General features: G+C 36.9%; 1 protein-coding gene across 2 annotated transcripts; it reads right to left on the reverse strand.

The window, feature by feature from the left end:
• Window positions 1–17,988: 17,988 nt before the first annotated feature.
• On the reverse strand, window positions 17,989–71,701 carry GABRA1 (gamma-aminobutyric acid type A receptor subunit alpha1). Of its 2 annotated transcripts, none has more exons than XM_084884122.1 (10): window positions 71,238–71,701; window positions 68,779–68,869; window positions 65,033–65,148; window positions 52,533–52,600; window positions 43,386–43,606; window positions 40,609–40,691; window positions 37,644–37,787; window positions 31,098–31,250; window positions 26,370–26,572; window positions 17,989–20,868 (listed from the first exon to the last, which is right to left on the reverse strand). In XM_084884122.1, exons 2-10 carry the CDS (start codon window positions 68,853–68,855, stop codon window positions 20,557–20,559), a joined length of 1,377 nt encoding a protein of 458 aa, XP_084740248.1. In that variant the 5' UTR covers window positions 68,856–68,869; window positions 71,238–71,701; the 3' UTR covers window positions 17,989–20,556. The 2 variants fall into 2 exon arrangements, with proteins under 2 accessions (XP_084740248.1, XP_084740249.1); XM_084884123.1 differs by lacking the exon at window positions 71,238–71,701 and adding an exon at window positions 71,085–71,148.
• Window positions 71,702–144,179: the final 72,478 nt, after the last annotated feature.

A 144,179-nucleotide genomic window follows, 5' to 3' on the forward strand; every position in this document is an offset into this window, starting at 1 on the left:
TCTCTGTGCCTTATATTTTATAGTGGAGAAGTCTACAGGGAAGCCTAGAATTTCACAGTTCTGATTTTGACAGAGCAGATGAATCAATGTAATCCTTGGGGAAAAAATTATCATGCCCTTATTGCCGTTGTTTAAGATCTAAAGGCATATCTTACCAAGTAATCCATGTCCATTATAAAGCTTGTACTTTGCTTTTCACCTGTCTAAAGTATGTCTGTATCTGAGAGGATTCTCAAAGCAGATAAGGAAAGAGGGTTGTTATTTATTAAGATTTCGCAAATTCTAAAGCCACTATTAAGATGTTGACGCAGATGTTGCTTGGTGCTTTAGGATAGAGCTCACCAGATTCACTTTCTCCAGAGAATGAAACTGCTGTCTACCATATGGTTGGAGAGGTGACTTCTAGCTGCCTATGGAAGTATGTGAATGAGAGAGAGGAAGGATGTGAGTCATGAGAACCAGGAAGGTCTAACGCTACGTAAATTAGATTTCTAAGCAAATGTATCTTTCAGATCCATTCATCAAGTCCTAGAATCATAAATGCCTGGTATCTTCATTCATGAAACTTATGGCCTTGTGCGTATTGGCTGGATTGCCTCTTGACGAGAAAAATGATGGGCTACATGTTTCACTTTCTCTGCTTGGTTATGCAGTTACTACCTGACCATCTGTTTTCTATCTTCTGGTACTCTGTTGAGATTGATAGCCTATAGTTATTTTTGCCCATTTATTTCTGTCACTGTAGACATGTGTCTGTATTATGTTCTTACTGATGCTTCAGTGGGGGTGTAGAGAGGCCAGTATTGATAACCCCATATTGAATCTGCCATATTTTCCCTGCAGTCCCTAAGAGTTATCACCAAGATTAGCTAGCTAGAATAAAATTCTTCTACAAATGATCAAAAATTAATGATACATCTTAGTAATTATTCAAAGTATTTTATATCTGTAGAAATGATGTTCATATGAATTATAATTTTTATAATTCTCAACTACATTTTCAGAAGTGAGTTATAATTTATGATTCATTAAAAAATACATTAGTAACAATAAATAAGAGAAGATTTGTGGCAAGAGTGTTCACTCTGGAATAGGTTTCATCCTGGTCCTCCTCACCAACTACTGTGTAGCTGTGAAATGTTGAATTGTAAATGTGCTGTAAATTGCAAAAGGAAAATGGTAGGTGGTTATAAAAATTGGTTACAGGTCGACTTTCAGTTTTACATCTCTGTATTGCCTTATCCTTTAACTTTTTCATAAATGTGCCTAAATAAAAAATAAAAAAAATTGAGTGCAAGTTACATACTCATCAATAAACAAAAAACTAGATAACAAAAACCTAAATAATGAATGCGGAAACTAGTTTGGCTCAGTGGATAGAGCATCGGTCTGCGGACTGAAGGGTCCCAGGTTCGATTCTGGTCAAAGGCATGTACATTGGTTGCGGGCACATCCCCGGTAGGGGGTGTGCAGGAAACAGCTGATCGATGTTTCTCTCTCATCGGTGTTTCTAGCTCTCTATCCCTCTCCCTTCCTCTCTGCAAAAAAATCAATAAAATAGGTATTTTTTTTAAAAAAAAAAAACACCTAAATAATGTAAACGAACACTTAGTAACTACTTATTAAGTACTAGCTATCTATGTGTCTTGTCTTCTTAGGCTGCTATAACAAAACAGCACAGACAGGATAGCTTAAAAGTAGACATTTATTTACCAAAGCCCAGGAGGCTGGCAAGTCTAAGATTAGGGTGCCAGCATGGTAGGAGACTTTATGAAGGCCCTGTGTCCTTCCATGGAGGAGGGAGAGAGCTCTGGGCTTTTTCTCTCCTTTACAAGATCACTAATTTCATTCAGGGGGCCCTACCCTCATGACGTCATCTAAACCTAATCACCTCCCAAAGGCTCTGCCTCTGAATACCATCACATGAGGGTTGGGGTTTTAATATATAAATTTTGGGAGAACACAAACATACAATCCATAAGATTATGTGGTTCACATGTGTTCATTAATTCTCATACCAAACCTATAGGGCTAAGAATTTTTAATATCCTCTTTTAGATTATGAGGAAATTGAAGCAGAGAAAAGTAGTAATTCATTCTAGATCACACAGCTAGGAAAGCATGTACACAGAAATGCAAATTATGAAAACCCACATTCTTAACCACTGTGCTGCACAATTGTGTATGATTATATGTTGTAGGTACTCAGTAAAGTAAGTGAAATCTGTACCTTTCACATTAGGATTGCTTATAATACACCGTTTTATTTACTTCAACCATTGACTAGTGTCACGGACAGAAATAATCTTAGACATTTAGTATGCCATGAAAATAAAATATAATTCTTATTTTAAACTTTGTGCTTTTCTAAGATGTTCAGGTAAAATTTTAACACAAAAAATTCCCCAAACTAATGATGTTATATTGCAATATAAAGCTCTAAAATGATAAATGTCTCCTCTAATACCACTTCCTGGGGGAGTGTGGGGGGGCGGTAAATCACTGTAATTGTGTGTGGAAAAAAATACTTTAAAGAAAATAATTTCCTAATATCTAAAAAACAAATTAATCTGAGTTTAGGAAATATCAGCAACCATAGTTTATTTTAAAGCTATTCAACCAATGTTTGCTAAATTTCTTGTGGCCTGCATTGCTCCACTTAGTAATGGGTTTAAAAGCTCTGCACCTCAGCTTAATGAGAGTCTGTACTAGAGGAGGCTGCAGGAGGAAACCTTTTCTTCTGAACTCAAGGTTTATTAGTTTTATTTTTCTCTCCCCTCTCTCTCTTGCTCGCTTGCAATTTCTCAAAAAACAATTTTCAATTTTGTTCTATTAATTCCCAGATCATTCAGCCTGACAACTCAATTTACCTTTAAGGGAAATGTTGAAATTACATGATTTTTTCCATTGATTTCTGGAAAATGCTTCAGAAATGATTTATGGTATAATGATAAAACATTTTTCAAAACATTATAACCAAAATGGAATCTGGGGCAGTAGAACAATAATTAAAATATATGGTGACTTGATGATACAATGAGTTATTTAAAAATCAACATTTAAAGTTGTATAAAGAAGCAATTTAACTCCAGATGCTTGAACCAACTCTGTCCATTTTTAATTTGTCTAGAGTATAGGCAAATTAAGGGAAACAAGAAAATCTACAAAAAATGATGAAGGCAAAATTCTAGTAAAATTAATTGATATTAAATGTGATTAAAGGTCTAAACATTTTATATTAGTGCTTAATAATGTCAGTTCAGTTTTAGTATTTATATATGATAATAATACATGTATATGTATATATGAATGTAAGGTGAGCCAGTAATTGTGAAATATACTTGATAACTATGCTAAAAATAAGACTCATAGTTTTACAGGTAGTAGAATTAGTGCTACTAGGGCCAGGAGGTAAGCTGAATAAATAGTTTATATGCCTAGTCTTTGTTTTACTTTTTATAGACTTATAATATAAATATTTATGATAGTTAAGGTAAAACTCTAATATCTTAAGCCATTCCAATTAATAATATAAATTATATTCTTTCACATTTGAAGAGTTTATTTGAATCGAAGCACTGTGCCACAGCTGCCCTTGCAATCATATTTCCTTAATCAGGAGTAAGCATCAGGCCCTAGCCAGTCTGGCTTAGCGGATAGAGTGTTGGTCTGCACACCAAAGGGTCCTGGGTTTGATTTCGATTTCGGTCAAAAGCACATATCTTAGTTGCAGGCTCCTCCCCAGCCCAGGCCCTGGTCAGGGCTCATGCAGGAGGCAACCAATCCATGTGTTTCTCTCACATCGATGGTTCTCTTTGTTTTTCCTTCTGTCTTCTACCCTCCCTAAAAATCAATGGAAAATATTCTTGGGTGAGGATTAACAACAACAACAACAACAAAACAAAAAAACAAAAAACAAAAAAAAGAAAAAGAAAAAGAAAAGCAGGTAAGCTTCAGTGTGAGAATAAATCATGTTTCCCTCTTTGAGGTCAGCTTGTTACAGATGGAACACTGCAGCACTGTTTATACTGAAATGGGTTTTTGAGCTGTGTAGGAGGAGAGTGGTAATACATGGCATGATTACATTTAATTTATATTTCAATTCTAACTCTCTAGAGCCCTGGCTCTGCTTTCTCATTTTCCCTTTTGTGTGACATTGGTGCATAGGGTGAGGACTGTAGATTATCATCAGTAATTCCCAAATCCCTCCTTCTCTCTACAATATTTCCTGTTTGCTTAGCTTTAGAAATTTGATGATTTTCTTTCCCTTGCTCATCTCTCTTTGTTCCAGAAACATGAAATTATCTGAAGTTTGGGCTGCTATTGAGCTAATTTGACAAGCACAAGTATTTAATTAATTTAAATCAGATTATATAAACACTGTCTCAGGAATTAGTTAAGGACATTGTTCTATTTCTCATAGTTGTGGGAGATAGAAAAGCTGAGGTCTGAACTTTGCAAAAGCCTCTATCATTTACAAAACTAAATTTTTAGATTATTTATCAAAATTACTCTTCTATGTCTCCTTACCTAAGGATGTCTACCTTTCTGCATTTTAAACAATGCCTGCAAGTTTGGAACACTGTTTTCCTACATGTTATTTTTTCTTTTCAGAAAAAGATTCTCGCCAAAACCAGTTTGGCTCAGTGAATAGAACGTTGGCCTGTGGACTGAGAGGTCCCAGGTTCGATTCCGGTCAAGTGGGTACATTGGCAGTAGGGCATGTGCAGGAGGCAGCTGATCAATGTTTCTCTCTCATCAATGTTTCTGACTCTCTGTCCTTCTCCCTTCCTCTCTATAAAAAAATCAATAAAATAGATTTTTTTTTAATTCTCTTTTTTTTTTGCAATTATAAAATTTGCATAGAGTTTATTTAACAGTTTATAAATATGTATTATGCATCTGTTTTGAATGTGATTTTATTTATTGACATTTTCTTTTAAATTATATTTTGGGGTGACACATTAATGTGATTGTATAAGTTTGGAGGGTGCAATTCTGTGATAAAAGGAATCCAGTATATTGTGACAAAAGAAGGTTAGACTTTTGGTGGTGGACACAATGCAATATACAGAGAGTCAAGGTTCTCTTTCAAATGACATGATTTTATTATTCCAATGTCTATTGTGTACTAATGATTAGGCAACAAACTATAAAATTGTGGAATTAAAACTAAATACTATAAATTATGTGCAAAATAAGAATAAATTACAAATTTTGAGATATTGTGATGTGTAGAATATATACAAATGTCAGAATTTACTAAGAATATTCTAAGTCAGAGAGTTCTACATTTAAGTCATGTAAATAGATATTTTGTGAGCTCCTGTTTTGTTCCTGGAAATATGCTGGCTGCAAGCAGTTCCTGGAAATAGGCGACCCTGCTAGCGGTTCTCAACCTGAGAACCACTGCTGTAGAGCCTAAGGCCATCGGAAAACACAGATATTTACATTATGATTCATAACAGTAGCAAAATTACAGTTATGAAGTAGCAATGAAAATAATTTTATGGTTGGGGTCACCACAACATGAGGAACTACATTAAGGGGTCATGGCATTAGAAAGGTTGAGAACCACTGTTCCAGTTGCCTTTTTAAATCATTACACAAATTTTCAAGGGAGTATAAATGATCCCTGGAATTTTCCAGGGAGATGTAGAAAATGGCATTTGTTCTGAGAAATCTATTGAGGGCTCATCTGAAAATAATAGAAACCTCAAATTGTCAACCTGTCTCAGACGTATCTACTAGTATTTACTTCACAGATTTGTAAGCTAAGGGCTAGAGAGGAGAAGAGGGCTTGCCCAAGAATAACCGTCTACAAATCAGCAAGAATATTATTTTTTTCTATTTCCTGGTCTGGAGTTTTCAGGTTACATAATCAAATTTAACTTTTATCTTTAAACCAAAGACTCTGATTTAGGTAAAGTCATTTGTTAGGTGTGACAGCTTGCCTAATTTACAAATAGCTGGCTTTTGTTCAGCTCTGATTTGGATAGGGATGGTGGAGGACGTTCTCTATGTGTGAATGGATGTCACCCTTCCATTTTCAAATAAGTGAAAATAGTTAATAATTAGAACACACCATACTATATATAATTGTTAGCTAATACCTGACACATAGCAATAAATTAGTAAGTGCTAGCAAATATTTCCACTAAGACATTTTAATTTAAGCATAATGTTTAAGTGACTAAACTTCCAAATTTTTTGGAAGAACCGTCTGTGTGTTTTCAAGATTTTATAAAATCTGTTGTGTTTACGGGAATAGGACCTCATATTATAAAGGGTGACTAACCCATTCCATTATAACTTCTTTACAAAACCTTTCCACTATATTAAACAGTACAGGGTTGAAGGCAGTCCAGAAACTTGTGGGTAGGACTTGGATCATGAAAGAAAGTAAAGAACTGGGGTCAGAAGCAGGGCTGAAGAAGGAGGACGCATAGAAGAGAGATAAATTATCAAGTGTGATATTTTAAACAAGGTGTGTGGTTTTCTTTTCTCTAATTACATAGCTTTTGTAATCATATTCCATTTTCAATGTTAAGTTTTCTTGTCTCAGTATAAATTTTACGGATGATTACATTTTATTTACACAACAGAGGTAGTGACAACAGCAGATAGGGCTTTGTTTTCTGCCCAACACTCTGAGGTCAAAGTGATTACTGTCAATGAAATGAGAGATAAGCAGAGCTAGCAAATGCTAGTACAGAATCCTTCTTATAGGCCAGTCACCAAGCTAATTGCTAATTTACATGATCTTAATCACCATAGTAACTCTAAAAGAAAAATCATTTCCATTTTATGGAAAGAAACATGAGGTTTGCAGCACTTACCTTGCCTAGAGTCATATAGGTAACAACCAAGTATAAAAAGTACAAAACCTCCATGTCAGCAAAGTCCACGCCTTTAACCATTATAACAGGCTGCAAGGAAACACTCTATGCCCTTCTCTTTCTCCTGGTGATTTTCACACATCGGGTAACACCCTCCACCCTCCCTGTTCAAATCAGAGCTGAACAAAAGCCAGAACCTTGGGAAGCCCTCCAGCCCCATCTCCTGTCCTGGCTGGACGCGAGTGTGCTCCAGGTGCACCTTTTGGCTGGGCCACTCTGAACTATTTGTGACGCCTTTGCCCCTGCTGTTCCTTCTGCTTGGAAGATCCTTCCTCAGTCTTGTCAGCTCATACTTATATTTCTTGGAACCATTACCTGACCTCCCAGGCATGAATCAAACAAGGTCCTCAACCCTTCCGCCCCTGGGACTGCCCCTTCTGCTGTGGCTGACCAGGGCCTTAGACTTGCCTTAGTCACGTTATGTAAGACTTGGCATTAAACTGTTGGCTAACTTCCCACTTTCTTCAATAGATAATGAAAGGATAGGAACTCAATTTTGTTCTACTTCTATCCCCCATGCCCAGCACAGCAAATACAATCTAATAGATACTAAAAAAACAAAAAACCTGCATGATTTAATAAGTCATAATTAATAATAATATAATTTCTGAATTATATTATTATAATATTAATATAATATTATAATAATAATATAATCTCTGAGGTAGGCATTGTACTTAGTTTTCCCATGTGTTACCCCATTCAGTTTTTCTAATCAATCTGGTAGCTAAATAATATTAATTCCACTCTAAATCAGGAAAATAAGACCTAGAAAGAACATGGGATTTTCCATTGTTTATACAGATAGTTTGTGCCAAAGGAAATATGAACTTTGGTCTCTCTAAAGTAGAATTTATACTTGAAGCACTGCACTGTTTTAGATTCCTTTATGAGGGAAATAATGAAAACTTTAAGACACATAATCTTGCAATGTCAACTTCCACTATTGCTTTCTCATTAAAAAAAAAGATGGCTTAAAATAGCCTCATTTCCTGGCATTCTCACACTATGTCCCACTTGTTTCTAAATCAGCTTGTTTGTTCTTGTGTCCTCCCTCCCATGATGCTCATTGCTTTCTGCCTGCTTATTCAAACCTTACCTGTCCATTGGGGATAGCTGAAGTAGTGTTCTTCCCTGATGTCCTGAGCTCAAATTTACACTTATCTCTGTATTTTGTCCCTTGTAAGTTACCCTTTTTCTTATGATTTTAGAGTTTTGTTAAGATTAAGAGTAGTTTTTGGAGTCAGAGTGTTTGTAGATGACTCAACTGTATATGAGCTTTGCCTTAAGGTTAGAATTGATTTTACATGATTGATGCCTCCATGGTGATTTACTTGGCCAGTAAGAATCTCAAGATTCATGAGTAGGCGTGGGAGTGGGCAGATTAGGGCCTCAGGCTCTGAGTGCCGGGCAAGGCAAATGAAGGCTAAGTTGCTGGTGAAGAGAATAAGGAGAATAAGAAAGACAAACCAGCCTGGCCAGCATGGCTCAGTGGCTGAGCATTGACCTATGAACCAGGAAGTCCCGGTTCAGTTCTCCTTCAGGGCACATGCCTGGGTTGTGGGCTTGATCCCCAAGTAGGGGCATGCAGGAGGCACCTAACAGATAATTCTCATCATTGATGTTTCTATTTTCTCTCCCTCTCCCTTACTCTCTGAAATCAATAAAAATGTATTTAAAAAAAAAAAAAGACAAACTTGCAATTCAATGGGAGGAAATAAGATCGAGAAATAGATCTAAACTAAAAGTTCTGCCATAGACTTTGAAGAAGACGTTGGGGAGGTTGAGGTATATCCCATAAGGCTAATATTCACAGGGAGGTTAAGTTTTGGTCCAGGGACTTGACCAAGTCCATGTAGGAGACAGTCCTCTGCAGCGAAAGAAACAATGAAAACCACACATCTGTCTGTGAGATCTGTAGAAACTGTTTGCCTTGTGGCTATTTCTACTCTGATTCTGACAAACAGGCTTTTTTGTGGTTGTATTTTTTGTTAGGTTTGTATTTGTTTTCTGTTCTTATGGCTGAAGGAGGATATTTGACCTCTGCAAAGCCGATCCCCTTGGCTCCCGGACATTTGTACTGAATGAAGAAGAGCCAAATGGAACAGGTGGAAAGGGAATATTCACTTATTTCTCCTGTGTCCTACTAGGATGCCCTAATCTCCATGCCACCTGCAGCATTTAGCAGTCCTGATTAAAGAGCACAGGGCCTGGCAGTCTGCGCAGGGCCGCTCCCTGAAGCGGCCTGGACTGCCGTGGGCTGCTAGCTGTGTTCTGGTCTCCAGACAATCTGTCATTTCTGCTTTGTCCCAATAACCTTTGGCAACAATAAAAGCAAACAGGTACCTGAAAGCCAGGGATGCTGATAGAGAGAATTTGCCCTTTCTACCTTTTAAAAAATGCAGGTGTCATTGGCACCACAAGAAGTCATTAGGTCTTGAGAGAACATTCATTTAGAATCCAGATCACCTATGGGCATGTAATAATTTTAAACCAAAAAAATATATATGGCATCACCTTTGTTCTTTGTTATGTCTTTTACCCTCTCTTTATAATGTTCTACAAATAGGATGAACAATTTGTTTTATTATGTCAGTAAATGGCGACAATACATGCACATGTATGTGTGTTGTCTGTAGCTTTCTCTTCCTTTATTTATGTATGTGTGAAAAGAGAGTTATAGACACTCATACTACATAACACACATGCATACACACACACACACACACACACACACACACACACACACACGGTAGTTATTTCCCCAAATATAAGAAAGAGTTAAATACCCAGATACATGAAGAAGGCACTGCACTAAAAGTCTAAAACTGCCCAGCCAGCATGGTTCAGTGGTTGAGCATAGATCTATGAACCAGGGGTTTGTGATTTGATTTCCGGTCAGGGCACATGCCCAGGTTGTAGGCTTGATCCTCAGTGTGGGGTGTGCAGGACACAGCTTGATCACTCTTTCTCTTTCATTGTTGATGTTTCTAGCTCTTCTTCCCTCTCCCTTCTTCTCTGAAATCAATAGAAACATTTTTTTTTTTTAAAAGTCTAACAACTCAGTTTCCATTGAGATGCACACCATGCTTTAGACTAGGACCATTCAAAAGCACACAAGGCTGAGAAATATAATATCAGTGACTGAAGCCAGGCCTATGTCTGGGTGATGAAGATAGCACAATGGAACAGGTAAGATTATGGAGAACTGAAGGCTCCATCTAATTTGGAAGGGGCAGCAGCCACTTACCTTCAATTACTTCACTGTTGCCTTGCAGGGTGCAAGTCCAGTGTGGCCAGATTTTCCCATGTCAATAAAACTGGAAAAATATATATACAGGGTGTCCCAAAAATGTGTACACACTTTGAATGCAGTGTTTGTACTTCAACTGCTTTTTTTTTTTTAACTTCCAGGAATATTTTAGGATGACTTCTTTGTTTAAATCTCGGTCTGACTGAAAAGAATAAAATATCAATTGACCTATTTGTTGTTAAAGCATATATACATGTTTTTGGGATACCCTGTATATACAAATTATTTTTAAATACAAAAAGTTGTGGATGTCTAATTCTCCCATTCCAAACTCAGCTTTATATACTATCCATTACTCAATTGTCCCTTTGTCATTTGCTGTTGCCAGTTTCTTTTATTTTTCGTGTTTTGTTTTGTTTTTTAACATATCTAAGTTACACTTGGGTAATAGCCTCATTTCATAGATGAAGTCACTAAAGCATAGAGACATGAATTGCCAATTCGCACAGTTTATGGCAGAGGTGGCAGCTGAAATGTGATCTCAACTCCCCAGCCAATGCGATTTCTAAGATGCCTTATTCATGTTTCTATCTAAACAACTGAACTTTATTATAGACATCGGATGAGGGAGAAGTTAGAGAAGATTGTTTTATTATGTCAGTAAATTTCAAATCACTGTACTTCCTATGCAAATGGTGGCCCAAATTATATTTGCCAGTCAGGGATATTTGTAAGTTATCTTATTGGCTTAAAAATTATGTATCAACAAGCTATGTTTTTAAATAGATGGTATTAGAATACTACTAAATCCCCACTTCTATCCATTGAAAGGACATAGAAGGGTTTGCAGTCAAAACCTGGCAAGGCTCTTCTGGGATCATTTATTTGAACTGTATACTCGTACCAAGTCATAGTGAGGTGTATGGTTCTTTATGCATTCTGTCAAAAGTAAGAGTTACAATGCCAGCTATATCCTTAACATGAGAAAATTACTTAAAGTACATGTGCTAGAATATAAATATTACACTAGTGCGAACTACAGGCCCACAGAGGGCAGGATGGGCAGAAGAAAGAATTTATTCTTTCATTTAGAAAAAGGGATGGTTTTGGTAAGCATTTGAATCAGCCCTTACAGATAGTTATTTTTATTAATGTAAGAGTATGAGAATAAAGAGTTAACATGTGAACATGACATAGTGTAATCTCTGACATGAAGAAAGCAATAATTATTGAGAGTTATTAATTTGTGACTCTTATGCCTGTTATGATACATTGTATAATGGCTTATTTTCCTGTGGAAAATTTTATTTAAGATCCCCAAAATAAAGAGAGATGATTGAACATCAAGAATGTACTTTTATCCTAGGGCACAAGCCAAAATTTGTTGAGAAGACAAAGTCCCTTTTCTTTGGTTCACATATCACTTTAATCTTACTTCTGAATAATCTCTAACCCAAGAAACTATTTGTTGAATCCAAAATGTTCCAGAGCATACTTCTGTAATCAGTACTCCCTAAGGCTTGAATTTAAAAAAACAGTTTTGGTATATTTCTTATGTTTATTTCTTTCAAAATTTTTCAGTGTCCATGAAGGAAAAGGGCTGAATTTACATGGACAACTGAACTCCAATATGTGGATTCAGTTCCTACATGTCAATTCTCCAACTCCTTGTGGTAGTCTCTGTAGAAATAGTCTCTGCACCAATATTAATAAAAATAATGTAAATGTTTATCTTTTAGTACTTGAATAACTTTGATAAAGAGAAGTACTCTACAGTAATGTGAAGAGATCCTGTTGCAACCCTCACCCTGAAATAATTATGATTTCAGAAATCCAAATTATATTCAACAGTGTGGTTTCATAGCCCTCACTGTTATAAACATTGAGGCAGTGTTTCATTGTAGTATGCACATTGGCCACCCTCCAAAGCTAGATCCTCCTGAGCTTGTTATACTTCATCTTTCAGGACTGTATAATATCCAGAGGCCTTTCTCCACTCTTACATCACTGCATACTAGAGCCCCTGGGCAAAGTGGAGATAGCTAAAAATAGCAGGAGCTAGTGTTACTGCTGGGCCTATGAGAAGCCGTTCTATAATGCAGAGAGGAGGATATAGTCTCATTTGTAATGTCTGAAATTGAGCTTCCTCTTTAAAGGCCAAAGACATTTAATTTTCAAAAATATTTGAGTTTATTTTCTAAGAAAAAACAAAACACCTCTGTTTTAACAGGTTCATTGAATTTTATTTCATCACTTACTCTCACGTTTTCCTTTGTGGGTAAAATTAATTGTAGTTACTGGTTATATTATATACTGAATAATTTAAAATCTCCAAGTTTATTTCAATAACATTTTTAATTCCTTGTCAGTCAAGTAAAATATATATATTTTCCTTTCTGTCTCTCTTTTTCCTTTCTATTTTTACTACCAATGTTTTATGGTAGTAAAGTCAGATTTCATTGTTTTAATCTTCAGTTTCCCCACTACCTTCCTCATATCCATGTGTTATTTTAGTTTCTGAAAAGAAACCAATGAATCAATAAACATAAGCTGTAGGCAATGTTGATGCCACAGGCAAATAATAAGATAACACCTCAAATCTGCTTTTGAGCTCCTCTAGTAACTTAACCACTTTAATTATTCTTATTTCCAAGTTCAGATATTTCCTCTGGTTTTAATTTTTAACTTCTTTCTATATCAAACTTGAGATTCCCTATTTAGTATATAATTGTCATATTATTTTAGTTTTATTTGAACATAGCTTATTTCATTGAGCTTCATTATTATACAGTAGTCCCTCTTTATCCATAGGGGAGGAGTACATTGGTACATTCCAATACCTCCCCAGTGGATGCCTGAACACAGATAGCATCAAACCCTACGTATAAGAAAATACATAGTATTCTTATAAGAAAGTACATAGTATATGTGTAATAAATACATAGTATATGATACAGTTTAATTCATAAATTAGGCACAATAAGAGTTTAACAATACTAACTAATAAAACAGGACAATTTAAGAATATGCTATATTAAAAGTTATGTGATTGTGCTCTTTCTCATTAGCAGAATTTTCCTTTTATTCACAATTTTATGGATAAAAGATTCATTTCTTGCCATAGATCTTAGCAACCTCAAAGAGATTTTTTTTCTTTCCTTATTAAGTTGAGAGCTTTCATCTTTTCACTAATAGGAAACACTTTACAGGTTCTCTTTGGCATCTCTGAATTTCCAGCATCATGATTGTTGAGCTTCGGGACCATTGTGAAGTGAAATAAGGGTAACTTGAACACAAGCACTGGCAATACTTTGACAACCAGTCTGATAACAGACAGCTACCAAGTGACTAGCAGGTGGGTTGTATATAGCTTACACTGGATGAAGGGCTACAGGGATGATTCACATCCCAGGCTGGTCAGAGTAGGACAGCATGGTATTTCATCATGCTACTCAGAATGGTGCACATTTTAAAACTCATGGATCATTTATTTCCAATACTATTTCAGACTGCAGTTAACTGTGGGTAACAAACTATATTGAAAGCTAACCTGTGGATAAAGGGAGACTAGTGTACTATTTTTGAAGTTAGCCCTCTATGGATGCCTTACTTTTCTCATCTTCCTGTTAAATTTTCATTTCTGGCTTTCTGCCAGTCTTTTGTTTACGCACATCAATAACTTCTGCTTACCTTCAGAAGTTACCTGCAAATACAGATCTTCCTGTTTATTTGCAGGTAAAATTGCTACAGTTTCCATCAGTTTCCATGGGTAACTGATGCCTACTTGGCCCCAAATGAAGTAAGAAGCCCCCCCGTGGTGAAGGTTTTGCCTGTACAGCTTGTCCTTCCCTGGTAGCATTATTACAAAAATGGAGCAGAAAGGGTCCTGAGTACAATCCCAGGTCATAACATTTCATATACAAATTCTTACAAAAGTTTCAGTAGTGCTCTTTGAATAAACACTGCTTACTTTGTTGAATGGCTTTGGTTGATTTCTACAATCCTGGAATTACTGCTTTAGAAAACCTATCAAGTCTTTGCTTTTGGAGAGTGCATTTGCTCAGGTCTTTACTCTGTCATTCCAGAAAGTCCACGTTATTATTGAAGTTCAGAAGGAACTACTCAAAAGGCCAAGTCAGTATATAAAATTAGATCTCTGATTCCGGTGGCCTTGCTCTTCTACAGTGGCAGAATATCAATATGCCAAAGAGTATCGAAGAACACCAAAGTGCCCTTCACGGTCCATCTCATCATCTCTAGCTTATTTAGGATGACTTTTCCTTACTCTGATGACAGTCCTTTTTTATATAAAAATTTATTCTTTTTATATTGTATGTCATCTATATATATAAAAGGCTAACATGCAATGTGTCTCCTAGGGAGTTCAACCAGGAGACCGGTAATTCTTTTGCTCACTATGACGTGCACTGATCACCAGTGGGTGGTGCAGAACAAAGATAGGCCCCGGCTGGCAGCTGACGGCCCCAATAGGCCCTGATTGTTGGTCAGGCCAAGGACCCTACCCATGCATGAATTTCATGCACTGGGCCTCTAGTATTTTGTAAGATTATTACTTTTTCAAATAAAGCATATTTATTTTCAAATAAAAGATGAGTTTTGAAAATATCAGCTTTATAATGAACACATTTTAAAAAGTCTGTCAATTTCACTTCCAGTGTTTTTGCTTGTTTGTTTCTGGTAATCCTCACCTGAGGATATCTTTCCATTGATTTTTGGAGAGAGTAGAAGAAAAAGGGAGAGATACAAGGAGAGAAACATTGATGTGAGAGAGACACATCAATCGGTTGCCTCCTACATGTGCCCTGACTAGGGCTGGGATAGATCCTGATACTGAGGTATGTGTCCTTGACCAGAATTGTACCTGTGGCCCTTTAGTCTGTAGGCCAGTGCTCCATCCACTGAGCCAAACCAGATAGGGCACTTTCAGTGTTTTAGGCAAATCAACAGACCTATATGAATTTCTTCTTTTGTAATTGCACTGCCTATGGTAAGAATAAAAAACATAATATTCATTATACTTTAATGGACTACTAATGAAGAAATCAACCTGTTAAGAGTTTGAGAAAGGTGAATTATTAACAAAACCAAAATGACAAATAATGTGACTTTTGAAAATGTAGATAATTAGCATTATTTTAAATATCACTTTTTTAACTAACAATGAGGAGGTCCACTTTCTCTGTAAAATAATCCTAACACCAAACATAACTGATCAATTAATGATGATCACATGAATTTGTGAATCTGCATAGACATTCTGAAAATAGAGATCACTCATCAGTTGAATTAGCTAAATTCAACCAATTCATATACACTGAATGGCCAGATTAATATGACCTCTGAATACATAATAATCTGGCAACTCAGTGTGTGTGTGTGTGTGTGTGTGTGTGTGTGTGTGTGTGTGTGTTAGAGGCCCTGTGCATGAATTCGTGCTTGAGTGGGGTCCGGCCAGCCTGGCCAGGGGAAGGGGACATGGACATTTGGCCAGCCTGCCTGGTGGTAGAACTCCTGGTCAAGGGGACAGTTTGCATATTAGCCTTTTGTTATAGAGGATGTACACTGAGTGGCTAGATTATTATGCGTTCAGAAATCATAATAATCTGGCCACTCAGTGTATTATGCTTGACAGAGTTCTTTTAAAAATAGCATCAGAAAGAATTCCAATAGCAAATGTTCTTCTGTAACATTAGAATATATAATGATGCACAGTTTCTTTCTCCTCATGGCACCAGATAGCTGGACCTGAGGCTACAGGGTCAGGTTGCACTGTTTCCCACAATCCCCAACACTTCCTTTAGTGTCCTTTTGGGTCTAATTCACACACATATGCTAATTTCCTGGCAATAGTCTTCATGACTCTCTGAGTTAAGTTTTAATGCATTATATTTGAATGCAAGGTCTTCTCTATCACCAGCAACCAACCCCAACACTAAAGTTCCTGGTAAATGCTGAATCATCCTTAAAAACATAGCTCAGCTGACACTTTTAAAGGCTTTCCTCATACCACTGGGCAAGGAGAAATCCCTGTTTATTGGTAGTTGTACATCTAGTGTAAAGTGTTGTAACTTCAGGTTCACTTGGATTCCCCATGAAATTATGAGTTTCCCAAGAGAATATTGTCATCTTTATCTCTGTCATCTCAGGACCTACCACATTAACTGAAAGATCTTTGGTCTCAAATGTTAGTCAGGGATTAAATGGCTAGAAATTCATAGGGCTGGTACTATATCCAAGTTCTCTTACATGTGGTCCAGGGCCATTTCACCTCTTATATATTATTTTATTTTGATATTATTAGTTCCTAAATATTTGATTATGTAACCTTATGCAGAATAGCAAAGAACCCCTGTTGGGTCTCTGATCCTCTACTTTTCTCACAATATTTATGTTGTCTTTGCCTGATTCTCTGTCTTTCTTTCCCTTCAGAACTGTGATTTCCTTAATGAAAATGGCCATGAAATGTTTATCTCTACATCCCTATATTCTAGCACAATGCTTAACACAGAGTAGGGATTCAACAATATTGGTAGAATTTAGTTTAGTTAAACTGCATTTACTTTTGGAGTCAAAGTATTCGACCAAATTGTGGCTATAGCATAACCAAGTGAGATAACTGTTCTTGCTGTTCACAAGGGCTGGATAGATTTTAGAAACCTCCAACAGAAGGTCTCAACAAACAGGTATAGTGAAATTCAAACAGATGGCCAGCAATCATGCCAAGTCCATCCTTGTTTCCACTCCTTGGATAATTATTATGGTGAGCCCTGGCCTGGGTGAGTTTGATAGCCAAAATAATCATCATTCACTAGGTTCATTTTTAGAACAGCCAAAAAGTCAATGAATGTGATGGTTTAGCTGGTTTATAATGGGCAGTTTTATGTTGGTTGAATCAGTCGAGTTGGAGGATTTTAAAATTATTAATTTTGCTAATTTATACCAATAGGCAAGGATAACTTTTTAGGAAGACACATACTTTATCTATAGAAGTACAATATACTTTGTTTTTCCCTGGCCACCATTGACACAGAAAGATGTGGTCTTGTCGGTAGAAACCAGGTACAATTTTATGCCTGTCATTTAAATGACTTTTCTATTATCTTTCAAATAACTGTAAGTATTCTGTACTTCCATCTGACTTTGTGGATATAGAAATATTAAAGAATGTAACAGCTCCTGGGGAGCTTTTAAATAAAACTACAATACTCAGATTTCTCCCCAAAAACAATTAAACCAGAGTCTCTTCAGAGCAATTTTAAATAAACCACAGATTTTCTGTATTAACAGTAGGTATGACCAGACTCTACTTTCATTTAAGCATTTTTATGCTGTTCTGTGTATACTTTATAAATTTTGAGTTAAAGTGCTACTGGTAACACTAGATACCAGATGTTTAATACTTTTTCTTTTTTAAAATGATTCATGAAAAATGATAGGTTAGTTCTGCTCATGTGGCTAGGTGGTTGGTGTGGACCTATGAATGAGGAGGTCACAGTTGTATTCCAGATCAGGGCAAATGCAAGGGTTGAGTGCTCGATCCCCAGTTGGGGGTGTGCAGGAGACAGCCAATCAGTGATTCTCTCTCATCATCGATGGTTCTGTCTTTCCTCCTCTCCTTTCCTCTATGGCATCATTAAAATATATATTTTTTAAATGATAGTTTGCGATTATACTACTGATACATATTCGAAAGCCTTCTCTATAGCCTAGATTCCTAATAATTAACACTTTTAGGTACTCCTACCTGAAAATGTTTTAAAATAGAGAAACAGCATGTCCTATTAATAATATGAAAAGATAATCATGAATTCCATCTTGTTATTTAATAATGTTAGCTTTATTATTATAATAGAATACAGTATGACATAAAATTAAGAGCTTTTGCTAAACGCTGTAAAGCAATACATGCATCTGCGATAAACAACCTCAATTCATCTTAGGTTTTATTGCCACTTCACTGCACTAATGTGCAATAAACATTCAGTGTCATCTTTAAAAATATTCCTGGTAATAAACAGGAACTGTCCTGTAACAGCGTAACTTTATATTCAAGGAAGACTTAACTAGTATTACATGGTTTAGCAAAGCACTGTAGAAAAGCTACATAGAATCATTTGTCTTCCATAAATTATGTAATCAGTTAATACAATAGAATATTATCCACATATACTAACAAACTAAGAAATGAGAGAAATGCCATCATTGCATAGCAGGAAGCTGACTAATAAGAAATATTCACATCTAATGAGCAAAATACAGACCAAACGTTAGTCATGATGAGTCTGGAAGATAAAATACTTTTTAACTAACACATCAGATTGACACAGAAAAGTAACAAGATAAACAGTAACATAGAAGTTAGAGCCATAGTTTACTTTATTTTCTATACATGATATCTACACACGATACCAGAGGATGAACACCCTTGCTTCAGCCTTGATTGGCCTAGCTCATGGAATTTCGGCAGGACCAAATCAAACAGTAAAGCACATTTAAAAAGAAAACCAGAGTTGGTTTAGGAAAACAGAGTGCATTTTCCTACATCATTGGATAGCAGCTTTTTGAGAAAGACATAGCTCCAAACCTAGGTGTGGATCCCGACTATCTCATTTGGCAACTAGCCTGACAGGCTTACGTTGTGGTATCCTAAATGCGTTGCTCAGACCATGACCCATGGATTCTGGATGCTAATTTTAAATACAAATGAAACCCTACCAGACAAAAAAAAGGAGACTTCAAAAATACCTTCTGCATAAATATTCATCTCTAAAACATCTGGGAAGTCATGAAACCGCCTAGACCTTTCATAGGGAGTATTAAGGGACCTCCTGTCGTTAAAGCCCTTACATAGTATACCTACAAATATATTGCTACGGTATAAACGAAATGTAATAACACTACTCAATAAAAGCTATTTCCTGTACATTCTTTCATGAATTTTTATAGTTGGTGCTACATATGGCATAGCACATCGAAATAGTTGATATCAGCGAAGACAGCGGTAATATACAGTTGATTTTCTCGCTCTCACTAATGCTTTTCCATTTCATTTGTATATTACAAGAGCCTAATTTAGGGAACTGTGGCAGGACTGGAGCAGAGAGCAACTGATTTACTACTGTACGCCAGACAGCAGTTTGCAATTATAAGCTTTCTCTACGTAAATAAACATTATGCCCATATATTTGAAGTTCCACCTGATTCCTGCAAGCTGTTCTGATCTGGAATGCAGGCTCTAAAAGTATTTCCATAGCACTTAACAACATTCTAACAGCTAAGAGCGGTGAGTCTTACACACTATTTTAAGAACACAACCTTAAAAAAAAAGTAAAAAAATGTACAATCTCATGCTGTATATTTACATAGATAATTTATATATTCTATTTTTGTTTGCTAGTCATAAATTTTAATCTAAAGCTTTTAATGTACTGTATATAAAATACATTCAACAATTCTAGAGCTTGCAAAATATTTTTGCCCCTCTAAAACATCTTCATAATGGGAATGAAGTGATTCATGGGACCCATGTGCTATCTCTAAATAGGCATGATGAGAAAGGGAATATTTTTTAATTATTTTATTTAATTTTCAAAATGTTTGGCTGCTGTTGAGTATCTATGTTTTTGTTAAAATGATTCTTCATCAATCCAGTGATGAAAGCACAGATGATAGTGAAAATTGCCTGTGTAGAGCGTTTCTCTCCTTGGACGAGATGTGCTCTACAAGGAGGGACTTCTCCTCTCTGAATTTTAAAATATCACTTAGCAACAAAATAGCATGTTAGGCATTTATAGCAGGAGAATGAATGGGGGTCCTTAGCTTTGGAAACAAAAATATTGAAGTTATCCATCAGTTTGAAAAGCAACACAAAAATGTAAGCACGCCATAGTTTGTGCAATAAAGATATAGATTCTTTGAAAATTTTCTCCATTAAACACATAATTTTTTTTCTTTTAAACACCTTCACATAAAAATATTTTTGACATATATAGTATCTTCTTCTTTGTTTAGAATATTTGGAAATATATATCTACAAATTATCTAGAGTTAGAGTTGTTTTATTTTTCTTCTACTTTACCTCCTATCTTGGGAACTATGCCCCCCTCCTCCTTCTTCCCTCTCTCTTTCGTTCTGTCTCCTTCCATTGTGATTGTGTTTGCTCTCCCGTTCTCTCTCTCTCTCTCAGAATCCTGTCTCTTAGCTGAATTTTCTGCTCTGCTCTGCACTGCTGGACAGGGGTCAGTTCTTGTAGGAATTATGGAAATAAGGGAACCCTCAAATTCTTTAAGACAGAGGCAATAAAGCAGATGGGAATTACTGCGTTGAGAACAGAAAGCAACTTCTATTGCAGAGGACTGAACAGCAGAATATGAATGAAAGGACCTACTTATGTGGGGTGGGGGCTTTGAGCTGAGGCTCTCTGTTTAAATAGGTAGCCCAGTAAACCAAGTTGAAGATTCCAAATAGCAGCGGGAAGGCTATTCTTGACAGGCGGTCAATTTTGCTGACGCTGTTAAAGGTTTTCTTGGGTTCTGGAGGTTTGACTTCTGGCTTGACTTCTTTCGGTTCAATGGTCGCACTTTTAGAGATGGTGGCTAAGCCAGGGTCACCCCTGGCCATGTTAGGGGTATAGCTGGTTGCTGTCGGAGCGTAAGTGTTGTTTTTCTTCATAAGAGGATCCTTCACTTTCTTTGGCTATCAAAGGAAGAGTAAAAAACATTTTGGTCGGTAAACCGTGAGATAAGCACATTTATAAGTTGCTGAGTAAAAGTGACCTTCACTTTGGAACCTAAATCTGTGCTTTATTTAAAACCTAAGAAATGTAATTTATGACTGTATTATTGGGATACACTAAAATTGCAGACACCCATATCCAGTCATAAGATTAACAATTTGGGAGATATAATGTGCAGCATGATATAGTATTATAAATATATGATATAGTATTATAAGCTATACTCTTTACTATAATAGCTTATAATACTGTATCATATATTTGAATGTTGCTAAGAGAATATATGTTAAATGCTTTACTATGGAAAGAAACAGTAACTATGCAACAGGTGAAGATGCTAGCTAATGCTGCAGGGGTAATCAATTCACAGTATGAATATGTATCAAAGCAATCACACTGTACACCTTAAACTTCCCCAATGACATGTGTCAATTATATATTGATAAAGCTGGAAAAATGCTGACACAATATTTCCCCCACTTTCCTATCCAGAGCTGTGCTCTGTTTCCCCGCTTGTGACTTTGGACAGAGTGATGCTGTTGCAAGAGACATTGCAATCTCAGCCACCAACTTCTACAAACATGCCACTGCTGCATGAAGAAGACTGGACCAGACTGCTGAGTGGCTGAGATCATGTGAGAGGCCCAGCCAGCATCAGGCCCCAGACATGTGAGAGAAGCCCCTGTGGGTCTTCTCACCCTAGTGGAGCCTGCAGTTAACTGCAACCCTATGAGTGAGCCCAGGTTAGACTAATGGGATTACCCCTGACTGTACTCAGCCCCAAATGCTTGGTTGTTATTTTAAGATCTATACATTGCCATTACCCAGTGGTTTGTTTTTCAGCAATAAGTTGCTGAGCCAGTTAGTATTATTTGCTCCTTCTCCCCAGGTTTCAGGTAGGAAAATGATAAAGCAGAATTATTCAGAATATCCAGAATTCAATTCTTGTTCATGTTAGCTGCTCATCAATGCCATCTATGCAACAATTGAGAACTGCAGCATTTCTTAGGGTTTCTGTCATGTAGACATTGCCAAAAAAAATGAGTTTATACCTGTGTAGCCCAATACAATTGTCAATAGCCACTGAGCAATAAAATGTAGCCAGTCTGACTAGACACATGCTGTATGTTTAAAATACACATAGTATTTTGAAGACCTAGTGTGAAAAAAAGAATGAAATCCATCTCCTTAATAATGTTTTATATGGTTTCCATGTTGTAAAGATAATATTTACAATAATAAAATAGAAAAGATGCAAATTGACAGTACCTTCACAATGCCCACCAGCCAATCAGGAGTGAGTATGCAAAATAACCCAACAAAGATGGTGGGTTAATTTGCATACATGGGCGCCCAGTGGCTGGGGCCATGGCGACAATGCAGGTGGTCTGCACAGCCCCAGCAGCTTCGGGCCTCTGGGCAGTGTGGGAAGGTGGAAAAGCTTCACAGCCAGGTGAAGGAAGGCCCATTTTTGCATGAATCTTCATGTATCGGGTCTCTAGTTTTTTTTATATATGGACTAAAGTATATTATTAAATTTAATTCCACTGACTTGTACTTAAAAAATAAAGCTACTAGAAAATTTCAAAGTACATACTTGGCTAATGCTTACCATGCACTTATATATCTGCTGGACAGTGATAGTCTAGAAGAGTGATTCTCATTCTTTTGTGTACAGTAAATTACTAGTAACATTTTTTAAAGTGCAGGATCTTGGGCACAGTCTCATATTTTGATTAGGATTCCTCACGATTTGAACCTGATTATTGACTTTGCAAAAACTTAGCCATCGATGAACATCTAAACTTGAACTACCAGATGCAGTACTCTCTGAATGATTTGTATTCTTAAATTATTAAATCAGGATAAATTATTACTTCCAGAAGACCTGATACTTTTCACTAGACACAATAGTCAGGAATTTTAACAGGTAAATTTATTTATTTCCCAGCTATGTGCCCTGTCTGCTACTTTCTTTTTCCTCTCTAAATCCTTAAGCTATTTTGAGACTTAAAGACAAATATATTATTGTTTTTTCCAATATTACTTTATTAAAATAAGGTCATTTTCTCTAAGTATACAATCATTTTTCAGTGAAGGCAGAGTTGGTTAGGCTTTATGAGGAAGAACAGAAATTTCCATAATTAAGTTAAAGTGATTCTGAATGTGGTCCAAATGACTACAGGTCAGAAGGAGGTTATGATTTATTTCAACACCATTAAAGAGCCAAACTGACCTTATGTTGAGTTCATTTCTTTCAAAAAGGGAGTTGTAATAGTGTAGATACATTAAACAGCTTGTTATGCCTTTAGATAACATGTATAATGTACTCTGGTGTTGAAGGGAGGCCAAGGGTTCCAGTCTAACCAAAACATGCTGAGTGACAGACATCCTATTAGGTAAACTGAAATAAACAATCTTCTAAAGAAAAAGTTCATGGAGATTTAATTTCTTCCCATGTCAATTTATTATAACTAACTCCACTACTAAAAATTCTCAAATTAAGTGCTTTTTTTTTTTTTTGCAACATCATGTTAAATAGAATATTTAGAGGTAACTGTTTAGTTTATCAGGAAATACTAATTTCTGAAAATATTGAGCTCCCCCATGTTCTTGGCATTTCTTTCAGCAATTAACCACAGAAGGATGAATTTTAAGCAGGCTGCTATATGCTTACTGGATAATGTAATAACCCTGTGGGAAAGTTCTTTTGAATTTTAAATTGAATCTTGTTAGGTGGTTGAAAATTGAACTTTCTTAGAAACATTAACCTAGTGCCAGAAAAAAATATATTCTTCATTTCTGAATGTCAAGATGAGACCTAGATTAGAATAAATAAATCAAACTGTCAAAACCTGCGGGAAAATTTTTATAGAAGCATATATAATTTATAGAAAATATTGTCTATTTAAGAGGATGATTAATGCAAATATAGAAGTTATTATATATGGATGCATTGCAATACATACATATATATTGACTAGTATGGACTAAAGATTGATAGATATTAAAATATTTGAGATATAGCACCTGAAAGACTAAAGTAGGGATCAGAATGGGATAAATAACAATCAGAACTATGAGCTCACCAATGCCTCAACCAAAATTCCATGGTCTCCATAAAAATTTCCATTCATCTAACCACTAGTCACTAATAGCTTATACATAGGAGCCAGAATCAGAAAGGTGTTGGCCTCTCACAACTTGCAAAGAAAGTAGTAAGCTACAAAAGCAACTTTTCCCAATGTTTGCATGCCAGTTTCACTGTATGTCACTCATGTTTGCATATTACTCATTCTGAATAATTTCAGTAGAATATGTCAGTAATCCTAAAATGTACATTTAGAAAATTTTCACAGCTTTGTCTCTGGGCTGGGTCTTACAGGTCTCAGTGTTTTATGATAACCTGTCTCCTGGGTTGGCTCTCTCTCCTTCAGGCTGCCCTTCTGGTCTAGGACGAAGGAGCCATGGATGATTAAGGCACACATTTGACAATAACTTTGTCTCCACCTTCTTGGCTCTCTCTCCAGCTGGTATATGCAGTCCCTGTATCTTGTCTTCTCTCTCTACTCAACAAAGTTCATTGTTTGCAAATCAAAGAATGTTTATACTGGGCAAGAATGTTTCAAGGCAGGCTAGATTTTCAGGGCCAGCTTCTGGAACACTTTGGCTATGATAGTGCACCCTGTAAAGAACCCTTTTGCTTTTATTTATGTAGCTCATTGGGGTGTTGAATTGACTCATCTGTTGCTGAGGGGTAAATCTAAAAGAGTTTTACCTTAGCAGTAGATTTTCTTTTATTTGTATTTTACCATAGAGCTGTATTTTCAGGGACCATCACAAGAAGATAGCATTCAATGGAGTGGAATTCAGGGAAAACTACTAAAGAGTGAATCCTCCTTGATTACTTCTAGAGATCTTCTAACCTCTGTCTTTGACTTTGCCCTTCTTTCTACCAATCCAAGACTCACTTGCATTTTGATATATTTTTTCCTTCAAACCTCAGAAGTAGAAATAGCCTCTCCAAAAGTTTTCAAATATACTCTAAAATAGTTTCTGAATGATATTCTGTGTGTGTGTGTGTTGTTTTTTTTTTGTTTGTTTGTTTTGTTTTGTTTGTTTGTTTGTTTTTTGTTATAGTTAGTCCTCACCCCAGTGTATTTTTCCATTGTTTTTTAGGGAAAGTACCGTGTTTCCCCGAAAATAAGACATCCTCCGAAAATAAGACCTAGCACATAGAAAGATAAGACATCCCCTGAAAATAAAACCTAGCACAACTTTGGGAGAAAAAATTAATATAAGATACTGTCTTATTTTCGCGGAAACAGGGTGGGAGAGAGAGGGAAAGACAGAGAGAAACATTGATGTGAGAGAAACATATCAATTGGTTGCCTTCTGCATGAGCCCCCACCAGGGCCTGGGCCAGGGAAGAGCCTGCAACCAAAGTACATGCCCTTGATCAGAACTGAACCTGGAGTCTTTTGGTCTACAGGCCAATGCTCTATCCACTGAGCCAAACTAGCTAGGGCTGAATGATATCCTTTTTTTTTTTTTTTCCCCTTAATGCCCTTCATTTATTTTTTAAATTTTTTCTTTATTGATTAAGGTATTACATGTGTGTCCTTATAGCCCAATTGCCCCCCCTCCACCTCCCTACTCATGCCTTCACCCCCCTGTTGTCTGTGCCCATTGGCTAGGCTTATATGCATGCATATAAGTCCTTTGGTTGATCTCTCACCCTTCCCCCCTCCTTCCTCTCTTCCCTTCAGAGGTTTGATGTTCTGATCGATGCTTCTCTGTATCTGAATCTCTTTTTGTTCATCAGTTTATGTTGTTCATTATGTTCCACAAATGAGTGAGATCATGTGATATTTATCTTTCTCTAACTGGCTTATTTCACTTAGCATAATGCTCTCCACTTCCATCCTTGATAGTTTTCTGTGATTTCTGGGTTATGACTCTTAAAGCAAGCCTCTATTTTGGAAAGAGAAAATGTTTCCTGCTTTTTATTTCACTTATAATTTAAGATAATGCATTTTGAAAACACAGTTAAATTGAGGCATTATAGTAATGATGTTTATAACCAAAGGGATAAGGTTTAAAAAGTAACCAAAAACCCATGATTTTCAAGTTATAAAAATTATAATTCTGTGTGCCAGTTTATTTGCTCCTAATGTTAAAACTCTCTCAGATCAATTGAAGCCATATAAAAGTATATTTTAGTAGAAATATTAATTTTTGTCTCTTTTACATTCTGCATCTACTCTGAACATCTATCTACTCAACCTTTCTTTAACAAAAATGAAATTATCACACCACTTAATCATTAATGACATAAGGATTATGATCCTTATTAACCAATCTCTGCATTCTTCATCCATTTCGTCAAGTCCAGCATGCCATCTAATATGTTTAAAATGACATATTAGTGCTATACCACAAGGACTGTTAATGCATTTACCTTTTCTGGAACCACGCTTTTGCCATCCCACGCATAACCTCTCTTGGTGAAATAGTTTACGGTGGCGAACTCAATCAGAGCAGAGAACACAAAGGCATAGCACACTGCGATAAACCAATCCATAGCAGTTGCATAAGCCACCTTCGGGAGCGAATTCCTGGCACTGATGCTCAAAGTTGTCATGGTGAGCACAGTTGTTACTCCTGTAAAGAAGGAAATTAAGTGAGTTTGTCAATTGCTACTGCACAATGGCATCACTGGATGTCATGCTACTTGTGCAGAGGGAGAACCACCATACCCCAGAGTATACATTTTTTTATTCTGGTCTGGAATAGATGAGTTTTCATTTAATCCCAGTGTAGTTTGCAGTTGATGGAATGGCAATTTGAAGGGGATCTCTTCTAGGTATAAACTACTTCGCTGTTGAGCTGTTAATAAAATAGTGAACTTTTTAAAATGGGCTTCTTGAACGTGGTGTCTTTGTTAGAAAAGGAAATAATATTCCCTGACTTTCTCCAACTCTTTGAAATAGAAGGTATAGATCACTATCTCTGATCCACAAGAAAGCTCTGAATCCTAAGCTCTGTTTGGTATTGTCCCTGTGTACCCTAAATATTATAAACCAAGAAGATAATAGTGTATTGATTATTGATAAGTGATAGATAACTAAATTATCTTTAGATAATACTTTGTTACATTATTAACTCTTCTGCTTTTATACTATTTTATTTATTTATTTATTTAATTATTTATTTATTTATTGCTGATTTTGAAGTAGCCCTTCTTTTGAAGAAATTCCTGAAATAAGTTGCATGTAACTTGCCTGAGGTTATACATTTCAGAAGGAGCAAAGCCAAAATTTAAACACATTTTGAGATTTAAATCTCCACAATCTTTCCTTTTCTCTTACTGCTGCCCCAATGCCATCTTTAAGTCTGTTGTTTTTAGTTAATTTATGTAATTATATGAGTTGGTATGTACATATGGTACCCATTAATGTTCACATAACAAATTAATATTATCAACCTACTAAATGTCATACATCTTACAGTTAGACTGTTGCAAGTTTCCTTATAAACCATTTGGGAAGTATTTAAGAATTCACCATAATCCAGTAAGGATGACTCAGGCTGCCTAATGTGGAAAAATCGTGACCTGTTCCAGTGACTACTCTCAGCCTGACCACTTATTAGCTCCATAACCTGAGCAAGTGAGTTAACTTCCAGGGACCTCAGTCTTCATATCTTAGTGGCATGATTGAAACATTCTCTTGACTGTCTATATCATTGTTGAGGTTCTAAGAGAGGAACATTTCTACACATTCACACGATTTTTTGAGGATAAAATGTAGTACTATGTACAAGCATTTTAAAGCTGTAAATAAATTGTTGCCTTAGAAGATGCTATCTTCCATTGGGTCTACAATTAATATCTATACTTCCCCCATTTGATGACTTTTCAGAGAATTGGTAGGAATACAGAGATGGGGTGGGGGGGGGGTAATTTTTATTAACTACTTTAAATCACCCAGTATTTCCTAGTTTTCCATGAATTCCAAGGTAGATTATCTTGGCAACTATTTTAGAAAATGATAGGATTAAGAAGGAATACTGAGACTTTTATGGAATCATGGTTATTACTTTGAACTTTGACAGCATTACAGAAAGTTCTGTGGCCTTGTCTATATTATCTAACCAACAAATAGCTTAAAGAATAGTGGCTAGAAAACAGCTCTCAAATGTACATGTCGATATTAACTTGAGCAAAGAGCAAGGTAACTAAATACCAGTATCTAGGAAACAGAGCAACCCAGTTTTAAATCTCAGTTCTGTAATTGCTGAGTGACCTTGGGAAAATTGCCTCACAATTCAGAGCTTCTGCTTCATTCTTTAAAAATAATTATTTCTTTGTAAACTCATGTCAATAAGTCTAACTCAGAGGAGTGTTGTGACTATTAAATACAGTACAGTAGTGGAGTGTTTAGCACTTAGCCTGATATTTACTTAGGGCAAGATTAATTACTTATTATTATTGACAAATACAGTCCTTTTGGGTAAATTCCTGCTAAAGTGAATTCATTTCTTTAATTTTGTGAATTTTGGTTTATGTAAGCAGCATAAGGAATTCGGGAGTAGGTGTTCTTAAATCAAATGCACGCATAAATTAAAAGCAGTGAAGAATAGCATAAAGAGGGGTGTGTGTGTGTGTGTGTGTGTGTGTGTGTGTGTGTGTGTGTTCTTATAATTCCTGTTATAGAGGAGGGGAAAAGAATAAAAGTGTGTTGAGCATCTCTTAAGTTACAAGTACTAAGCCTGATAATTTACATATTTTATTTTTTACTTAATCTTTTAAACAGTATAATTTGACATTAATTATATTCACATTTTATTGGCAACTGAAGCTTAGAAAAACAGATTAAAACTAAAACTTGAATCTGTCTGGCAGCAAAATTCCATGACAACATTGCCTCCAAATGTGAGCATGGAAAGTAAAAAATATGATATTTTAAGACATAAAACAGGCTTCAGCTTTGTTGAAGTCTGGTTTGTATTTTAGTAAGCTATTATAAATTACAACCTATGACCCTGTCAGGCATCTTACACAGCTCAGTGAAATATGCTGAGTTCAGACAGAAAAAGACTAAAAACATCTGTATTGAATAAATGTTAAGAGTCTGGGTCTTAGAAAATTGTATTTGTGATTTTATTGAGCTTGAAACTTTAGAAATATATAACTTGATAGACAGAAATATTTGCCACAGCTAAGGTTATGCATAGATAGTTATGTTTATCAAAAAGACATAAGTTGTCTGATTATTGAAAGTGTTAAAAACAAGATTTTTAAAATAAATGGATATGTATTTTTTTTAAAAGCAAAGTTTTGATTAATAAAACAGTACAAAATGTTTTAGAAAGTTTCCAAACTGGAAGAATCAGATATGTTGTGGTAAAGTGGGGAAAATGACATTAAAAACATTTTTCACTGTAGTGCTGGATTCATTTTCATAAAATATAATGTAAATATCTTATGTGTTCTAATTTTAAAAATTCTTGGGGGGGGGTTAAGGGGCTCAAATTACATATGCACACAGAAGTGAGTGTCTTCATTTCTAACAAGTAGAGTCACAGCTGGTTAATACTGACACATGGTGATAAGGGATGTTTGGAGTGATCTCCTTTGCTCGGTAGCTGGTTCTTTCTGGATCTTGATTTAGTTGTGTTCTTAGGGTGTTGTCAGAGCAAAGATTTGGTGGTTTCCAACCTAGAAGGACCTTGCGACATTCAGAAAGAAATAATTTTTCTGGGCACTTGGAGCAGAGTCTTGCTTTTTTTTTTTTTTTTTTTTTTTTTTTTGTGCGATAACTGATTTTCTCATACCTTGCATATTATTGGAAGATGGCATAAGGATCTTTTGCACATGGATGATCCCCAATTTAGATTTTAAGCTTCTTAAGGCTTTTATAGTGAAGGGTCTTAAATATAGCATTGTGCCTAGCTGATATTTCTGGAATGAACCTTGGTAACCACACCTTTCACCAATGAATATATGGTTGTCATTTACAAACAAATGAGGTTGCCCCCAACAACCCCATTCCATGTCTTGTCATTGGAACAGGGTAGCCCACTGGTGGGGTGCAGCATGTCATTAAGGGCACAGACTGTGGATGTAAGGTTTTGGGTGTTCCTCCACACTACTTCACCTCGTAGCTTCTGACCTTGAGCATGTTACATAATCTCCTGTTCCTTAGCTTTCTTATTTCTAACACAAGGATAAAAATCTCCTGTTCTTTAGCTTTTTTATTTCTAACACAGGGTTTTTCTTTTTAGTATTAAGTAAGATAATGTAGGTTTTTTTTTTCCCCCATAGGACAGAGCCTGCAATAAAAACACTCAGTAAATAATGTGTATGATTGTGTTGTTACTCAAATATTAAGCTCCAAGTTATAACCTTCATGAGGGGAGTGGTTTATGTTAAGGTCACTGCTGTATTCTGTGTCTAGCTCATAGTAGACTTCAAATAAAAATCGCTTAGTGAAGAAAAGAATCAATAAGTTTATGGTTATGGACTCTTTTGTTTCTATCAATCCAAAAATTATAATTAAGATAGTATCACACTTTTTATGACGTACAAATTTCTTAAATAATAAATTAGGGAATGACTTTTCCTATTACTAGAAGGTTATTACCCTTTAAGCAATTTTCCATTAGCTTGCCTTAACTTGAAGAACCTAGGGCATTTTAACCATTTTAATTAAAAAAATGCATATTTGTAATTCTTTAGAAGTGTGCATTTATAGGTAAATGAAGTATTCCTGTACTGTCATATGATATGGTCTAATGCTTTCTCTCAATGTAAGGAACCCCTGCTTTCATATATGTAAGGAAGTAGTAGTATATGATTATGCAACCTGAAAATAGGCTTTAAATATTAATGTTTCTGTGTGTGTGTGTGTGTGTGTGTGTGTGTATGTTTTAATCTAGTATGATACACTTTATGCCTGCATAATTCCAGTTTGTCTCCCAAAACATCAGCTCAAATGTTTATTAATCACATCGATTTACTTTCACTGATGCAGCTTGCTATTTAGGGCAATGATTTTTAAGTAAGCAATTTATATTGTACTAACTTCATATTTTAACGTACAATTATTTTTTTCATTCTATTTGCACTAGCACCAGAATAACTTGCCCTCCAAACCCTCACATGCATGTTTTGATTGGCACTTACCAAAGACGGTCCTGGCTGGTACAGACTCTCTGTTGAGCCAGAAGGAGACTTGGGACAGAATGACGGTCATTATACATGGCAGGTATGTTTGAATAACAAAATAGCCAATTTTCCTTTTCAGGTGGAAATGAGTGGTCATCACAACATATTCTCCTAGAGGGTGAAACAGACAGTAACTTTGAGCAATTTGACCTTGAAAAAAAAAGTTAATTTCTGAGGTTTTCCATCAGCAACAAAGACCTGGAGGTTAGACACGTCCTTTCTCCATGTGAAACTTAGTTTCTGAAGAGAAAGGCTTTTATCCAGGAAAGAGAAAAAAAAAATAAACTTTAATAACATGACAAAATTGCTCTGAGGATGAGATTGATGCACCAAGGATGTCACTGATAGTCTTACATCCTTATCCTGGCACTTGCATCTAAGACATACCTTTCATATAATATCAGAAAGATGATATGTGTCTCTACATATATTTCATTATCATCTTTTGTTGTTCACAGTGTGCCATTTTGGGAAAATTCTTCAAAGAATATGATTTTGGTGTTCTGAAGAGCAATTGTTTATTATACTTATTTTATAAACCACTTCCTTACTAAAAGAAAAATTAGGAGAATTTAAGATCTTTTAAAATCATCTTCCCAAATTAAACAAAATCTAAGTTTTGGCATAAAATATTTTAAAAAGGAAAGAAAAAGGCAGCCAAATCAAAATCATGTTGTAATAATTTAAAAAAGGAAGGAAAAACACAACAACCAAAATGGTCTCCTAAATTGGATTAAAAGACTATGTCTAGATAGCAAGTATTTGTACACTAAGCATGTCAAATTATTTTCCTCTAACTCAACAGTCTAGAGGAATTGTAATTCAAATATTCTTGTACATCATGTAACCCTGAGGGAATCTTGTAAGTTAGATGTGACAATATTTCTGTTACATTACAATACAAAATTAAGGGGAGTAGAAAAATAGAAGCAGGGATTTAATTTTGTAAAGCAGAATCGAGTGTTTGTATAGACCTGGCCTCCATTCTTTGCTTTCTCAAATGTTAGTTATTTGAAGGGTAAATACCTTGCTTAATCTCTTGGACTTTTTCTCATTTGTTCAATTAAAATGATAGTGTTTACTTCATTATTCCTGAAATGCTGCGAGGATAAAATTAAATGATAGACGTGAGAGTATTTTTTAAATATTGGGAGTCACTTGCAGATTTGCAAGAAAGATTAGCAATGTATTCTCTCCAGCTCAAGAGATAAACCATTCACTTTTTCAACAAAATTGTAGTAAGCATTGATTCCATGAACAGCTATTATTTTTTTCTTCCAAGTATTCAAAAGTTAGTATTTTCTGTAAATACTACCCTTTTAAGAGGAACGAGATATTAAAAATATCATTGGCAGAGTAGTTGGTATTTTAAATTCTGCTTCAAAGTATACTGAAATAGAAATGAAACAGTGATTATAGTTTTAGGCCACTTAGCCTCTTTGGACCCGTCTTGTTATCTGAAATATGAGTAGGTTGACCAGATAACTATAGAAGTCTCCCTTTCCCACCCCTAGTTTTCACATTTTATGGTTATAATTATTTCTCTGAATACCATGCACTAGGCCAGTAGTCGACAAATCATGGCTCAGGAGCCACATGCAGCTCTTTGGCTCCTTGAGTGTTCTAATGCCACTTCTTCAAAATAAACTCGCCCAGGCCAAAAACTGACATCTACTCACAAAGTTTCAATCGCACTGTACGTGTGCACTCACACATGGTATCTTGTGCAAGAGCCACACTCAAGGGGCCAAAGAGCCGCATGTAGCTTGCGAGCCGCGGTTTGCCAACCATTGCACTAGGCTGTGTGAGTGGGACCCTCAGGTTCCTTTCATGAAGGTTAATCACCATTGTTGCTCCCTGGTCAGGGAAGACAATCCAGTTCCTCATTTATTTTTACCGAGTAACCCTAACTCAGTGCATCCTTAAATCACCTCATCCACAGGAAACTGGAAAGAGGACCCTCTTGATCATCTGTTATAAGACATTCATGAAGAAAAGACATTTCTGTTCAGCAAAACTAATGTACATTCCTTTCATCAAATCTGTGTGTTGACTTAAGGTAAATATGAAGACTTTGTAGTCATTGTGTGATTTTTTTAAAAAGGATTACATATTATTTCACTCTTATTCTCTTCTGGCCATGAAGTTATGACTAATGACAATTTAATTATTTTACTTCTCTGTAGGTCATACTGTCATGTTCTTTAATCACTTTTATAATTTTTACATGGATTATCCTTAAATAATTACATAGGAAGCATACTGTGGTACAGTATAGTAGAATGGGACAAGGGCAAGGCCTGGCATCTATACCAAAATGCCTTTCCAATACATAAAGTAGAAAAAGCTCTTCTTCTTTATGTCATCAGTTAGCTCTCTTGTACTAATTCTATCATTAATAATAATAGCTAATATTTATTATATAATTTTTACATGTCAGATACTCTACTCATCAGTCTGTATGCATTTTCTTTTCATTTTAGTCTCATAGTAGCTCATAATGTACAATCTCTTATTATCTCCAAATAGTGCAAAAGATAAACAGAGAAAAGTCTTGCCAGAGGTCACTGTTAATAAGTTAAAAACAGCCTTTAAACCCTGATAGTAAAACTTGAGAATCCACACTCTTAAACTGTGCTTCATCACATGGTTACATTTCCACACAGGCCTGTCTTGACTGTTACCGGTGTGTCAGAGTATGTGGTTGACAGGACATAATTTGCAGCTCAACTACCCAGGTTCAGATCCCCTGCCATTATTTGTAGAAAAATAGTTAAGCCTCTCTTGGGCCTCAATTATGTCCCATATGTAAATATGGGGATAATAATAATGTCTCCATCATTCAACTATGAGCTTCTTGAGAATAGGAACTGTATGTCCTTCTCCAGGCCTAAGCACAGAACATGAGAAAATAAGTAAAGGAATAAGAGAGTAAATGAATAACAGATAATTGTAGTGGATTTGAAAGCTCATTATGTGCCTTTAAAGGTTTTGTTCTGCCAGTTGAGTAAGTACATTAAAAGCTATGTCTCTGACTCATTTTCTTCCCTAAAATATGATGGCAGACTCCAAGAAAGGAATTGCACCTCTAAAAAACCCAAGTATTGGGTTGAGCCTCATATATTTTACTCCTGTGTTATAGAATTGGGTATTTTGACCTGCAAGAGGTCACTGGTAGTGTGTGTGTGAGTTTGTTCCATGTGAGTGTGGATTGCAGGCAAGTGGAACCACACCTTCTAACCTTCTAAAAGATTATCTGAATTGATTCTCTCCCCACAGAGACTTTAAGGTGGAAAAAGATGTTCTTTATTTAATCATTGTCAATGTGTGTGCTCTTTCCTGCCATCATTCCTAGTCTTCTGGCAGAATCAGGGAGGTAATAGCACCGAATGTCATTTATCTTGATGTTTTCAGGGCTCCACTAGGAGATGTGAAATATGGGATTGCAGACTTTACAAAAGATCTTTGTTTCTTCCCACAGAAGTCTATCAAGGTGAAATTTTTTGTTGTTAATCCTCACCCCAGGACATTTTTCCATTGATTTTAAGGGAGAGTAGAAGAGAAAGGGAAGACAGTGAGAAACATCAATGTCAGAGAAACACATTGATTGGTTGCTTCCTGCATGAGCTCCATCCAGGCCTGGGCCCGGGAGGAGCCTGCAACCAAGGTATGTGCCCTTGACCAGAATCAAACACAGGACTTTTTGGTTTACAGGCTGATGTTCTATCCACTGAGGCGAACCAGTTAGGGCATCAAGGTGGATTTTTGATGAGCCATAGTAGACTCAGAGGAAGTGTAACTACACTTAAGTGTCATATATGGAGTTGAAAATTTGCATTGTACTGAACCCCTGCATTTGAGAATTTGATCATTATTCTCCTCACCAATATCACCAATACTCATTAAGGGAATGATAAGAAAAAGCTCCCATTTTGTACAGATAAATTTTTCCCCCTAGCACAGAATGATGACTTTTAATGGACCAAATTTATGAGGTCCAGACAGCTGGGGGTTGATAAGTTAAGTCACTGTCTCATCTATTGCCCCTCTTTGTCACTGTGGATCTTTCTGAGTAACTAGAATGCAGATAGGCTGAATCCTCAAGAAGCCAGAGATGAAAGTGGTCTCCAAGTTAATCAGACTAAGACATCGATTTACAGACATGAGAACTAGGGCATAGAGAAGTCACTGGTGCTGGGACTAAATGAAGGCATTCCTTCTGCTGAGTCACGTTTGTGGCTTGTATATATGTCTATTGCACGTGTGCTGCTGCACTTGAATTACTATTTCCCTGAAATCCTCCAACTTCCATCCTAATGATAATAAATGGGGAGTTTCTTGAGAAGATGTTCTATGTCTATTATTCTGAATGCCTCTAGAAGACTGATTATTTGGCTTTCAATGAATACAGATTAACAAAATGAAAGTTAAATCCTGCACTAATCCTTCCTTGATTATTCTAGGATAGATTAATTCACTTTTTATTTACTTAGTACTTCCTATATTTCAGCTACTACAGTAAATGCTAGGGACACACACACACAAAAAAAAAACCCACAGATGTAGTCCCTGCCCTCACAAAAATGTTAACCATGGCACTGACCACTCATTTTGATAGTTATAGTTTATGTGTTTGTCTTCCCTTAGACTTCATGGCAGCAAGATTTCTGCCTTGTCTATCATCGACTCCCTAGTGCCTACCATAATATCCAGCTTATAACAGCATTCCATTTCTAAAAAGTCAACAATACTCATTTTAATATATTTTCCAACATAACTTGTGAGGAGAAAAAAATTTCAGTATTTTCCACATTCTGTGATATTTTTAGGACTATAGCAACAAGTACTATATATCATTTTGAGCATTCATTATATAAACATTGTAATCAATGTTTTATGTTATCTCATCTTGAATGCAAATTATAGAATCCCCATTCTTAGAAGAGATCGAAGTTTGTAATTGGATATATGGCTTTGACAAAGTCACAAGGCTTCTTTTAAGGGACAGGACCAGAAATTCAGTCCACATCTTTCTCACTACAAAGCGTAAGTCCTGTCCACTATGCTACATAAATGTTTTAAATTCATTATTTTTAAAATTTGTCAATTCTATGTGCATTTTTAATGTTTTTAAAGCTGAAAAACAACTTTCTCCATTTTTCAAAAGAAGAAACACAAATATTTGAGCTTCTAGGATAGCCATTTATACTTTAAAGTAAGCAAAACACAAATTCTATAAAACAGGGATTATTCTATAATCTCAGTAAGAAATATTGACCTATTTCTTAAACATGTTAGAATGATCAGGGTCCCAATATAAAGACTGAAATCTAAGAAAAACACGTTTGAGGAAGAAGAAAAAAGCAATCCCACCCTTCCTTATTACTAAGTTGTCTTTAGAAATTACAAATCAAAATGAAGAAATTAATTTAAAATTTTAAAAACATCCATAAAAGTAATTGTTGAGTCTTCCTACACTTTCAGTAATTGAACATAGTTGAAAATATTGGGATTGGAGGGGGTAACTTTTACTAATTGTTAAAACCCAAAATTTATTTATAATTATATGCCCTTATGATCACAATTAAGTTAGTCACAAAATGGATACTTGCATAATTAAACTATTACCTCATTTCTTGGTACAAATTAAAAATTTTGGATCCAGCTGTTTATTATTATTTGATCTATTTCTGAGGATTGCATTGGTAAGATAGTTATAACTCTACGAAGGATGGCATGCCACCTATTTTTAATTCCAAACTGGAGTTATCAGTAATGTCATTATGTTTCTATAGGATATAGCTAAGAAAGGTTCTTGGCTACAGATACAAATGGATTTGTAGAATGAATTGTTTTTTGATGTCCCATGTGTAATGATGACTGCCATAATTTCACCATGGGGACTAGTTGATATTAATACCTAACATTTATTAGAGTTTTTAAAATTATTTACTGATTTTTAGAGGGAGATAAAAATCAATCTATTATCCCACCTATTTATGCATTTATTTTCTGATTCTTGTCTGTGCCCTGACCTGGGATCAAACCCATAACCTTGATGTAGTGGGATAATGTTCTAACCAACCTAGCTACCCAGCCAAGCCCCACTGAGAGCATTTTATGTGCCAGGAACTGTGGTATGTATTTTTAGCGGATGTAATTTTTTCTTTCCAACCACCTTGTGAGGTGACCACAAACAACTGGCAAGGTAGAGGAGTAAGGGTTTAACCCAAACATTCTTCCTTAAGAGTTCACATACCTAAATATTGTGCTATACTGATCACATAGAATCAGTTATTTATTGTAGATGAACACAGGACAAAGGGCATTAAATGAAAAGTCTAAGATGACAGGTTTTCAAGTCAATTGTACCCCAGTTTAGTACATTTTTTCCCCTCTTTCTCTTACTGGGATTTTGAAAGACTTACTGAATTACCACATTCTCACACATAAAAATCTTTTATGCTCCCTTTTTTATTTCTGGAGTTGCCAAATGGCGCTTACCTGTGCTGGACTGAACAATTCCAGAGTCTACGGTTTGTCCAAGAAGGTCATACTGGTTGAGGCGTGACCCATCTTCTGCTACCACCACTGAGCGTGCTGGCTCCCTGGTCCACTCATAAACAACCTCTGCCCTGGTATAAGCATCTAAAAGGAAGGAACGGAAAAACAGTCCATGTGTCATGCCACTTTGCTTCTCCTAATGAATTGGTGTGTTCTATCAGCTTCATATTTTCTAGTTCATGGTTCCAGGGGCAGGCTAGGAACAGAGAGCCCATGTCCCTTAGTTTAGGAACACTGAAACACTTGTCCCTTATTCATTCAGTTATCTGTTCACTCTCATAACAAATGGTCACTAAGCATCTGCAAAGGACAAATCACTTTTCTGAGGCTATAGCAGTGAGCATTAACGAGGTTCCCTGATCTTAGGGAATGGGCGTTGCAAGTGGTGGAGGCAACACCAGATAAGCTAATCAGTGTATACTTTCAAGTAGTGTTAAATACAATAAAGCATACACCAAAGGTCAGGGGATAGAAAAATGAAGGGGGTAGGGCCTGTTTTAGGGACTCAGAGAGGGTCACTGAAGAAGTGACATTTTTATAAAGGCCTGAGAGAATGAGTCATCTTCAGTCATGGTGAAGAGTTCCTCTGGATAGGCAAACTAACAAGGTTCTTCATCCAGGGCAGGTAAAAGTGTGGCATGTGTGAGAACAGACAGGAAGACCAATGTGGCTGGAGTGAAGTACATGAGAGATGAAGTAAGGGTAAGGCAGTAGCCTGCATCCAAACTACGTCAGGCTACGATGAGGTTTGATATGCCTACCTATGAGGATAATTTGTGGATTAGATGAACTGATGCATACAGAAATGCTTACTGTACTGCCTGACATAAAACTAACACATAATACATAATACCATTGTTAAAAATGAAACCGGTAATCAGGAGAAAACATCATAGTTCTTGACATAAAACATTCATTAAAATGGGAAAATAATGGATAAGAGGGACGTATCACCAAAGTTCTAATGAGCAGTCAGCTTGTGAAGTACTATATCCTTTGGTTTCACTATGGAATGAGACTCATAAAAAAAGAAATTTGTCTCTCCATGACTAGTGCTGTTAGGAACCCAAAGGTCCTTTGCTATTTTCTTTGCTCTCTTCCTACACTACCACAATTTTTCTTCTATGAATCATATACTTTCACTGAAATAATTGTTTAGATTGTTTGTCTAGAGAAAACAGACAGCTGGTTAGGTAAGTCCAGGAGTTGACTCAGTCTTTGTATGTACCTCCCCTGCAGGAAACCAGGAATGCATTATCCCACACACTTTCTGCCTGCACACTGGTCAAAAGCAGAAGGGGAGAGGAAGGCCAGAGAACCTGGCTCTGGGGCCACAGTTCTCTTGGCTCCTCTAATGTGTGCCCTCATATTTAGTAGCAGAAACCCAGAAAATTATTATGAAAGGGATTGATCTAAGACAGTGTTTCCCAACCTTCTCTCATGATGAGAATCACCTGGTGGAGTTGTTAAAACACAGATTCCTGAATCCCAACTAAGAAGTGCTAAACTAGAATTTTTGAGAACATACAGGTAAAATTGCATACCTAACTTAGTGCTCTGTATATAAAATCTGTCTTAGAGCACTAGTTAAGTATACAATTTTACCTATATGTTCCCAAAAATTCTAGTTTAGCACTTCTTAGTTGGGATTCAGGAATCTGTGTTTTAACAACTCCACCAGGTGATTCTCATCATGAGAGAAGGTTGGGAAACACTGATCTAAGAGACCTTCAAAAGCATTAATATATACATGAGTTTTATGTAGTATACTAACAGACCTATAACATCCTGAAGACTTTGATCAGGTAAATTTGTTCCTGGCTGTATCTTTTAGGTGTAAGCTTAATTATTGGAAACTGGCCCCCTGCTGGTCTGCTTACCTCCAGCAGCCCCACCCCCAGCAGCCTGATGACCCATAACTGCCTTCCTATCCTGGCCTGATCATCCACAACAGCCCTCCCCTCTTGACCTCTAACCACCTCTACCTCAGCCCCGCCACCATGGCTTTGTCCAGAAGAAAGTCCAGAAGGTCTCCTGAAAGGTCTCCCAGTCTAATGAGCATATTACCCTTTTATTAGTACAGACAGAAGCCTGGTACATGGGTGGGACCTGGCTGGTTTGCCCTGAAGGGTGTCTGGGATCAAGGTGTGGGGTCCCTTGGGGCGTGGGGCGGCCTGGGTGAGGGGCCTGCAGTGGTTTGTAGGCCGGCCATGCCTCCATGGGGTGAGGGTCCCTACTGGGGGTGCCTGGCCAACCTGGTTGAGGGGCTGATGGATGCTTGCAGGCTGGTCAAGCCCCCTAGTGGGAACCCTCATCCCATGGTGAGGGCTGTTTGCAGGCTGGCCACACACCCTGGCAACCCAAGCTCCCAGCCCCTCAGTTTTTTCTTTCTTTTTTTTCTGTGCCTCGTTGAGTGGAGACCAGGTCCAGCTGGAAGCAGGTATCTGGGATTTATTTATTTTCTATAATTGAAACTTTGTAGCCTTGAGCAGAGGCCAAGGCCATCATGGTGGGCTTAGTGGAGGTTCGTTCAATTTGCATGTTTTTCTTTTATTAGTGTAGATAGGTGTGGCTCAGTGGTTGAACATTGACCTATGAACCCAGACGTCAAGGTGCGATTGCCAGTCAGAGTACATGTCCGGGTTGTGGGCTTAATCCCCAGTGTGGGGCGTGCAGGAGGCAACTGATTATTGATGTTTCTATCTCTCTCTCCCTCTCCCTTTCTCCCTGAAATTAATAAAAATATAAAAGAAGATTTTTACTTTTAGGATATATTGCAGCAATTCACTAAACTTTCTTGATGCTCTTTATAAATCTAACAAACTTAATTAGAGATCTCTTGCTTATGTAAAGACTTAGCCCTTTCATTAAAAAAAAAATTAAAAATGAGAATAAATTTACTCACAGCTTCCAAATTTCAGTGGGCAGGCATGGGCATCCATAGGGAAGTCCTCCAGATGCATTGGGCATTCAGCTCTCACTGTCAGCCTTATCATTTCAGGAAAAACATGGGACACAAAGAAGAGTCCTATAGGTTAGATACTTCCTGACACATACAAATGTGATATTATTACCTATAGCAAATATATTAACAAAGCAGGGAGACTGGCATAAACTGTAGCACTATATTGAGCTGTTAGTAATCAAATGATCTAAAAAGAATTATTTATAATTATGATGTTTTTTTTCCCCCCAATTTTGTTTGTTTTGAGAAAGCAGGTGACACCTGATTCTGTATGATTGGGCAAGAATTATTAATGTTTTCCAAAACAAGTATGATCAATAATCCACCTAGCAACACTAAATCCTTCAAGGATGAGACTGGATATAAGCAAATAAATACTTGCAAATTTACCAATTTATCCTTGATTATGAAGAATTTATGGGTAGAAAGGGGGGGAAAAGAAATTCTCCTTTCCTACGAGAGCAGTTCTCCCTACTGCTATTAAAATAGCATCAAATATATAAATCAGAGGAAGAGGTGAAACAGGAACTGTGTCCTCATGGTTTGTGTAATTGAGGGAACATGTGATCTCACTATATCACAACCATTGTTTTATTTAAGAAGCCATTGCCTAACTGAAGCCAGGATGATGATGTGCTTCCCTTTAGTCCATATCTCTTAGGAATGCGAATTACATTTTCACTTTAAAAAGAGGAAATGTCTTTTGTGTGAAGTGTATCCTTGGGCATGTGGAGGTATTATTGATTTGAGAAAATGCTAAGGAACTGATTTACTATCTGAAAAATTTAAAGTTCTGAAAGTTTAAGGTCTCTTGCTAAAAAGATGTTTTAAAGCTAACATCTTAATTTTAATGGAGAAAGGGGAAGACAAGCCCTTCCCACCCAGAACAGATAATCCAATTCCAACCAGCAGCTATCTTTAAGCAATGTGTCCATTTACACTTGAATGGCTACACCTTTTGATAGCCTAAGGGCAAGTTTACATGTAAACAAGTTTGCTTCTCAATTCCCAGGGCAGAAAAAAAAAACAAGGTTTAATTTTAAAATTTTTTCTTAGAAGTGTAAAAGTTTATTAATTAAAAAAAAAAAAAAAAAAAAAAAGGGAGATTGAAAAACCTGATGAACAATAATAGTTGTTCATTGTAGTAGAGTCCACATGGGAGGGGAGTGGACTGACGGGGGAAGAGGGGGGTGAAGGGAAGAGACTGAACATAAACTGTGCACCTATGGATGAGGACAATGGAGGGTGGGGTGGGAACCTGGTGGAGGGGGAAGAAATGAGGAACCTTTGTAATAATATGAACAATAAAGATTGATTTTAAAAAAAATTTGAAAAAAAAATATCCCAGAAAGTTCCAAAAAGCAAAAAAAAAAAAAAATAATAATAATAAATAAAATAAATAAATAAATAAAAAGAGTGCTTAAGAAAGGAATTTGCTGAAATAATTTTGCTCTCCTTTGGTGGAATTTTGAGGGAATTTATGACCCAATTCCTCACATGATCTTTAGAAAATATATTTATTCATATTGATAATATTGTAATTAGCTAGTTATTAATACTAGGAAATGAGCAAAAGGAAGACATTATAAACATTGCCATCTGGGCAGCCACTTGGTAGATTATTTCAAATTTCAAATATCAATAGATCCTGCTTGGATGATCTGGAAAGGTCTACCTGTATCTGATCCTCTATTTTATCTCTTTTTAATTTTTTTTTCATTTTTTAAGTCCTATTATACTTATACTAGTTGAAGTTCTTGAAGCATTTTTAATATTTGAATATTTATTTGAATATTTAGTATTTATTTGAATATTAAAAATAAGCTAGAAATTCTGGGAGCTCTCTCCAAAGGAAAAATATCACTCTATTTCCATGCTAAATAGAATCCTCCAAGTCTAGGATTTTGCCTTCATTGTCTTTCCATTCCAATACAGTCTGTATTACCCAAGTGTTGGCCAGATCTACAAAAACAACATTTTAACAACAACTGGGTATGAAATAGTTATTTCTCTTAAAAATGAGTCATAAACATATGTAAATATTTTTAAACATTTCTATTTTCTTAAAAATACTCAAAGTTTTATTTGAATCATATTTCCTTCATTCAGCTATAAATATATTATTGCTATCTAGATGCTAGGATCTTTGGTAATCTCAAATTGTGGGGACTGTTTATAAAGCATAAATATATACTAGTCTTGAATTTAAGCAACATTTAAAATATCTATATTCTTAACCTAACTAACAATATTATAAATTCACATCCCCCTTCAAAATGTATACTTCCACATGAACCTATCACTTCTAAGAATTTTAAACCTTTGTTTTTTCCCCTTCTTTATAATTAGAAAGATTACCATATATACACCTTGAGGTGGCTTTTAGAAATTTGATCTAGACCTTATTAGCATGCAGGAATGTATGAAGTTAATTTTAGGGAAAGGAAGTTATTCATATTGCACTAGAAGATGTGGGAGAAATGCATTGAATTACTTAATATATTCTAGTATTGTAAACACTTTTTTATTTTATCTAGTCATTTTACATAACACTTAATACTTGTGTAATAGTTTAGCTAGCTTATTTCTCATAATAATTATTGAAGTTGAATAATAGGGAAAAAATGAAACCAGATATTCTACCATTGCCCATCAGCTTAATGATTACCTACCCACAGAAAAAAAAGGAAGGACAGAAAGGGACTGGTCCTCCATACCTCATGGTGTACAGCAAGGTACCATCCTCCGTGATCCTCAGGAGCTTGTTGGGCATGGTCATGTTGTGTGCCACTGACTTCTTTCCATTGTGAAAAAAGGTATCTGGAGTCCAGATCTTGCTTGCCATTAGGTTATTTAACCGGAGAACAGTCATGGGTCCTTTAAATTTTAACCTTTCATCCTTCCAGCTTTGACGGAAAAATACATCTATGGTATATTCCTGGGTAATTATGGAAAATGGCAAAGAGTTTACTGTGCTCTAATTTGCAATGCAAATACCTTACACTGACAATGCATAATTTTTGCAACTTTAGAAGTAAAATATGAGCTCAGTGATGTTTCTAGAAGTAAGCTTGTGGTGGTCTGTGCATGTCAATGTCAGGTGAATCACTGGTTGGCATAATCATTTTTTGAAATATTTCTTGGATCTGGTTATCTCCTCAGATAAATGAAAATAACACCCCACCCCCAACCCTCCTCCACTACACCAGCACCTAAAGAAATAGAATATCTTGCAAATAAAAATGGAAGTCATGTTAGAAGTTATTAATATAAGAACACTTTTTAATGAGATGATTCCAATGATAAAGATAAAGCATAGTGTTTTGGAGGGTTCTTCATGGTGTCTGGAGACTTCACACTCAATCCCAAATCATTCATGATTCCAATGTGAGTGTAACAATCCTATCTCCTTTTTTTTTTGCTAAGTTGAACATTTTTTATCATAGATAATGTATGTATACTTTCAACTCTACGCAATGAAGATGAATATGAAAATAAGGAATCTGTTTTGCTGATAATTTAAATCTTTTCCAAAGAAACAAAGACTATAGAATATGGGTGCATGTGTGAGTGTGTGTTTTTGAGTGTTGGTGTGTATAGGACACATGAGAAATGTGTGAAGCTCGTCATCATTCACAGCCAGAGACTCTATTTGAATAAACACAGCTTTCCTTATGGCAATACCCAGAGATAAGCATCCGCTGATCTGAATACAAGCAATGTGACTTACCAGCTCCTAAAATTGAAAACGGTACTATCCATCTTCCTTGCAGGATTTGCTACACTGACACTAAATTTGGAACTCAATGGTTTGAAATAAAGATTACTGGATTCTCCATTAATCTTAGCATGCTCCAAACTAGATGGAAGGTTAACTTGAAGACATTGCCCTACATTTACTTAACTCTGATGCATCAGAAACCTGCTTCTTGTTTTTTTAAATCACATCCTTATCAACTTTTCAGCTTGCAAACTAATGTCTGTGTCTAGGCATTTTGTGCATGAATTTAACTACCTGTCTCTCAGACTTTAAGCAAGATTGGGTCAAGCCTGAAGGTTCATTCTTGGTGCACAGTTGGCTCTGCTGGGCCTTTACTGATCACTTTATATTGGGTAGTTTATAATGCACTAAGCAAAGTGTGAAACTCTGATTGAAACAAAAAAGTATAACATGATGCTAAACTATCCTTGTAGACAAAGAAAGTTACCTTGATTGATGGTTGGGCCTTTCTGTATCTGTCAGTATCAGATAAAGGCACTAAGATGCATGAGATAGAAATTTACTCACCAAGAAACATTTGTTTAAGCATCTGTTAAATTCAGCAGAGGGAGAAATGGTTTCATTTGGATGCTGTAAGAAGAACTCTTTGAGGAATAGGGTAGTCATAGAATGGTCTCTTTGGTGAGGAGAGAAATGGCAAGGGAGCCTGCAGATTCATTCCATCGGGAAGTGATACAAAGTAGTAGTGATGGGGGGAAGGAGAGGGGGGAGGTGTGGGTGCATTTACTCTGGGCTGCGCATGTTCTCTTCTCTAGACAACAGGCCAGAGTATGAGACCAGGAGGAGATTGCCATTACTCGGTAATCAGCCACATATACTCTTTTCTCTGTCCAACTGGACTACTTTAGCCTGGTCAGCAATAGCGGGAATGGCCACTTGTAAATGAAAGTTCCAAGGATGTGAAATCTAAACTGTCCAATTCCTCGTGAATCTAAAAACTGGGTTCATTTGTTTGCTTGCTCCAAGGATATTTTTGAAGATATATGTTGATGTAGAATAAACTGGAAATATATCTGTTATCAAGTCTTTGGCAAGATCTATACCAAAGTCAGTGATTTCAAAAATATGTCTTGAAAAAATTCTCATATTTACATGGATATCATGTTTACCGCCAGCTTTACTTACCTGTGCTAATAACAGACAATGAAATCCCAAAGTTCATTTAAGATATTCTCTTTTCAAATGTTGTACTGCTCTCTCTCTCTCTCTCTCTCTCTCTCTCTCTCTCTCTCTCTTACACACACACACACACACACACACACGCACACACACACACACACACACACAGGTAGCAAAATTAATTGGATACGTTTTCATTTCTATTTCTCCTCTGTTAGAAGTGGAAATAAAAACAAAATAAAAGGAGTTGATAAGGATCAGCTCCTGCCCACTCGAGTGTAAATATTTGGTCCCCCGTGTCCTGAGATCTGCCCCTGCAATATTGCCATGGTAGCAACAGCTGGCTGCCAGCAGCACCTTGTAGAGCATGACCTTGCCCCCAGTAACAGTTCTGGAAATTGTAACAAGAGGAAGGAGAGGGCAGAGCCATAGTATAACTGTTACAGAAATAAATTCTAAACCTACTAACTAGAGCTTGAATTGTCTGTGCCCACTGAAAGGCCTTAGGCCATTTTCTTACCTTCTCTAAACTGTGGTTTCCCAATTGATAATGGGGATGATAGCAGCACTTATTTTCACTTGCTCTTTTGATAAGTTAGTTACTGTAAGTAAACAGTTTGTCTGGAACCTAGGAAGCTCTCAGTAAATGTTAGACGTTATTATATGTCTCCTACTTTATTATTTTTATGAACATATATTTATCATGGATTTTTATGAGGCTGGGAATGAAAAATTGCTATTTCTTTGAAATGGCGTTAGGGAGAAATCCTGAGGAAAACAAGAAAGTAATAATAACCAAGCAAAGTAAAGACAGAGGCAAAAGAGAGGACTCCATAGAAGGCTGTCTGAACAAACAGGAAGCAGTGGTGAAGAACTTGTTCAGGTATCACAGTCCCAACCCCCACCACTCAGGTGAAAATTCTCTCCAAGCTATCTTGTTCAACAGAGGAGGTCCCTCAAAAACGCAAGACTTGTTCTGAAGATTGGGCAAAACGTCTTATGTTCCCAAATAAGTACTGTAATGAAGTGTTCCTGCTTGCACCATTTATTGCCATCTGTGTGTGCTTTGGCTTACTACGGAAAGCAGTGCTCTGTGGCTGTGCCACTGGATATTTCTGTCAGAACCTCGTGCCCTCAGAATGTGCTGTTTGATTGCTAATTAATGGTTTTTAAAACAAAGTTAAGGAGTTGTCCTAATTTTGTTTTCTATTCCAGTTGAAGTCAGATGCTTAGGGAGCTGTGGAGCCACTAGGGACAGACATTCTGAGGTCAAGTTGCTCCATAGCTGGGTAACTTGCCTCCTTTGGAAAATGTGGATAATAAGAATACTTAGCTAAAATGTTGGGGATTAGGATTAGATGAGATATGGTCTATAAAACCCTTAGCCTGGTGCCTACCGTTTCGTAAGTGTCCAATAATATTGAGTGTCATAATGGCTATTATTAATTAGATACTTTATTAGTTCCCACTTTAAAAACTATGAAGCTTTTCCTGTCTTAAAAATCGCTTTGTCATTCTACCTTCCAATTCTGACATTTTCTAAATCATGCTGCTCTGTCTTATGCATAATTCTACTCTAACACGGTTTACATGATTAATCTTCTCAAAGTGGCCAGGTATCATCTCCACTGGCCACTTAGCAGATCAGTTGCAGACCTATGGCTAGTATGATTACAGAACAATTCAAATGATGTCTGGCTCTATATATTTAGGCAATAGGGAGTATCAGTGGCCATAGACTCCCTTCCCCTTCTTCCTATCTACTATTTGACCAAAGGCCATGCATGGAAAGTAATTCATGATAATCATGGGGTTAATGGTTTGTTAAAAATCCTACTGTGTACCTCTGGTCTAAGACCAAAAAATAGATATCATTGGTTCCTTAAATCACAGTTAATCTGAAGCAATATCTCAAAGGCATGCCAACTATTTTTCAAGAGGAAAAATTTTGATTGCACAGGGCTTTGTTCATTACTATCGGGTCTAGTAGTAATTAATGTCGTTTTTTAACATTCGTTTAAAATCTTGCTTGGCGTTGACTTGTATTGACATAACCTTCAAACATGTGGTATCTACAGAACGTGTGAAGTGCAATTAACAAGTTTTGCTTGAAAAAGTTTGTGTTTGGTTTGGTTTTTGTTGCAAAACTAGGGCTAAGAAGATGGCGGATGAAGAGCATATTCGGCACTGCATGCTTTATGAGTTCCAATTAGGAAGAAAAGCAAGTGAGGCTGCAAAAAACATCTATAGTGCTCTTGGTCAAGATGCAGTTAGCGCCAGAAAATGCCAGCGTTGGTTTGAGAAATTTCGCGAGGGAAATTTTTCATTAGATGACAAGAGTGGTCGAGGCCGTGTGTCCAATTTTGATCAAGAAGCTCTTCAAGCTCTTTTGGTGCAAAATCCTCAAATTACCCAACAAGAGCTTGCGACAACTTTAAATTGTTCACAAAAAACAATTTCCAATCAATTGAGTGCACTTGGCAAAGTCCAAAAGTTTGGAAAATGGGTTCCTCATGAGTTGACCGACAACAACCATAATCAAAGAGTCACAATTTGCAGTTCGCTCCTCTCTTGTCAAAACCGTTTGCCGTTTTTAGAGCAAATTGTTACCGGAGATGAAAAATGGGTGCTGTATGTTAATTTGAAAAGGCGGCCTCAATGGTTGGACAAAAATGAGGCTCCGCAGCCCACGCCAAAACCTGACTTGCATGCGAAAAAAGTGATGTTGTGTGTTTGGTGGAATTTTAAAGGAATTCTTCATTATGAACTTTTACCATCTAACCAAACCATTACAAGTGCAGTGTATAGTGCCCAATTGGAAAGGTTAGCCCAAGCTTTAAGAGAAAAAGAACCCGCACTGATTAATCGGAAGGGCGTAATTCTTCACCACGATAATGCACGACCGCATACTGCAAGAATCACTGCTGAAAAACTGCGCCAGTTGGAATGGGAAGTTCTCCCTCAACCTGCATATTCTTCTGATATTGCCCCTTCCGATTACCATTTGTTTCGTTCTTTGCAAAACTTTCTTCTTGGAAAAAAATTTAATAATGAAGAATGCCTCAAAAATGCATTGACCGAATTTTTTGCATCAAAATCACAAGAATTTTACACCAGAGGGATTAAAATGCTTCCTGAGCGTTGGGCACAAGTAGTAGAAAACAACGGCAACTATATTGTTGATTAAATTTTGTTGTATTGTTTAAATAAATTCGATTTAAAAAAGTATTAGAAAATGACATTAATTATTACTAGACCTAATATCTCTTTACAATGCCTATTGAGCATCTACTCTTTGTTAGGCATAATACTAAGAGCTAGAGAAAGAATAGCCATTTATCGTTATTATTATTACTAGAGGCCCTGTGCATGAATGTACCCTCTCCAATTTGGGACCCCTTGAGGGATATCTGACTGCACATTTAGATCCTATCCCGGTGGAATTGGGGCTAAACGGGCAGTTGGACATCCCCCTCACAATCCAGGACTGCTGGCTCCCAACTGCTCACCTGCCTGCTTTCCTGATTGCCCCTAACCACTTCTGCATGCCAACCTGATCACCCCGTAACCACTCCCATGCCAGCCTGATTGATGTCTAACTGCTCCCCTGCCAGCCTGTTTGCCCCCAACTTCTCTCCTTTGCCGGCCTGGTCACCCCTAACTGCCTTCCCCTACAGGGTTGATTGCCTCCAACTGCTCTCCCTTGCAGGCCAGGTTTCACTGGACTGCCCTCCCTTGCAGGCCTGGTCCCTACCAAGTACCCTCCCCTGCTGGCCATCTTGTGGTGGCCATCTTGTGTATACATGTGGGCAGGATCTTTGACCACATGGGAGCAGCCATCTTGTGTGTTGGAGTAATGGTCAATCTGCATATTATTCTTTTATTATATAATAGTATTATTATTATTATTATTATTGCCTGAGAATGATGTCTATAATGCTTTACTTCTTCTCTTGATGTTTCCATCAGTTAGAAGAGCACATATCCATTATAAATCATTGAATGTTCTCCATTCCCTAATACTATTCTATTTGGGGAGGGGAGGAAGGAGAACTAATTTAACTTGATGGGTGAATTTGGAAGGAAAAATCAGTCTTGCCAGTAATAGCCTCTTCCTCTTGACTTTTCCATTTTGGATGCTAGCTTTTCATAAAGCTCACAAAGTTTTCTGTGCACCTCTCTGCTAGAAGGTTCACATGGACAGTCTACACCAGGGGTCTTCAAACTGCAGCCCATGGGCCACATGCGGCCCGCAGAGGAGTCTGATCCGGCCCGCCAGGTTTTTTGGGCAGTGAGTGCAGCCGAGGTGTTACAGTAGGAATTAGTAGTTCATATAGTCCGGCCCTCCAGCTCTCTGAGGGACCGTGATCTGGCCCCCACTTTAAAAAGTTTGAGGACCCCTGGTCTGCACCCTAGCAGTGGGAGGCCAACACTGCCTGTTGACTAGGTGGGTTAATCTGGTTAATCCAAGGGTTTACTCTCAGAAAACCCACTTTTCTGCAGATAAAAGCCACCTTCTACAATAGTATTATTAAGAATAAAGGTGATTTTGTCATATTTCATATCCCTTTCATTGTCTTATTTCTCAAAAGGTTCAGAACTCAAGCTGGGAAAATGGTAATATTTATTAAGTCCCTTGAGACCTTATTTTTTAAAGCTAATATAGACTCTTAAACCTATTCCAATTAAGTAATAATTCAACACTTTCGATAAGCTAGCAGTGCACTGATACTGTGAGGAATGTGAAACTGTATCTTCAGTATATTTGCATCATTTTAGGAAAATAAGACATTTTATAAGAAAAACAACTTTACAAAGCAATGCTCAATGTGAGATTAAATTGTATTTTACAGTCAGTAAATGTAATTAGAATGCTGAAAAGGAAATTTATTTTGATATTGTATTAGTTAAAACATTTTTTATAAAGCATTTGGTTCTTTATTTGGGCCTTTGTGGAAATACAGGATTTAGATGGGTTTAGAATAGAGGAAATTTCCATGAAGGGTACATAAGGAGTTCAGAGGCAAAATTGTAATTATTATTTATTGAGTGCTATCTAATTTAAAATTCCTAACAATCTGAACAATAAAGACTTTTTTTTAAAATCCTGACAATCTTATAATAATAGGTAATAATAGTACCATACCCACTGTAAGTTTAAGTGGTTTGCCCAAGGTCATGCTCTTGATAATGAGGAGATTTGCATTCAGCCAGCCTGAATCCTAGAGCCAGTCCTGCTAACCCCCAAGTTGTATTTGTCACACAAATGATTAAATAGTCAATATTTAGAACAAGTGAGGACATTTTAATAAAATCATTTATGGATTGTATGGAATACAAGCAGAGGAGTTTAAATTTAACCTTAAACATGACTGAGATCTATGAAATCTTAATTAGAAAAGCAGCATGAGAGAATAGTGGGTGTGAAGACGGAGTTCCCACCTGGAAGAATCACAATAGGTCCTCAGAGAGCAATCAATATAGCAACTATTGTATCACACAATATTTCAATAAACGGTCTACAGACTAACCACAGTGGCAAAATGTTTTGCTGGAGCAATAAATCCACAATTATGGCTAACTTTTCTATTTCTATTTCTTCCAGAGTAATAATGGCTGACATTTGTTTAGTGCTTATTATACGCCAAAAATTTTAAGTATTTTTCATGTATTAATTCACTTAACACTTGTGATAACCCCATGAGGTATTATTATTATTACTTCCATCTTACACATGAAGAAAATGAGGTAGAAAGATATTACCCAAGGAACTATCCTTATAAGTGGAGGAGCTGGGTTCATAAACCCAGACATTCTGGTTCAGAAATCTGTATTGTTACCCACCACTCTGCTGTCTCGCATGTACTCTCCACTGACCCTAATTTGTAACAGTTGGTACATTTCATGCCCGAGTCTGTTTGACTCACAGGCATTAGGACTATAGAATGTCAATAGATGTCCCTGAAGGAAAAGTATTTTGGATAAATACAATTGGCAGATACTAGGTTATATGATGTTAAGCAGTTTCCTTATTTCAGGACTTGTCCGAGCTGTTACCCTACCAAGGTGGGTGCACTGAAAATTTCACACTTTGGGAAATGCTGGTCTCAGTTGATATTTTCTATAACCTTTATTCTGAGTCATCTGAGCTACTATGAAATCAGGACCTTTACATTAATATGGCATTTCAAAAATAATATTCAATTAATAGATCTTTGAAATGTTCATAATGATGTATCTTCATGGCCTCCTTGTGATTTTTTTATTTTTATTTTTTTTGCTTATATAGGAGGTTGGCTATTAGGACTTTGGAAACATTATTGAATACCTGCAGAGCTCTACTGGTGCACCAGTGCCGTCAGATGGATGAGAAATGCATGTTAATCATTGGGATTGGGAAAAGAAAGAACAGGTATGCTTTCATTTTATTCACACTCCTGATAACAATTTAATGAATGCCTTTTTGTAATGAAATGGAATACTTCTTACTAGTATATTTTAACTATTTATCTTTCTAATGCTGGTCAAATATGCATTAAGATTTTATATTCATTTCCCCTTTGCAGCCAAAAAAATTCAGTAACGGAAATATTTATGGCTATTCTATAATATCGCTGGCTACTCAGAAACCTAGAATCCTCCTAACTGAAATGGAAGATAACTTACACTCACACTATTTGGATAACAGAACATAAACCAAGGCAAAGCTGTCACTTCAGGGATGGAAATAAAGAAAGTTGTAGTGATTGATAACCATAAATAGTCTTGGCCAGAGAAGTAAATGGGTATTTTCTATTATATAAATATTACGTATACATTTTATATTATATATTATGCACATAGGCACAAAGCTATAGTCAAGTTATTTCAAGTTGTTCCCTAAATACTTAGTATTTATTTATTGTTCAAAGTAAATTTAGAAAACACCCCAAGAGAGCAAAAAAAAAAATGCAGTGTCACTCACCATATCATGGTCCGAAACAGGTCCGAAACTGGTGACGAAGATGTCAGTCTTCACTTCAGTTACGCGCTCTGATGAAGCAGAAAATTGGGACAGTGAATGTCTATCAACAGCCCTTATTAGATCTCACTGCTACACATTTACACCCAAATGGGAAATTTATTGGCTTTGATTAGCTATTTCTAAAATTGGTCCACTGTGCAGTCCTGATAATTTACTGCTTACACATGAAATTTCACAGTTAATATTTTTCATGGAGAACAGAGCCTAAATATGCTACTTTGGGAGGTGGAAACTTTATGAAGAAGTCAGCTACTGCTTAATGAATTCTTCAAGAATGGACACACTTTCCTAAATGATACAAGGCCATTTCACTTTGCAATAAAAAGGTGTTAGCATATGGCTATGGTTTAAGCATTTATATTCTTACACAACTTGCCAGATCCGTTATGTTTTTAGCTACTCTTGGTAAGTATATACTGTGTGGTAGCAAGCTTTATTAACTCTTTATAGACTCAAGGGTACGCTTTATAAATTATTGCTTTCTGCCACTAAATCATAACTGAATTACCCAAATTACTCCCTGGAAAAACCTGACAACTTATATAAATATCTTCAATTTTGAGGATAAGAAGAACATATTATGGCACAGAAAAGTTCATTTAATAGATTCAATTCCAAGTTCAATATGATTTTATTGTAGTGGTCTCTGAGGCATATATATCAACCAATAAAACATATTTATTATGGTTTTCTATCAACTCAACACAGACATTTTTTAAGGAAAGACATTCACTTGCGCAATAAATAGCAAAATGTTTCTTTCATAAAAGGAAACAATTTGTTGAGAGGTGAGAATGAAAAACAGATGACTTTGTAATTTCCAGCTTTAGCTCTGAGAAATAACACCTCAGTATATTAAGCAATTTATTTTATTTATTGGGACATGTATCTCTGGCATAGGACATTAAAATGGTGATCCAATATATGTGATAATAAATTTTTGAATATCAATTTTATCCCTCAGCAATTCACTTGTACACAGTCAATACTCTCTGAGCAAATTTCTCTCAAAGAAGTCATGTTATCCAATACACATAATGTGTACCTCACAATATAAAATCATTTGAAGATGGAGATAGCCCCTTCAATAACCAATACAATATTTTTGGCTTCTTTTTGTTTCTTTGTTTTTGCAAACAATTTTGTTTGTTCCAAAATGCATAAAGAGACGGTTGACATAAGAATTATCTGGGTTTACCTTTTTAAAATTTCAAAATGGAGGATATGGACTGAGACAAAAAATAGAGTTGAGTTTTTAAGACTCACTTGGGACTTCAGTTTTAATATTCTGCACCAACTGTGCAGATTCAGAGGAAAGAACAGCTGTCAGCAATAAGTCTCAGCTATATTAACAATTTGCCACTTGTGTGGGTTCCCATGCTTGTAAGCCCCTTCCAGCAGTCATTCCTTTCCAAGGTTGAGTTTAGGTTCTCTCCAGATTATAAACTATGAGATTTATGGTATACATCTTAAAAATCTTAGTGACCATTTATGGCATTAAAATTACATTCACTTCTATGTTTGTAGCAGGGATCTGCCATTAAATGCATGATAATTTGAGAAATATATGAATGCCTGTCTGCACTGGGAAGTGCTGGGTGGCATGGGGCAGCTCTCCTGGACTCCTTTATCACGATTGCCTACATCATGCGTACAGGGAGAGTAACATTTCTGCTCTGTAAGGTATTTCCCCACGGTAGCTGGCTTTACAAAAATTAGCTTACCAGATGTTTTGGGAGCAGCCAATCTGTTTTATCTAGCATGATAAAATGCTCTTAAGCCATGAGATATTCATTTGACAAATATATGTGCTGTTTCCCTCTGATGTTTCTAGCTTTCTAGTAGCCTACTATACTACATAAGTGACAAATTATAAAGGCCCAGAAGCCTCTTTGTAAATAGCACCATATCATTCAAATAGAACATAAAACATGGTTAAGTTTGCATACGTTTATTGCCAGACATAATTGTTACTGTGCATGTAGGAATTATGCATAAATGGAATACAGGTTACATCAATGGCTATTGCCACATTTTAAAGTCTTTTACTTTATCTATTCTTTTCCCTAAGTGTATTTACCATACCATTTCATCATATTCCAGTATTTCTTTTTATTTTCTACCAGCCATCTCCCTCCAAAGTTTCCCAAAACTCACTACTGTACTATTGCAAGGCAGATACCTGACCAAGAGCCTCAGCTCATGAGTTGCTGAAATTATCTTTTCACCATGTAGTATCATGGAGAACCACCATCCACATAAATCCACTATTAATATCTTGATGTATTTCCTTATATATTTTCTATTAAAATATAGTACTTAATGATTATCCTCAAATTGCATTCTCACTGAGTTGAGTTCAGTGTTGGTAAACAAAGGATTGACACCTTTGACCACAAGTATGTCTCTCTCTGTAGCTCACCAGGAAGTCCCTAAGTGGCTCCTGAAGTGATTCTTCTTTAAGGCAGAGAAATCTGTAGTGCAAAGTTTTAAGATAGCCAGAGGATTGGTGTGAATGAACTTCAGCCAAATTGTAATTAGTGGTTATCTTGCTTTTGTGACAAAGAAATGAAGACCTCTTCAGGTTCAGGAACAGGCTTCAATGGAAGATGTGCTCATATGCATACTCTTTGAGACTTAAGGGAATGGTTGAGGAATATTCTTTTCCCCAAATCTGGGAAAATTTAGTCATGTCTTCCTCTCCCCTTCAGGTTGAAATTGCCATGGGGTGGGAGGAGGGGATCTATCTATGTAAATTATTTATTATTTAAGGAATACTAGAACATTAGGATCTAAATAATCTGCTCAAATACCAGGCTTTATCGACTTAGTGCTAGATTCTAAATCTAAAGTGTTATTAGAAATACTCAAAGCCTTTCTCTGGATTACATGAGGAAAAGACAATAAATTTTTATCCTTCCAAATACTCTAGTTAAGAGCATGCAACATGAGCCGAAACCGGTTTGGCTCAATGGATAGAGCGTCGGCCTATGGACTGAAAGGTCCCGGGTTCGATTCCGGTCAAGGGCATGTGCCTTAGTTGCGGGCACATCCCCAGTAGGGGGTGTGCAAGAGGCAGCTGATCGATGATTCTCTCTCATCGATGTTTCTAACTCTCTATCCCTTTCTCTTCCTCTCTGTAAAACATCAATAAAATATATTAAAAAAAAAAAAAAGAGCATGCAACATGAGTCAGGAACTTCTTATGAAGGTCATCTAGAATGTTTATACACCTAGCCAAAGTTAAACATAAATGAATCCCTTTATGTAACTAGAAAATAGTCTGAAAATGAACATCATTTAAAATAACTTGTTTGGAAGACATGTTGAAAGAACAGATTAATCAGCATATTTTTTCAATCAAATATTTTCTTCATAATCTTTCACTGTCCAATGTAAAAAATAACAACAAAATTATTTAAATGCATACACATGTTCCAGTTTCCAAGGGAGTAACATGGAATAGAGTCATGTAAAACAGAATTATGTTGATGATGATGATTGCTCTTCTTACAATGATTGGCGAATATCTTTAAGTAGTTCATCAATGTAAATGAAGATTTTGTTGATAAATAAATCAATTCAAATAAGTCTTTTAACAAGTCAAACTACAAAGATACATTTATGTATAAAACATATATACCTACATACAAATGCACACATATATGTATACATATATACACACTATATTATATACTCTAACTGCTGGACCACGGTAGCTCTGTTCTTACTTGGGATGTCTTACAATGTTGATAACCTGCTGATAAGTATTGAAATAACAGATGTTTTGCAGTGATAATTCAAAAAGATGATTAGTGCTTGAGGCAAAAATGAGAAAAGCAGTGGACTACAGTAAGCAGTAAGCACAGTGGAGATTCTGAGTCAAAAGACTCAGATTTTAACTGCGATTTTCCTGGAGAACAAGCTGCATGATTTTAGGCACTATCCTTTAATCCCTCTGATCATCCGTGACTATTAATAATGAAATTCTCGTCTCAAGAAATACCTGCACAGCTGACTGCATTGCATTGGTATGAGGGTTAAATAAGATTTCGATGCCAAAAACACTTTGAGATGAATTTGTTGGGTATATTAAATTTGTCAGCAAATGTGTGTGTAGCATTTTCTGTGTTAGGCAGGTAACAGTAACATGTTGGTGAGCAAAAGTGCAAATGTTCTTGTTCTTATGTAGCATATCTCAGAGTCTTTGAGAAAATATGTTTTAGATAGATTAGAAACAGATTAGAAAATAGGTATTATATATATATATATATATATATATATATATATATATATATACACATATATACACACACACACACACACACACAAATACGCAAATTATCCTAATAAATTTCAGATTACTGGGAATTCTCTGAATGTCTTTTGAAGAGATGACTGTAAACAACTTGAAAGATGAGAGAACATCAGGGAGAGGCAGATCCAGGGAAGGACGTTTCAAGGAGAGGAAAGAACAAGATTCGAAGTAAGTGTGTTATGTTTAGGAAATAGAAAGTTTGCCCTCACTGGTGTATGCAGTGGGTTGAGCATAGTTCCATGCACCTAAGGGATTCTGGTTTGATTCCAGGTCAGGGCACATACCCATATTGCAGGTTTGATCCTAAACTTAGGTATATGGGGGAGGCAACTGGTTGACATTTTTCTCCATGTTTCTCTCTCCCTGTCCCCTTCTCCCTTCCTCTAGCTCTAAACAAAACAAAATAAAACAAAGGTTAATATGTCCAGAGCCTGGTGTTGCTGATGATCATGATATAAGATGACACTCTAGTGGCAAGTAGGCCCACACCTAGAGATCTTTGTGCATTTCACTAAGCAGTTGACCTTTACTCTAATGCAAAAAGAAGCCTTTGGGTAATGAAGTGAAATTATGTCAGTTGCAGTTTAAAAAGATGGCTAATACTGTGTGAATAATGCATTGCAAGAATCTTCAAAAGGAGGTTAGGGAGGCAATCAATAGTGAAAAATTATAGGTGGTATTTTATTAGAAACTAGAGGCTCAGTGCACAAATTTGTGCACAGCTGGGGTCTAGCTGGACCACCTCAATCTGGGCCGGCTGGAGGAGGGGTCACAGGAGGTTGACTGGCTGGCTCTGCTCCTGATCAGAGTAGGGGTGGCCAGTCGGGGGCAGGGCCAGCCAGGGGAGGAGGGGAACAGATGGTTGGTGAGCTAGGGCTCCCCCCCCCCCCGCCCCCCGTGGTCAAACTCTGGGACAAGGGGATAATTTGCACATTAAGCTTTTATTATATAGAATGCCTATTACAACTTATTTACTAAGGCCCTGGCCATAGTTTTACTAGAAATGCAGTCTACTGCAGCACTCAGAGTATTCACTATGCCAAGTTCCAAGGACTTGTACCTTACGAAGGAGGTCTACTGCCTTCTCTAAGCTTCTTTGTAGTCACTATATGGAGACTAACTGGACTCACATTAGTCATCAGAATAAAGTGTATCTTTTAAGTTTTACTTTGTAATGGTCCTGTTTGGAAATTGAAAATATCCTGGACTCCCTACATAAACACCAATGTACGCTGCTGGATTGGGCAATGTTTCTGCTCCCCGCCAATCTTTCTGGAACATCCTTCATTTTCATCCCTTAATGTGTTAGACTAGTTGGCAGCTTTCCCTAGTTGGAATGTAGTGCTACTTAATTGTGTACGTGCTTAGCTGCTAAAGATGCAGAGCGGGTGGAGACTCCCACTTCAAGGTGTCTAAATAGTTCCTGCTCCTTTGTTGCCTTTGCATTTCAAGAACTAGGGTGATACAAGCAACTCCCAGGGTTGGGGGAACAAAAGTAAATTCTACTGTGGCAGACATTGATCTCATTTCCGCTTAGAAATGTCCTCCTTTTCCCCTTACATTATAGGCAGTTTCTCTAGAGAGAGGGCTGACCGTTAGAAAAAAAGTATGGTTACCTGTGTTGGAGGAGTGGGTTTCTCCCCCTCTATGTTAGGTCTTGATTGTGTAACCTGCAGTCACTTTGCGGTAAGATACTTCTTTTTCCCCCCCCATTTTAATTATATGCAAATAATAATACAATAATCTTGGAGGGAGGCAGTGTCCACCTAGGACTTTGTCCTCTGATGTTTTCTGAAGTGGCAGCATTCCTGATGATTAATAATGAAATTGTCATCTCTTTTGCACTCCTACATTATTTTTCAAATAAAGAATTCAGATTGTATCTGTAAAAGTCAATCATCTATAGAAAATATTTATTTTTTAAAATCAACATTGTTTCTAGAAAGGATATGGGAAGTGAAAACTAAATGAAAGGTAAGAAGAACTGCACAAAAAATCAAGTGCATCCTTGTACTAGTCATCTGGCCTTTACAGGGAGAGCATAACCTCGGTGGCTACATATTATCTTAGGAAATTCTTGGCTCTGCACTGGTAGACAGTTTCTACACACCAGGAAAAGATGAGAGTAGAAAGTTCCAAAACATGCTGGCACATCCCTTTGGGTATTTGGTTGGATTCATTAGGCGGGCTGGCTTCACGAGATGACTGGCGATGTCAGCCAGCAAAGGCTAAGAGGTGCTCTCTGCTCATTTTAACAGTCCCGCTTGGGTTTTGATAACTGCCTTTTCAATGAAATTCAACTGAATTATGGGATGTCTAGATATACGATTTCTGTGGAAATAGATTGCATTATGCCAAAGTCTGAGCATCTGCAACACACCTTGCATTGAAAGCACCAGATAAAACTACAGCAAATTCAAATCGAAGAATTCAGGAATAGAATTTCAGCAGATAACACTCAAAGCCACTATCTGGGACAGTAAATATATAAGAATAACAATAAGAAAAATTGGATAAATCTAAGTTATTAAAATTTGTTTTTGGTATTGTCAGTGTTTCAGAATCTTTTTATTTTATTTTATCAAAAACTATTCCATTGTGACAGAAATATATTTTGTCTTCTAACCTTTTAGAATTCTAGCTTTTTCATATAAATATAAAACATGTGTTTTAATTTTAATTAAACATGAATAAAATGATTGCCTATAATCTCAACATCACACAGGGTGGGAAAAATAATAAAAGACTGCATGAATATCAGATATCTTATAATCTTGAGCTAGAACAGGGCTGAATTTTTTTTATAACGTATTAACCTATACTGCTTTCTCTATGCCTTCGTAATCTAAATTTCAGGAAGTTGCAAACAATTTCAAATTGAAGTTAATCCAATTTTTTCACAGAGCATTTAGTTTTCCAACTTCACATATTTTGACATAAAGACACATATATAAGCCAAGATCCCATCCTAATTCCCCAAGGACCCAGTGCCACCTGGCCAGCTGCACGCATATCCAGCCCAGTCAATTTACGGAGTCGGAGATGTTTAAATCTTAAAGCAGAAGTCTCTTATAATAATTGGGCTAAAAGAAGTCTGAAAGGTCTTATACAGACATAAATAAATCCAAAATTAGTGACATTATATAAATAAGGAGAAAGTCTGCTTTGAGGCAAAGATTGTTTGTTAAATAACATGTTAGTACTAATATACCTTAAGAGAAAACTCTAGTTATAGTCTGTTTGCCACTACTTATCTAACTGGTACCTCCAATTAAGTAAAATATAAAACAAAGCAAAACCTAAAATCTATGACACAGGAAAAAGAAGAAAATATTAACTGGATATCTGTTAAGTAGGGAGAAATAAAGCCCATTCTTCTACCTATATTCCTGCCTACCAGTTCACTTCTATCTACTCCCATCCATCTGGGTTTGTCACCTGATGGTGCATCTCTTTTCTTTGCCTTCTTACCTATATGATTTGATGATGAAATCTTTGAGATTCCATCATCCTATACATTATTTATTGAGGTTAAACTTAAGGCAAGGGAGTATTTAGAAATTATAACACTATTTTTAGGAAATGCCATTAGTAGGGAGGGAGGAGGTTAAAAGTTCTGCAGTTCCTTTAACATTGACTCAACCAAGATCTCACTTCTTTGGCTCTATCCTTGGTTAAGTTCCATTTTAAAAAATGGCTTTTGCCCTAATCTGTTTTCTAAGGAGTGCGATAAAATTGTTTATCGAAGCCAAGGTCTTTTGTGTGAAAATGAAACTGTGAACAGGAGGAAGGTCAACCCTCAGCCTAGTGGCAAGCCCCAGACACTAAACTGGATGTCAGTAACCTGGCTCACCCTGGGATTTTGTCATATCATCAATAAAGTGTCACCTGTGTATATGGTGGGGCATACAGGAAGGTAAAAGTATCACTGAAAGGCATTGTTTGTCATTAAAAATACAAACATCTTTTCTACTGAATTAAAGTTTGGATCTATGTTATGGGTTCTTTCTGCAACCCCTTTACCAGAGTGCAGGAGGCCACTCTGATGGTGGCTGAACTGCAACCAGATGAGTACAATTCAAAGGGAGCATTATTTAATTTTTTTTTTTAGAAAGTTGGAGAGAATTCGGAGAATTCAGGTTTCTTTGGTTTATTATAATCACAGTTAATAAGGAGAAACTTGGGAAAATGAATATCAGAAAAGTGTGTAGTTTGGTCCTGATTTGAAATGAACAGAGGAATCCTGACTCATCCAGGAACTCCTCATAACGCTGATCCTTCTCCTTTATCGTGTTTTCATGTTGCTCCCCTCACCCCCTTCAGTCCCCCCTCACTTCTCTCTCTACTCTCTCCTTATTTCCAATATCCTTTTTTGCTCTCCTTTCTTCTCTTACCTGTACTTTCCTGTCTCACCATTCTTTCTGGCTTTTGCCTTCACCCTTTCCCAACCATTGTATTCTTCTATACTGCCCATGGTTTAGGTCAGTACAGAAGGTCAAGATCCTTTCGAAAACATTCTTCAGGCCCTAGTTGCAAGAGGGAAGCAGACCTCCACATCTTCCCCTCAAAGACAGGAATTTTAAATGAGAACAAATTCCACGATTACTGACAATTTTAATTTGTATTTTCTGGCTACTGATTGTATTTCGATTCAGGTTCACTTAAAGGTTTCTTCATTTATTTACTACTTAAAATATGAACAAAGTCAACTTATTTTTCTCTTTGTGTTCCTAAATAGAGTATATGAAATCATTAGAATTCCACACATCCTATTCTTTTTTATCTTTTATCCCAAATGCAAAGCCCCTTCCAGTATATCTTATTTATATGTTATTCTTTTATTTTAATTTCTCAGTATTGCTCTTGGTCTTGAAATGGTAGTCTTGTTAAGTAGTGTTATAATATCTGCAGACTGATTTCTGTCATCTGGATGCACCAAGTTAACTATTTTGTTTCTTAGTTATTGGACAGTGGGCATATCTCCACACAGTAATGCTAAACCTTCTGATGCAGTGCGTGTTTCTGGGTGAAAAAAACAGGTCATAATGAATTTGCACACACAGAGTTTTTTACATTAGTCTCAAGTCTCAGCTTGTCACATTTTTTTATATTTTCTGAGGGCATTCGGAACAAAATATCCCTGCCTTCTGCACAATGTGCTGTTATTTTTATAAAACCAGACTTTTGCCATAATAATGAAGAGAGTGAGCCCCTTTTCCTTGCAAGAGTAGATTATCCCAGCTGTGATAATAAACCTGCTAAGAGGAGTCTTTTACTCCCTTATAAGTCATTGACAGTCTCAAATATTTCCTCTACATATTTTATCTGAAAGCAAATGGATATTTAAAATAAGTATTTATTGTTAAAAGTATTAATTATGTCACCTTTTTCCCCACATAAATAATATTTTGAATGGTCCATTTTTATAATGGAAATCTACTGGAATACATAACCTACCAGAAATCGATGGTAAAGAAATGAAATTAAATAATTTTACAGATAAATATATTTTAGATCCTTTCAGTTTATGGCATCTAGATATTCTTCTCTAATTCTGTAGCTGATTATGTTGTTTTTTAAAAAAAATCTATGATCTGTATTTAATACTATGAAGAGTAGTTTTCAAAATACAGACATTCTCAAAATGTACTTTAAATTTTTAATGACTCTGAAGATTTTTGTAATAAACATTTACCATTATATCCTTTAAGGCCAAAAATTAAACTCCAAAAATTATAAAAATTAAGTTAGTCATTATTATTGAAGTTTTTTCCAAAGTCTCATACCCATTAGATTGAATTTCAATACCTTATAGGATGATACATAAAATAGAAATAGAGGAAAATATTTGAGATTTTTAATATTTTAATGTTTATTATATCCTCAAAATCACTTTTAAGGAATCATAAATATCAGAAAAATTATCTTTAACAAAGATGAAATGACATTATTCTTTTCAATTTTTCTGAGTCCTTGAATTTGCTATTACAACAGTAAATTTTATTCATTTCAATTAAGTAGAATATACCTTAACCATAGTCAACTACCTATTTCTCTTCTTTATTTTTTTCTTTATTGATTAAGCTATTACATATATATCCTTATCCCCACAATGACCCCCTCACCCCACTCCAATTCATGCCCTACCCCCCTAGTGTCTGTGTTCATTGGTTAAGCTTATATGCAATCATACAAGTCATTTGGTTGATCTCTCCTCCTTATCCGCACCTTACCCTACCTTCCCTCTGAGGTTTGATGGTCTGATCAATGCTTCTCTGTCTCTGGATCTGCTTTTGTTTTATTTGAGGGGATTAATAGATAATAAAAATAAATTCTATCAAAATAGTATTGTTGCTTTATGAATTAATATTGTTGTTTTTTCTAACAGAAAGGGTATGTGAGTGTGTGTGTGTGTGTGTAAAATTCTTTAACAAGCTGAATACTTTGCACAGAGCTTAGGAAGAATACTCATTCACGTGTAAAATTATTAATGGGATTTCTTAAACTAGAATAAAGACCTGGTTTTCTACATGTCTTTTAAATATTCTGCTGATTTTGTAAGGATTGAAATCATAGAACCGGAAGAAGAATCGGTAAAGAAATTAGATGCATGCCCATCAGCAAGTTAAAAAGTCTTGCTTTTTAAAAGTTATGTTATTATCCTGAGTGTTTCTGCTTTTCATATTTTCCTTCCCTACCTGCAGTCTTTCTAAGTTATTTTAAATTTGATGAATCAGGAAATAGTTGTCCTGAAACCAATTCAGACGCTTAGATACATACCCACAGACGTTACATTAATACATCGCACACACCACTATACGCTCCATTTTGTGACCCGTACATTTTGTTCCATAAGATTTTTTTCTAAAAACATAGTAAAGGAAAACTCAGTGGAATACAAACCTCAAGGAATTTGAATAGCAAGTTCTAGAATGAATGTTTGGAATTGGTAAGAAAGGATCCCTGGTAAAATCTGTGACATTTTTGACTTGTGTCTTTCACAAAGCAGTTTCCCTCCACCCTTGAGGCATTAATGGCATTTGGTAGCGTCAAAATAGACCCATGATCCATATTCAGCTGATGACATGAACCAAAGTATTTTAAAAATTAAGTCTAAATCCATGCTGCCATTCAGTTTTGAATTCTTAAGCTTCTTATTGTTTACATACCTTTACTATCTAAATGAAGAAGAGGTAACTTTCTTCATATTTCTATTTAATTTTAATTTTAATATTGTTATTAAATAGTTTCTATAAATTCTTTGGAGAAGGTACACCATCAGTAATAGTTGGGAATCCTAGATTCTAACCTTGGTTTCTTGTGGGACTTTGGATGTTAATTTATTTCTTTGTTTCACTTGTTTTACTCTGAGATCAATATTTTGTTTTGGCTTCATTAGTCTTTGTTTAACTAAAAAAGATTGGTTGATTATCTTATTCAAGGGTTAGTCAAGTAAGTGTGTAATGTCTAATGCTTTTACTTTTATTGTTATAAATATGGTGTTATTAAGTATCTTTGTCCTAAGCAAAATTTTATTTGTATAAGCAATTAAATTCAATCGAGTATAATAAAAAGTTATTAATATAACCAAATAGCAATACCGATACAAAGAAAAACACACTTATACTTCAGAAAATAAGGGTTTAAGTTTTGAATGCGTGGTTTATAAAAATCGCCACCATCTATCTAATTCACCTTTTATTTCAGAGGCGGTGTTAATCTAATGCAAAATAGTGGATCAATGAGTAATATTCCAAAAGTAATGTTTAGAGCAATGGATTCAGAGATATTCTACTTGAATTCAGTGCAGGCACAGCAATGCTGAATGAAGTAGCTGAACTCTGTAGGCTGGAAGGAAGAATATTAACCCCATTTCTTCCTTGTCTAGTAAAAGTAACATATCTTTAATGTTATTATAAGTCTGTATCTGCCTTTTATTACATATGCATTTGTACATGGAACTACCCTGGTAAATTCAACATTGAGCAATCTATTAAAAATAGAGTTAGTCATTTAACTACATAATGCCATTTTTATTATGTTACCATTTAGAGGAAAAGCCAGGCTTTAAAAATAAGGGTTTAATGTTGTTCTCTAAAATGAAAACAATAAGGTGACCCACCTCCCAATCCTGGTCTTAGGCGATTGTCATAACCATCTAGAAGTCGGTCCAAAATCCTCGTAAAGACAGTGGTATTGTCTTTAAGTTCATCTTGTGTTGATGAGGATTGTCCATAGCTGAAAAAAGCAGAATAGGAGGTGATAACTAAATGATAACATTTCTACTAAAACCTTTTCTCCAGATTTTCCTTAATTGAATCTTAATTTGAAAATTCCTTCTGGTGTAGTGAAAAAACAAGTCTTATTTTAATTCCTACCATTTTCTCATACTCGTTCTCATGGGTGATAAGCTCTTTATTCTAATATTTCTAACTATGGAAGGAAAATTATCAGGAAATGAGTTCCTTCTCTTTACATTCATAGTTATCAGCACGTAAACGCAATGCTCTAATGTTTGTTTTTGTTTTTGTTTTTTCATGGCAAACAAGGCTAATGCATATTGTGAGAGAAATGTTGGGAGATTTCTTCCCAAATAAAAATATAAATATTTATGAACTACCAAGATAATTAATAGTTTTATGTTAATTTCACTTATTTAACATGGGACATAAGTTAAACTTCCCCTCCTAACATCCCTTTCTTTATCTACTTCATGTACATACTTGTGTGTTTTGCTTTTGTTCTTTCGCTTTTTTATCCTCACCGGAGGATATTTTTCCATTGATTTTCAGAGTGAGTGGAAGAGAGAGGGAAAGACACATCAATTGGTTGCCCCTTGCACTCACCCCAGCCAGGGCCTGGGCCCAGGAGGAGCCTGCAACTGAGGTATGTGTCCTTGACCTGAATCAAACTCAAATCAAACCTTGGACCTTTTTGTCTGCAGGTGGATGCTCTATCCACTGAGCAAAAACCGGCTGGGGCTGTACTTTGCTTTTTTGATGTTCTTTCAAGATAATACAGAATAGATAGATAAAACGTGTTACTTAGTATAAATACATTTTTACATCATTGAGTAGTTTCCATTCATCTGAAGGTTTATGAACCTATTTAGGTAGTTTTATAATTTGTTTATTCAAGCCTCTAATTAAATGACTTTTTGTCATTTCTGGTCTTGTAAGTAAAAAAAAATACCTTGAAAAAGATATGGTTCAATATTCTTAATTTATGGTTTACTAAACTGTAGTGTAAGATTGGTGTTTTATTTAAGAAAACACAGCTACTTGTGAGCAGAGCTGGAAATAGGACCCGGTTTTCTTCACATTTTAGTCTAAAACTTTATTCCTATTCTTCTATATTGGAGTACTTGTTTATACTTTAAATCCTTATAGTTGAAGGTGTAATTATTCTTTACCATTGCTAGTCTTTGAATTTCAACCACATAGTGACTGAAATTCAAATATTGTGTATTTCTTACTTCAATCACATTATCATATTATCTATGCTCCTTGAATCATATTTTATGTAATGATTAGGATGACACCTCCAAAATCCTTTGAGAGAGAAGTCTTCTAATTTAGGATGGATCACAGTCCATCCACTGATATATTACAGTGATAGCTCTGACCTTGAGTAAAAACAATGTGAATTAGTGTATAAAGGAGGCAAATTCCACAAAAATAACACTTTCATATTTTCTGTTTAACATGCTTTGGTTTGAATCTTGCATTTTTATATTACTAATCAATCCAAAAACCAAGTAGTAACATATGAAACGAGGACCCACTTATTTTACAGGAGCAAGATATATAACCAAAATATCATTAAAAAAAAAAAAACATGATTGTTTAATTAAATTTATATCAGCAAAATGTAATGGCTATTTTTTTTTGGTAAGTTTTAATTTTATAACATTATAATAACTAAATGCAACTCACAATAGTCAATGCATAGAATATTCCTCTATTAAATGATCTTTAGTTCTCTTAAATTCTACATAAATATCATGCAGATTAAGGGTTTGCTCTCCTTTGGTAAAATTAAACATCTTAGTAGTTTTTTTAAATCAAATTTTTAATGAGCTCTGTATCTTCAGCATGTCTCATTAGTTGATGATAGCAGTAAAGTAAAAATAGTTTTCTGGCTGCAATTATTTACAAAAACTCTGTCACAAACCAACTGTCAAATGTTATCTTTCAAGGATATTAGAAGGTCATCCTGATAAAAATGGGAAAGAAATGTTAGCACACCTTACGTTGTGAGAGGGCCAGATCAAGGAATTAAAGGAAGAAAGCAATAAAATGAGAAGGGGGAAAGATGAGATGGGTGACATGACAGGGCACAATTAGATTGTTACCATGATTCTTAGAATATGGAGTTAGTTATCTATTACTTTTACCTGTATTCCTTTTCTTTTTTTCTTTTTTTTAACAGCTTATCTCACATTCAGGAAAAATTTCCTCCCCTATTCTAACCTGTAAATGTTGTATTCACCAATTTTTTTTGCATTGGAATACAAATGCCAAAAGATATGTATCCCCACACTCCCAGAAAACCGGTTCTGTTATTGCAATTGGAATGGTAACCTGATTTTTAAATGGGATTTTATAAACAGGTATTCTTTATTTCTAATTCACTCTGCCCCATTGTAATTGTCAGAGAATAGCCCTAGGATAAATATAATTGATTTGCTATTAAACACTCATGCTGATTTAATGTTTTCTAAACTAAATATATAATTTGGTGAGAAATGTCAGTTACGGTACCTGATTTTGACTCCATATGAACCACTAGATAATAAAACACTGTGCACTACCTCCATCTACAGGTCATTACAATAGTAACACTTCATGTAATTTTTCAGAAGCAGGAAGAACATTTAACTCCTCAGATTAAGAGTATCTGGCAATAAAGCATTTCCTGTTCATCTGGTAGTCAGTATTTACCACACGAAATACCAAAAATAAAAGCAGCTTCTCAATTTTAAAAATCCTCCTAAATTTATATCTTCCCAGGCAGGCTATTCTCTCCCTCTGCCTTACACATAAGGGCTCACTTTCCATTACATTTTGAAGAGTCTTAGATTTTTATAATATGTCTAAGACTTTCTTATGGGCCATAGGAAATTACATAAGAAATATAAAAGTAGATAAAGAATAATCTGAAATATTTGGTTATTTATATCATTGCTACTATAATATCTTTATATGCTCAGTTGGGTAATTAGCAAACGTTCTGAATATGGGTAAGCATATTATTAAATTTGTCTTATAACTTGTCTCCATAGTAGTTATGCTTAAATTAAGAATTTCAATTTTATCTGACATTCTCAATTACTTGTTTGGCATATTTTACCTCTAGTTGTTATATAAGTAATGTTTTCAAAACATATGTATATGCTTTTATTGAGACTAATGACTTTCAAATTACAAATATTATTTTGAACTTTTCACTACCATACAGTCAGAAGTTTTTCTACGATTTTACTACTGGTTAAAATTTTTCTTGTTAAAAAATCAACTCACATAGTATGCAGACATTAACTGGGGTAACTTTTCTATGAATAAGAAACGTCTGGTTTTGTTCAGTTACAGATGGACTGTGAAAAAAAAAAAGTTCAATTGAAGACTTAAATGTTGAATTAATACATTCCTCAATAAAAGCATAATAAGTGTATTCTAACTAACATACAAATCAGGCGGTTATTTTTTCATACTGCTCTTCCTTATGCTTAACTGGAATCTTATTGCAGTTAAGTTTTTTTGAATTCCCTTAGTCATGAATTCATCCAAGGGCAATTTTCTTCCCACTGAAAGGATGAGAGGAAAAGTGACGGAAATTCTCATGCGGATGTAAAATAAAGCATCCCACCTTCCTCCAGCCAGTGTGCCCAGAAGGAGGGTCCAGGCCCAGAGACAGCCAGGGAGACGCAGGCTCTTCCTCCTCATCGTGGCTTGTGCAGCTGAGAAGTAGAACAAGTAGAGATCAATGTCTCTTGTAGGAACATCAGGTTATCACCACTAGGGCTGACTGAGGCAGTTCAGATGACTGCTTTGAAGTCAGGAAATGACCTCACTGGGCTATGACACCTCATTGGAAGCAATGGAAACCTGGACCTTCTACTCTCCACTGTCCCTTCCATTTCTCCATTTAGATATATACCAGTATCTTAATTTCTCCTATAAAAGAAGACAAGTTGAAATGCTTTCAGGTTACAATATTGCTTAACATGAAAACTGTGGGTCGTTTTGTTCTCTCTAGGTTTTATACTTCCTATATAGTTTGCATTACTCTCTTCTTTTTTTTTTTTTTTTTTTTATTAATCATCTGAGAAATCTGACCTTTCTGATTCGCGTTCCTGCAACTGAACTATGCATTGACATGTTTAGGTTGGTGTCTGTCACAGAGAGAGAATATTCGGGGACCAGAATGGGGAAGGTTAAAATGCTTTCGTGACTGAATTCATCTTTGCATTCTGAATGTGCCTCGATTTCAGAAGCAACTGTACTTATGTTTCTCAAAAAAAAAAAAAAGCCAGCAACATAGGAAACACACTGTTGAATGTCAAAGTCGTGCTTGTATTTTCTGCCTGTGATTGCCTTGTTAAATATGCTCACTAGTGCTTCGGCGAGGCTAAAGGACACACTTTACAGTCAAGCCATGTGCTGATCTCCCTCACACACGCATACCACACTCACATCAGAGCACACCAACATGCCCACACGTATCTCACAAGCCCTCTCGTATTCTGCCAGGTTGCTGTTAGAAAATGTTTCATCTCCAACAGATGGAAGCGGAGTGCTTTGCTTTGCATAAATAAGGAACTCTTTTTTCTCTCGTAGGTAAAGTGTAATTAATCACCATCTGATTGTTGAATTTAGACTTCGTGGTGGGATGCTGGAGAAATGGAATAGGGAAGGCTTAGATAATTTTTTTTTAAAGTATAGTCTATTGGTGATGTCAATTTTTAAAAGGCACTGCACTACCTAGTTAAAGAGCAGATATGGCAACATTTGATTTAATGTGCTATAATTCATCCCAGTCACAATATGAGAAATGTTCAAGGTATCTGTTAGCAATTTCCTAAATGTATAACAAATCTTTTAAAACCTATTTTTCACTGAGCACTCTATCATCAAATGCAGTATGCCTTTAAATACAGCTACCAAATGCTTCCCACACTCTCTGGGATCATTTAGATCAGCAAAAACCATTACAAACAGGCATGTAAGCAATGCAACATAATGTGTTTAGAGTGAAATGGTCTAGAGATAAGAACTGGGAGCATCATAGTTTTCCACTTAATTTACTGTCTGGCGCTGACACAGATGAGTTGGATATGACAGGAAATATGAGATCAATTATATTATGTTAAAACATTGCATCGAAATTGCATGATTATAATTCGTCCTTTTTATTAGTCTTTGACAGCTGCTCTGAAAGAAAAACGGTTTCTCTTCCCCTACTAATACGCGTCGGTTTTTCTTTTTTGAAAAATTCCTGAAAGGGTAAATGAGACAGAACAAAACCCCAAGGCAAGGTACCATAGCTTTTTGTTGCTCTAACATTTTGGAAAGAGAAAAACAAACCTACCACCACGGCACGGGAGTTGTTCAGTGAGAAAGTTTCTTGCAAATACAAGCATAATAGTTTAAAAGAACCGTGAAGCTGCCTCCTTCCCCCTTTTCCACCCCCACCTCCCCCCACCGAGAACGCACTCCAAACACCCATGTTCCACGGCGCCCATGTCCTTCCAAAGAGAAGTTGAGTTGTTTGCATTGGAATCAGGGAGACCCCCTACCCCAGGAAGGGGCATTTCAGCAGCGTGTCCACCGAAAGGGGGAGAAGAGGCGTTTTGCAGCTGGAAGAGGAGGATGGCTCTCCCTGGCCAGGATGGAACAGCGAGACAGGTTTTCTGTCCCAGCCTTCCTAACTTCAGGCTGTGCCCACCCAAGCCCCTCCCCACCTCACCCCGACTCCCTCTTGGGGAGAGGGGAGGTGGGATGGAAAACAACAACAGCAACGCGACCAAAACAACAGGTCACCACCCACCCTGTGGGATGCACATTCCAATCTGCTTCAGAAAGGGGGGACAGAGAAACAGAGTCCATAGAAAGCAAACGCCCCCTCTATCGCTGCAGCTTTCAGCTTGCAAGGAAAACATGCCTTCATGCTACCTGCGATGGGAGCGGGCTTGGTCCCGGGTCCCGGTCCTGGTCCCCCCTGGCTCCCGCGTCTGTCTGTGGGCAGCAGCCGGGCTCTCCCGCTAGGCAAAGCCACAGCCGCTGAGCGAGCTCTGCCTGCGTGCTGTGGTCGGAAGCAGCACTTACCTCAGGCCCCCGTGGGCGCCGATCGATGATCGATTGATTGCTCCAGACCCGGGCAAAGTGTGTGCGAGAGGAAGCCGCGGGGAGCCCGGAGCAGCCCGAGTCCCGGTGGCGAGCAGAGGGGCGTCTGCGCCCAACCTCTCGCTCGCTCGCTCGCTCACTCGGTCTGAGCCATCATGGACTCTGCGTGCTGCTCTGCCGAGGATTTCACACCCAGATTGGCTCCCCCAAATCCAATCCGCGGCTCCACAACAAAAGATTTCTCTCTGCCGAGACAGTAGTAATACGTCCCAGGGCAAACCGGATGTGAAATAGGCGGTGACTTCATGCCAGAGAGATTTTATTTTAGAAAGGAAGGTGGTACCAAGCCTCTGGGTCTGGAGACCAATCCGCCCATTTTTTTACTTTTATTTTTTTTATATAGATGCAGCACCATTTAACTTGCACCGCTTTTGGCCCTCATCTCCTTCCCCAGCTACAGACTCAGATCCTTCCACCATCAGATTGCTGCTGCTGCGAGCTTTCCCTGTTTGTGGGGCGTCCAGCTGGGGGAGGGAAGGGGAGGCAGGGGGAGAGACCTAGGACCCACGTTCAGGATGTTTTTTTGGTCCACTTTCCATGTAGGAGCACGCTCTGTGAACGTGTGCCCGTTCCAAACAAAGCGGATCGGGGGTAACTGGCCCGCCTCTGATCAGAATTGCGATGAGAGCATGCAGATGAATGAAGGCGAGGCGCGGAGCAGGGAGGCAGACGCAGGGCTGCACACATGTGGCGCACGCTGCCCTCGCCTCCGTCCCCCGCGCACGCACTCCCACACACATGTCTGAGCGCCCCGTCTTGCAGAGTCACGAATGGTGAGCAATGGCCGGAAGAGAGTTCTGGACAGCAGGGAACCAACTGGCTCCAGGGTTTAGGGGATCCTTCGCACTTTCCCCGGTTGTGAGCGCTTGCCAACCCGCCTTCACCCATCCTTAGCTTAGAGAGAGGACAGCAAGAGCACGCTCGCTAGCTCCCATCAGGGTTTTAACCTTTAGATGCAATTGTTTGTTGACTTGGTGGTGGAGAAAACGCAGGCTCCTTACATGGGAACTGCCTCTGGGTCCCTAAGACAAGGAGTGTTTAACTTTAAATACATTGCCCAGATCATTTCTAGGTCGGAGATTCCTACCTCCATCCCCAGAATCTTCCCTTTGCCTCCCATGCTATCGTTCTAGGGATTAGGAAACCGGGAGATGGGGAGGAGAGATGCACAAAAAGATGTTTAGAAGTCAGGACCCAAACCCCCTCCTGGTGTTTACCTCTGCCCTTCTGCTCTGGTGGCTCTCCACCCAGGAGTCATTATATATTTAGGTAAGGAGGGTGTGTTTCAATTGCAGTCTCACTAAATCTCTAAGGAGTCAGGGGAGGCTGTGGTTCTCTCCTTGGATTTTGTGAATGGGTGTTTGTAGCAGGGAGGAGATGGGTGCTATCTTCCTGGGATACTTACTGAAAGGACCCAAAGCGCTGGGAGCTGTCCCTTCAGCACTTTCGCCAGAACTAGGTGGAAAAGATGGGGTGCCTTCATCTAAGGCTTCTGGTAAATAAACTCTGAACTTCCAACTTTGGTGAGCTCCTAGCCATTTTTTCCCCCAAGAGGACTTCTAGCATAGGAGATAATTCTGGAAGGGGCAGGCCTTGGTTAAGCAAAGGTAACACTAGTCCATGCCACTCCTAGGTTTGGATTCTACAAGTGTTCCTTGATTTTGTGCTGCAGCACAATCATCTTCCAAGATGAAAGCATAAGGCAGGTGATTGAAATGACAAGGAATCTAGCATTAAAGACCACATCCACAGTTGGGTTTGGTTATCTTGTGAGTTTTCAAAGGGAAATGTTAGCAGGAAGTTATTTCAGAAAAAAATAATCTTTGAGGAAGGGGGAATTATGATAGACCAGCTTATGATAACCTATTTCTGGGCAGGAGTTGCCTACTCTGTTGAGACTTAACAAATGTTCATATATTCTTAAAGGTACCCATTAAAGAAACATCATAACTTCCCCATGTGACATGACCCAATTTTTATTTAATTTGTTTGTCCATTAATTTAGTTGTTTATTGAGCAGTTCTGAGACTAAAACTCACTTTAGTAAGGTTTGAAATCTGAGGTTAACAATAAGAAAACATAGTTTGTTTTTTTAACCTGATAGTATATAATGCAATTCCATGGTTTTGTTTTGACTCAACAAAGACTGATAGTCCTAAAAATGTGATCTTTTAGTGGTTTTTTTTTCTCTTAGTTGAATTTTTTCAGCTTCTTTTACTTTCCTCTACAAATTGAGAATAACTTTATTTCCTATACCTAATGAATACAACCAAATCACCATACCGTTGATGTTTTTATGAGCACAGCCACTGAAACTTGATCATTTGAACAGTAATCTCTGAGAATAAATCCAATTACATCTTGCTTCAGACTGTAAGAGTCATGTTACTATCCAACAGGAATCGATTGCATAGTGATTCCATATATTTTGAAACAAGTAGTTATAAATAACTATTGGGTATATCTTCAAATATAGCACACATATGAAAATGAAAATGTCCATACTATGATTTTCTATTTCAAAAACTCAAAGGTAGTTTTTACTAGATGATTAATGTGTAACTTGTTTTGTGATATGTATCATATGTTTTTAATAAGTAAATTTGATACCTTGTGGGTGTTTAAAATTTGATAATTTGACCATTTGAAAAAATAGCAATTGCATCTATAAATTATTATTGTGTTTATTATTTCCCATCTAAGGTATTATTGCCATTTGCACATAATGCCAGAGAGAATAAAATATAAGAAATTAATGAGAGGAAATAATTTACTTTATACTGTCTTGTTAATTTAACCCCTTAGATGATTGTTGAAATTATTTTTACTTTTTACCTAGGGGAATGAATCTCTTCAAAGTGTGTGTGAATCTGATTGAAGTTTTGAAATAACAATAACCATATGTTCAATAGTCTTAAAATATTTACTTGGTGCCAAATAATATGCTAATCAGTTTGCATACATCATGCCACTTAATTCTGAAAATATGACTGTGAGAGAGAGTCTTAATATTTCCGTTTTACAAATTATTCAATAAATTTTGAATTATGGAGAGCATGAGACTTGCCCAAGGTCTCACAGCTGGTGCATGTTCATGGTGGAATGCAAACCCATATCTTCTGACTTCAAGGCTTATTCTTAACCATGTTTCTATGTTACTTTATTTCCTTACTCTGTGGTAGTGAGCTCAAGTTAAAATCCATCTTATTTATCTTATGTCTATCATTGACCATCTTCATGTCTGTCACATAAAATATTCCTCTGAGTATTTATTCACACCGAGACTTTTTATTTTAATAATCTAGTACATCCAACTGTAATGTAATAGGCTTACTTTAGTATTTCAGAGGCTTCTGCTATTTTCCTCCTGCCTTATGGGGCCAGCTGCAAAGGCCTTCCACACAGGCACTAGTTCTGGGCGGAAGGGATTTGAGGTCAAACCTAGGACCAGGGATCCTGGGGAGGCCTAATAGCTCTATTTCTAGTGTTACAGTCTGGTACATTTTGCTTTTTCTGTCAATTTTAAATGGCAGGGAGCCCTGACCTAATTGAAGTGGCACTGATTCTTTTCAACAGAAATGTTTTTTTACTTCTTTCAACTAAATGTGGACCCAAATGAGGGGGAAAAAATAGTAAGAGTGTTCTCATTAATTCAGTGTGGCTTTTTATCATTTACAAAATAAATTGGAGTGAAGAAAAAAAAGATACAAGTAAAATGATAAAATATCAAATAAGCTTCAGCTGAAATCTAGAATGAAGTGGTCATTTTCAAAGTAATTGCATGGCTCAGATATATAGACTGAAATTATATTTTAACATTAGCATACTGTGAAACGTGGTTATCAGTTTGCAACAATAAGCATACAGGTTATAATTAAAGATGATTTCCCTACATTTGTGTATATATAGTTAGATTTTATATAGAATATTTACATTCACTAAACTAGCCCTTTTTTTTCTAATTTCCCAGTATAAAATAAAGACCATCTTATTAATGAACTATTCCAACACATCTAAAAGGCTAGCTCATCATTTATAATTGATATTGAAATAAAGGTTTGATTTGGGGAAAGGAAAAAACTATGATGTATGTAATCGAGTAATTTTGAACCTTAACCTAGATACTTCTTTTCATCTGCATTACTTAGACAAATTATTTTATCCAGCCTGGAAAGCTAGTTTAATATCTCAGCATAGTGAGAGGCATGGTAGGTATCATGAAAACAAAACCAAGTTTCCCCTCAAATACTTGAGTCTTAAATATTTGGCACTCTAACTGGACTTAGAAATAGTTAGCCACAACCACTTTGACAGATTGCAGAGACTGTGCAGTTTTTCCTGTGATCTGTGCAGAGGTAGAACCCAGGTTAGCCTGGCATACTGAATGCTCATCCATGGACATAAGTCTGAAGTCACTGACACCTAATAACTGTATGTTGCCGAATTTTCTGAAGCTCATGTTTTAAAATGAGATAACAGTACATCCTTAACTGCTTATGGCATAACATGGGGAAAAAAGAATCATCTTGTGTAACTCCTAAGAGGTGTCCAATGAATGCCATTTTTCCTCTCTTTTATCTGAACATAGAGTCATTATTTTTTAGCATTTTGGTGCATTGTCAGTAGTATTCCCGTGTAACTCTTAATACTGATTATATTTTCCATATTTTACATAAGATTTAACTGAAACATAAAATATTCAGTTGTCAGAAAAGGTACTATGACAAGCTAACTCCCACGCCACTTTAATCCCAGGCCTGTGTTTTTATTTATAAGGTATTCAGAGAAAAGGGACACTTTTCACTACACCTGCCCTAGGCATAGAGTATTTTACACACGCTCCAATCCAAGGGGATTTGAAGAGCCTATGCACCATGGTAGATCCAACCACAGCACGTGTTCACACCACAGCTACTACAGCCAGCATGGATGCCCCCAGAGAACATTTTACATTATTTTTCCATAAGATCTAAGAAGGACCCAACCAATACCCATATATATGTCATATATATATGTATTACTTAATAGTCATATAAGTAGGACACAACTTAATTTTCTTCTGTGGCAGTTTTCATTTATCAGCAACTCATGTGTAATCCAGATTCACCCATTTTCCTTCCAAGTCTTCTCACTTTGTTAAACCCATCAACCCAGGCAGGAAAAATACAGATTTATTTAGAGTCAAGAGGAGTGATAATATGCTGATAGTTGAAAGATATTTTAGAATATCAAATAAAATATCAGTAATTTTACCCAGCCAGTGTGGATCAATGGTTGAGCATCGACCCATAAACCAAGAGGTCACTGGTTTGATTCCTGGCCAGGGATTCCAGTTGCAGGCTTGATCCCCAGTAGGGGGCATGCAAGGGGCAGCCAATCAGTGATTTTCTCTCATCATTGATGTTTCTACCTCTCTCCCTCTCCTTTTTTCTCTGAAATCAATAAAAATATAACAATATCAATTTCTAAAATGACTCTAGATACCATTAGCAATTTGAAAAGTGTAATGTAGTAAGTCAAAGGGCATAGGGAAGCAGATATTGTTTTTTGTGGTTTTTTTAAATATATTTTAATGATTTTTTACAGAGAGGAGGAGAGAGGGATAGAGAGCTAGAAATGTCTATGAGAGAGAAACATCAACCAGCCGCCTCCTGCACACCCCCCTCCGGGGATGTGCCCACAACCAATGTACTTGCCCTTGACCAGAATCGAACCTGGGACCTTTCAGTCCGCAGGCTGATGCTCTACCACTGAGCCAAACCGGTTTCAGCCAGATATTGTTAATTAAAATGTCACAGTTTTAGATGTTATATTTGTAGATGTTATATCCTATATGAGTTGACATAAGAAGCATGTACTCTATTTTTGTGGGGAAATGAAGACATTCAGGATATGTGTGTGTGTGTGTGTGTGTACATAGTCTCTTTAAACTCCTTTAAACCAGTAGAATCTTTATCCCTATTTTTCTTCATTAAGGTGAACATAATGAATAGGTATTTAATCAGTATCATAATTGTTTAGCATGCAGGCTGAAAAATAAAGATCTGACTTGGAGACTCAACTTAGATTACTTATCAGAAATAATAATAATAATAAATAGGCATGTTGGTACCCAGAAACTGCATTTCGTTTATAGCCTTCTGGCATGATTAGGCCTATGCCTTATTTAGAATATTGAGAATTTTAATGTGGTCTCATTATCCTGTTGGGCAGCTGAGTTTACATATTTCTGTTTGAATCTGTAAAACACAAAAAGTGACACAAACAGTAAAGCAGCATTTAAAAAATCAGTCAGTCTTCCCTAAATGGCTAAAGTATTTGTGGAAAGGATATGCAATGGAAGGATTTACTAGAACAAAGATCAAGAATTAAGACACTAATGCCCCATCTGTTCAATAGTTCCCAATTCTTGGTGTTCACGTAATCGTGTTCTGTGGAATAAATTGAAAATGAGTTTGTGGCTGTGAATGCATCTTATTATGATTATTCATAAATATATTTAAATGTGACTAATGTCCTTGTGTTAAATGTAGAAAATAGAACTAATTCAAATTTTTTACTATAATTTAAAACTAAAAAAAATTCAATCCATTTCCAATTTTGATTTTAATAACATTCACTAAGATTTTTATTAGAGAAAAATGTATAGCCTCTATTTTAATTACATCTGTGAGATTAGGCATGGGTAGGGAAGAACTGATGAATTTTAAAGATGAATGATGATCACTTTTGAGTAATTTTATTTATGAAACTAGAAGCCCCTACAAATCTTTGAAATATAAACTTTCTTCCATGAGAACTCTAGGTTTGGGCCAGAAAGCACTGCAATGGATGAGTAAATCGGTACAACGTAAGAAAACTTAACGTATAGAATCAAGATGACAAAGATATATTTAGGTGTCCTACACTTCGGTGCTTCTAAGATGACAGTGCTTTGTTGCCTTGGGAAGATATAAAGTGTGATTTTGAAGGCAATTGAGTGTGCTTACTATTTGTCACTACTCATATTTGGTGTTAGAATTTAAACATAAAGTAGACAATTTTAAATTTTCATTTAAGAAGATAAGAGAATGAACTCCAAACTACAATTCCTTCCCTATATGAGAGAGATTATCTCCTACTTAATACCTATAATATACCAGACACTGCAGTGTTTGTGTTTTTTCACATAACTTTCACAATTGCATTCTCACAATAATGCTGTTTATAGATAGAGAACTTAGGTTCAAAACAAATAGATTTTCTCAGAGACACATGGCTTATAAATCAGCCTTGATTTTAACCTAGGCATAGATCTTGTGGCTTCAAAAACTTGTGATTATAAGGCAATGCATGTAAATCTTTCCCGTGTAGGGCGGGAGAAGCACTGTCAATGAAAACAGTTCTGTTCACAAATAATTACACAATGAAATGCAGGTCTTATGAATTAGGAAGTTTGTAGTGATTAGTATAGGTAATCAGAGTAACCTATACTACTCTGATTAGTATAGGTTAGCATGCAGGCTAAAAAATAAAGATCTTATTTTTTTTATAGAAAAGAAAGTGGAATTTGGAGTCAGATATTTTCTTTTTCTGGCAATTACTTACTGTTTGGCCACCTAACTGTTCTGAGCTTCAGTTTCATTATTTTTCACAGAGGACTAATAGTTTAACTTTGCATGGAATATTAATGAACTCATACTTGCAAAGTAGATAACATATTAAAATAACAGATAACATATTACCATTGATAACTATGGTAATTATTAATATAATTTTTACATTGTGAACGGTCTGTGAAAACATACAACTTTTCCTAGAACATTTCTTAGCTTCCCTGATTTTGAAATTAAGTTTTTGTATATCACAACCAATTATGTTGTGGTTTTGCAGTTGAACCAACTCACTTAGCCAAAATTTTTCAAATACCAGGCTGACCATTTGGTTCTTTTGATCATGTAGTTGTAGCCTTAATCAAGAAAGCTTTGGCCTTTGCAAAGAGAGCGAATTCATTATCTCAGAGAAATTCAACTTATCTGGTTGTAGGACATAAAACATAAAATGTTTAAGGCTGAAGCAAGTGCAAGACTCAACCATAACCCTATGACAGAAGGCAAGAAATTCTGTCTCCATCCAACTTCTGCTCTTTGGCATTAAGACAAGTATGTTTAGTGAAAATATAGGATAGCTTAATATTGAAATCAGACAAAATGGGATATAAAATAGATGGGGTGAAAATTAATGAATAAGAGTTTAAGGAAAATACCTACTCTTGCTCTGCCTTACTCCTTTCTGACAATTGGAGTAGATATTGCTAAAGGAGGAAGCAGTTCAGAAACTCTAGAAAGGAACATTGAAAGACAAACCATTATTATGATTTCGGCAAATTCTGAAGTTGAAAAGTCACTTTTCATGGACAAAGAAAAATCAGGGAAAAGCCTTGTGGAGATCCATTTTTATACAGTGCTTTTTCCATTTACTCACGTGGGAATACTATAGCAGGGAAGTTCATTCCATGATGAACCAAGTGAATCATACCAGTGTTCTGAAATACAAATTAAACACAAATGTCAGCGCTTATTAAATTGAAAATCATACAAAACATTCTGTTTTGTTTTATGAATTTTTAATAGACCAATTTGAGCGTGCTTATATTTCTCCTACGCTATCAAAGTGGAATACAGCCAGAATTTAGAAACATGTCTGCAAAGCAGCTTAACTATATTAATGTTCTGTGCTTATCCTTTATTATTAGCTCTGTAAACCATGTTAAAATACTACAGTTACTTTTTGGGTGACCTTGAGAGACTCTTACCTCTAGGAAAACTAGCTATTTCAGGAATTGAACTACCCTAAGTTAGTCTGACAGCCATATGTTTAAATCATGATTTCAGCGCCTGAAGAAATTTTTGTCAGGCTCCCAAGCAAGTCAGCAAATTCAGGAAAATTGCCCTGTGGCTTTAGAAGAACATGTTTGGGGAAGGTCAGTCAAGGTTCAGAAAGCCTTGGCTTAAGGAGGACACAAATACTATTCTCAGACAGAACAGCATCTTTCTCATATATAAGTATTATTCTTATATATATACTTATGGAATGCCCCATAAATTATGAAAAAAAAATCCATTACAAAATGTGGCCTCCTCTACTCACATATCCTAAAATCAATGTGTAATTTGGCCCAGAGCAACATATAAGAACAAAAGAAAATAAAAATCTTATGAGGCAACAGGAAAATGTAATAAGGGGAGGAAAAAAAAAACAGGACTAAATTTGTTTAAAACTTATAGTAACTTCTGACCTATAATACATGGGCACAGCTAAGAGAAAGTGTAAGATTTGAAATTGTATCCCCAATTTTTTTTTTAATCATTCTTCACTTTGAAATATCATTCTTAGGCTAAAGTTGCTAAAATCACTTATCTTTTGAAACACATTGATTAAGACATAAAGAGAAGTATGGTCTTCAGAGCTCAGCACATCAAATATGGAAAAATAAAAATTTTATGAAATCTAAAAACATGACTCTTGGACACAATAGCAAGTAGTTATTTGTTCATGCCACTGTTATTTGAGGAGGCCTCAGTAACCATGCTTTGTTCAGATCATTATTTCTCTCTAGTTTCCAGTTCAAAAATCTAAATTTGAGATTCTCTCATTTAACAGCATTCTCTGACTCTTATCAGGGACACACCATACTCAAGCCTTGGGTTTCACTTTCCTATGCCCATTTGCAGAATTCATATCTGTGTTATTTCTGCTTTAGAATTTCAAAAATTTATTTTATACAAAATCTTTACAAACGTGGTGGATAATATGCTCAAATTAATTTTTAGAGCTGATAAAGTCAATGTATATGTCCCTCTGAAGAAAGAAATTTGAACAAAGACATAAAAAATTGGGGTGAGGGAACCTAGGCATGGGGATTATACTACCAGATGTAAAAAATATACATGAAGAAACTATAATAAATAGGCTCAATAGTTCTGGTCCATAAATACCTCTATAGATATAAAAGCAATGAAGAGCCCAGAAACAGATCCATGCATATATGAAGAATCTTATAAGAAAAGCTGGAATTTCAAATCATTGTGAAGTAATTTTTATGTAATACATGGAACAGGACTATGAGTCGTACAGTAGAAGAGAACTAAACAAATGAATAAAACCCCTTAAAATTATATTTGAACTTCCAAATATAAATAAAAATGGATTCCTGGTAAAGAAAGAAATCTTTAAAAACTACTATATATCAACTAAGTCAATACTAAAAGACAAACAACTCACAGAAAAATGGATAAAGAGGACGAAATTATACATTTAATAAGGAGATTCTGCTAGCAGAAACATGAGAGCAGGCATTAAACTCTAATTGTGATCAAATAAATGCTAATTAAAACAATGTAATGACATTGTAATCAGATTGAAAACAAAGAATTTAACTTTATTTTTATTGAATGTATAGATTGCAAGGGTACAACTCAGTAAAACATCATCTGCACAGTGCATCAGATACCCATGGCCCCAGGCAAAGTCTCTCTCCATCCCATTTTCTCCCCCTTTGCCCACCTCCACCTAACTCCACACCACTTTCCCTCTGTCTATTAGTGCACTGTTATCTGCGTCTTTTTGTTTAATCTCTTTACCTTCTTTCTTCTGGTCCCCATCCTCCTTCATCTCTGACAACTGTCAATCTGTTCCATGTATCCATGCCTCTGTTTCTATTTTGTTAGACAGTTTATTTATTTAATGTTCATCTCAGTTGCTGGTAATAAAACTGGTAGCAATCTGTTAGTATATATTCAATGATAAACATATACAAAATTTCAATTTGTAATTCTATTTGTAGGTATGCTTTCGGTAGATATTTTAATGTAAGTAGGGAAGGGTATATATAGTTGAAGTTTTAATGTAGGATCAACTATCTGTAAATGCCTCTAAAATTAGAGGCATCTTAAAAGTTCAAAAATAGAAGAGTAGCTGAATAAATTTTGGTATACTTACACATATAATTATGAGTATGTAGTGTTTAAAAAAATATACCCATTGACACAAGAAGGTACTTGCAATGTATTGCTCAATCAGGAAACAAACATCTAAATATGATTCCTCTGGTAACCACCATACTATTATCTGTGCCTGTGAGGTTTTGTTTGTTTGTTTTTCTTGCTTATTTTTTTTTTATTTGTGGGTCTGGCAGTAAAGAATAAAGGGAATCAAATATATGGTGATGGAAGATTTGACTTTGGGTAGTGGGCACACAATATAAGGTACAGATGAGGTATTACAGAATTGTACACTTGAAACCTATATAAATGTATTAGCTAGTTACCCCTTATCAGAGATCACTCCTTTCTATTTTATCCTTTTCATACAATATAATTTTTTTTTTAGTGCGTTTGCACCTTTTTTTGTAAAAGTGTTTATAAAACAGTAACAAAAAGGGAAAAAAAGCAAAGGATTTTATTTCGATTCCTAGGTATAGAAGAAAGGAATCAGTGACACTAGAGTTCAGCAAAAACCTCAAAAGTCTAACTCTTCATTTACAGAGCCAGGTTTGTTGTTATAATTATCACCCAGAAAGAGCTGGAGTCTCAGAAATTGCTGAGATTTCATTCACTTCTCTCGGAAGTGGAGGAGGAAGTGGCAGCAGAGTGCTAGAAGCTCATACTCACTTTCCCCATCCTCCTCATTATATAGTCCTCCAGGAGTGACACTTCCCTGCAGGAAAGAGACACTCAGTTCAGAATCGTAGGCCCTGCTCCAAAAAATGGGCATATAGGCTTACCATAAACTCAAAAACAAATGATTGAAAAATAAAGGCTTTCAATCGACTGAACAGACATGGTTGAGTATGAAAGACTCCCTGGTGCATGCTATAAATACCACATCGTTTTCACAGAGTGCAGACTTTTAGCCACTTTGTGTGTGTGTGTTTGTGTGTGTGTGTGTGTGTGTGTGTATGTGGGCCCGCGTGCGCGCGCGTGCTTTCAGGCAGAATTCATTTTGTGCTTGCTAAAAACCCTAGGGAGCACGTGTTTAAATATGTTAGCACTGCATTCATGGGATCCAAAGTTTTTCACCTACTTCTCTGACCATAGACTTTGGAACTCTTCACCAATCATATAATTCTTATAGCTTATTTTTAAGTGAATCTGCTCTTAAGTTTTGTTTTCCAATTTTGCACTACAGTTATGTAAGCAAACAGCTTAAGACCCTATCAAGCATGATCTTTTCTCTCATTTGGAAGCTTGTGGTTTGTGTCTGTGTGTTTGTGTTTGTGTTTCCTTCCACATGGCCTCAGCTGGGAGAATAGGTTTGAAAACATGGACTTAAATTTAAGCCCTCACCAGGGGCTCAGTAGGCTAGAGCTTCATCCCACCCACCAAAAGGTTTCAGGCTCAATTTCCAATCAGGGCGCTTTCCTAGATTGTGGGTTTGATCCCAGGTTGGAGCACTTACAGAGATTACTGGTCAATGTTTTTGTCTCATATCAATATTTCTCTCTCTCTCTCTAGTCAATACAAAGCATATCCTTGGGTGAGGATTTAAAAAAAAAACAACAGGGAGTAAATTTAAATGTCTCAAGTTTCCCTGTTTTCATCCCTAAAAGTATACCATCATACATTCACTGTTTATGGCATTAAAAAAAACACCCTCTTGGTCAAGAAAAAAGTATAATTTGCATAATTTGGACTAAGAAAGACAATTTTTTTCCACATCTGAATAATCATTGCAATTTGGGCATCTATTTTCCATAAGTTAAAAGCACAGCTTTCGTTCTCAAGGATGAAAAGATCAGGCTCAATCTTTGATAAATATATCTGCAGGATTTCATTGAAACACTTCTAAGTTTAAAAACTCTGATCATTGCATTTTATTATCGAGCTATGGCAGATGAATTCAGCATTCTTATTTCTCACGTACCATAAATAAGTTTGCATTTCAGAAGAGTAAGTGAAGATTAAGTGGACATTCATATGAAGTCAGCCTCCAGACTTGTTTTAAAGAGAAGGGTAGTGAGATAAACTAAGAGTAGAGGTTGAAGGAAAGGTCTAAATGTCCAGTTTGGGATGGCCAACCATAAAGATGACAGAGAGGTTTTGTTCAAAAGAAACTCGATGACATTGATGTCCTAGTGGATATTGCATAGCAGTTTCAGGGAAACATTGGTCAGGACCTGGTTCAGCTGCAGTTATTTGAATTTCTATATCTCTGATTATACGCCTTAAAATTAGGAATAAAAGCTACTTCACTTTTTTTTTTATGAAACCTAAATTAGAGAAAATGCTTAGCTCAATGATAAACGCTCAATGAACATTTAAAAATGTTATTGATATTATTTCTGTTCATATAATATTATTATCACCATCATAATAAATGCTTTCTGAGACCCAGTTTCTGAATCTATAGATCGAAATCAGTATCCTTTCTCACAGTGAGGTTCAAAGTCAATAATACAAGAGGAATGTCACTGTACGTACCATTACTTAAGACACTGGTATTAAAACATTTTTTTGTAAGAAATACCACTGTTTCACTGTCACTTGAGAATTCACAAAATAACTGTAAATGTCACACATCCAGGAACTCAGGCCTTTCTGTATGCACTGCACAGTGTAGGATGTAATGGATGAATTCAAGTCTCTAGAAGTGATGCTGGCACATGAGCAGGCATTGCAGGCTTCAGGTGGTCCTGCCTTCAAGACTGCACTCTGCAGTCAGAAAGGTTCAGAAAGACCCAAGTCGTAGGAACACTGACATTAGATCAACCAACACATATGATTACTTTTCGTTGGCTCCATGAGTCTATACATAGATTTAAAATGCTCGTGTTGCATTTTGCAAATTGTATATGTCCTTGTCACCTTCACTGTTCCTTTTTGAATACTAAAGGCTATGTCCCTTATTGCAGTACTTCAGCAAGAAAATTACTTCTCTATATGCCAAGCCCCTATGTCCCTTATGTATAAGGCCAAAGATCTTACTGAACAGTTTCAAGAACTTGGCAGTTCATGTATTGGTGCCTAAGCTTTTACTGCATTTAAAAAGTTTCCTCCCCTAACCCTACTCTTACACATGCAGACATTGCATTCCAAGCTATGATAGGTACATTTCCAACTTCAGAGGGTTAGAGCCATGCTGGTCAGGATATTATGATTGCTTCCAATACCAACAACTGGGATTTGCATGAGGGGATTCTTCTCAGTGCAATTTATGCCTTCACTTCCCCTGTGGGGGGTACTATCCCCATGTCCTTCAGAGGATACTCAGCTCTCCAGTCTTATTGGGAAGCATTGCTTGACTACATGCTACTGGCTCTAGTTAGCAAGAGAGCCTGAGGAACAGTGGCCGGCATTGCAAGTATCAATATTTAGGAGGCTACACACATGGGCTTCCTTACTCACTAATATTAGACTGTGAGCTCCCTGAGATCCAGGAGCATGGGGTCAAGCAAATGGGTTAAACAAGTCTTATCTAAGGCAGAATCTAGAAGAAAACAAACTAGACATTGGGATGAAGTGTAAGTTAGAAGGACTTATTGGGAGACAATTCACTGTTGTTGTTTTTTGTGGGGGGGGGGGGGTTGTTAATCCCTACCCAAGGATATTTTCCCATTGATCTTTAGAGAGAGGGAAAGACAGAGAGAAACATCGATGAGAGAGAAACACATCAATGAGTTGCCTCCTGCACTCACCTTGACCGCGGCCCAGGCCAGGGAGGAGTCTGCAATCAAGGCACATGCCCTGGACTGGAATCAAACCTGGGACTCTTTGGTCCGCAGGCTGACACTCTAACCACTGAGCCAAACCAGCTAGGGCAATTCACTCTTGCTTTCTAGCATTCATGCCCATTTTATTAGCATAGACAACGATTGCTTTGTTCCAGATTATGTTATTTTTTAGGGATATGTCTGTAGTAAACAGCCTTAAATGATAAAGAGCATATATCTTTAGAGAAAGAGCAGGTATTCTTACAGCCTTGGCAGGTGGGGATAGTATTTCATTCTGGAGTGAAGTGTGGGCATGCTTCTCACAATAAGAGACGTGGGTTCCCTGAGTTCAGGCTTCCTCCCCTGTGATGCACCCACTGCATATGTGGGTGTCATCTGGCCCAGTGGAAATCGGGGTGCACAGCACTGATGCAAACGTAATACTCATGCTGTTTGCTATGCCTTGAATAATAAAGTCCTTTGTCTTTGGCCCAGGAGTCTTATGCCTGCCAGCATCCATGAAACTGCAGCAGAATAAAGCATTAGCTTGCAAGTAAAGTATTAGGCACTTCATAGATTTTGACAGAACATAGAAAAATAAAGAGACAGAGCATATAGAAAAGCTCTAGAGGGGTAAAAGAGTAAGCAGTAGCCTGTGATTTTCCTCCTTCATGTTTAATAAAGGTTCACTCCCCATTAAGTCCTTTATTTATATTGAGCACCACCTATGTGGCAGGGTATAGTTCTAGGTACGAGAAATATAGTATTGACTATGAGCGGCAAGTTCCCTCCTTCTGGCTCCATGCCTATTCGTGAGCAGAGACAAATACTAAAAAGTGAATAAATACAATCTAAAACCTCAGATGGTTGTGCATGTTGTGAAGCAGAATGAAAAGGATAATGTGATTAGGGGTAGCATCTTTAATTAGGGACGTCAGGCAAGGCTTTCCTAAAGGAGTGACACGTGGTCTGAGGTCTGCCATGTAGTTTGGGGGAAAGAATATTTCAGGAGGATGGAGAAACAGAGAGTGAGAACAAGAGGAGGAGAAAGAAGGAGCAAGGAAGAGGGGAGAGGGAGAGAGAGAATGAGAAGAGACAGGCTTCAATGAGAAGAATAAAAGCAGTCTTCCTGGAATATAATGAGTGAGAGGAAATGTGATACTGGATAAATTTAGCAGTTAGTGCAGGAGCCGGATAATATTGGGAGATATAGACTATAGTCAGCTGGGATAAATGCTGTCTCTTTTTATTTGTGAAGTTAAATTGGATCACTTGCTGCATTTCTTTAAAAACTATGAGTATTCCAAATATAAAGAATGCATTTGTGCTCTAGAATTCAGGTGTATGGATTTCTAGCAGAAAAAAAAATGCCTTTACCTAGGAACTTTTGAAGAACAAAACTAAGTATAATTGCAATTAATTACCACTATTACTATTATTACTACTAAAACACTAATACTTCTGCAACTACTAAAAGTAACAATAGAAGGAGGAGCAAAGGAGGAGGATGGGGAGGAAGAAGAGGAAGACTAGAAGGAAAGCAATTTATGGAGAGATTCCTGTGCCAAGAACTACATTAAATGCTTTTCATACTTTTTCTAAACTTCAAAATTACTCTGCAAAATGCTTTGATGCTCCTTCCAGAGATGGAGATTCAGGCTCAGGGAGGAAAGTTCTTCGCCTGAGATTTTCACCTCGCCTGTGCCTGAGCCAGGATTTGACCCATGGCAGGTCTCTGGCTCCAGATCCAGGATTTTTGCAGACTATGCAGCCTGTGTTCTAGTACAGCATCTTCCCCCGCAGATGTTCTTCCCTCATAAAGCAGGGTGGCTCTGCCATCAGATGATAGAGCATTGTAGTATCCCAACAGAGATCGTGAGGCTCAGTCCTGGGACAAAATGATTGGTGCCTTTCATCAGCATTGTTTGAAGAGCTGGGCCTGTACAACAGCTGAAATACAGCACATGCCATTTGCTCTTCCTGTGGGTCCACAGCAGACAACAGATGCACCAGGCCTGAGCGAGACAATGGGCTGAAGTGCCCAAATGGATCATCTAGCAGGAGAATATAGCTTACCCATGTTTTATTCCAGGTACTTCTAGGCATTGGTATTTTTGGAAGAAAAATAATGACTTTTTGGGAGATATCTTTAATGAGGAGGGATTTTGATCATCCTGCAGAATATGCATCACAAATGCACAAAGTCAAAGGAAAGGGAACACTAAAAGTTACCTGAGCTGAAACAGGTTTGGCTCAGTGGATAGAGCATTGGCCTTCGGACTGAAAGGTCCCAGGTTCGATTCCGGTCAAGGGCATGTACCTTGGTTGCGGGCATATCCCCAGTAGGGGGTGTGGAGGAGGCAGCTGGTCAATGTTTCTCTCTCATTGATGTTTCTAGCTCTCTATCCCTCTCCCTTCCTCTCTGTAAGAAACCAATAAAATATATTAAAAAATAAAAATAAAATAAATAAAAGTTACCTGAACTAATAAGGCAGGTTTGACATAATAGAAAGATAGGCGATCAAGCCCGAGGAGATCTGCAGCCCAGTCCTTGGGTAATTAATAACTAATGACATGGAGTTACCCTTGGGGTGGGGGGTGGGGAGGGAGCGTGGAGGGGGGGAGAGAAACTAAAGAAGATTTTCTAGACCACTGTTTTCCAAACTGTGTTACAAAGAATGCATGTTTCTAGAAATACTCATGTTTTTTGAAATTAGTATTTCATAATTTAAAAAGCTTTAGCAGAATTCATTCTTTTTTTTTTTTCTTAGTAACAGACCCTGTTTAGTTTTATATTTGGGAAATGCATATAACCACATTAGTAGGTATATTACAACCAGGTATGCATACACATAAGTATAATTCCCAGTCTATATTTTATTGAAGAAGCCAATGACATGAAGGTCAAATTTCTGGTTGTGGAATGGTCAAGTGCAAATATCAAGAGCGTGCAAATCACTGTAGTAGTAAGTTCTTTGACTAGAGAAAGACCACTAGTGTTTACTCGGGGAACAATGTCAATTCCATGATCCTCACCAACAGTCAGAGGAAATCAAGGAATGCTGACTCCTGTGCCAATAGATAGCCCATGTTTGAAAAAAATGATTCCATGAATTAATTTTTTAAATTACCATTCTCCATTTTTTTTGTGAATGCACAAAATCATAACCATCTTCAGATTGCTCCATGATGAAGCTTGTTGTGCTTCCTTGGCCACTGTGCAGCCCTCTTATCTCTGTATTTTTAGCCAAGGAGGGCCCCATTGTCCTGGGCCCATCTTTTCATTCCTGGCCTTGAGAAGATGCTGAGGTCGTTAGTGCTCTGCCTACCTGGAGCATTGTGACTAAAGCCACAGCCACTTTCACTGGAGGAAGTACCATCTACATTAAAGTACCGTATTTTTCGGACCATAAGACGCACTTTTTTCCCCCCAGAAGTGGGGGGAAAAAGTCCCTGCGTCTTATGGTTCAAATATGGCCTACACATATACTGTAAAAAAAAAAAGTTTTTTTACTTGCCCGGCTCTGTGTGGTCTCTGTGTGCTTGCCCGGCTCTAAAATGGTTCTAAATGCTGCTGTTTACTTTATAGGGTTGATTACATGTGTTTATGACTGTGATGTTGGGTTTTAATGCACATAAAATATTTTAGGACACTATTTGTTTCAGAATCTTTTTTTCTTCATTTCCCTTCTCTAAAAACTGGTGTGTCTTATGGTCTGGTGCGTCTTATGGTCCGAAAAATACGGTACCAATGGCTACAGCATCAATGAAAATGTGTGTAGTCTCTATTTCAAACAAAATCATCATTTCACTGGAGAATAATGTCAACCTTAGGATCCCCTGTCATCTCTAACATTGAAACAAAACAAAAGTGTATATCCAGCCTCATAAGATCTTATACCAAGCTCTTACCATGCCAAATTCTGAGGAGATTCTGAGCTTCACAACAATCCCACCTCTGAAGGACAGCACTTACTTTTCAAGTAAGAGCTGTGAAATGTTTCCGAATGAGATTTCTAGCTGAGGAGTTACATTTTCATGGAGTCTCCATGTTGAAGAGACAAATTATAGTCTTTATTGAAATGGTGGCTTTTGCTGTCATTTATATCCCAACCACAACTCATCACTTCCACCCTACCAACTAGGTTTCTAGGAGACATCAGTCTGTGTATGAAGAATTAGAACTCAAGGTCGTCCATGCTGCTTCTGCCCACCATATTTCCTTTACAAAGACTCATGCCTGATTTTTAGAAAAATCTTTAAGAAAAATGCCAGAAGAAACAGCATTTAAATCAGAGATCAAAGACTAAAAGTTCCTCTGTTTAGAAACTAAACGTGAAATAATTCAAATCAGATTTTTAAAACTAGGTAGAATACTATGTGGTTACTTCTCTTACAAGAGCAAAACATGAAAACAAATTATTTCAAATAATAAAAAAGCATTCATTATATTTAGTTGAGGATCTGCCAGTTAAAAGATTAAGGAATCTTCCTTAGGTGTCTAGATATATTTAGTACCCCAGTTTCATAAGACCCCATTATATCCCAGCAGAGGTCATGTTTGAAAGCTCTTAATTATCAAATTTTAGCTTTAGGGAAAAATAAGAACCTGTGTACTGAAGGGAAAGAGTTCTCTTTTTTGGAGATTCACCTTTAGCAATCAAATTAATCAAATAGGTACTTTTTTACTTCCCTGTCATAAAGTACATATTTAGAAACCATTCAAATATAAATTGCTCTCAGAATCACATTAATTGGTTCTTTGGTACTTCAAGAGATCACTTCTTGATAAAGGTAATGGTAACCTCTCAAGGATCTATAAGGAAATTCAATTTTTAAGAGCAGTTTTACTCATATATTTTTTTCAGTTATAAATAGTAAGAAACACTTTAGAGTGGAAGCATGAGAAGGATTCCTTAAAGAGATAGTAATGCTGACATTCATCATCTATACTCCTTAGAGTAGAAGGAGGGAAACCTCTGAATTATAACCTTGTAAAGAATCAGACTCACAGATAATGGGATGAAACCATATATTCTACTTACCACAGTTATGGCTTTACCAACATGTAAAGACTTTATAATTGTCCATATTCTATTATACCATATGGAAGAGGAAGACCAAAATCCCTTGTAAATTGTAGTGGAGGCCCTCAGTGGGAACATTATTTTTAAAATCCTTACATTGAAACAATAACAAAGGTAGTTAACATAGTATATTGACACATTGTTTCAAGTTGTTCACATCAGCCCAGCTGGTATGGATCAGTGGGTGAGCATCAACCCATGAAACTGGAGGTCACAGTTTGGTTCCCCATCAGAGCATATTCCTGGGTAGTGGGCTTGATTCCCTGTAGGGGGCATCCAAGAAGCAGCTGATTGATTATTCTCTCTTCATTGATGTTTCTTTCTCTCTCTCCCTCTTCTTTTCTCTCTCTTAAATCATTATTTTAAAGGAAGGAAATCTTACCTTTAAAAAGAAAAACTCACATTAGATCATGTCACTCTTCTAACTGAAGACCTTCAGTGGCTTCCTACTGTGCTTACAATAAAATATGAATTCCTTACATAGCCAACTGGACCTTCTAAGAGCTAGGGCTCATTTAAAATGCTCCCCTTGTCATTCACTCACTAATGTCCAACCATCTGGGCCTTTGGTCAGTTTCTAGAATACTCCACACTCTTCTGTGAAACGTGGGCCTTTGGACTTACTGATTCTTCTGTACAAGATGTCCTTTCTATTAGCAGACTGGCTCCTTTATATATCGTATGCTATGGATTAAATGCCACTGAGCTCAGAAAGGCACTTTCACATGGTTCAAAGGGATGTTGCATCATGGGCTCTCCGTGGCCATGGTGACATTAACTATTGGAAGCTGAATAGAAACAGCTGGCACAGTGGGGTGCCCACAGGGTTTGAACTGAAACCTATAGTTAAAATTTCAGTTGTAAAACTTACAAGCTCTGAATGTTTAGCCTTATTCTTTTTATTTTGAATCCACAGATTCATTCATTCATTCATTCATTCAGGCCCAGTTTTAGACACTGAGTATTAAGCAGTGACGAAGAAAATACCTTTGCAATTGTGAAGTTTCCATTGATGATGGAGGATAAAGATTATAGATATATGTTACAATGTCAGAGAATGATGACTTGGATGGAGCCTCTTTTGCACAGTTTGATCAAGAAAAGTCTTTCTTGGGAAATGACATTTTATTTAATGGGAAGTTAGTGACAGACAATGTCAATAGTAAATCCAGAAACAATAATGGAGTGCTCCTGAATTAAAATTTATAGATATTGAGGCCATTTTACAGTGTTGCAGTTTGGGGAATTAAGTGAAGTATAAGGTCTGCAGCACAGCGCATGAAGCCTAATCAGTACTCCATAAATGCTGGTTTCTTTTCCCATTGTTTCCATCTCTCATTGTACTCGCTGAGATTAAGGAGGCCTGGGAAAGAGATAAAAGTGCACTGATGTAGGCCAGCATTGTTATTTCTTACAAACTCATACTCTCTCACACTGTGTGTGCATCCAAATGTGGCAAGTTATAAATCCACTAAAATATGATACACTAAAGAAAAAAATTATTTCTTTTCAAATTCATGACCACATTTCTAATAGCATCATGGTTTGTATTTCTGCAATTTGAATTTCCTACATATATAATATAAAAAAGGGGAAGGAGGAATTAAATTCAAATCAGTATTAGTGTGTCCATAATCCATTATTTGCTGGCTGCGTGGCCTTTGTTTATATCACCTCATCTTTTTGAGATGTAATTTTCTCATCTGTCAGATGGCAACAGAATTTTAATCATAAAATTAACATTTGGTGTGCCTACAATGTCATAGTCTCCTTGTACATTTGTATTATTTTTATTCCCATTTTACAGATGAGGAATCTGACATACAGACAAGTAACTTGCCCAAATTTTCATCACTGGTGAGTATAGGAAACAATATTTTAACTTGTTTACATGTAACACAAGAGAAAAATTATAAGCTATTGAGATTTTGTAGTTCATTACTGAACACAGCTGTTATGCGGTTGGAGCTTTTAATGTATTCATGTATTAAGTCACAAATGAGGGAGGTCTTGGATAAGTACTTATCAAATGCATTTTATTTAACATGTCTCATGTAACAATTACTATATACAGTCAGTGTTCTAAGAACTTTATAACTATTACCATTTAATTTTTTGTGTCAACACGGTAAGTACCACTGTACTATGGTACTTATGGACTATGGTGCTATGAGGTAATGTTTATACTTAACAGCTAGGAAGACTGAGGCACAGAGAAGAAAATCAACTGTCCAAAGCCACAGAGTTATTATGTGGCATAGCCAGGCTTTTAAGCCAAGGAGCTTGAGTATGTGCCCCTGGTATGATGCTATGATACCTTCCATGTATTTGATACTAAGCTCCATAAATCTTGGACTAATTCCTTGCAGAATTCTTAGGTGTTGTAAATGTGGTTTCCTTCAATGGAAAAGGATCTCAGACAAAGTAACAGTCTCTGAGGATGGCCATGAACTATGGAGGTACCCGTTAGACTCTGTTACTGTTTTCCCTAAGAAGGATGTTATGTTAGTATTTCTCTTATTCTTCAACCACTATCTTTACCATGTCTTCCCATCTGTCCAATGTGTTAGATATGTACTCAAAACATTTGGATGACTGAAATTTTGAGTGGTGCTTCTGGATATTTTGTCATAATATAAACACAGTTCCCAACTCTTGTTCCTAAAAAACACATACCTGGTAGTTCCCTTCTTTGGCAACAGTGCATCCTATATGTATCCAAGATTAGAAATGAGAATGTTCTCACCTGGAGCTAGTGATAATCTCTAAAGAAAAACAATTATTCACATAATTTCCAACCATGTGGCTCTGTACTCCATACGGTACCTTTGTGTGGGAGAAAAAAAAAGAGAAACAACAAATATATATTTGCAACATGGACACTGAGTACTATTTAGGAGTGAGCTGAAACTACATTTAGAGACAGTGAAGAAAGGTTGTAAGTTGCCTACGGTAAAGAATGCCCTATACGTACACCTTTGCACACTGGATAGGTGCTCAAATGTTATTGAATGAGTCGATGAGATTTGTCACTTACATGATGACTAGAAAGAAAAAGGCACTATCAATGGACATTATTAGCTGGTGAAATTTTACCATAAAATCCCCATGTCTACTGAATATGAGCACTGTCACCTCCTGCAGACATAGGTCCATGAAGTCTAGATTCAGTGGCTTTCAAACATGGACCATTTTTTAAAAAATTTTAATTGAAAATATAATTTAAATAGAATTTAATTTTATTAGTATTTTTATTTTAAGTAAATAATATTTATATAAAATGTTTTTCCAAGTAGAGCCACTATGTAGGGAGAAAAGTGGAGGTAAAATCAGAAATGAACCCAAATTGATGCCAAACACCTTCTAATTTACACTCATCTGAGAAAAACTTTTCCAACTCTAATTCTTTTTGTCACAGTAGACTTACAGGATATAAACAAATTTCTAGTTTTTGTTCTTTCTATTTTCTGTTTTAGGTGTTTTCAGTTAATGATTGAAATTAGATAAACTCTACTTTGATTTCTTTTGGATCCTTTTAAAACATAAGGGAAAATTTTCTCTTTTGTTTAATGGGAACATACTTTTGAAAGCATTATTCTTTAAGCTAAGATATAGCTTAAAAAACTAAACTTTGAAAGATTTTAGGAACTCATGCTCAAAACAATGATTAAAATGGTCAGTTTAAAATTGATGTGGCATGTTTAATTTTTAAATGATTGTCTAAATATGAAATTATAATAATATAAAAATTTAGACAAGTATTCTTGGTTATTGCTCTGATTGAGACCCTGATTATATGGCCCCAGCTGGTTTGGCTCAGTGGAGAGAGCATCAGCCTGCAGATTAAAGGTTCACGGGTTCCATCTAGTCAAGGGCACATGCCCAGGTTGTGGACTCAACCATAGAAGGGGTGTGCGGGAGGCAGCCAATCAATGATTCTCTCTCATCATTGATGTTTCTCTCTCTCTTTCTCTCTCTCTCTTTCCTTCTTCCTCCTCTCTAAAATCAATAAGAATATATTTTTTTAAAAAGAGCTTGATTATATGTAGTTTACTAAAATCTAAGTTGTATGTAGTTATATTTATCTATTCCATTTTCCTTGTAATGAAAGCCTTCACTCAATATATGACATACCATATATTCCTGTTTTGTGTAAGGCAATGTTCTAGGAACTGATTATCAACAGTAAAATCAACAGCTGAAAATCTCTACCAATTTGGAGCTTTCATCCTAGTGGAAGGAGAGCAAATTAACAATATAAAAATGCTAGACTTTATTTTCAGGTGTTAAGTACTAGAGAGAAAAGTGAGGAAGGGAGGGAGGTAGGAAGTGTATGCATGGAGGTGACATCTTCAGGGGTGTGACTAGGGAGGACCTCCCTGAGCAGATGATCTCTGAGCAACATCTTGAGTTACTGGAGAGAGTGTTCCAGACCGCAGGAACAGCGGGGGCCAAGTCCTGATACACAGTGCCTCTCTTGCGTTCCAAGACACCAGGCTGGCTTGTGAGAAATGAGTAACTTAAAAGAGTATTTGCAAATAGAAGAAAGAAAAGCTTTCTCTTACAATTCTGAAATAGTGCATACATGTAAAATCAGTAGGCATGTGTCTATCCCCAAATTTTAAATCAGAATACCAAAGAATAATTACTTTCTAATTATAACCACTAATTAAGAAGCAGAGCTGGAGTTAAGCCCACAGAACCTACATTCATGACAAAGACTTGTACTTGTAAATAAGATCAAGGACTAACAAGTGTTTTATTTTTGCTTCATTTTTTAAAAATATGTTTTTATTGATTTCAGAGAGGAAGGGAGCGAGAGAGAGAAATAGAAACATCAGTGATGAGACTCATCAATCGGCTGCCACCTGCACGTTCCCTACTGGGGATCCAGCCTGCAACTCAGACATGTGCCCTGACTAGGAATCCAACCGTGACCTCCTGGTTCATGGATTGACGCTCATCCACCGAGCCACTCTGGCCAAGCTGCTTCAACTTTTCTCTTCCTCCATCTGTGCTGCAAAAGAAATATTGTTTCTCTGCATTAACTTACATAGGCACCAAAATAATATTTTACCCCATATTTTTTCTTGATACTACTCCAAAGATAGCACCCCTGCTGGAAAAATAAAGCAGATTATTATGGTGCTATCTGTATAATACAAGCAAGCAAAAAACTTTTAGTCTGTGTTGCCCAGTTAACTTAGTCAGTTCATTGCCTCAGCAATTTTCCCTGCTCATGGTAAAGCTAGTTCTCCTGTCTTCTCTCTGCTTCCTCTTCCTATAACAACTATATCAACAATGAACCTTTATGTGTAATCCGAGTTATCAAGCATGCCTAAAGAGATCACCAGATCACCTGTTCTGTTCAGACCAAAGTTCAAGCCCCCTGGCCACCCTTCAGTGGAATCCCTTGTTAACTCTGAACCACACACCCCTCTCACTTGTTCCTTATTTCATTTCTGCTCTGTTCTCTAAGGCACAGGCATCTAAACCGATTGCCTGAAAATTTATTCACAAGGAAATGATGAAGAAGGGCTTCAAATAATATCTCGCCTAAGGATTTACATTGAACAAGAGGTTAAGAGCTCAGTGTGAGTTCCAACATTTCTTGATTACTAGAGAGCAGTTTGGAAAGAAGTTTGTGCACAGAAGCTGTTTCTTACTCAGCTGTGAAGCAGGCTGACTTTCTTATCTGTTATTTTTCCATCACCTGAGCATATTCTACAATAAGCCTGGCCCTTGGAGAAAAGGAACAAAAATTACTTACTTGATGCCACGCTCTTCCATATGCATTATATCAGAGATGCCTGACAAGGGGACTGAAGATGCTAGCATTGCCTGGGTAATACATAGACACATCATATATATTTATCTATAAATAGGTATTTGGATCAACCGTAAGATAAAATAGAGTGAAAACACTTAAAATTTGATATTTGCAGATGATATATCTGATAAGGGGCGAATATACAAAATATGTAAAGAGCATGTAGAACTAAATATCAAAACAACAGTCTTATTACAAAACAGGCAGAGGACTTCAAAAGACATTCCTCCAAAGACATACAGATGGCTAAAGACATAGGAAGAGATGCTCAAGATCACTAACCATCAGAAAAATGCAAATCAAAACCAGTGAGATATCATCTCACACCCATTAAGATGTCAATTATTTAAAGAAAGGACAAGTGTTGGTGAGAATGTGAAGAAAAACTAACCCTTATACACTCTTGGTGGAATGTAAATTGGTACAACCATTATGAAAAACAATATGGAGATCCCTCAACAAATTAAAAATAGAACTACCTTTTGATCCAGCAGTTCTACTTCTGTATATAGTCAAAGAAACTGAAATCTGGATCTTAAAGATGTACCTGTAACCCCATGTTCATTGTGGAACTATTCTCAATAGTAAACTATGGAGAAAAAAATCAATGGCTAAATGGATTTTTAAAATGTCCTGTCATTCAACATGGATCAATCTGGATGACATTATGCAAAATTAAATAAGCCAGAGAAAGGACAAAAGCTGCATGATCTCACTTATATATACATGGAATCTAAAATAGTCAAACATGTGGAAGCAGAGAAGACAATGGTGACTGCTGAGGAGAGAAAAGGAGAGGTGTTGGTCAAAGCACACAGTCTTAGTTCTGCAAATTAAGTTCTGCAAATTAAGTCTGCTGCACAACTTAGGTCCTTTCATTCACAATGCTCTAAATATTCCTAAGATGGTAGATCTTCTATTAAGTGATCTTTACTACAAAAGGAAATAATTTAAAAAAAAACACCAAAAGGCAGCAAGCAGAAACTTTGGGAGGTGATAGATAAGTTGATGGCATTGATACAGATGATGATTACTTGAGTATGTATTTATCTCCAAATAGATCAGGTTGTATAAATTAGACATTTACATTTTTGTATATTAATCACACCTCAATGAAGGAGTTAATGTTGTATCACTTACAATTTAAAATACACAATTATGGAACATGATCTGTTGTAGTATCCACATTGTTTTGTTTTTGTTCTCCACAGAGGACAACATGTATGCCCTAAATAGGAACATTTCTTAAAGGCATAAACCCCTCCCAAGGAAAAGAATCTTACCATCAAACAGTTTCTCCTCAGCCTTTATGGCACCAACTAGAGATTCGCAAAGGTCAAAACACTTGTGTGTGCTATTGTGTGTGGATCTACCCCCGGGGGGGGGGGGGGGGGGGGGGGCGTAATTTAGAGGGCACTGTTGCAACATTTAAATGTATTTGGCAGCCTAATTACAGTTTCTTTCAGAAGGAGGTTTTCTGCTGAAGTTTATGCTGCGCTTTCCACTAAAACATAAATCTGTTGGCTCTTTGTTAAGCTTCCTGTACAGTGAAATCAAAGCAGTCGTCCATGGATAAGGTTCACTGGAAAATGTAAACTGACTTCTTCACACAACAGGGAATGGATTAAGCAATGCAGGCGGCTTTGTACACACTCTCCACACACAACATCTCTCTTCGTAGGGGAAATTTTTACTGCAACATTTCTTATTGCACCTGCCAGCTCTCTGGTCTCCTAAAAAAACACAAATTCCCATTCCACACTGAAGAATGAGTAATGCTTCTAAGTGCCCAGAATATGTTTATAATAATTGATATTTCATCCTCCAGTGCCAGGGCTTCACGAATGGAGTGCTTTATTTTGAAGGCTCAGGAATGTGCTTTTGCCCCTTTGGTATCCTGCCCAGATTTACTATGGCCACAGTCAACGCAGAACTAATGCAATCCAAGCACAGAGAAGCAGCGTCTCAAAGAACAGGGGAGCACCAGAGGCTTGCATAATGTTCCAGAGATATCAAAGTTTTCTTTGGGGAGATAAAACCATGAGACAGAAAAAACCTGGGGGTGACGGGGAACACCTTGGTTTTTCTAAGGCATGAGATCTGTTTTAATAGGGATAATATGGCGTGAAATTTAGACTCCAAAGCTTATCACACCTCTAAACTTCCTTTGTTTAACTCGAGTATTATGATTTGTTGTCATAAACTGTTTCTGCTCTTGATATCCTCTACTGTATCTTACATCACAAGTGGTTTTGATCACTGATATTTAAAAAAAAAAAATATATATATATATATATATATATATATATATATATTATTGATTTTGTACTGAGAGGAAGGGAGAGGGATAGAAAGTTAGAAACATCGATGAGAGAGAAACATTGATCAGCTGCCTCCTGCACACCCCCACCGGGGAATGTGCCCGCAACCAACATACATGCCCCTGACCGGAATCGAACCCAGGACCTTTCAGTCCGCAGGCTGACGCTCTATCCACTGAGCTGAACCGGTTTCGGCTTTGGCTGATCACTGATATTTTAATGAATACTTTATATAACTTTCCATGAATCTTATCTCTTATAAGTATATCTTTATTAATTTGAATCATTTTATCCAATTATTTAATGTACCTTGTATATTCTTGACTGCAAACTATAAATTATAAGAATTTTAAAACAGAAACTAATATCTGCATCTGTATAACTCAAAAAATGAGCATTTAATGCTCAATTAATTATTATACATTATCACTTAATTGGTTGATAAATTGTTAGCATTTTTCTATTCTCTTTGTTTTTCACCCTACTGTCTCTTCCTGTCCTCACACATTTACAATGTAATATTTTGCTAAGTTAAGAATAACCTACAAATGACTTCAACTGAAAATCCAAGTGCCCATTTCTTGTCCTTGTAGTTATCACCAATTGTTAAAAAGCACTCATTGGCAAAGGGAGTGGCTATAAACAAGAACAGCAGACATGACTTGTTAGATGTTGTTGATGTTATTTGTGCCATGATGGAGCATGCATGTATTTTTATCTGACCATCACCTGGACTCTCCCAGCAATCTCAAAGGCCAAGGTTTTCAAATAGAGCCTCTTAAAAATAAAACCATTTGGGCTTATGAATGATTTAAATTAAAAATAGTTGAATATTGACTGGTGGAAACCAATCATTGTCTTACTAATAGAAAGATGTAAAAGGCTGGTCAACCTTAAAGCTCTGAAAGGTCAGAGCCAACCACTCCCTATCTGATTGAGACAATGGTAACTGAGGCAACTTCCCCATCTTGTAATCATGTAAATCCTTACTGATGTGATAATCCTAATCCCCTTATTACCTGACAAAAGGCTATGGGTGTCTCCCAAACCTGCTTAAGGGTAATGGGTGTATCCCATAGTCTTAATAAATGGGAGAGCAAGGCCAGAGCCTAGTGGTAGTCTTCGCAATAGAGGTTGACTCCTGCCTGGCCCCCCATTTTTCCAAATTAATTCTTTTCCAGTCTCTCTCTTCATTTTAGTGTATGGCCTTCTCCAGAAACCTGACCCTGAGTGGACCCTGAACCAGGCGGGTTGTGTTAAGGGATCCCACAATTGACAATGAAGTGTCTGAAAAAAATATTTTAAAAACCCATTTATAATAGCATAAAATAAAATAAAATATGTAGGTAATAAATCTTACCAAAGAGTTGAAATGCCTGTTCACTGATAACTCTGGGGCTCTGAAGAAATTGAAGTCACAAATAAGTGGAAAGGTATCCAATGATCATGGGTTAGAATTGATATTGTAAAAATGTCCATATTACTTCAAACCATCTATAGTTTCAATACAACCCTTTTAAAGTCCTAAGGCATTTTTCACAGAAATAACAAAAACAATTCTAAAATGCATGTGGAACCACAGAAGTTTCCTAATAGCTAAAGCAATTCTGAGAAAGAAGAACAAAGCTGGAGGCATTATACTTTATGATTTCAAACTTTATTAAAAAACTATAGTAATAAAAATAATATAATGCTGGCATAAAAATATACACATAAGCCAATGGAGCAGAATAGAAAGCCCCAAAACAAGTTTATTTGCAGTCAACCAACATTTGTGAAGGGAGTTAAAAATACTTCATGTGGAAAGGATAGTCTCTTTCTAAACGATGATGAGAAAACCAGATGATCACATGCAAAATAATGGAATTGGACCCCTGTCTTACACCACTCACAAGAATGAACTTGAATTGTACTAAAGACTTAAACATGAGACTGGAAATTATAAGTCTCCTAGAAGAAAATTGGAAAAATGCCTCTTGATGTTAGTCTTAGAAGTAGCTTTCTGGATATGACACAAAAAAAACACACAAGCAACAAAAGCAAAAATCAATAAGTAAGACTACATCAAGTTAAAAAGCTATACACAACAAAAGAAACAAATCACTAATGAAAAGGCAGCCTACGGTATAGGAGAAAAGATTTGCAAACTGTCTATCAGATAATTGGTCAATATCCAAAATATATAAGGAACTCATACAACTTAATAGCTAAAAAAGCAAATAAATGAAAATGGGGAGATGACCTGAGTACACATTTTTCCCAAGAAGACATAGCAATGGCCATTAGGTATAGAAAAAGATATTCAACATCACTAATAATCAGAGACATTGAAATCAAACCTGTAATGAGATATCATCTTACAACTGGTGGAATGACAGTTATCAAAAAGTTAAAAAAATAGTAGCTATTGGTGAGGGTGTGGAGAAAGGGCATACATTCTTGCTGGGAATGTAAATTGGTACAGCTACTATGGAAAGCAGTATGGAGGTTTCTTAAAAAAAAATAAATAAATAAAAAATTAAATTCTATATAATCCAGAAATCTTACTTCTGGATGTATATCAAAAGGAAGTGAACTCAGTATCTCAAGGAGCTACCTGCCCTCCCATATTTATGGCCACATTATTCACAACAACACAGATATGAAAACAACCTAAGTGACCATCTGCTGATGATGGATAAAGGACAGAGTTTGCTACTTCCTCCCTTTCTCTGTCACCTTCATGGTTCAAGTTTTCCCCAGTCACAAGAATCCTTCTGTATTCACCTCCTGTCCTCCTGACGAGCTGAGCTGAAAAGGGAGCCGCCAGTCACATGGCAAGTCCTTGCTGAGGCTCTTAGCCTCTACAGGAAGGAGTGGAACTCAGCAGGGGATTGTAGCCGTGTAGAGTAGGGAGTCTGTGCAAATTACTTCTAAGTAGAGCATTCGATTTGGAAAGGGTGCAGCATGTGCTTCAGACATTTTCAGCAGAAATAACTGTCTCATTGTCATGGCAACCATCTTGACATTCTGATGTGAACTCAGGCCTGCCTAAGGCACTCCATGGAGATTTGTGCCATTTCCAAAAGGGTGTACAGTTTGTCTCTGCCTCTCTTCCTGCTTACTGATAATTTAGGGCCATTTCAGTGGTCTCTTCAACTGCTGCCATCAGCTTCCAGATACTGGTCAATTACAAGGAAGGCAAACAAAAGAAAAACAACCACCACAATATGTTTTACTAGTTCAATACCTGGGGAAAAGCTATCGGTCAATACTTTTATATGCTGTGGAATGCACATTGTATTTGTTGGGATAATGCCAGGTTCTATAATTGTGAAGCATTCAATTTGCAAATTCCACCTCACTGTAAGTATTCTTAATGCTCTGTAAGTATTCTTAGTGCTCCACTGTGTCTGGTTACTGTCCAAGGGACCATTCTGCACACTAGCATCCTTCCATTTTGTGAATCTGCTATCCTTTGTGATCTTGAAGTCCTCCCATTCGACACCTCGATGAGGAAAGAGGATGGAGAAAGCCTTGGTGGAAGTATTTTTTGGAGCAATTGTGGAAGGGGAGCATTCTATAAAATAAAGATGTGATATGCAAGCGGTCGTTACGCATAATGACCGACCATGTAACAACCAGATCGAGGATCAGCAGGAGGATGGGGCATCAAGCTACAAGTGGGTGGTGGAGGGCTACAGGAGGGGGCAGGGCAGCAAGCTATAAGGGGGAACAGGGGTGAAGGGAACTACAGGAGGGTGGGACAGCAGGCAGAGAGCTACTGGAAGGTGTCAGTGAGCTACTGGTGCAGGGATTCATGTGCAGGGCTACTAGTATTACATATGAGCTTCTGCTCAGACTCCACGTTCGATGAGTTACATATACCCCAGCCATAAGGCCACACAGAGCTAATGGAACAGCTGGGAAATAAAGTTTAGCTATGAATATAGGAAATAGAAGAAACAGGTTTGGAGAACAGCTAAGTAATCTACCATGTATATTATATCCTTATTTAATCTTAAAATTAGGGAATAAAATTTTATGTGATGTGTATTTTAACACAGCAGCAACAACAAACTATTGGGGGAATAGGATCTTCAGAAACAGTGAATTTATGATTTATTAAAATTCACTAAAAAGTATTTTTGATGGTCCACCTCTCATTGTTGAAAGTGACATTCATTTTCCTGTCCTCCCTCACATAATGTGGTTTGCAATTTCTTACATCCAGATTGAGGGTCCAGAGGCTGATTTAAATGTTTAGTCATCAAACAAAACACAATCATTATCCAATATGAAAACGGTGCAGTAAAATATTTAATTTCAGGAATTTATACCAGATTATATATTGCTACATGAACAAAACCTGGAATTGTGTTATATTTAGTAAAGATAGGTGCCAAATATTTTAAGTTAAAATTGTTCTTTGATTAACATTAAGCATTGAAAGATCATTAACTTGGAAACATTAAAAACTTTAGGTAGTTAAGACTCAGGTCATGAAAATTTCACGTACCTGGCTTTCTTATCACAATATTGACCATCAATCAGACTTACATGTGTGGGAAGTTGAGGAATAATTGGATTTTTTTTCTCTCTGCGCTATGATCCTAGATATGTTTCATTCAAAACCACTTAAACTTATACTAATTATGAGTGGTTCTTCTATGTTTACTTCTCAATATCTATCATTTCATCTCATTTCTCAAGATATATCATTTTATTTATTGAGTGCCTAATATATTCAGGCATTTTATCTGACAATAGGAACGCAGAGATAAACAAATAGATAAATTCCTGACCTTGTGGAGTTTGTATTCTGTACAGGCAGAATAATATTACACAAAGCAAAAAATGACTTCATTAACAATTACATAATATTTATTACAAATAACACAGCCTGTCATGAGTCATCAGATTCTTGAGACAGTACTGTATATTTTCACTGTCTAATTCTCACCTACAGTTCTTTAGTTTGTCTACCACAGCATGATCTATACATTTACAGCAGTGACCCCCAATTACAAAATGTTCTGGGCAGCTGTAACCCTTATTTTACTTGGTCTCTCCACTGTACTTGACAAATTTGAGCACACCCTCTGTTTTTGAGTTTCTGAGGCATATATTCTTTTTTTTTTTCAGTGACACAGACTTTAGAAAAACTGATTTTCCATCTCCTTTAGTTGGCTCCTTTCTCCTGCGAGATTCTTAAAAGTCATCATGTTTAGGATTCCCTTTTATGCCCTGTGTTCTTCTTACCCCTTATACTCTCTCCATCTTATATTTTCAAATATAACTTATGACCTATTTATATGCTTTTGACTCTCAACTTTGTATCATCAGTTTTCACTTCTTTACTGAGTTCCAAATTTGTAAACACAAATTTATATTCTTTGATTACTTTAAACTTACTTAAGTCCAAATTGACCTTAACTGGTTCTGCCTTACCCATCTGCTAGTAAACCCACTAAAAAATGTCAGCTCCCATTTCTCCAGAATTCACATCTAATTGGCTGATAAACATCATTGATTTTTATCTTTTAATATCACCAAGACTCTTCATTGCTCTCCAGCACCTCAGCATTATCACCATCTCTTCATCTTCCCTGGATCATTCCAACAGCCTCTAAATTGTCGTAACCCATCAATGGCCAGTTTTTGCTTTCAAGATAAATGCCAAACTATTTGAAACAGCTGAGACACTACACTATTTGGCCAAATCTATCTTTTTTCTTTTCCAGCTGCAAGCTGAGCCAGTCTGTGTGTACTTTGTACTAAGCATATCAGTACTAATGGTAGAGAAATGTCATTTTCTGTATGAAGACTTCCTTACTGGTCTCTTGCTGCAGAGTTAGTCATCTCTTCCTCTTGGAACCCATAGCTCTGTGTGCATTAGTCTTTCAGATCACTTAAAATATTGCATCATACTATATTTTTCTCATATCTGTCTGTTACCTTGTGATTTGGGGTGTGCAGAAAAATATTTTATTCATATTTGTATCCCTTGTCCTACCACTGCCTCAGCTTATAATAGATGTCCAATGTTTATTGAGAATGAAAAAGTATAGATGAACTAATTAATTTAAAGATATGGGAAGTTGTACTGATAATCTGGTTTAATGAACAAAATAAACAAAATATAAACAGACTCATAGATACAGAAAACAGACGGACAGCTGTCAGAGGGGAGAGGGTTTGGAGTACCGGGTGAAAAGGGTGAAGAGATTAAGCAAAAAATAACACACACACACACACACACAACTCAGACACAGACAACAGTATGGTGATTACCAGAGGGAAAAGGGAGTTGGTGGGAGATAGATGAAAATAAAAGGGAGGATAAATGGTGATTGAAGAGACTTGACTTGGGGCAGTGCACACACAATACAATATATAAGTGATGCATTACAGAGTTGTACACCTAAAATCTATATAATAATTTTATTAACCAATGTTACCCCAATAAATTTTTAAAAATTAAGAGGATTTTGATTATGTAGCTGATCTAGATTACTGTAAATTTGAAAGCAACTCCAAAATAAGGAATATATTCTCAATTAATTCTAGCTTTCAATACTTCAGGCATTAAAAAAAATATCAACTCTTGCTGAAACAGGTTTGGCTCAGTGGTAGAGCGTCGGTTTGCGAACTGAAAGGTCCCAGGTTCGATTCCGGTCAAGGGCATGTACATTGGTTGTGGGCACATCCCCCGTAGGGGGTGTACAAGAGGCGGCTGGTCGATGTTTCTCTCTCATCGACGTTTCTAGCTCTCTATCCCTCTCTCCTCCTCTCTGTAAAAAATCAATAAAATATATATATTTTTTAAAAATACCCACTCTTATTATTTAGGAATCTCGTCTTAGCATATTATAGAAATATTCTGCTAGATAAGGTCATTAGCACCAAGCTAGGGATAACTGAGGGGAATGAAATGATAGATGGCTTCTTATACAATTGCTGAGAGTAAAGGTAAACATAATTTTTATAAAAAAAACTTGGCAATATAGTTCAAGAGCCTTTAACAAGTTCATAGCAATGTGTTCAATAATTTTTTTTAACTTGGAATCTATTTAAGGACCCAATCAGAGTATATAAAGGTATTTAGGTAAAATATTATTTGCCACAATGTTATTGTGTCTATAAGTCTGATAACAGGCAATGGGGGAAGGAGATAAGTAAAGATGATGAATTTCTAAGAGAGAATATGATATAAGTCATTTAAATTAATATTTTAAGGAGAGAAAGTAATATAAATAAGCAACCAAAATATATTATCTTTAAAAATACAGAGTGAGCCCGACCTGTGTGGCTCAGTGGTTGAGCATCGACCTATAAACCATGAGGTCATGGTTTAATTACTGGTCAGGGAACATGCCCGGTTGCAGGCTTGATTCCCAGTGGGGAGCGCACAGGAGGCAGTTAGTCAGTGATTCTCTCTCATCATTAATGTTTCTATCTCTCCTTCCTTCTCTCTGAAATCAATACAAAAATGGTATTTCAATTTCAGAAAGAGAGAAGGATTGGCCATGAGAACATGAACAAAGTTAGCTCAGAAAATGCTACCAGTTTATGAAGATGACCTCACATATATAGACAGTGACTCAAAAGACAGCAGTGATGCAATAAAACTTGAAGAAATTGATATGTCTGGAACTAATAGTGATGAAGAAGAGAGCAGTGATGCAACTGAATAAAGTGATATGCTGCATATCATAGTACAGGTATGTAAACATTACCTGTGGTAATTACTAAATAACAATGTGTTCTGCTTTTTGTTTAAAATATTGGTTTCTTAATTTTGGGTTGGAAAAGTAGCAGGAGTCTTACACATGGGGGCATCTTATACACTGAAACATACTGTATATAGTATATAGTATCAGAAGTATATGCAGGAAAATAGTCCAGAGGGATATATACTAGAATCTATACTAATAAAAGGACAATATGCTAATTAGACTGGACATCTTCTGGACAAAGCCACGGTGGTAGGGGCCTAGGCAAAGGTGGTTAGAGGCAATCAGGCTGGCAGGGGGGAGCATTTAGGGGCAATCAGGCCAGCAGGGGAGCAGTTAGGACTGATTAGGCAGGCAGGCAGAGGCAGTTAGGGGCATCAGGCAGGCAGGCAGAGTTAGTAGGGGTGAACAGGCAGGCAGGCAGGTGAGTGGTTAACAGCCAGCAGTCAGGGATGCAAGAGGAATGTCTGACTGCTGGTTTAGGCCCAATCCCTGTGGTGGAACATTCCCCGAGTGGTTCTGGATTGGAGAGGGTACCAGAGGGAAGCCAGTGACAGGCTGAGGGACCCTCTTCCATGCATGAATTTCATGCACCAGACCTCTAGTTTATAAAATAAAAACTTAATATGCTAATTAGATCAGACATCCTTCTAGACGACCTTCTGGACAAAGCCAGGTCTATGAGGGAAGACCAGGTCTTGGGTGCCAGAGGGAAGCCAGTGCAGGCAGCCAGGGGGAAGGAAGAACTACTCTTGCATGAATTTTGTGCATCAGGCCTCTAGTCCTCAATAAAGGGCAAGTGCCATGCCATTCTTCACTGCTTTTTATTTTATTTATTTATTTAATTCAACTAGAGGCCTGGTGCATGAGATTCATACACTCAGATAGTGGGTCCCCTAACCTGGCATGTGTTCTCTCACAGTCCAGGAGCCAGTAGGGTGGGGAGGGGGAGAGTCGCGACCCATAGGTTGAGAACCACTGCTGTAGAGCCTAAGACCATTGGAAAACACAGATATTTACAGTACGATTCATAACAGTAGCAAAATTACACTTATCAACAAAAATAATTTCATGGTTGGGGGTCACCACAACATGAGGAACGGTATTCAAGGGCCATGGCATTAGAAAGGTTGAGAACCACCACTCTAGGGATACAGTAATCAACAAGAAAAACATCGTTTCCAATCATGTGGGACTTACAGCCCATCGCAGGGGAGGACATTCTAGGTGTCAGACAGCGTGAAGGCTATCCTAAGCATCACTCAGTGAGTCAGTTGGAAAAGTTAGTTTTTCTTTAAATATTTCAAAGACTATTTTTTGGTGGTTTCTTTAAAAATAGTAATAAAAATGCCCCCAATGGATCTACAAACATTAGAATTAAGAATAATTATTAGGTCTGGCCAGCATAGCTCAGTGATTAAGTATTTTCCTATGAACCTAGAGGTCATAGTTGGATTCCTGGTCAGGGCACATGCCTTGGCTGCAGGCTCAATCCCCACGGTGGGGCGTGCAGGAGGAAACTGATCAATGATTCTTCCTCATCATTGATATTTCTATCTCTCCCTCTCCCTTCCTCTCTGAAATCAATAAAAATATATTTTTAAAAAAAGAATATTATTAGAATTATTAAGAATCGAGAATAAGAATTAAGTTTACACAGTTATATATATATATATATATATATATATATATATATATATATATATATAGTTGATTTTTTACAGAGAGGAAGGGAGAGAGATAGAGAGCCAGAAACGTTGATGAAAGAGAAACATCGGCCAGTCGCCTCCTGCACATACTGGGGATGTGCCCGCAGCTAACATACATGCCCTTGACTGGAATCGAACCCGGGACCTTTCGGTCCGCAGACCAACACTCTACCACTGAGCCAAACCAGTTTTGGCTACACAGTTCTTTTGGATTGAAATGTCGAGAAGCAATGTCAGTCTAGTAATTGATTTGGTCTCTATGACTTTTTAATAAAGTATTTGCTACTCTTACTTTTCTTGCATCACTGCTGAAGAATTTTCATTTTGCTCATCATGAGAACCAGAGACACATGGTATATAAACTTTATTAACTTCCAGTTGATGCTACATACAGTGCTCACGGGGCCAGGCCTTGGGTGCTGCTACCTACAATAGTTTTACATGAATGTTTTAAAATGTAATTAAGTCTAGGGTTGTGTTTTTCATTTGTTTGGTTTTAGGTTTATGATAAGAATTATTTAAATTTTTCTCTTTCAGATCTCAGCTAAATTCAGGAAATTTTCTCTTTCAGATCTCAGCCCAATTTATTTAGGAAATAAATTTGAAAAGTGATTCATATCACTAGTTGTACATTGTGATGCATTTGTACTATGTATTATGAAGTAATGAAACAATAAAAAAGGATAAGGTGTTTCAGATGTTTACCTCTATCTATAGCTAGATTTAGATAGATCTAGATCTAGGGAGAGAGAACTATTTATTTTGTATGTCTGTAGTGAACATTGTAAATTGTCTACTTAGCATCTGTACCTTCCCTTCTTCTTAGGAGAATCCTCAGGAATCTTCAGGGTTTCACACTTCTCCCATAAATCCCATGTGTCTCTGTGCAACTTCTCCCCATTCAAGTCTCTCCAAACTCTTCTTCCTGATCAGTGATTGGCTCAGGAGTGTGACCCAGTACAGCTCTCTGAGCCACGGGAAGTTAGCTGTGGCCTTCTAGGCACGCTCTTCTTTCCCTTCTGGTTTGGTGTCTGTAAGCAGCTATGTCTTTCTTAGGAGGCTGCTATGTGTGGATATAAGACCCAGAACTGCTGAAGCCATCCCACTAAACGCTCAATGCAGAGGCCAAGTTCAACAAGGAATCACAGGAGACATAGCCAGAGGCCCTGCATTCAGTCAACCTGGAAGCCTACCTTTATCTGGACATTCAGTAAGGTAAGCTGATAAAGGTCCACAGTGCTCAAGCCAGCATGTTTTGAATACATTAACCACCCCACCCTTTATGCAGTTAGCTTCCTGTGGTTTCAGTTACCCACTTTTGACTGTGGGCTGAAAATATTAAATGGAAAATTCTAAAAATAAACATTTTAAATTGTGTGCCATTCTGAGTAGAGGGATGAAATCTTGCCTGGGACATGGGTCCTCCCTTTGTCCAGTGTATTCACACCATATAGACTCTCCCTGCCTGTGAGTCACTCAGTCGTGTTGACTATCAATTTGGCTGCCATGGCAATGTACTGCTTATGTTCAAATCATCCTTATTTCACTTAATAATGGCCCCAAAGCACCCAGAATAGTGATCCTGGCAATTTGCATATGCCAGAAAGAAGCCACAAAGTGCTTCCTCTCAGGTGTCCCCCAAAATACACACACATACACACACACACATACACACACACACACACACACTTTGAATAATTATAAAGGCAGTGTTTATCAAAATACATTTCATTCTCAAAAATGAGGTATCGGCTGTGAGAGTACGTATACATTTTTGGGAACACCCTGTACATAGGGTTTGGTGTTATCCACTGAGGGTCTTGTCATGAACTCCCTGGTGGATAAGGGGGAACTGCTGTTTAGCTTTTGCTGCATCCAAAATCATCCTAGAGTTTTGTATGTTTGTGTAGATGTGTATGAGTGTGGGGGCCTGGTGTGGCAGGGCCCAGACATGGCAGGGATCTCCCTTTTCCACATCTAGCACAGAAAGAGAGATGAACCCTAACCTGGGAGCTGGGTGGGCCGCCATCCTGTTTGCTGGAGAGGCGCATTTATTTTATACCCCCAATACCGGGAAGTTATCACCAACTTATTTGCATTCTTAAATAGGCCCTAACATACCTGGATTTACATATCTAGTCCCGCCCCTGCCGACATCTGGGCTGATATAAGAAAATTGCCCATGTGCCTTCCCAGGCAGCCTTCTACATATGAGCACATCATTTCGTTGAAGAAAGACCGGAAGAACACACGTTAGCATACAATAATAAAAAAGCGGGTTTGACAAAAGAGAAAGGAGTCCTCCACTTTTTATTCCATGTACTTCCTTATGGATACATAATGGAATTTTAAAATACTGTATGTCAAACATAAAATAGAAATATTAAAAAAGATATTTCCAGTAGGATGCTCTTTCATTGTTCCCTGAGGAAACTGCTCTACCATCTTCTAATTTCCAGCAAAGTCACTACTGAATTCGCAGAAAGTCCACAGACAAATATTTCAGCATTGGCTGCATGGTTTATCATAAAGAAGGAGAGAGCCAGCGCCAGGAGGCATGAGTTTCTGTCCTGTTTCCGCCTCTCCTTTAGGGGCCTGGCCTCAGGTAAAGCATGGAGCCACCTGGGCCTGGTTTCCCTCAGCTGTATTGTGAGGAGAAACCCAGACATCTGCTTTAGGAGTTTCCACCCTTGTCTTATATTTTGTCTCTAACTTATATCCACAAATGAAATAGGTTAGCTGGAACCCTAGCTGGAGGTGAGAAGGACCGGATGAGTTGACCATGCTTTTATCTTCAGTGATCCCTATACCTGGCTGCAGCTGAAGGGGGGTAGAGAGAGACATAGAAACATTCATTGCACTGACCCATTTATTCTCATGTTAATGCTTTGCAGTGGTCATTAAACAAAGATTTCAAAAGACTGGCATGTTTATTAACTTATTTTTCTGTTGTTCTGTAGTTTTCTATTTCATTTCAATAAGGATGCTTTCTTTTGTCAGGTCAAAAAATGTATTCATTTTATTCTTAATCTTTAAGAATAAAGTGAATGTTTGTGTATTTTGTTCAATTTTACTTGTCTTTTTTCCTCTTTTATTCCACATGTTTAATAAAAAAGAGAGTAGGTCTTGGGAATGACATAAGTAATCTTTGGCCCATCAACACAGTTGTTAAGCTACTTTTGCTCTTGTTCAGGACAAGTTTAGCTTTACTTATACAAATACGTAATTTTATATGTTATTAACTATCCTAATGATTGTTTACAATAATATAATTACCTTCTTTGTCCACTGTGTTATTCTTACTTTAAAAACATAATTGGTGCTAATGATTTCTTGCAAGGTGATATTTTATAATGATGGAATGTGGCTTAAAATACATGTAGTTAGGAATCAAAAATTCTTGAGAAATAGTTCCAGGGAAATAGTGTCTCCCATGAACAGATGATGAAGTGAAAGTCTTAAGCTGCTAATTATTTTTCCTAATTAGTTAGCTAATTATGTGGCCAGTCAGCCCAGATTTTATTTAAAAATAATGAGACTCGCCCTATACTCTCCCCTCCCCCTTTTTGGCATCATTCAATTAATTTTCTGGCAGAAAAAGTATGAATTTAAAATACATCCACATAATTGCAAGAACTATTAAAATGTGCTTCAGGTGACACAGTATAACCATTTCGGGTCGCAGTGTTTCTGTAGTCACAAGTAACACTTGTCCTCCTAGAGCGTGGGCCGGGCCAGGGAAATGATATGAACACAATATAATCTCTGGACTCCAACAGAGTCCCCAGATAATGCACACTTGTCCCAGGGACTGGTGAGAGTGACTGATGAAAAGACACCAAGCACATAGGGAGATTACCTAAGGTCCTTTTACAACCTGGCTCCCCGCAAGCACATATAGGGCAGGGGAGTGCTGCACCCCCAAAAAGGACAAACTGCCCATGTCCAGGTGTCCAGAATGGTGCCCAGCCACCAACACCACCACAGTTTCACTGTAAATAACCTGTCGGGAAGCTTGGCCTCTTATTATCAAGTTGACTGCCATGGGCTGAAGAAAGATTACTTTTCTGGCTATTCCCAATTGATTTTGAGATACTTATATGACCACCCATGGGGAGCAATAAGAGGATCACAAGTATCACTGTGCATCGTGGGCACCTAAAGCATCTCATCCTCAGCAAGCTGAGACTTAGTGTTCCATGCTGTCTGTCAGCAAATCCAGCAGATTGCTACCGCTTGGCTGTCACTAACACTAGAAGCAAACAGGAATGCAGTCAGGACTCAACAAGCAATTACAACATCGAAGGATCGTTCTGTGTGCTCCTGTATTTTCTAAGCCAGCAAACAATAGCCCTCTGCCTTTTGTGACAGTTAACTAAGGTTTGCGCTAGACTCTGTTAAATGGACATTTCATTTAACCAGATGCCCATTCTTAGCATATTTAGGTATTTGTGTCTATGCCACACCAAGCTATGTTCATCTATCAAGACTCCTTAAAATACAGAAGTTCAGTCTTTGTTTGCTCTTGGTTTTTTGTTGTTTTTTTTGTTTTTGTTTTTGTTTTTTTTAATATATTTTATTGATTTTTCACAGAGAGGAATAGAGAGGGATAGAGAGTTAGAAACATCGATGAGAGAGAATCATCGATCAGCTGCCTCTTGCACACCCACTACTGGGGATGCACCCACAACCAAGGTACATGCCCTTGACCGGAATCGAACCTGGGACCTTTCAGTTTGCAGGCCAACTGAGCCAAACCGGTCCCGGTATGCTCTTGGTTTTGATAGGGGGCCGTGGGGGTAGGCTTTTCAACATCATGTTCTGTATGGAGGAAATTCTTCAATAGTAATGCTATGTGCAAGGTTCATTCCTTTGAAATGTTAAAAAAACAAAACAAAACAAAACAAAAAAAAAACACTGCTCAGTGTGCCTTATATAACATGATCTATTTATACCCTGTCACTAAGGAGAGTCAGCTGCATTTATGTTCGGAGTGAACAGAGCAATTTATTTTACCTTTTCATGCAATTGATCACTACCGGTTTACCCAACTCACTGAGAGCACTGGGTTAGGTCATGCGAATTGTTCAGATGTGCCAAAATGTTTGGCACTGAACTATTTAACTTTAAAAACGTTGAACGTAAGAATTGCATGAACAGATAAATTTAAGCACCAGAGTGTCTGTATCTTCCTGTTATCAATTATAATATTAAGCTCCATTGGAGGATATTATACATAACAACAGTTGCTAAGAGACTGTGGCACTCTCAATCCCAAATTGGATGCTTTCAAGCCTCCTTCAGAATTTCCAGCACCTGGTAGTGACTAGTGAAGCCATGTGAGTGTTTTAACCACTAAGAAGCTCTTGAACTGACTATAAGGCAACTTCTTAAACTGTGACCATCATTACAATTTAGGAGGGCATACACTAGATTGCATGGCTTTGGAAAAATCTGTCTCACAAAATGGTTACATTTCCATTTATGTGTCCCTCAGCCCAGCCTGCACCCTCTCAAATCTGGGATCGGGCCTAAACGGGCAGTAGGACATCCCTCTCACAATCCAGGACTGCTGGCTCCTAACTGCTCTCCTGCCTGCCTTTCTGATTGCCCCTAACTGCTTCTGCTTGCCAGCCTGGTCACCCCTAATAGCCCTCCCCTTCAGGATTGATTGCCCCCAACTGCCCTCCCTTGCAGGCCTGGTGCCTCCCAACTACCCTTCCCTGCTGGCCATCTTGTGGTGGCCATCTTGTGTCCATATGGGGGAAGGATCTTTGACATGGGGCAGCCATCTTGTGTGTTGGAGTGGTCAATTTGCATATTACTCTTTTATTAGATAGGATAGAGGCCTGGTGCATGGCTGGTTGCCAGCTGGTTTGCCCTGAAGGGTGTCCCAGATCAGGGTGGGGGTTCCCTTGGGGCATCGGGCAGCCTGGGCGAGGGGCCTGTAGTGGTGGCCACACCCTCTGGTGACCAAAATGGAGGCCCTGGTATCTGGGATTTATTTATCTTCTACAATTGAAACTTTGTAGCCAGGAGCAGAGCCAAGCCTTCTGCTCACTCCAAGGTGGCAGCCATTTCTGTTGGTATTTATTTATCTTCTGTAATTGAAACTTTGTAGCCTTAAGCGGAAGCCTAGGCCAGCCAGGGTGTGCGGAAAGCTTGGCTTCCTCCAATGCTGGGAAAATCCAAGCCTCCCTCCTGTTCTCTCTGTGGCCATAGCCATCTTGGTTGGGTTAATTTCCATAGTTCCTCCTGATTGGCTGGTGGGTGTGGCTTGTGGGTGTAGTGGGGCAATTGTTGATTTGCATATTACTCTTTTATTAGATAGGATACACACATACACCACTACAACAAATTTGCATCCCTTTCTTCTCTCAGCCTTTTAACATTTGTATGTCTGCATTTATTATTTATTTGATATTTAGCATATACCTTCTGTTTTAATTGAACTCTTAGTAGAGAGCTTGTTGTATGCTGTACTCTTTGGTACATGCTACATGCTGTATTTCAGTAAATCTTTATAACAACCTTATGCAGTGGGGACTAATGTTATACCCACTTATGGATGTGGAAACTGAGATTTGAAAAAGTGAAGTGACTTACCTAAAGTAATGCAACATGTAAGAGATGGAGAGATGGTGTCAGTCCAGACCAGCTGATTTCAGCTTCCATATTCTTACTATCCTTCCTTCCTCCTTCATATTTCTGCCTCTCCCCTCCCCCATATGACAGAGAACCCAGGCGCTGGAAGTTGGAGATGAGAATAAGGAGAGGCTAGTGGCAACACAATAGAAGTAATTGATAGGATTAAAAATTTCTTTAGAAAATAGACTTTAGTGCTTCTTGATTTTTATCTCTTTCTAATGTCACATAGATATGAGGGAGCCCCCACCCCCCTTGTTTTTTTATCCTGTGAAACATGGTTGTCCGCCATCTAGCTGCAAAGACAGTAGAAAGCCTGGCTCGCTGAAGGGCAACCTGAAGGGCACCCTGCAGAGGCTTTCGCCTTAGCAAACGTTCATAGCACAGAGGAACACTCTTTGAAGATTTGCTATTAAACCCTTCCAGTCTCTTTTTGTATTGTTTCATATCTCACTAATGGGCCTGCGTTAAATCAGTTTTACTTATTTTTTGCTCATTTTATTACAGTAAAAAGATGCCATTCTGACCTCACAAATTACATTCATTTTTATGTTTGTGCTGTGTGGGAGTTGTTTTGTAAACCTTACAAAGCAAGGTGTAATGAAAAAACAGCCTGCAATTCAAGAAACTAATACAAAGAGAAAAGTGCTTTGAAGAATAGCAACATGAACAAATGCAGAATAAATCAGCAAAATGAACTGTCATAAAAACACACCTTAAAGATATTAAATTATACATTATTTTAAAATCTTCAATTAGTACCTTGGAGGTGGTAGATAATTTGGAACTTATTATATTTTCCAAACTAGAATGACACTCAGGTTTATGTTGTTCTTATTGTTTTCCTTTGTATTTTCTTCTCCAAACAGTAATATTTCTGCCTCCATCAGTCAGACTAAGAAATAAAATTAACTAGGCATGAACTAAATACTGAGAAATTATTTAAATCAGACAACTTATGTATAACCCAAAGATTCTATGAGACTAAAATAATTGATTTCCTAGAATAAGTTTATTTATCTTTTATTTATTTTTAAAATATATTTTATTGATTTTTTACAGAGAGGAAGAGAGAGGGATAGAGAGTTAGAAACATTGATGAGAGAGAATCATTGATCAGCTGCCTCTTGCACACCCCCTACTGGGGATGTGCCCGCAACCAAGGTACATGCCCTTGACCGGAATTGAACCCAGGACCTTTCAGTCCACAGGCCAACACTCTATTCACTGAGCCAAACTGGTTTCAGCTTATTCATCTTTAAAAAACAACCTGACAAATGACAGATTTATAAAGTTTCAAAGACAAGAACCTGGCTGTAAACTTTCTCATCCTTTCAAAGTTCATGTAGTCGTAGGACTTTCTCTGTAGTATAAATATGATTTTAACTGCAGTGAGCCTGGTAAGGAAATTATACAAAAAGGGGTGTGAAAAGTCAGGATATAAGGTATCTGCATAAATTTGCATCACTTACACATCCAGAAAATTTTCACTCACTAGCCAAGTTTAGTTGAACAGAGGAGAGCATTTTTATTCAGCCTCCACATTCTGAGCCTGTCTCATCTACTCCTACAAGTGCTTTCGCTGCTTCTGCGCACATAGCACAGCATTGCACAACTCTGGGGAAGGTGTTTGCTGAGTGTCCATTTTCTTATTCTACTCCTGTAAATGTCTCCCCCTATATCTCCCAGTGTCCTGCTCCGAAATGGGCATTTAGTAGATATATTCAATACATGTTTTATTAAATTAATTCAAAAATGTTAATGTTGACATAATTGCAGGTGTCCCCCTTTTCCTCACCCTTTGCCCACTTCCACTCGCCCCTGCCTCCACCTCCCTTGGCCTTCACCAGACTATTGTCTGTGCCCGTGGGGTATGCATGTATGTTCTTCAGCTAGGTCCTTCACCTTCTTTATCCAGTCACCACCACCCCCTCTCTCTGGCGCCATCCAGTCTGTTCCATGCACCCATTGCCTCTGGTGGCATTTTGTTCATCAGTTTATTCTGTCCATTAGATTCCGCATATAAGTGATATTTCTCTTTCTCTGACTGGCTCATTTCATTTATCTTAATACTCTCCAGGTTCCTCCAAGCTGTTGCAAAGGGTAAGAGATCCATCTTTTTTATAGTTGCATAGTATTCCATGGTATAAATGAACTGTAACTTTTTTATCCATTCATCTGCTGATAGGTAGGTAGGCTGTTTCCTAATCTTGGCTATTGTAAATAATGCTGCTATAAACATAGGGGTGCATATGTTCTTTCTGATTGCTGTTTAACTCATATTTTTTAAATGAGCCAATGAGCATATTGGATATTTCATTAAACTTCTTAAGAGAAACAAAAAAGCAGATTGTCCACTGGCTCAGTTTAGATGCCTTTATTCCAGAGCTATGCTGGTTCCTTGAGTCTGGCTCATTCTGATGACTGGGGATAATATGGTTCAGCGTACTCTGAACTCAACCAGGGAATTAGGGCTGTTGGCTCACAGTGGGTAGTTGGGCTTGGAAGAGATTTTAAAGCTGTTTAGACTCCATTTGCATTGGCAAATGAATACTGGATTAGCATTTTGAAAAGTCCTATAAACATGTTTTAACTGTGATATAGTTTGGAATTTGGTTCTGAGGATGGTTTAGTTCAATGTTTAGTTAATTCACATTAAGTTCTTTAGTAATAACCCTCTTTAAGTTCTCTAGTAATAATAACCTCATTTCAGCATGCTTCTTAGAGCAAACTTACATGTATGTATATACGAGAATTGATTAAAAAAAAAAAAGATAGATAAAACAGGCAGATACACTGTATGTCTCCTGTGGCATGTATAAGAGATGTGTTCAAATGCACCATTCTGAGGCTTCCTGCCTATTTCTTTGGGGAGTGTGATATTGTCAGAACAATATAGGGGCAGAATTAGGGGACCTCTTTATACATATGGATTTATTGTTGCCTAATCTCTTCATAAGTCACATGAAGATGAAGACATTTAACTCAATGAAATATGTTTCCATTAAGCTTTAAAATCCTAAAGGGAATCTATACAGCCTATACTCATATTTTTGAAAAGTACACATCTACATAAAATATATGAAATAATATCTACATATGCAAGTTTACACATACATATTAATTTCTACATATAAACAATAAAGCAAACCCTGCACTGCTTAGAAAATACTCCTTACATCTTGGATATTAGTTTTAGTCTATCTAGCTGTATAGTTTATTTCTCTCCAAACTAATTTTTTAACTAAATTTCTGATTTATAGAATCAGAGAAATATTTCTATGTTAATGTCTGTTGTCTGATTGCATTTGGAATCCCTCAGCCGAAACTTAGAATTGCCTCACTGATTAATTTCTATTCCTTATTCCAGCCTTCAGCCCCACCTAAATGGAAACATATTTGTGTGCCTTTTTCCTTAGAAGTGAGCAAAGATAATGAGCAAGCAATGTGTTCAGTTAATCCATGCAAGTGTTTTAGTTCCTCATTCCATTTGTTTTGCTATTTTCCTCCAAAGTCCTCTCTGAAAGCTCTGCAGAGTGGCCATTTTTCTAACTTTCTTTGGCCTCCTTTCTTGCTAGTGAGGGTCTTTTCTAATGCAAAAATGCAAATGTGTTATTGTGCTTTCTTGCTGGCTCTTAAACATTCTGCCATTTTTCAAATGGTGTCTTGACTCAGCCATAAATATCTGCTTCTGCCTAAGTGAGTCTGGAACCCCACCACCACCTTAGTCATCACCAACTGTGACTCTGCTCCTCCTAAATCTGCAGCAGGTGAGCGCCCTGGGACTCTCAGTCAGTGATTCATCAAGCCTGCCTCAGGACAGTTTCGGTGCCGAATATCTAACTGTTACAGAATTGGCGTGGAAAAGGGCAGCTGGACACTCGGAAGTTTCAGGAAAAGCCTTCATTCAAAGCAGCGCTGCTGGTTCAGGGTATTCTAAAATCCAGATCCTGAACAGCTTAGACAATGAGATTTTCTCCTTATATATTTCTGAGTTTCTTTGTTTCCTAACTACCAAGCTTCTGTAGTGGACTCTCATGCGCCCCCACCCCCCTTGAATCATTTAGAATGGTTAATTTAGATTGTATCCAATGTCCATCCTGGATGACGCCAGTGACCTCCCTCTAGTTAAGCTGTTACATCCTTGGTTTATGGCCCTTGTAAATTGGAAATACTTAGGTAAATAGCTCTTGCAAAACCAGATAATTAAAGAAAGGCAGTGACTTCAGCAATATGCATTAGGGATATTGATTAACTTAGGTAGAGAGTCCGGCTTCTAGTCTCCTACATTTTTTTTTTTTTTTCTTCACAAATGGAGCTAACTATCAGCTAGCAAGAGTGTGCAGTAGAAAGCAGGTTACTGGGACAAATTCAGATTGCTAGCCCCCAAAAATGTCTTATCCTCCCCATCATAACCACATTCTATATAATAAAAGCCCAGCAACTGAACTGCAGAATGACCAGTCAACCAGTGTCAATGATGTGCACTAGTCACCAGGGGGCAGATGCTTAATGCAGGGGCTGCCCCCTGGTGGTCAGTGCACTACCACAGGGGGAGCACCAATCAGCTGACAGGGATGAGATGCTGCTCCTGCTGTGAACCCTGGGCCAAAGGATAGGAATCTGGGCTTTGATTGTTACCACTTTGCCCCAGACCCTTCCTCCTTGCTTTCTGTCACCTCCTCCAGATGCCCACAGGCCATGCAGTGCTGCCACCAGGCTTGCAGAGCTTATTACAGAGGCTGGGAGGCTGGTTTGTGGCTGCTGCCTCTCAGTGCTGTTGTCCCTAGGCCCAGCCTGACCAGGTCCCCTGGAGCGGCAAGTGCTCTGGCTCCATGGAAGATGCCACACCAGGAGCAGCTGCTCAGAGGGCTGGTCCACCGCCTGCCACTCAGCTGACCCAGATGAGCAGTGCTCCCACAGCAGGTCGATCCCCACAGGCCACGCCCTCCACCAGTGCATGAATCCCATGCACCGGGCCTCTAGTAATTATATAATTTATCAAGTACCTATGCCCAGGTACTTCAATTAAATTTCACGTTCCTCAAGGCAGATTCGAAGTCTGTCCTTCAGACTTTGCAAACAGGAAATGTATGCTGATTGATTATTCAGTTGATTGACTATATCCATTTAGCTATGAAGGAAGTCCAGCAACATGAATAATAGAACTTAAAAATGTCTTCCCTAATCAGATCTTCTTGGATAGATTAGTGTCTGTGAAGCAGTTGTACGAGGTCTCAATAAAGTGTCCACAGATTTCTTTGCCTTTGTCTGAAAAGTCTTTATTTCTTTAACTGACTTGCTATATTTCTAGTCCTAACCTGCCTACATTGAAGAAGATGTCATTTCTGAAAACAGTGCCCAGCAAAGTTAATAGTGTGACTTCAATAATGGCACCAAGGGTCCAATGAATTTAAATATAACTAGTATGAAGAACATGAAACAGACTTCTTCTTTGTAGGAAGTCACAGAGTCTTCAATATTCTCATACTTCCAAAGGGGAGGGGTAGAGAATATGGTATACCACTTTGCCCAAATCCGTGTAAGCATAAATTTTTAATGCATCTTAAAAGATCTGTGTGCCTTACCAGGTCTTTTATGGAAACACTGAAGTAGAAATTTCAGGTGCATCTTACAATTAACAATTATAGAGGATCATTTCCTATTTAACTTATGTTTGGATATTCCTTTGTTTAGACTTTGGCGGTATATAGAAGGACCTTTGACCTTTCCCTTTCCTATTTGGCCATTTCCTCCCATTATGTTAAGGAGATTTATATGTTTTGATACTATGTTATTGCTTTTCTAAAGCTCATCTCATTTTGGGAATCTATGTTATTTTTGTCTTCTTCCACTGCACAGTGGTATTGTCTGCAGATTGTGTAAGCATGTCTGCCCGTGTGCTTGGTATTCCTTCAGACAGAAGATGTGTATCAAAGTCCTACCTCATTCCTTGGCTATGCAATCTCATTTGTCATCTTCCTTTCTAAGTCTCAGTTTCATTCTCTGTTCATAAGGTTACATAAATAAATAAAAAATTTCATAAGAATTATTCCTACATGCAAGATACTTTTGTCATCTTATAATTAATTTTTTGTATTTCTTCATATTTTAGTTGATAGGAAATTGTTAGCATGTATGGAGAGAGACACAGGGAGTGGTAAAAAAAAAAAACACAAAACACAAAGAAAACTTATACATTATGCCTCACTGTGCTTTTAAAAATTTTATTATTTTAAATTCTAAAAACATTTCTCTAAAATATATAAGAAAGTAATCTTTGGTAAAATATGTACACAGATAATACTTAAATAAAAAAATAAAAAATAAATAAGTAAAATAAAATAAAATAAAATATATAAGGAAGTAATCTGATCTCATACGAAGCATCATGACACTATCTCTATTTCAAATGACATGAGCCTAAAAAATAATTTAAATGTGAGACTTGCAAGGGCAGGACAAAATATTGATTAAAATGTTAATAGCCTATTCAGTTGTTTATAACTCACGACTAAAATGAGCGAGCCAGGGCTGTATCTGAGGGGAATGCACAAATGGTCTGCCAAGGCTGGGTTCTCATCCTCGGACATCCTTAATAGGGAGACATAGTGCCCTCTCCATTTCTCTTATGGGTTTGACAAAACATTAATCACGGTTTCTGTTTGTACTATGAGAGCATCATTTTTTTTTTAAGGAACCTCTCTTGTGCTTCTGACACTCAGATGCTAATCAATTATGTCCCTTTTTGCTTTTGAATACAATTCAAACAAAACACTCATTAACACATTACCCTCATTAGACTCTGGGGACACTTTTAATAACACTAGCAGAGACACATGAAGCCCCAGGGAGAAGGTTGCTAAAGGAGCTGATCATGGATCTAGTATTAGTAAAAAATCACTCTTGCCACTGATGGGCTTAATGCAAGCGGTGTTTTCATTTACTCGGAGACATAATTTTCTTTTCTTGGATTAAAAATAGATTTTTATTCATGAAAAAGTACTTTTGGAGAACTGTAGAAATAAGTCTGCCTTATTGTTTATCTCAAAAAAATGTGTTAACATTTGGTCAATATTTATACAAAGAAAATTACCAAATTGATTCTTTCCAAGAGAATAAGCATTTACATAAATGTTCTGTGCTTGCTCTTTAGCAGCATTTGAATCAGGCCTGTCCAGAAGTCTAGAACCTTTATATTGAGTGTGTTTTAATATCAGTTTGTGTCTTCAATTCCTTTAACCCTCACCTGTTTTCATTTCTGTAGTTTCAGAAGACTTGTGCTATTAAAGTGGTGCAAACTTTATTAAAAATTTTATTATTTTATTCTAAAAACATTTCTCCAAAAAATATATAATGAGTAATATGATCTCAACATAAATAAAGTTATATACTCTTACAAGAGTTTCTCTAATCTGGGGCTTTCAGAGATCTTTACCTTTCAAAGAGCTACAGATTTCTTAACATTTAGAGAAAGTTATTTCAAAGCCCTCCCTTCTCATTTCTAGGTCATTACCAGCCAATCACAGTATTATACTGACAAATAACTTTAATTCTTGACTTTTTTTCTCTTTCATATCCTCTCCTATTTCTTCTTTTCTCCATTCCAAGCCATTCTGTACACAGTGCATAAGCTTCTTTGCTTATGTCATGAGTATTGCTCCCAAAGTTTCCATTCTCAACTTTGCTCCATCCTATGGCAGGGTGAAACTTAGATTTAAAATATTAAAGGCTCTTCATAGCTTGATCTGACATTGGAAGAAAAGGTTTGCACTATGACTGAATTCCCAGCCCAAATATATATATATATATATATATATATATATATATATATATATATATATATATATATATATATTGTATTTAAATACCATATATATAGTATTTAAAACACACATCAACATAAAAGATAATATAAGCAAATACATAAAAATTGCATTCAAACCGAAACCGGTTTGGCTCAGTGGATAGAGCGTTGGCATGTGAACTGAAGAATCCCAGGTGCGATTCCAGTCAAGGGCATGTACCTTGGTTGAGGGCACATCTCCAGTAAGGGGTGTGCAAGAGGCAGCGAATTGGTGTTTCTCATCAATGTTTCTAAATCTCTATCCCTCTCTCTTCCTCTCTGTAAAAAAAAACAATAAAATATATATTTTTTAAATTGCACTCAATTGCATATCTGCACATGCACAACAAATGTATGTAAGTTTTAAGATCTTGAGTTATCTTGTATCATTTTAAATTACCTTTGAATGGAAAATTTATTAAAAATAGGAGTTTTTAAGGCTGTCACTGATAGGTTCATCAAAACCATCCTATCATTTGCTGTGCCTAATCTAAGATAAATGTTGCCTTTAGCCACTGGGGTCTGAGTGTACACTATTGTGTACTCAGTATGGCCAGAGCTCTCATCTAGATTCTAGAAGCCAAAATCCAGAATCCTGTGCTGATCAAGAAACTATTGAAAGTAACCATGAATCAACTCAGATGGCCTGTGAGCAGAGAGGGTTGCATATTTCTCCTTATAACTCCAGGCTTTCTCCTTGAGATGTATTTTCTATTATTAGCAAATAAGTGGACTATAGTCTGTCACTTGAATTCTCCATCTCAGCACTGCCCTTGCATGATTAAGCAGCCATAAGAGTCAGTGATGATCTGAGGTTGCTTTTAATAACTGCTGTGTTTAAGTCAAATCAGGGTGAGGTGGGTGTTTCAGAAGGTGGCAGTATCTTTAACCCACAGATTAAACAGGCTGTTTAATGTGGTCTTCTCTGCAAGGCGTAGGGTACCATGGTACACTATAGTGTGTGTCCAGGTCCACCTGATTCAATACCGTTCCCCCAACAAGTGAGCATCTGCAGTGATAAAATCACCTGCTGTTTGTAATATGGTAGAAATAATGCTTTTACCAGAAAAATTATCAAAGTAATTAGTTGTTAATGATGTGTCCAATTTAAGTATTAGTGGTGTTATGTACTTAGTTTAAGCAAAAATAAATAAATAAATAAATAAATAAATAAATAAATAAATAAATTACAACACTTGTTTATATTATCAGAAAGTATGTCTCAGAAAAATCTGTTCATGTTAACCAGCTTGGATAATAAGCTTTGATTCTTAACATTTAGAGGGTAGGGAAGAGGGATAAACATTTTTCTGTTGTCTAAAAGGATAGTTTTCCAACTTTGGTGCCCCTATGATAAATAGTTGGAAAACCATCATGTCTCTAAAAGTCATTGAAATTTCTCTAGCTGGTTTGGTTCAGTGGATAGAACTTTGACCTGTGGACTGAAAGGTCCCAAGTTTGGTTCCAGTCAAGGACACATGCCCGGGTTTTGGGCCAGATCCCCAGTATGGGGCATGCAGGAGGTGGCTGATCAATGATTCTCCCTAATCATTGATGTTTCTACCTCACCCTCTTCCTTCCTCTCTGAAATCAATAAAAATATATTAAAAAAAAGTCATTGAAATGAAAATGTGGGAAGAGCAGCTCATGACATGATCACTTCAAGATAACTACATAACACTTTAGTTCATAAGGAGCATGAAAAAAATAATGATGCACTGAAGATGATGTATCTTTACATTTACATAGAACTATGAAATGTATGTATTTATGTAATATATAGGAGTGGGCAAAAGTAGGTTTAATTAATTAATAATAATACAAGAATAAACTGTATTTCCAGTACTCACAACTGTAAATAAAATATGGATCTAATTTTAAGGGCCCAGACAAATTATTGGGTCGGCAGCTAAGTAATTGCGGATTTTTTAAAGAAAATCAAAGACAATTTTTTCATGGAACTAAATAACTTTATTCTGTAATGTATTGCCCATTTTGATCAATGACCTTTTGCCATCTTTCAGGCAGCATCATAATCCCACGTTCAAAAACCTTCTGGTTTTTATTAGCAAAAAACTGAATCAGGTATGATTTGACATCATCATCATTATTGAAATTTTTACCATTCAAGGAGTTTTGTAAAGATCGAAACAAAAAGTAATCAGATGGTGCAAGGTCAGGACTATATGGTGGATGTGGCAAAACATCCCAACCAAGCTCCATTAATTTTTGCCGAGTGACCAAAGATGTGTGTGGCCTTGCATTGTCATGATGGAATACAACACCTTTTCGATTTGTCAATTCGGGCCGCTTTTCTTCAACTGCATTGTTTAATTTCGTTAGTTGTTCAATGTAGACATCAGAATTGATCGTTCGGTTGGGTGGTAAGAGTTCAAAGTAGACAATTCCTTTGTAATCCCACCAAACTGATAACAAAACCTTCTTTTGATGAATATCAGCTTTTGATGTTGTTTGAGTTGGTTCACCTGGCCTGCTCCACAATCTTTTCCGCTTGATATTGTTGTAAACAACCCATTTTTCATCGCCAGTTATCAGTCGTTTTAAAAATGGATCATTTTCATTACGTTTCTTTAGCAAATCGCAGCTGCTAATGCGTTGCGTTAACTGTGATTCTTTAATTTCGTGAGGAACCCATGTATCGAGTTTTAAAACACAGCCAAGTTGTTTTAAGTGATTTTCAATGCATGTATGTGATACATGAAGCTTCTCTGCAATCTCACGTGTTGTACTGTGACAGTCCAAATTGATTATTGCTTTGATTAGGGCGTCATCAACTTCAACTGGATGACCAGAGCGTTTTTCATCTTTGAGTGAAAAATCACCAGAACGAAATTTGGCAAACCAATTTTGACACTGCCGTTCTTTTAAGGCTTCGTCACCATAAACAGCACATAACTTTTTATGAGCTTGCGATGCGTTTTTCCCTTTGAGGAAATAAAAAAGCAAAATATGACGAAAATGTTCCTTTTGATTTTCCATTTTTTAATGAACGCCAAACGAAAACTACAAAACAGATCAAAAAACTTTTTTACTGATTAACAGCTGAATAGCCAACTATCAAATAACAAAATGTGTTTTACATTTGTACTATGTCTGCAAACCTAAAAATTCAACTGAAGCCATATATGTGTGAAACCCGCAATTACTTAGTTGCCGACCCAATATTTAGTCTAATATGTCTTGCAGTTGTCCAGTGACTGCCTGTTTGTCAGTGTGTCTCAATCTGCATCCCTCTTTCTCTTTCTTCTTAACTCTCTAAAACCTGAGCACATCAATGGCCTAGCAGCTTTAAAGCCATTGTCCCCCAAGGAATTAGTCTTCTCTACCACAGAGATATGCCTTTCTTTTCTTAGAGTCAAAAAACTTTCAACTTGATAAAATTTCATTATTTTTTAATAAAGATTTGGCAACTTCCCACCATGAGCAGTCATTCTTCTAGGTACTAGGAGAACAATGATAAAGAAAAACAGTCCTGGCTCTCATGTAAAATGCATGTCATTGAAAGAACATATCAGTTTTAAAAATTCACACAACTCTGTAGAGTTGCACCTGTGATAAGTGCAATGAAGGGGTGGTACTTGGTCATATGAGAATATATAATAGGCAAATTTGCCTGAATAAGAGCAGTCAGCAAATACCTTTCTAAGAAATTAATGATTGACTTGCAATTCAAATAAATAATGAACTAGGCAAAGAATGGACAAAAACATTTCCAAGTGTGGGAACATACATGTGCAGGCAGGTTATTTTAATGAGTTGAAAATTAATGTTCTTCAGATGGCTTGAAAACTATCACTATAAAGAGCTTCATCTTCTGATGCTTTCATCTTTATGGAGCTTAAATAAATCTAATTAGGGAAAATAAAAAATGAAAACTAACCTCCGTTCTGTCACTGTTGTTTATTTTAAAGATGAGGTTAAAATTTTGGGGTGATTTTTTTTCTGGCAACATGTATCTTATTTTTTACATCCATTTGATCTTAATTGCTCTTTTTGATGAAAACAATGATAAAAATACTGTTCACACAGGTTTGATAAAATAAAATAAAAATTGGAAAAGATTCCATTGTTGGACATGGCTGCTCACACATTACCTGTCAATGGGGTTCTGCAGGGCTCCTTGAGGGAACTGGTCTTGAGGCATTTCCTTTAGTCATAAGATTGTTTTGTCAAATTTCAGATCATTCATAAGCTGAGATGTAGTAATGGAAGAGAAACCGCATATCAACCTTAAAGCTCCTTAAGAATAATTAATCTTCAGCAAAGCTTGACACTGCTCCTGAAGGTCACTACTTACCTGCAGAGAAGTCACCAGGGTTTGCCACTAAGAAGCACTTCCTCCAGCTCAGGTAAGTCCAATTACTCATTGTCATTGATACACCATTGTGTTGGTTTAGTAAACATGTGAATAACACATTGAGGTGGCTGAATGGATAACATTGAATAATGAAATTTATTTTATTCATATGGGTCAAGTAATTTGCTAATTAATCCAAGCAATTTATAAACTCCATATTGCCAAGCTATTCAAGTTGAACAATTTTCTTCTCAGGAAAAAAAAAGAAAAGAAATTTATGTCTGAATTTCATCCAAATATATCTAGGACTTTTGGCTACTAAGCCATAGATTGTCTATAGACAATTTCATAGTAGAAAATTATCTCTTGATAGAACTTTAATTGGGGACTTTTAAACCAGTGAGCAAGAATTATTTGAGGATTGCTGAAAGCAAATTTTATATCAATCGATGCCCATGGGTTACAATTACAGAATTTCTTATTCCAAGAGTAGAAAACCAGAATTGTTGCCAAGATCCCAGATGGCCCATACTTTTCTTACAGGCAAAACTGTCCTTGGCAAAGAAACTTTTTATCATTTCAAAGATCTCAATGGCCTTTACAGTTTTCTAAAGGAATTTACAAAAAAAAAAAAGATCTTTTTATGCTGTTAAATGCATACAATAAAGAAAAACCAAGAGTTGCAAGGAGCAAGCAAAATAAGTAATTTTGTTGTTGAATGATGAAACAAAATGGTGTCATTGCAATTATACTATGTCCTGGGTCGAAGTCTCAGCAGGTCAGCTGACATGTAATGGATGTCATCATTTATTAAAGATTTGCTTTAAATCTCTTTCTTTGCTCTAAGACACAAATGAGATGAATATATACACCTAAGTTCACTAAGGTTCCACCTGTCAGAGGTCCTACTTTGACAAAGCAATAAGCTGTGAGGTATAAGTAAAGTCAAAGCTTTTTTGTTGGGGTGAATCCAGACCTGAGTAAATTTCCAGCAATGTCAGACTGAGACTTTGCCTCTTCAGAAAGGGATTCACAATATGGAATGTTTCTCAGCATGGGAAAAGGTGAAGTGGTCTTTTAGCTGTTCTTTCTTCCAGCTCCTGCTGTGGTAGACTTGCAATAGAGTAAGCTCCATGTTGTGTTTGCATTAGTTAAGGGTCTCCAGAGAAACAGGCCCCACTAGGAGATCCAAGGAACCAGCTCCTGTGGCTGTGGAGGCTGGGAAGCCCCAGGCTCTGCCCTGTCAGAGCTGGGAGTCCAGGAAGGCTGGTGGTGCCTGGAGGGCCTGAGAGCAGAGAGCCAATGGTACAGATTTTAGGCCAGGCCTGAAGGCCTGAGAACCAGGCTGTGGAGGGAAAGAGAAGGTGGGTGACCCAGCTCAGCAGTCAGACAGAGAGCAAACTCAATAAATATATTATTGATTTCAGACAGGAAGGGAGGGGGAGAAAGAGATAGAAACATCAGTGATGAGAGAGAATCATTGCATCCTACCTTACCCCTACTAGGGACCAAGCCTCCAACCCAGGCATGTGCCCTGACTGGGAATGGAACTGTGCCCTCCTGGTTCATAGATCAATGCTCAACCACTGACCCATGCTGCCAGACCTCTTCACTTTTTTGTTCTTATCATGACCTTAACAGATTGGATGATGCCCAACCACAGTGGGGAGAGCAACACACTTTTATTCAGTCCACCAAATCAAATGCTAATCTCTTTCAGATAAAATCCTCACAGACAAACATCAAAATAACATCTGACCAGATGTCTGGGCATACTGTGACTCAGTCAAGTTACCACATCAAAGTAACTATCATAGTGTTTTTTTACATTCAGAAAGCAAAGTAAATTCTAAGCACATCCAGTTTATCATGCTCTGTTTTCTGTCCATTTCTACTTTAAGAATACCCAAAGCAAAATATATACATATATATATATATATATATATATATATATATATATATATATATATATATGATATAATCATAATGGCAAAGTATCTTAAAACATTCCCATGCTACCCTGTTTCCCCGAAAATAAGACAGTGTCTTATATTAATTTTTGCTCCCAAAGATGCTCTAGGTCTTATTTTCAGGGGTTGCCTTATTTTTCCATGAAGAAGAATATGGTACACATTTATTGTTAAATGAAAATAAAGAAAATTTATTACCTGTATACGGTACGGTAGTGTGGTAGTTGTCAACACAAACCAGACAAACTGTGAATCCTAAAGTATCAAGAATTTACTCATTTATTCAATGACAATCATGTCATCATTTTCTGGAACATTATCATAACAATCCAATTCCTGAATTTCCTGGTGAATTTCTTGTGACTCCATTTCTTTCAGAATCAGTGGACCAAATCTCTCATGTTTAGCCTAGGGGGGCCTTATTTTCAGAGGGATGCCTTATATTTCACTCAGAAGGAAACCTGTAAGTAGGTCTTATTTTTGGAGGATGTCTTATTTTCGGGGAAACACGGTAGTTTATTGGTCCCAGTGCTTGAGTTGTGTTAATAGAGACAACGGAGCTTTCTGTGAGCGAGCCTCCCTGCTGCCTGGCACACATTTGGCAAGAAAAGAAATCGTAATGATGTCAGTTTACATAATTATTAGTTTCTCACACAAAAGTTCTTTAACAGAAAGGGAAAGGAGGCAGGAGGAAACTGCATCAGTACTCCTTAAAATCCATTTCTCTTGACATAAGTTGGGAGATGCTAAGATCTAACTTCCACCCTGGCAGAGAAACAGTTTTCATCAACCTGACATTAAACTGAGTCCCTGAAGAGGAATTAATGTAATAAATGGTAGTTTCTAAATGCAGGGGTTATTTTCCTATGGCGTTTATAACTGTCTCCTCTGGACACTCTCCTGAACTTTTTAGCCTTAATTGACTAATCAGGTTTGTGAAGTGCCTTATGTCAAACCCATTATTATTGTTGTCAATGATGTGCCAAGCCTTGTTCTAGTTGCCTCTCCCCCTCCTTCCTTCCCCCCCACCTCTCTCTCTCTCTCTCTCTTTTTCTTTCTCTCTCATATTTAACCAAAGAGAGAGAGAGAGAGAGAGAGAGAGAGAGAGAGAGAGAGAGAGATAGAGGAGACATTAGATATTATCCCACTTAAAAGTATAAAAACTGAGGCTCTACAATCAAAACCTTATGGTGTCTTACCTTGAAATAGTTATTGTCTATCAGAAAAATGTGTATATTATGATTGATAAATGAATTCCTAGTTCCCATTGACATCATGGTTTCAGGGTTTATAATTTTGTACTTTCAAATAATATTTTATTTCTTAAAGCATCTAATATTTCAAATCTAATTTTCTTTAATACTAGGCCCCTTTACATCAATTAATCAATACCTTCTGACTAAATTATTAAAATCTTTATTAAAGTAATCCACATAATTTAATACACACAAAATTTGATGACTTTTTTATTAATTGAGAATTTTAAAACTCTGTTTACTGGAATAGTAAAACAACTTTTTAAAAAATTTTCAATACACCTATTAGTAAAGTAAAATTTGTAATCACATTATTCGTGACTACTGATATTGCTTACCATTTTTAAATTACTGTACATATATATTTTAATATTTTATTTTCTCACTATACTAGGAGATAGTTATCCGTTTCCATTTTATAGATCAGATAATGAAAGAATTGAGGGTTATGGTGATTATGTAACTTGCCCAAGATTACAGAATTAGTGAGTAAGTGGGTATTGAAGGCCATATGAAACTGATTCAAAAGTAAGGATTTTAATTATAATTCTACATTATGCTTTTATCCCCCCAAAATATGTCTATTAATTTAAGTTCATATTTCTATTATAAAAATGACAGCCTAATAATCCGGTAATGAATACTTTCTTCAAAATTTAAGGATTTTTATGATGTTTCATTCTCAACAAAGATTAGTGTAATGTAAATGGTCATTAAAGAAACAATATATCAAAAGTAATTTTAAAATAAACTAGAATAAATTTTTTTTAATGAACACATCCAGTATAGTAAAGGTAAATATTTAGGTACAAATACATGTTTGTAAAATATGCATTTATTTAGTACATTTCCATGAGAAATACTAGAAAACCACTGATTAGGCTGATTTGTTGGAGATATCCTACTAATTTTGTATGTCTCTCTTGCTTCAAAGTTTTTATTGTCCTGATAGGGACTTAGATTGTCCTCTGTAGTTTAAAAGTTAGAGAACTTGGGAAATAAATGAGCAAGAGTTGAGATGACCGGGAAACAATTGGGAAAGCTTTCTGTTTTGAATATTCTAGACTCTAGAATCTAGAGTATACACGACTCAGGAAAATATATATTCTGCAATCCCCCTTCCTCTTATTTCCTAAAATGAAGCATTTTTCTGGAGACTTTTTGAAATCTGGTTCAGAATGTACTTTTAAGAGATCAATATAAGATGTCACATTGGTCTCTTCTGTACAGAATTGACTTAATGAGAATAATGAATTTGTCCAGATTCCCAATAAACTATGGTTTTGTTTCTTAAACTTCACTGAAGGATATACTAGAGACCGCTACTCAAGAAGGGGACTTTTAGCATAATAGTTTCACTTAAGAATGGCTATACTGAGTTCATGTGGAAACAAAACAAAACACCCTAACTGTGGTCATAGTCTACTGATATGCACTTTAAATTTGCCCTTTCTTGCATTTACATTTAAGTAGAGTCTGTGTAAATTCAGCACAAAGTGCTCAATAAGGGAATGGCATCCCTCCAACAGCAAGAGACATGAGAGTATAATTCTGTTCCTAGTCTATAGGCCAACATGCTTCACATAGCATCACATTTCAGAATGTGACAATCTGACACAACACCCACCATGAGAGCAATTTTCTTCAGAAAGTGGCAAGTGAGGGACAAAGGCCAAAAGGGTGGCACTTTTTCATGAAAAGAGTAAGCACTGGATTTTCAACTGAAAATAGAGACTAGCCCTTGTCTATCCATGTTGGGATAAATCAGTGGTCGGCAAACTCATTAGTCAACAGAGCCAAATATCAACAGTACAACGATGGAAATTTCTTTTGAGAGCCAGATTTTTTAAACTTAAACTTCTTCTAACGCCAGTTCTTCAAAACAGACTCGCCCCAGGCCGTGGTATTTTGTGGAAGAGCCACACTCAAGGGGCCAAAGAGCTGCATGTGGCTTGAGAGCCGCAGTTTGCTGACCACTGGGATAGATGATTACTTTCCCTATGTAGTCTGACATAAAATGGACCTACATACCATAGGTCCTTGGTAGTCATTTTCTTGCAGCATCTGATGTTCTGGAGAGGCACACTCCACTTGGAAATTTGGATCCAGAAGTTCAAGCCTCTGCTTTTCAGTTACAGAAGCCAATCCCTGTGATTATCTTCGCCCTCTCTTTTCCCCTCCTTCCTTTCCTCATGCCCATTTCCAACCTTGGAATCTCTCTCTTTCTGCCACTCAGCAGTGTGATAAGATGCCTCTCACACTAGAAGAGCTGTTAGGAGCTGCAGAAAGGAAATAGCTGTGCAGACTGGGAGGGTGCAGTGTGAAGATTCTGTAAAGAAGATAGAAACTCAGGAAATGATGAAGCTGATAAACCCTCACTCACACCTGGTTTCCTCTAGACAAAAATAAGTCAGCATTGGGAAAAGTCCAGTACAGAAAAGTCTCAATAAAGCCCTCATTTTTATGCCAGAATCTCCCTCCAGGAGCTCCCAGGGGTTTACAGGCTAAATGAGTCCCCCTCTAAGTGTCTGTTTACCATTTCAGAGAGGCCCAGGGTTGGCTCACTTGTCTCCCGGAGCAGGTCATTCCCTGTGGCCTCATGATTCTGTTCCTGTCTGGCCGCTGTGAGGACCCTCAGGAATGCAGGCATTTGCAGCCTTTAGTGACCACCGCCCTCTGTTCCTTCAGAGCTCCTTCCACTTTCAACTCCATCAAGGGATTAAAAAAAGAAAAAATTTTTTTTTACTTTCCATCCATTCATCTTATTGCTGAAAAACCAAGATTCTCCTTTCTCATGAGAACTGACTGAAAGCTCGAGATAACGGGTGGGAAGTGTAGCACATAGACTACGTCATAGCTTCTCCCCACGCCCTGCCTGGCTGAGCTCTCCTCGGTTACCCCGGGCTCTCTCCCCAAACCCAGAGGACGCTCAACCCCCTGCCCCCCATAGGCAGAGTTTACCTTTGAGTATAGCTTATCTGTCACTCAGAGAGAGGAGACATTTTCCTCTCCCTGGGGTCTGAGATCTGCCTCCTGGTTTGTCACTTTTCTGCCACAAGCATGACCTCTTCTCAAGATATTTAACAATGAAACACTTTATTCCTTTTTAGGAAAAGCTCCTTTCTGTCCACAGTCACTCACAAGATTTTTCTGATATTGGACTTATTATTTAGTCGGGCTTAAATAAAATTACCTATGGGATGTCTAGGGTACAGCTTAAGTAGACCAAAACAAGCTAATGCCGCTTCCTTCCCATGTCACTTTATCAGCCTTGCAGGGGATCTTGGCTTACTCTGGTTCACGCACTAGAAATCCACTAATTCGAAATGTGTGGGCTTAGCCTGATATTTATCTTTTATAAAACCACTAAAAAGGTATTTTAAATATATTTTTTCTTGATTTCAGAGAGGGAGGGAGAGAGGGAGAGAGAAACATCAATGATGAGAGAGAATACCCAAAGTTGCCTCCTGCACACCTCCTACTGGGTTCCAGGGCAACCCAGGCATGTGCCTTTACAGGGAATGGAACCGTGACCTCCTGATTCATATGTCAATACTCCACTGAGCCACACAGGCCAGGCTAGGGAAAACAAAAAAAGGGGGGGGGGGACTTTAATCCAAATATTAGAAATGTCTTGTGAGAGAAGTGTAGTCTGATCATTAAGAAATTTTCTCAGCCCTTGTTCTAACTTATACTCCCATTGCATAACATTTTTATCTAGTTGTTCAGGCAGATTTTTAAGGACTGTCACTTAACATTTTAAAGTGAGATTGTATTTACTAACTGAAAAGCATCAAAAATTTAATATGAAATAATTTGAAATTGAAATAATGGATAGGCAATATTTTTAAATGAAATGCCCTGGATAGGCATCTTGATTTTTCTCAAACCAGTAAATCAGTGAAATAGCTCCTATGATTTACAAAGTTGTAGATGCTAATTAACTATGAATTACCTCTGTAGTGAAGAATTTAAGAAATAGCATGGATGAATGGAACCCCCAGGAAATCTTATGCCACATTTTACTCAATAAATTCATATAAACTACTAGCAAATAGCTACAATGATTGATTTAATACAGTTTTTCTTTATTCTAAAATAAAGTTCAGAAAATGCTGAGAATATGTAAAAGAAAGAAACAAACAAGCAAAAGAACACCCTTTACTGATTATGTGTATGTATATGCAATGTACAGAACCACACAAAATACACATTACTGTGGAAGAAGGTTCTTGTCCTTGAAATTGGAAAATGTAAATAAATTAGTACAAACTCTCAGCATGAAAATTTGGCAATAGGATTTAAGTGTTAGCATGTCTCACTTTTTTCAGTCAAGAAACCTATATATAGGATGTATCTTATGGAAATGAGCGTGGTGGTATGCAAAGACCTAGCAACAAGAATTAGAGATCTTCAGTTTCTATGACTGCAGAAAATGTATCAGTTTTGTTTGCCATTACATCACATTGTACCTAACACTTAGCTGACAACATATATCTAATATAGAGTTGGCAAAAGTAGGTTTATACTTGTTCGTATGAAAAATAATACAATGACTAATAAATAATGATACAAGAATTAACTCTGTGTTTTGTGTTGTCACAACTGAAAACCTACTTTTGCCGACCCTATATGTATAAATGGTCAAATATCTGCATACCCTTAAAAAATAAGATTTATCCAGAAACAATGGTGTTAAAGATATTTGTGAATAAAGGAACCAAAATAAAGAAAATAATGAGCAAAATATAATAAACACTTTACCAAACACAAATGAGATATTGTAACGTATGTCTAATAGAATTTCTAAAAAGATAGAACAGAGATAATAAGCTAAAGCCATATTCAAGGAGATCATAGTTATAAATACTCAAAATTTATGAGGAAAAAAAAATGAATTAATAAAAATAGATTCACACAAAGACACATGTAGTGAAACTTTGTAGGGGTGTCGAACTCAATCAGAGAAGGGGCCAAAATCTAAAATCCAGCCTAAATCTCGGGCCGAATGGTTTACTGAACAGTCATAAACTGACAATGTCATAAACTGACAGCGGAGTGCAGTGATGACAGCGCGGTGCGGGCCACATTGCAAGGCCTGGTGGGCTGGATTTGGCCCGCGGGCCTTGTGTTTGACACATGTGCTTTAGAACAATAAAAACAATATGTAAACTCATTAGAAAAATAAAAAATGAATAATTTCTTTAGAGTGTTAAAAAACAATGAAAGAAAAGACATAAAATGATACATAATTTTTTACATATAATACATTTAAAAATTTGAATAGACAATTGATACCAAAACTTACTAAAGAAAAAAAAATCTGAATAAGCTTATAACCAATAAGCAATATGAATTCATAGCTGAAAATCAACCGGTGATATTAATGCCAGATAAAGATAGATTTACAGAAAAGTCTTCCAAACTTTGAAAGAAAAGATAATTTGTATCTCCAAGAAAATATTAGTAAAACTATCAAAATTGGAAATATGCCCAAATTATCTTATGAAGCAAGCATATAATGGATGCCAAAACAAGAGAAGAATAGTATGAAAAATGCAATTATAGTCTAATGGTACTTGCAAATATAAACCCAAAATGTCTAAAATTTACAACAAAAATTAGAAAATCATAGTTATCTCAGTAGATGAAGAAAAATAATTTTATAGAAATCAACCTGTCATTATAAGGATTCTTACAGAGTTAGAACTCACTCAAATTGCTTAAATGACCAAATTTTTTATCTTACAGAGGACATATCAGATGCTCCCTTTTTTCTAACCTACAACCTCTCACTTCCCTTAAATTTTGTTAATTGCTGTGCCACCTAGATTTCTGAAGGTGTAACCTGATAACAGCTCTTCTTATTTCCAATAAATATTTCTCATTTTCTGCTCCAAAGTTTCTTTGATGTCAAGAGTTAAACTCCCAGGAACCGACCTGGTACTAACAATATATGCATCCTAGGGTTGCTGAATCACATGTTAGTTCAATTATTAATGTTTTGAAAAACCACAGTACTGTTTTCTATAATGGCTATACCAGTATACGTTTCATATGGTCACTGAGATAAAAAAAATAAATAAATAAACCCTAATATTTTCACTCTTTAGTCACTGATGGTCTGGAACATGAGATTTATACATATATATATATATATATATATATATATATATATATATATATTTTTTTTTTTTTTTTTTTTTTTAATAAGCAGGCCTTGTATAACCTCAATGAGCATCTGTTAGTCACTTTCATAACATAGAGTAAAATGCATTTTCTAAGTTTGGCACATCCTTCATCTGTTCTGCATGGTAAATGGCATGGCATTTTTAGCAGGTTCAAATTGCAAGTAACTTAGCATTTCCGAAAGTCCCTTGGTGATCTGAGTCATATTCAGACAGTAATTATGATTTGTTTGAAAATGGACCATAATGCGTCATTATCCTATATAATAAAAGGACAATATGCAAATTGACCCTAATGGCGGAATGACCAAGAACTACCGGTCACTAGGATGTGCACTGATCACCAGGGGGCAGATGTTCAATGCAAGAGATGCCCCCTGGTGGTTAGTCAGTGTGCTCCCACAGGGGAAACTCCACTCGGCCACAAGCCAGACTGATGGCTATGAGTGCAGCGGTGGGGTGGTGGCGGGAGCCTCACCCGCCTCCTCAGCAGTGCTAAGGATGTCCTACTGCAGCTAAGGCCCACTACCTCAGGGAGCATGCCTAAGCTGAAGTCAGACATCCCATGAGGGCTCTCGGGCTACCAGAGGGATGTCTGACTGCCAACTTAGGCCCACTCAGGCCCTATCACCTGGGGAGCGGGCCTAAACTGGCAGGTGCACATCCCCTGAGGGATCCCTGACTGTGAGAGGGTACAGGCCAGGCTGAAGGATCCTCCCCCTCCCCCTCAGTGCATGAATTTTTGTGCACTGGGCCTCGAGTTGTATCATGTACATTGAAATGCATTTATTGACTCTCTAAGTTTTTTACTGAGTACAGTAATTACTCTGAAATGAAGCAAAGCCAATTTTACTTGTTTTTATCAACTTCAGAATGTTAAAGTTAATGAAATTTATGTACTGACAGTTATCATTTTACTTTCTCCAACTGTGAATATTCTCATCCGAAATCAATACAGATCCCTTTAATTTGATGGACATCAGAGGAAAAGGCTAGGTTTTATTATCTCATTTTTTTTTCCACTTTGGTGATTCTTTAGATCTTGGCAGTGAGTAAGTATGGAAAGGATTTATCTCCCTCACAGTATTTTTTATTTTTTTATGATTGCTTAGGAGTAATGTCCTTCAAACACCCACATCCGGATCAGACTTATGTGAATTAATGACAGATCTAGAACCAATGGCAAGATGAACCTAGAACATTTACATTCTTAACACCTCACCAAAAATATAATGGGTAAGTATTTAATTCATTCACTTGTTCTTTTACTTATATTCATTTAGTAATCATTTTTTTATAAAGTAGACACCACAATAGGCCCAGAAGAATTCTCAATAGAGATGAAAAATGCTCTCTGATCTCACAGAGCATGTGCTGTGGTTAACAGATAAGGTAATACAGTGATTCCCTCTTATGTGTTCCAGTTACCTGCAGTCAAATTTGGTCTGAAAGTATTAAATGAAAACTTCCCGAAATAAACAATTTAAAAGTTTTAAATAACACACCATTATGAGTAGTGTGATGAAATCTCCTGATGCCCATCTGTCCTGCCAGGGACATGAATCATCTTTTTGTCCAGTGTCTCCTCCTATAGACACTCCTGCTGTTAGTCATTTAGTAGCCATCTTGGTCATCACATCAGCTGTCTCGATATCGTGGTGCTTATGTTCAAGTCACCCTCTTCATAACCTAATGCTATGTCACATTGCCTATGTCCTTCATGCATCAAGTCAGCAGTGTGTCATCTCACAACACAAGAAATAAGGTGAGTACAATACAATAAGATATTGTGAGAGAGAGATCACCTAACTTTTATTAGAGTATATTGTTATGTTTATTCTATTTTATTATTTGTTATTGTTGTCCATGTATTTACTGTGCCTAACTTATACATTAAACTTTACCATGGGTATTTTTGTATAGGAAAAAAAAAACATAGTATAGATAGGGTTTAGGACTATCCCAGATTTTAGGAATCCACTGGGGGTCTTGAAACACATACCCCTTGGTTAAGGGGGGACTGCTGTACATTGATATGTGCTGTCACCAAGGAATAAAGAATGCTAAGCCAATGTTTAGGAAAGACACAAGGTCAGTTTGAGAAGTAGGAAAACTTTTTGACTGATGTCACAATTCACTTAAGAGCTAAAGGATAAATAGAAGGCACCTCGGCTTGTAAGTGATGCAAGCAGGGAGTGATATTTAGAGACTTATGTGTAAGATCAGCTCTGAATCCTGAGAGGAAAAGCCTTATGGACCATGTGGTCCCGGTGTACCAAAACAGCCATCCTTGTTCCTAAACATGCACCTTCATTGGAAATTTGTACAATCATTGTTAAATAAGTCAGTAGCAGATCTCACCTAGAAGAGATGACCTTGTGTTCTGCCAGCATCTCCCTAATTAATCAAGTGTTGAATCTCAAAAGCTCTTTTAGGATACTTTTCCTTTAAATGAGTCCCTTAGCTGTTTAAATCATACATCCTCACCTGAATACACTTCAGAAGGCCTGATGCTGTGCACGAGTCTTCATTAGGAAAGTGACAGAATCTTGATTGTTATTTAATTTAGAGAAAATGAGGCCTCGTGAATGGGCGTGCTAGTTTATGGATTTAAAAATAAATGTGAGATCTCAGAGTCAGGTGGACTTAGCTCAGGATGTGGAATTCTGAATAGAGAAAATGATTCAGTGATTAGGACAACTTAGGGAGACTATTTTTATTCATTCTTTAATTTTGAATTTTTAAGGGATCCTCATGTTATTTGCTAATTTACCAGAAGGCGTGTTTAATATATGAATGACACTTTTCAAGACAGACATCTTTTTCTACACTGAATTAGAAGTGAATATAATTAACCTGTAATTTGATCAATTTTCTGATCTCAAGCAATAAATATCTTCCTTTCAAAGGGCTTTTGTTTTACCATTTATAAAATGAGAGAGTTTATTTGGATAACAAATGTCAAACACCTGACAGATACCATAATTTCTACATTCTGCACCCATGGCAGGCATCACTAGTCAATCACAGTACTCTTCCCTACTGAAAAACTATCACCGTATAGTTTAGCTTTGAAGAAAAATTCCAAAGGATAAAATACAAAGAAATGGGGAAATAACATGTTCCCTTTTCCTTCTTCAAAGGAACTTTGAACAATTTTGTGGTATTTTGGAGCTAAGAAAAATCTATAATAATAAAAATGTAATATGCTCGCCGGGACCGGTTTGGCTCAGTGGATAGAGCGTCGGCCTGTGGACTGAAAGGTCCTGGGTTCAATTCCGGTCAAGGGCTTGTACCTTGGTTGTGGGCACATCCCCAGTGGGGGGTGTGCAAGAGGCAGCTGGTTGGTGTTTCTCTCTCATTGACGTTTCTAACTCTCTGTCCCTCTCAATTCCTCTCTGTGTAAAATCAATAAAATATATTTTTTTAAAAAAGATTTTAGAATTAAAAAAAATGTAATATGCTAATTAGACTGGATGTTCTTCTGGACAACCTTCTGGAAGAAGCCGGGCCATGAGGGAAGCCCAGGTCTTGTATGCTAGAGGGAAGCCAGTGCTGGCAGCTGGGTGAAGGAAGGCGTACTCATGCACGAATTCCGTGCATGGGGCCTCTAGTACCTGTATAAAGGGAATTCTCTGAAGCCTTTGACTTTCCAGTAAGTTTCATGTCTTTATCACTAAAATAGAGATATAACAGCAAAGATTTTCTTCCTATTTATGCAAAACCGATTGTCAGACTAGATCTTCAGTTTTATCTTGAAAAACAACACCCCCTCTCCATATCCATCTATAAGAAAGAGCTGTCGCATACCGCTTAAAGCTCTTAGCCTTTGAACCATATTATCATATTTTATGCATTTTCTTTTTATGTGAGTTTTTTCTAGGTTTGGTATTAATTATAATGTCATGAGGTGGAATGCCATAAAATTAACTGAACTCTGAGAATCAAGGAGTTCATTTGTGTTTCTCTCATGGCAACTGGCTGGCGAGGAGAACTTCAGAATCACTTGACCACTGCTGCCCTCTCTTTTCTCACTTAGAAACTGAGAATAAGGGCACCCGCCCATGTAGATTCCATTGTGATTCTGACAGGATATATTCAGAGCCTAGATTTCAAATGCTCTGAAATGTCTAAAACATGAGGCAAGCAATAAAATATTACTCATAAAATGATGAGGATAAGTGAAATTTTATAGACAGAATAAACCCATAAGTAGGATAGAAGAAAGGGACACTAGGAAACTTTTGGAAGTGATAAAATGTTTTCAATCTTGAGGTGATGGTATCACCAATGTATGCATATATTCAAACTTATCAAATTGCACACATTAAACATGTGCAGTGTTTTTGTACATAAATCGTACCCCCATAAAACTGTAAAAAAATAAATAAAACTAGAGTATACACACACACACACACACACACACACATACCAATACACTAAAGGACATACTGTGGACATATCATGGAAAAATAAATAAGTATGTAATGCACTATTGCAATTATTGATGTTGCATTCCAAAATTCCTTTCAAGTCATCTGATTGAAAAAGAAGAAAGAAAAGTAAAATAAATTAACAGGAATTTCTGTTCTGATGGAGGCAAATAAATTGAATTAAGTAAATATGAGCTTATAGAAATGATTGCTTGAAAGAAATGTTCTCTACAGCGTTATTTAGGTTTCTTTGCTCTGTCCATTAGTTTAAAATGTTAGTCTTTACAACTAATTATTTTAAATGATTTGAACTTTCTGAGCTTATCCTATGAATAATTGACCTGAAAGGTAAATACCTGATTGGTTTAATAAGGAAACCAGGAAGCACAATTACAGTGTTTTTTTTACATGAGTCTAGAATGTATGCTCAAACAAAATAGAAATAATTTTGCCACTCAAAAAAAAAAAAAAAAAAAGAAGGAAAAATGTCATCCATTGATTGATACTCCTATGTGTAGTTTAAACATTTATTTTCTAGAAGGGGCATTATCCTATATAATAAAAGCTCAATGACTGAACAGCGGAATGACCAGAATGACAGGTTGACTAGTCGCTATGATATGCACTGACCACAAGGGGACAGATGTACAATGCAGGAGCTTCCCGCTGGTGGTCAGTGTGCTCCACACATGGGGCAGATCCCTGCAAGCCACACCCTCCACCAGTGCAGGAATCCCATGCACTGGGCCTCTAGTAGTAAATAAGAAATGTGGATAGTAGTTTCCTATATCATTAACAAACAATCTATGTCACTGAATTGTTGAGTTTAATAAGCTGGTGAAATTATAATAGTTATAATGTAGCTTTTACCAAATGATGACTTTTACCAAGTTAATCTACTCTCTGCTTTTCTACCAGAGGCCAGAGTAGTTTTACATTACTCTGGGTAGATTCAAGATTGGCAGCCTCCTGTTGTAATTTTAATTATGGACATAATCTGGTCAGGGGTTATCAGCTGAGCCATCTTCCTGCTGTAGAGAAGCACACAGGCTAAGGAGCTGCTGCAGGTATCTCACTAGGAATCCGATAGGTGCTTGCTTGCAGATGTCAGAAACACTGTCTCTGGAGCAAGCCCTCTAATATATGGAAAGGAAGATCTATTCCAGCGCTTCTCTCAGTGCCCAAACCCCAAATGCCCAGAGACTGAAGAGAGAAACAGTTGAACAACAGAAAGAGAAATTGAAAGAACTAAAGACTTTCCCAAGCAATAGTGTACATGGGGTAAAATCATTCTGGCTTTCAGTTTTTCCATGAATTCAGATATTGGACTAATTGTCTCTATGATTCCCTGTGCCATACCATTCTGTAATGTCTCTAAAATGCTCCTGACTCCTTTGGGCTGCAGCTGCAGAATGGTGCACATTTGACTGACAAGATGGTTCTGAGGAGTAAAGTTTCACAAAGTTATCCTCTTTTTACCCTTTCCATGACCTCTCTAAAGAGAGTGTGCTTCTAGCATTAAGAACTTTTTCTGTTTTCCTCAAAGAACCAATGAAGTGGAAATTTAAGTCAAGAAAGGGTAAAAATTAGATAATTGTGGTGAAATCATGCTAATAAATTTGAGTACTCAGGTGCTTTAAAAAAAACAAAAAAACTACTCTCTAGTCACAGTCCAATTAATCATAATAATATCCCCGTGAGGGGAATTAAGTAGTTAGTATTACTAGATGAATAGAGATGCCTAATTTTACTTTGAGAAGCACTTCCCTAGCTTCATTTTTAACACTAATTGCCTCTTTACCTAGAGTCTGATGAAGTGTTACAATAATACCACATATGTTCTTTTTATGTAGTCAGAAATAGTACATTTTACAGATTTATTTCATGAACTTGTTATTTCAAGAAAAGCCATAAATATTCCACAGCCTAGTGAACTTCAAGATTTTTTCCCCTGGTTTTCCAAGTAAGAATTTAATAACTAAGTTGAATTTATCAGATTTCATGAACAAATCAGCTCTATTATTAATTTACTATGTTCTTGCCCAAGTAACTTAACTTTTCTGTTCCTCGCTATAAAAGGCTTTGTCAATATTTAAATTTCTTAGATGCATTGTGAAAGATTCAAAATAATATTGCTGTCACATCTGGTATGGTGGGGTGTCCCAAAAAATATATACACACTTTTAATGATTATAGTCAGTGTTTATTAACATATAGTTCACTTCCAAATTTTAAAAGAATGTACAGAACTGAATACTTTTTCTTTTTGTCAATGCCTGTTTTCAAAATGATGAATGTTCTGGTCCAGGCACTGCTGATAACTCCAAGCAATGGAATCATAACAAGAATCATTTCAGCTGGTATTTGTGAGCCTTCAGTTTGTCAACTGTTGCTGGTTTTGTAGCATAAACTTTGTTTTTTATGTATTCCCATAAAAAAAGTCTAATGGCACTTTAGTTTAAATTTTCATTGTTCAAAACTTAGTCTGGCTTCAGCCATTATTTCAAATTAGTTAAACCTGAAAATGAGTAAAAATTGAGTTATCAGCTGTTAACATGGGCAAACATTTCTGGGGACATCCTATATTTATCCATTAAAATTGAAAATGCCAGTGGAAACCCAATGTTCTAAAACATTCTCAAATTTATACAAATGTATGGATAACATTACATTTGTGTGTGTGCCCAATGTTTACATGAAGCATACATCTAACTAGGTCTCACTTGTCTTATTTTTCATTGAACAAGTGAATCATAGACAAGATAGAAATAAAATTAGGAAATTAAAAATAAAGTTTGGTATTTATAGACGTATAGAATCAGTCCTGATCCTTATAATAATGTGCTCCTATCTCTCG

This window comes from Pipistrellus hanaki (genome assembly GCF_964339955.1).
Source record: "Pipistrellus hanaki genome assembly, chromosome: 5".
NCBI classification, from domain to species: Eukaryota; Metazoa; Chordata; class Mammalia; order Chiroptera; family Vespertilionidae; genus Pipistrellus; species Pipistrellus hanaki.

Excerpts from the sequence above, each read along its gene's own strand:
- GABRA1 (XM_084884122.1), bottom strand. The coding sequence starts at position 68,855 with ATGAGGAGGAAGAGCCTGCGTCTCCCTGGCTGTCTCTGGGCCTGGACC. Across the intron at positions 43,607-52,532 it reads CTGTTTCGGACCATGATATG|GAATATACCATAGATGTATT; the intron begins GTGAGTGACACT and ends ATAATTACCCAG. Across the intron at positions 40,692-43,385 it reads ACCTTGCTGTACACCATGAG|GCTGACAGTGAGAGCTGAAT; the intron begins GTATGGAGGACC and ends TGAAATGATAAG.